General features: G+C 33.5%; 3 protein-coding genes across 3 annotated transcripts; 1 reads left to right on the forward strand and 2 right to left on the reverse strand.

The window, feature by feature from the left end:
• Window positions 1–2,184: 2,184 nt before the first annotated feature.
• On the forward strand, window positions 2,185–16,875 carry LOC123534062 (sulfotransferase 1E1-like). Its single transcript, XM_053520135.1, has 7 exons — window positions 2,185–2,297; window positions 2,769–2,963; window positions 7,590–7,746; window positions 9,283–9,446; window positions 14,051–14,154; window positions 15,254–15,431; window positions 15,682–16,875. Exons 2-7 carry the CDS (start codon window positions 2,783–2,785, stop codon window positions 15,819–15,821), a joined length of 924 nt encoding a protein of 307 aa, XP_053376110.1. The 5' UTR covers window positions 2,185–2,297; window positions 2,769–2,782; the 3' UTR covers window positions 15,822–16,875.
• Window positions 16,876–23,202: 6,327 nt separating this feature from the next.
• LOC123534061 (sulfotransferase 1B1-like) lies at window positions 23,203–66,404 on the reverse strand. The gene is made up of 7 exons (XM_045316104.2): window positions 66,346–66,404; window positions 33,072–33,260; window positions 31,545–31,701; window positions 30,616–30,782; window positions 29,768–29,871; window positions 29,138–29,309; window positions 23,203–28,774 (listed from the first exon to the last, which is right to left on the reverse strand). Exons 2-7 carry the CDS (start codon window positions 33,247–33,249, stop codon window positions 28,650–28,652), a joined length of 903 nt encoding a protein of 300 aa, XP_045172039.2. The 5' UTR covers window positions 33,250–33,260; window positions 66,346–66,404; the 3' UTR covers window positions 23,203–28,649.
• A 34,093-nt stretch (window positions 66,405–100,497) lies between these two features.
• LOC123535334 (uncharacterized) lies at window positions 100,498–121,982 on the reverse strand. Its single transcript, XM_053520591.1, has 12 exons — window positions 121,125–121,982; window positions 120,590–120,746; window positions 117,976–118,142; window positions 117,112–117,215; window positions 116,538–116,697; window positions 116,140–116,263; window positions 109,346–109,402; window positions 108,770–108,925; window positions 107,783–107,949; window positions 104,894–105,091; window positions 102,855–103,020; window positions 100,498–101,144 (listed from the first exon to the last, which is right to left on the reverse strand). Exons 1-11 carry the CDS (start codon window positions 121,300–121,302, stop codon window positions 102,869–102,871), a joined length of 1,620 nt encoding a protein of 539 aa, XP_053376566.1. The 5' UTR covers window positions 121,303–121,982; the 3' UTR covers window positions 100,498–101,144; window positions 102,855–102,868.
• Between the last annotated feature and the right edge of the window lie 22,197 nt (window positions 121,983–144,179).

Genomic DNA, 144,179 nt, shown 5'->3' on the forward strand with positions numbered 1-144,179 from the left:
AGATGAACAAGTTTGTTATAGAAGCATTGTAGGGTAAGTGTTACAAATAATTATTATTGCAGGTACTTCTTCATACATTATCTTAGTCTTCCTGTCAGTCACTCAGTATGATAAAATGTAATTTATTTACCTAAATTAAATTAAATTAAGTATTTAAAACTTGGAACATGAAATAAGTTTGTTTGTTTTGTTGGATTTAACGTCGCACCGACACATGATAGGTCATATGGCGACTTTCCAGCTTTAATGGTGGAGGAAGACACCAGGTGCCCCTCCGTGCATTATTTCAACACGAGCAGGCACCTGGGTAGAACCACCGACCTTCCGTACGCCAGCTGGATGGCTTCCTCACATGAAGAATTCAACGCCCCGAGTGAGGCTCGAACCCACATCGATGAGGGGCAAGTGATTTGAAGTCAGCGACCTTAACCACTCGGCCACGGAGGCCCCCATGAAATAAGTGGAACTATTATTATCCGAGTATAGGTTCCGTCGTCATACAATTAAAAAAGTGTCATTGTCCGTATCAGTGACACTCTTTTCCACGGAAAAGATTAATTATTTAATACGCATTTATCTGATACTATGACAGTCGGTTGATTTGACAAAATTGTCAACATTCGTTTAGACATAATCTTATTTGTGACAGATTTCGTATCACACATGAAACACAAAAATAAAACATTCTAGAAAATTTCCTTTTTAAAGTAAAAGATCTATCATCCAGATTCTGAATACAGTATGTCATAACTTTTTACCTAAAATCGAAAACGAAGATATTTATTTGGCGAAATTGGTTTTAACTGCAGCGTTTTGTAATACATCTACGACTGACTTGTATTTCATTCCATGAAATAAAACACCATTTCATTTTTAAAAGGTTGTATACATATCTTACGAAATAAACGAAGAAATAAATACACACTTCAACCTTAAAATAACAGCATGTTTAATAAAATAAAGCAATGTTTATTACCCTCGTCTTCCTCCTCTCTCCCTGTCGACAGGCAAAGGGAGTATGGTAATAATTTCCGTCCCTACTTCCGTCCGTAATTCTTTCTTCTTCTTTTTTTGAGCGTAACTTCTAAGCTATTGAAGTAATTTTGTTAATCTACACCGTTTGATTGAAGTACTTTAGAGTAAGTGATGTGTACAAGACACATAACTGTACACATAACCCTTTTGTCCAGACCGTTATTGAAGGGATAGAGGCCGTTGAGAGGAAGTGAACATAATTATATGATATGTAAAACTTTTACCTGTACTTTGCACAAGTTTTTTAACTATCTCCTTTCTTTTGATTTTGTTATAATACATTTGTCCAGTGCATAACTCCAGATCTCGTGAAGGGATTTTGTTGAAACCTAATAGAATAAAAAAGGCTATTGAGAGTAAGTGTATTGTACAAAAACCATTACTCAGGCTTGCATTCATTTTGAATTATCGCCCGTTTCTAGTTACTCATAACAGTTGTCCAGAGCAAAATTATAGTACTACTGTAGAAATATTTTCAAAACCTCATACAGTTACAGAAACCATATAGAAATTGCAGTGTATAAGAATCATTACTTTACGTTGCTTACTTTAAGATTTATCTCCCTTTTTAATTACTCAATACATATCTGTGAGGAACATAACTAAAAGTATATAAATTGGATATTGTTAGAACTTCACACTATGACATACGATATCATGAGGAATTGCGGAAAACTATAGCTCTGCCTTGCTTATGTTTTAGTTATGATCTCACTTTATTTGATTTACTAAGATAATTATTGTCCGGTGTATAACTAAAAATAATTACAGATGTTTTGTTAAACCGTGACACGGACATAGGTCATTGACAAGAAGTGCACTAACCTTAACTCAACTTTGTTTGCTTTATGTCGGGCGTTGCAGTGACATAACTGTTCCGTTTTATAGTTCTTAGTAAAGACAGCAATTGATAGAAATGAACAAATATCATAAAATGGGTTATTTCGAAGCTCAAACTGCTGTCATATTCTGTAAATCTCATTCTCTGCTCAGGACTACTTCCTCCTTCCTGATTTTCCCACCTTACACCCTATATTTCTTATTACATAATATATTTGAATGAGTCGTTGTGTGCTATACAAAATATTATGCACAAACATGCATTATCTAAACGGGTGAGTCATACAATCACACATACACAGTACAGATACAAAATCAGGTCAAACTTACACGCATTAGGGTGATAACCTTTCAAACGATATCTGGAGCTTATTAAAACGCTGTTAATTTTTTACTCTACTTAGAATCCTCCATAGATAAAGGTACATATTTGTTTTCATTTAATTCGTAAACAACACGTTTTCTGCTATTTTTAGTGTTTGATTATTGTCACTTAAACCTTATAGTTATATAGATACTCACGTCGCATTATCAGTATACAATACAACACATTAACTTTACAAATTTTGTATGCCTGATAACACACGGTGACAGGTGCATCATGACATGTTTTGGATGTACTATTAAATAAACACCGGCGTAAATAAAAACAAATTATTATGACTGAATTTATAAAAGGTCTGTGTTTGAAGAACTACTAATACAGAGCAGATAAACATACAAAACGTACATAGTGACAATCATTTGGCGCGTCGAAAATAAAGATTTTCTCTTAAATCAGTAACAAAACTGTAAAGGTTTCTTACATTCGTATAAACTAACGTTCGGTCTTTGCCTAAGATGAGTAAGGGCGAAATAGAAACGTTTCTATATCTGCCCGAGATCTATTTCAGCTTTCAGGACTACAATGGCGGAAGTTATTCTTACAGACGCTGACGGGAACACGTTAAGGTCTGGTATAGATGTTGGGGGAATTATTACACCTGATCCATATTTGGATCCTGTGAGAAATAAACTCATTTACGACGATCTTCAAAATTTCAAGTTTAGGGACGACGATATCATGTTGTGTACATTCCTGAAATCCGGTAAGTAATGAGTATGTCAGTACTTTTCCCACTTAGCTGGACATACCTCTAGACGAACCAAACACTATCATGATAATGTTTAAATCGTATACTAGTAGTTTTGTCGATAAAAATAATAAAAAAAACTAGAAAATGCTTTTGTAAAAAAGCGCATGTCTCCCCCAATGCAAAGTCCTATAGGCAAGAAGTCAATAGGGGTCAGGAGCGGAAGTCAAAGAGATACTGATGGTTGGCTGCAATAGGGATCATCTACTTGGCATGTCCAGTCATCCCGCTAAATTTCAACACTCTTGGCCTAGTGGTTCTCAAGTCACTGTTCAGGCTCTTGTGACCTTGACCTTTGAGCAAGTGACCTCAAAATCAATAGGGGTCATCTACTCTGCATGTCCAATCATCTTATTAAGTTTCAACATTGTAGGTCAAGTGGTTCTCAAGTTATTTCCAAAAAATGATTTTACATTAACAGGCCACTGTGACCTTGACCTTTAATTGACTGACCCCAAATTCAATAGGGGTCATCTACTCTGCATGTTCAATCATCCTATGAAGTTTCAACATTCTGGGTCAAGTGGTTCTCAAGTTATTGATCGGAACTGGTTATCAATGTTCAGGCCCCTGTGACCTTGACCTTTAACGGAGTGATCCCAAAAACAATAGGGGTCATTTACTCTGCATGAGCAATCATCCTATGAAGTTTCAACATTCTGGGTCGAGAGGTTCTCAAGTTATTGATTGGAAATGGTTTTCCATGTTCAGTCCCCTGTGGCATTGACCTTTAACAGAGTGACCCCACAATCGTTAGGAGTCATCTACTCTGCATGACCAATCATCCTATGAAGTTTCATCATTCTGGGTCAAGTGGTTCTCAAGTTACTGACCGGAAATGGTTTTCAATGTTCAGGCCCCTGTGACCTTGACCTTCAATGGAGTGACCCCAAAATCGATAGAGGTCATCTATTTTGCATGTACAATCATCCTATGAAGTTTCAACATTCTGGGTCAGGTGGTTCTCTAGTTATTGATCGGAAATGGTTTTCCATGTTCAGGCCCCTGTGACCTTGACCTTTGATAAAGTGACCCCAAAATCAATAGGGGTCATCTGCTCTTTATGACCAATCATCCTATGAAGTTTCAACATTCTGGGTCAAGTGGTTCTCTAGTTATTGATCGGAAATGGTTTTTTCAATGTTCAGGCCCCTGTGACTTGACCTTTGTCGGAGTGACCCCAAAATCAATAGGGGTCATCTACTCTTCATGATCAATCATCCTATGAAGTTTCCACATTCTGGGTCAAGTGGTTCTCTAGTTATTGATCGGAAATGGTTTTCAATGTTCAGGCCCCTGTGACCTTGACCTTTAATGGAGTGACCCCAAAATCAATAGGGGTCATCTGCTCTTTATGACCAATCATCCTATGAAGTTTCAACATTCTGGGTCAAGTGGTTCTCTAGTTATTGATCGGAAATGGTTTTCAATGTTCAGGCCCCTGTGACCTTGACCTTTGAGGAGTGACCCCAAAATCAGTAGGGGTCATCTACTCTTCACGACCAATCATCGTTTGAAGTTTCAACATTCTGGGTCAAGTGGTTCTCTAGTTATTGATCGGAAATGGTTTTCAATGTTCAGGCCCCTGTGACCTTGACCTTTGACAGAGTGACCCCAAAAACAATAGGGGTCGTCTACTCCAGCAGCCCTACAACCCTATAAAGTTTGAAGGTTCTAGGTCAAATGGTTCTCAGGTTATTGCTCGGAAATGAAGTGTGACGTACGTACGGACGGACGGACGGAAGGACGGACGGACAGGGCAAAAACAATATGTTTCCTGGGGGAGACATAATAAATCATATACGGGTGGTATACATGTTGATATTTTATTAATGAAAGATACAAACAACCTTAAGGTACTTCCGCCATCTTGAATTTAGAGTGACCTTCATTTGAAGTGTGAAAATATAGTGAACAAAAACTTTCAAATGCAGCTGTTCCAGAATATAAAAACAGCTCAGTTTGCAAGACCTGAACTAAAAGTAGCTGTATAAAAAGTAACACTAAAATTTGGAAATAAACAAAGAACATATTTTACCTGTATTTCTCCAAATTTTTGGTTAGATTTATAAATCCTTTCAAAATACTTTATTAAAAATTCATGAATGGCAAAAGTTAGTTCAAAGTTTCAATTAGTGCATAGGAGAATTGTCTTGCTGAATAGAACTAAACTTATTACAAAATCTGTTTTCAAACCTGACCACCTCATGTATTAAAAATAAATCTGTACATATTGCTATTTTCAGCATACATAAAAGTAGTGCAATGTGCGGACAATGATTTTTGTACGTATGGTGTACCAAACTGCCTAAAATTGTAAGACAAGTCTCAGACTTAATGTGAACAAGATTTGGCAACGATCCAAAATTCTTTTCAAGGATTGTGCAAGTATAAGAAAGGTTTAATTTATTATAGTGGAATTTATGTACTTACGCGCTACTTATCTCACGGAAAATTGGGTGGAAATGGAATTTTCGGCACTTCCTGCGGTAACTACCGAAATTACTTGACGTAGCTTTCTCACTCATACGTGATTGTATATTTATAAATCATAAAAACAATCGAAATATTTGCTTTATCACGATATATGCAAATATTTTTATATCTTGAAACATTAGGCCAGTAGACTAGTAATATTCGTACACAGCATAATCTCATAAACACTTCTTTAATGTATGTTCTCTGAAATGAACAAATAACTGGCTCAACTGAGACACCATACTTTAAAGTAAATTCAGTTTATTCACCACGAGGTTCAAAATGCACGGGAGTCTCGTGATAATACATGCCTTTAATTTCACATGGTTGAAGTGTAAACAAATAGTTAAACTTGCTTCGTTTTATTTCTCACGGAAAAGATCGGACGGTTTTTTATATTGGAATAATTATAGAACATTTATGCATTTAAAGTTGAAAGTTGATTGTTTTCTACAGGACGTAAAACTGAAACAAGTAAGCACTTTTACTTTTTCAGCAATGTTCCTCAGGTGAACTTTGACATTGTTTACGAAGAGAAATCAGTTTTGTGTCATCTTGAAATGCGTTGTTCGGCTGAAACGTATAGTTCCCGGAAAAGATCTAAAATGGTTTATTTTGGGGATTTTTGTTTTATTTATAAATTCAACACAATGTGTAATATTTCCAGTTTTTGAAAATGACTGAAATTCAACTTTATTTTAGAAAAAGTTTCGATCTTTCAGTAAAATTTTGTCAGCGGATGCTTACAAATTTTAAGTGAAACGGCTTTCTTGTCCGATGGAGGTGTGTAAAGCGAAAAACTCTCATTACACATTGCGTTTATTCTTTAAATGTGAAGGATCGGTAACAGATTAAGGAGATCGGACAGTGAAAAACTATACTAAATGGATATCTCTAACCATGAATAAGGAGACATACATATTTCAGTAAGGAAATCTCAGGTAAAAGAACAGTCATATATTTTATTCCTTGAAATAAACATGGCGGCGAAATATTTTAGAAAAACTGTGCACGTGTTTTGCGCATTAGAATGTTTAACGACATTTTCTTGAAAAAGTAACGCTCGTGTGCACTATTTTGGCATTTCTTTGATTTGAAAATAAATGTTTTATAGCAATTTAGGTTGCATACGATACCGAAATTTTGCACCAAAAATGTTCAATCATCTTCTTCCAAAGCACTGTGGAGATAGGGTTCAGCGTAGCTTTCATGCTCGCAAGTTTACCTACAGATATATCTTTTCAATTTTTATCATATATTTTTTGTGTCCTTTTATTTCGAAAGCTGTTTCGAGGGTTCTGATTTTTCACATGGATTTCTAATTTCAATTTGCGGAAATACCTTAATCGCTACTGTGTTCTGTAATTTCTACTGCCTGACAGTTGCAATAATTAGCTTTTCTATATGTACATTGCACACAGTAAACTATTCACTTATTTAAGCTAGGTCAACAAAAGACGGGGAAGTTTTAAAAATAACAGAACAAGTAAAAATGTGTACGTCCTAAACGTTGGGTCTTCAGTAAGAAATGCACATGCATACTTCATTACCCTTATACTTTTTATATTATCTTTTTGTACGAATCTGTTATAATGGTACAAAAATGAGATTTAGAACATTATCTGCAAATATTATGAAACCAGCAGAGTTTTACTAATATTACGTCACTGGAATTACATTACGAAAGTGCATCTTAGAAAAACTTTTATTTTTAACTTGACTGAAAATAGAACCATTCCTGAAATCTCGTAACAATATCAAAACAATGAAGGCGAGCCCAATCATATATTGCTCAATGCAGATAGTTTGTAGATTCTACGTTCTTTCTATGGTTACCGAAGAGTTAAGAACGTACAGTCATCTTTTACCTCCAAACAAAACGACAATACAAAGGACACTGATCGTACGTGCATTATAGATCAACGTACTTGCTCAGGAAGGTAGAAAAATGTCAGGAAGTAAGAGAATAATCAAAATTATATAAAGTATTATTATAAAAAAAAAATACACTTTACGCGTAATTTCTACCATGCCTACACCAAGTTCTTCAAAAGGCAACACTTCTAATTAAACCACTGCTGAATATTTATTTTGAATTTACAGGCACACACTGGATGTATGAAATACTTAGCATGATTAATAACAGATCATCTGAGAGGATAAAAAGTTTCAAGTTCATGTCTATGATTGAGTGCCAGACTCAGGAGTATATTGATACATTACAGTCACCTCGTGTTCTTAATTCTCACGTAAGACCAAGGTATTTTAGCCAGCTACTTTTTAATTATTTATAGCAATACTTAATGTGAAGAACCTTTTTCGGCTTAATGCCAAGGGTGATATCGTTTATCACCATGAATTTGAACGTCTGTTTAGTTTTTTTAGCACCGACCTTTGTGGCGAATTGTAAAATCTCTTCCCTCTGATCGCTGTGTTCAAAACATTTCTTCGGGTTTCAACAATTGCCATTTAGTAACTTACAAAAGAACTTCTCATAGATATAGGTAAAAAGCATACTAGCATTCCGTGATTGATTTTAAGTCATGACACAGAAAAGAGCAAACCGTAAAGTTGTTTCCAATATATATATATATAATTGCTTTAAGGACGCTCGCTACAGTTTCGTATTTTTTTTCTCAGTAATAGATTTTGATGAAATGTTTTGTATTAAAAGATCATGTTAAGGTGTATTTAAAAATGAAATAAAAATACTAGGTCACCAGCTTTGTTTCAATTTAATTTACCCCTAGATATGGTGCTATTTTTAAACATTTTTCAAAATTTCTGTAATCCTAAAATATCTTTCAGTAAAGTACAATAAACAGCATAAATTTGATTATCTAAGCATTTTTATAACGGAAAACAATACATCTATTTGAAACATGCTCAGAGAAATCAAAAGAACATGATTTTGTAAAGAAAGGAATATTTGTTCAGCAGACCCAAGGGCTATTTTTGCCTATTTTTGTCAGTTTTAAGTAGGTACTTCTGCTTTTTTATCGAGTTTCACATAATAGAATTTAATCAAACTCTGCACATACCTTTGGTTATGTCTACCTAATCTAAAACAAAAAGAAAATTGATAGGTCACCATATTAGATTTCGCTTAAATCAAATTACAACGAGGTAGGATGTTGCGGGCATTTATACAACGCAGGTTGGTACGAAATACTCTTTCAGTACTTGAGCAAATGACTTAGAAATATATATATATATAATTATCAAACGGCAGATTTCTTAATAAGCGGATTTTAAGGTATTTCTGAAGCATTTTGATGGCATAGAACGATGAAAGTCTCCGCCCTTTTTTTTTTACAAAACCTGTAGTTTACGAATGTACGGTACGGGTACGGTACATGATTAGAAACAGCTGTGACTCAATGCAGAGTTTGAGCGCTGGTATAAATAAAAGACTCCAGTATATGTCGGATTGAAGCAGTTTGAACTAAAAGTACTTTAAATGTGTATATTTTGTAACCATGGTGATACTTACCTTAACCTTTAGTCAGTATATTATACATTTTGTACATTAAATGCATGCGAACATACAATAATTTGCCGTACGCGACATTAGATAATCACTTCCGGGCATGCGCAGAAGACCGCACCAAGTCTGCAGTGAGCTACACCGAAACCAAATTGGCACGGTGTTGGGGTAAATATCGACCCGTCCGGAAAAAGTGTAGCGAGTGCCTTTAAGAAATAACGAGCACGTTAGGTCATTATCTGTCCAGGAAGATGCACGTGGGATAACAACCTTGCTTAATCTCTGAAACAAATATCATCATCTTTTCAGTTTACTTCCCAAGGGCCTCGGCCAAAGGAAAATAAAAACGATTCTGTGTCTTCGTAACCCAAAGGATATCGCAGTTTCATTATATCATCATATAGTTGGATTGCGACATTATGGATATACAGGGACATTTGACGCCTGGTTACCACTGTATTTGGAAGGCAAATGTAAGATAGAATTTTATTTTCCGATTTATCTCTTTCTTGAGGAAACTAACGCAATTATATGACATTCATATAACTTACACAGTTATTTTACAGGGGTGCCAAAGCTTCTGAGAAGTAACATTTACTTTGTCTAATTCTTCTTACGAATTTTAAAACGTTGTTTGTGCACCACCTCTGCTGTAAACGGCATAGATACCATTTGTTTAGGCATTGTTTTGTGTGCGATAATTAAAACAAAATCTGACGTGTTATATAGTTGCAAACCAAAATGTCAAAACATCTGTTTATGTAGTGTAAGCTAAAACAGGCGTACTAAGGTAGCAGATGCCAGTTTTTGGACTTTTCGCAAGCCGGCTGGAGACCGTCTTCCTTCCATTCAGCACTAAACCAAGAGATTTGAAAGAAATAAAGCATATAGTTATCATGTATTTGTATGCTTTCTTAAAATCCATTAGAAATATTTGCCATTTATAAGACTCTGTAGTCCATACGTAGGTAATAGGGAAACATAGGTTCGCGAAAATATGGACCAATTTTCTAACATATTACCATATTTGGCCTGGTGGCAAAAAGTTAGGGGAAAAACAGGAGTCCAACAATGCACAGTGCCTTGCACACAAACCTCTTCCGTACCTATTCTGCATAAAAAAATCTGTCAACCGATTACTATTTTTTAGGACTCCATACTGAATTAGGCCTCTGTTGTTTTGACATTTGCACATACAACCAGCAATCAACATTCGCAGTTTCGCATCTACCCAACTTCAGGACACTAATTCCGTTAAGGTCAGCTGAATGCTGGTCAAAAGTGTTTTTTAAAATGTCCATTCCACAGCACCAAAGCACAAAATCCGCATTGAATATCATTTTGAATGTAAACAGGACCTTCAGTTTTGACACTTACCTTTATTTTAAGATTTTGACCCCGGCCAATTCGCATCTAAGGCTGGAAACTACCAACTGCTACCTTAATAGAATGCTAAATTTAAAGAAACGCTTGAAAGCTCTTTGAAAGGTTATATGCTCATACAAAAGCTTTTGAACAATGTCGGTTTTTCTGTTATATTCACAATTGTTTTAAAGGTTTAATTAGTGCAGTTACATATCCAAAGCAAATGTATTAGATAACTTGCAGGTGGCCAAACTATTGTAATGTCTATCTGTGTTTGATGTTAACTTTAAAGTGTTAAAGGGAACTAATTTAAAGCCGATAACAACATTTCAACATTATGTCGACTGAAAAGCATTGCGTAACGAAATGTTTAGGTGAATGTATTAGATTAACTACTGATAAAAAATATAAGCAGTACATTAAGTAATAGAAAGAGCATTGAAACTCGAGGGTAAACGATTTGTACGAGGGGGCGTAGCCCCCGAGTATAAATCGTTTACCCGAGAGTTTTGATGTTCTTTCTGTTTTGTATCATAGCCAATAGCGTAGTTCAGTAGGCGTTTTCCTTGCCATATACAGTAGTTCAATGAGTGTTTATAATCCTTGCTTTACAAATGTGTAAACCCCAGGTAAATTAAACCAATACAAGAGCAGAAAATTAATACGATACAGTTTGCTGTCTGATGGGTCAGACACACCGGCATTTAGAGTTAATATGCACTTGATCAGTAAAGGTGAATATTTACTTATGACAAAATGGACCACGGGCTCGATGCAATTTTGAGTCAGGTGGCAGAAACCGCGGAAAAAACCCACTATGAGTTACTAAATGAAAGTAGTGACAATTTATTTTTATCTCAAGTACCTCTGGATTGTTACGATATTAAACAGGATAATAACATTGCTGAAGCTTCCTTTGATCTTGGATTAGACTTTCTGTTCGAGACTGAACAAAATGCAGTATCTGACGACAGCGCGTTGCTAAAAAATCACAGAGTTTGGAAATGAAATGCGAAAGTGATTATGATCTACACTAGTCGCAAAGTTTTCGAAACCTGGCGACAACACCGTGATTCGAATAACATACCAGAACTTCATTCTATGGACAAATCAGTGTTGTCATATTGGTTAATACGTTTCGTAATGGAAATAAAAAACCAAAAAGGAGAGGACTACCCCCCGAAATCTTTGTATCTTGTCATGTGTGGACTTTTAAGGCATTTACGCGAGCATGGAGTGCACGACATGAACTTTCTTGATAAAAACAATACCGCATTTGCTGAATTTTATTCTGTACTGGATAGTAAAATGAAAAATCTGCTAGATCAAGGCCTTTGCACTGACACAAAACAAGCCGATCCAATTTCTGGTGATGACGAAAACAAATTATGGGAGTCCGGTGTTTTTGGCCTGAAAGACTCTAAAACTTTGCAGCTGACTGTGTTTTTTTATGCATGCAAGTTGTTTGGCTTATAAGGTCGTGATGAACACCGTGGTCTTCAATGTGACCAGTTTGAAATTGGTGAAGATAGTGAAGGACGATTCGTACGATTCATTGGCAGAGGATCTAAAACCTACTATGGTGGACTAGGCCAGATGTCTATAAATAACAAAGATATAAAACACTACTGTACACCAGGTATGCAAATTTTTATTGAGCCTTCTACAATATTTAAACAATTTTACGCATTGCTTAAACACTCGGCTGAATTATTTTATGTTGATTTATTAAGTCAGCCTACTTCTTGCATTACCGTTCAATTCCTTGTCATTTATGCACATTTAAAAGCATATTTGAGCCGCGCCATGAGAAAAACAACATAGTGGTTTTGCGACCATGATGGATCCAGACCAGCCTGCGCATACGCGGATCCATGCTGTTCGCTAACGGTTTTTTTATTAATTGCAATAGGCTTTGAAAGTGAACAGTGTGGATCCTGGCCAGACTGCGCGGATGCGCAGGCTAGTCTGGATCCACGCTGGTCGCAAAACCACTATGTTGGTTTTCACATGGCGCGGCTCATTTTACCATTTTAAGACCTAGGGATGTAAAAACACTTCGACTTGGTGGGCAGGGGTGGATCCAGGAAAGTTCTCCTTGGGAAGGGGATTCCTACCAAATTCTACCTGCGTGGATCCCTCTGAACCCCGCTGGAACCGCCAGAGTCTGGAAACTGGTTGGACCAGACTAGTGATAGGAATTTAATTATTGCAACCCCAGTAATTCATTGACCATAAACTATAAAATGTCACTCTCTAGGCTAATTTTGTTTTTAATTCACAGGTCCACGCTGCATGGCCACGCATTTTGAAACGTATATAAATGCCGTAGGTAACGACGGTGATTTCTACAAAAGGCCTCTTCCTGCTATGCCTGGAAACTCGAACCGGTATGGACATCAGCCAGTCGGTGTGAACACTCTCACTAAATTCATGAAAGAAATAAGTCAGAGGGGATCTTTGAAAGGTGTATATTCCAATCATAGTGGGAAACGAACATGTGCAACCAGCATGTACGAAGCTGGTATAGACGAGCAGGATATTATGGACAGGACAGGTCATAGATCTGTTACTGCTGTCAGAAAGTATAAACGATTGAACGATAAAATCCGTAAAAAGGTGTCCAATGTACTGGACCCAAATTCTGACGTCAGCTTATCCATGTCGAAAAGGAACGAGCAAAGTGACGATGACAAAGAAATTAATCTTAAAAACTCGCCGTGCCATAAGAAACAAAAAGTTCGAAATGCTCTGTCGGAAATTACAACGAAATCTGGAGTAGTTAATTTTAGTGGATGCACTTTCAATTTTTAACATGCTTGATGTGTTGAAATACATTTTTAATCTTGAAAACTCGCCGTGCCATAAGAGTCGGAATGTTCAAATTGTACTGTTTGAAATTACAACGAAATCTGGAGTAGTTAATTTTAGTGGATGCACTTTCAGTTTTTAACATGCTTGATGTGTTGAAATAAATTTTTAATCTTAAAAACTCACCGTGGCAGAAGAGACGAAAAGTTCGAAATGTACTGTCTGAAATTACAATCAAATGTGGAGTAGTTAACTTTTAATAGTGTATGCACTTTTTTAACATGTTAAAATTTGATGTGTTGAAATAAAAGTATTTCATTATTTTCAGCCTTTTCAGTCTTTGCCAGTGAAGCTGTGCAATAACTAGAGTGCAGGTATCTGATACCCGCACTGTTAGTTACCTCACTCTATTCAATTGAAAACTGAAACCACGCCTCTTTGATAGTTTGGTATACGATTTAACCTCTGAAAGTTTTATACTGAAAAGTCCCTAGGCTATGATACAATATAACTAACGGATTTGTTTTATTTTGTGTATCACATTGTTATAACGTCACATGCTTATAACGTCACTGCTGAATCATACCTACGTACATTCGCTCGTTCTGAATTTCAAAGAAGTTAAATATGTTTAGAACTCCGCACACAAGCTTATAATTATGTTTCTAAGATTTTATGTTGTTTTCGTAAAGCTGAAATATTGAATATATAAACGGCATATCATGGATTAGAAGTACACTCTATTTTACAATCGAAGAAAGTGAAATGCAACTGCCAAGTATATTTGGTTGACCTATATGTTTAAATAAAACATGTTTCGGGACGAGTTAGAATGAAATCTTGATTCTAAAAATGTAAAAGGTTTGATACGAAAATAATCTTTTTGAAATGTTTACGATAGTGGAGGACGGAAGATATACGGACTACTTGCTGGAGTGGGAGAAAGCAATAACTGAAGGTATGGACTTTCCACTGCACCTGATGTTTTATGAGGACCTTAAACTGGTGAGAATAAGATTATAACTTTGTTCGTACCTTACAGAGCCGTGTTATCAAACGCTGTATTGTTCGTTACAGTGGGACATTCAGCTTTAGGTTTAACACCCAAAAGAAATTACACATACAGCAGATATTACGTATTCGTGGCTTTAATGAGACAATATGTTCATTTATGTATTTCCACGGGCCAATGTACCATTTTCTGATTAATCTGAAATGTACTTTGAACAAATACAAGTTTTTTTTTGCTTTGTTATTGTTACTTTACTAACCCGTTCAAGTAAATATTGAACTGTAGGCTCCTAATCGTATAAGACAATGCACTTAAATGCAGATGTTACTCTTTCATAATATTTATGCATACTTATAGAGAAAAACTTAAAATTCTCTTTCAAAGACCCTGTTGTTGTAACATCAATTGTAATTGTATTGTAAAATCAAACATGATCGCTTGAATAAAATGTTCACAGTGTTTACGTATCTATTTTCTCGCGACAATTTATACAAGCTCAACATGATATTTATCAAAGGAAGCTTTACAATACCTTGCAATTAATTGTAGATACAGGGCGTCAGCTCGAGTGGTTAAATATAAAACATCTAATCAAGTCACTGGAATATACTGATGAAAATAATTTTGAACTTGTATTAAATAAAACATAAACTTAACATAATAACAAATAGCAAACTCAATATCTATATAACAAAATTAATTTATTTATCATTCTTTTCCAATTGTTCTTTGTGGGTACGAAATAAAGTATAGCCAAATTCTTTGTATTTTACATTTTTTTTATTCTATGTGCTTTAATCATTTGTAGCATTTGTACAGACTTATCATCTACAGTTAACTAGAGCGCATGAGAATAGATATTTTCATTACATATTACATACAATCATACAATCAGTTAGTTAGATCGTGTTCAATTGATTCATAAAAAAACAATTAAAACTTCGGGAACCTGTTACTTTCTGTTTGGTAGCTGAACCCATTACCTTGATAAGTTCTAACAAATTTCGCGTACTCTTTTAATTACTTTTTTAAATATATCATGTATAAACTTACTGTCAATGAAGACTTTTATCACATATATTTTTGTTACAGGACACTGAAAATGAACTTAACAAGTTGCTGAAATTTCTAGATATTGAGTTAGATATGACCCTGAAAAACAGCATTATAGATGCCTGCAGCTTTGAGAAAATGACTAAAGAGAAAGAACTTGTGTCAAAGGAATTAAGTGAAAAGATAATAAGAGGAGGATTTAACTTTTTTCGAAAAGGTATTCTATCCTATAGGGTCTGATTTGAATTGTTGTCATGATATCTGGTACATTTCAATTAATACATTTTACTTTATCATAAAACTTATCTTGAAAAATGAACTATTAACTAATGAATAACATTATGCGTCGAACCTAAAGTCAGTTTTCATTCTCGAGAAAAATTCCGTATACTAATGAACATTGCCGTAAGAAATTAAGTGTCTGTCAGGTACTAAGTTTCAAAATTTGTGGTGCTTTATTTTTTCAGGTAAAATAGGCGATTGGAAGAATTTGTTCACAGTTGCACAAAACAAAATGTTTGATGAAATTTGGAATAAGCAAATGAACAATTCCACAATGTTCAATTTTCTGTATACGCCACCAAGCCCAAGTGTGAAGAACTGTTAATTCTAATATTTGCTCCACTATTACACAGCAACATTTTGAGAAATTAAAAACCTACCTTTAGGTGTATTTCTATTAAATATGTCATCTGATTTAGTTCTGGAATTATCTTTTGTTGTTCTTAATCCTAAGACTTGTGCAAATAGCAAAGAGGTTATCAGAAATGTTCTTATCTACCTTTTGCATGTTCAAAGACTGTCAGAAGTAGAAATCAATAGAGAAAACTGTGCAATCCAACTCATAAACGTTTAAAAATGTGCTTAAACCAGATTCCAATGTTTATCAAATATTGTGAAACTGTATTTGTTAAATTTAAGTGTAATACAAATGTATGAGGGCCAGGCCCCAATTTTACGAAAAAACTTAAGTAATTGCTTAGCTAAGTCTGTAATTTTAAATGCTTGTTTTTGCCCTTTATGCACCTTCAATGTTCATTTTTTCATCTATATCACACCCGTATATGACTATTTCATAGATCGAAACACAATAATTCTGAATTTTACAGAAAATGAAGTATAAAAATAAGAAATATACCTAAATAAATACTTAAGTTCGTTATATCGTGCTTAAATAGAAATATCATATTTGCGTGACTGAAATAAGTATTGCAAACAAATACTACTAACCATAGTTTAATTAAGCTATATATACATTGGTATAGAAAAAATCAACATTAAATAACAATAGCTAAAGCAATAGCATGATTTTAAAATAACAGACTTAACTAAGTAATTACTTAAGTTTTTTCGTGAAATTGGGGCCAGCTAAATGTGCTCGTTTTTCAAGTTCAAGACTAACGCAACAGGTAAAGTTATATTTTACAAGTTGCATGAGAGTTTATGTTAATAATAAATTTTGAGTACATCACTCATTTCATGTATTGCTACTGCCTCTGTGAAATTACTGACAAAATACTTTCTGCATTATGAAACAACAGCTGCATGCGTGAATTTATTCATTCTATTTCTTAATCGATGTACAAGTCATTCATTCTTCCTTGCAAAAGAAATCGGGACTGTTCTGTGTGTCTTACAGAAATAAATCAATTATAAGAGTATATATGTTTGTTTAATTCAACAGACATTTGTATTGTTTTGAAAATATGACATATTGTAATACATAATACATAATGTATCCACCTGCAAAACCAGTGTTACAGTAATAGCTGTTTGAAAGTTCACAAAAAGAGTAGCTCATCCAAGATTTTTTAGTAAAGACATTTTAAACCCACAAGCGAATGATATGTCCTCAGTGACTGTGAGACTTGCTGTTCCTCGTCCTGACCGCGGGAAGCAAGAGGTTGAACGTATTCGGAAGAGCCTCACACTTGCTTTGATAAATGAAGACTATCCTCCGGAAACATGGACTCATGTCTATATAGATGGATCAGTCACATGCGCCATCAAAGATGGAGGAGCAGGAGTTTTTATTCAATACTCATCTTTCAAAAGATAAACACTACATGCAGCAACAGGAAAGCACTGCAGCAATTACAAGGCAGCGACTGAAGCACTCATGAAGGCCGTCTGAATGGTTGAAGACTCGGCAGAAGAAAGCTCCTCAGTCGTCTTTCTCACAGATGTACTGTCTAGAATCTATGATCAACAAAAAAGCTCTGCAGCTAGCCATATTATGGACTTACAGGCAATTAAGAGACAGACCAACTAGCGTAGCTAGGAGCTCAATCAGAACAACCAACAACACTTGTGAGCTACAAAGAGAAAGTCACTATCATCAAGGCACTAACGAGTCCAAGGATTGGGGAAGATGCTTTTCATCTCCTTAATCGGTCTGAACAAGTGATGCTGGTCAGGCTTCGCACAGGGCACACCAATCTCAATGCTCACATGTATACGAAATACAGACTGGCACCATCACCAACTTGTCCATGTGGTGAGGAAGATCAGACTATGGAGCATATTCTTCAGAGATGTAAAAGGCATGATAAGAAGCGAGCTGCGACTTGGCCGATAGATGGCTCAGTCCACCAGAAACTGTATGGAGGCTTGGTGATATGCGGAAAACCACAAGTTTCATCGAGGCTACTGGTCTGATGGTGTAGAAGAAGAAGAATCCAAAATTTAAATTCATACTTATCAATTTAAATTATCTTTTTTTTAAACTGAGATATATCATGAATAGTGTACTTTAGGTTCAATTGATTCATTAATGAATGTTATAAAAGGCTTTATTGCTTGTACATGTATATTGCATATAAACATTAGTACTAATGAATGCCAGATATCATGTGCATAAATCATCTAAGATAATTTCCTATGTAACTCATTTGCCCATAATTGAGAGATGAAAGGCATTTAATAGATATACTGTTCTGAGTTTCAGTTTAACAAATTAATTACAATAAACACTAAATAATATTTTACTTTGTCGATTAACACTATCATTAGTTTCTGATAATAGAGGCAAATTGCATACAAAAAGGATAGAAAGTTGGATTATATTTTAGAATACAGTTCGTTTTAATGCGTCTAACATACCATTAATTTGCACATCTATATACAGTATAACCTGGATAATTTGCACATCTATATACAGTCTAACCTGGATCCATACTACTCCCTTACTTACAACAGTGAGGCCATATCGCATATTAATATTAGAATTGTCGTGACATTTCTTTTTACTTTGCTTAGGAAAATACTTTTATAGAATTATTTTATGTTACCCTACAGTTTTCTACTTTTAATTAAACGAATGAAAACGAATTTAGTTAGAGTAATTCAGTTGAATAGTTTACGTTCTTTTCTATGAAATGAAAATCTTTCTACTTGTTACATTACCGTAAGAAAAGACAAAATACAAACCGCTGAAAAAGTACAATGTTGTCTGCCGTATTCTCCCAACAGTCTGTCAATTCACGGCAGTGACGTCTTAGATTCAGTATTTTACAGCAGCTTTCCGTATCACTCAGTCCAACTGATGCATTCAATGTATTACATATGCCTATATCAAAAGCCGTGTGTAACTTCCGGCGGTAAAACAATTTGCCATAATCTTGTCTGGACACGAATAGACAAATGCATTTAAATAAATATTCCATCAAGTTCCAGCAACATCTTCCATTAGCAAAATTTTAACTGATGTGATTATTAAAATTAAACATTTCTTTTGAATATTAAATTTTCTTTAACGCTGACCACAGTTCTCAACGTAAATTGTTTTCAATCAGTATATCGAATGCTGAGTCTTTATAAATTTCTGCTTTTTTTTGTTGTGAATTTCATTTATGTACGAGATTTATACGATTATCTGAAAAACAATCTTAATTGTTCAAGTATCTAATAAGGCTTGCAGACGTAAAACCGAATGAAGGTATATGAAACGGCCTTTGTATTTTATAAAGTGTGCACGTTTAGCCAATTGTCCAATTTAACATAGTAACTATATTGTCAATACCGTGAATGTGCTTGTAGTAGGAAATTGTGGTGTCTTTGAATTTTCGGCAAAATAACAAGTCTAAATATTCTATTTTTGCTCTAATATCCTCAAGTATACCTGATAAAAGAGTACAAACGAATACTAATATGTTTTGAAACAGAAAGAACCTAACATATGTTACTTGAAATGAACATAATACAATAAGACAATGACTCAATCGGGAATCGTTACGGTCTATTAGCTTGCCCAGAAATTATCGTTTGTATCAATTCAAATGTAGATTTTGGAATAAAAACAATACTGCCCGCACTTCTACTGATGTGCAGGACGTTGCTGTTTGGTCATGTTATGTGGACGCTTATTACGCACAACGAAAATGTGTATTCTTCCAGAAAATCCGGATTCAGGCGTTCTGCCGGAAGACCACATGTTTTAATTCGATAGTATATCTCATTCGGTATACAGAGTGATCGATCCTGATTTTTGTATCTTCGCGACGATAATTGGTAAGATCGATTCCCTATTATTGCTATACGCTGCGAGAGCTTAATGTTTCGAGAAACACATAAATTTCTACCTCTACCCAGCAACTTCCTAAGTGAAATTATCTTTGAGGAGAAAACAAAAATGTTTGTTGAAAGTCATAGACAGAAGCTCTTGCAAATTTAATTAACATTTCCTTAGAATTTCATTTAAGGTGAAATAGCGCTTTGTAAATTTTTACAACCCGCATATGATTTTGATACCATATTAAAGTAGAAGTTACCCTAGGCATGAATGTGTATCTGTTTTCTTGGTCATTAGTGAAACTTTTTAGCTATGACGTCGCAAACATTAACATGCACGTCTGTTTTGACGCCGTGTTAAAAAGTGATAAAAAAATCGGTTTACTTTCTCTCATTTCTTTATTTTTCAATTTACGGTAATGAAACTTACATCTTTATGTGTGTTTTACAAAGGTATACGGCGCTGGACAGTATTTGTCACTTTTGTTTTCAAAACAATGGAGAAAAATGATGAAAAACGACATTCTCAAAATTTTAGTTTTATTAAAGAAAATCGCACACGCGTTTAATTAACGGGAAAACGGCTCGAAATGATTTTTCCAAAATTTTATATATTCAAGATAAAATTATGTTCGATAAAATCTAAAGAAATTTAGAACTTTTACCATCTAGTATACTTTTTAATTACGGAATTTGTCCCCTATCCGACGAACAAAAGGTGACGTCAAAGTGCTCTCTTAGATACAACGCGGGTATGGTATAATATAATATTCTATATAAAAAGGCATGCATACTCTGAATATTGCCGTATAAATGTACTTCATTTTTTCTCAAGTCTTAATTATTTTATGATAAAAATATTTCACGAATTAATTTAATAACAATTCTGTTTCCAGATCTTGTTAAATCTGACATAAATGTGCCGTCATATAGACAATCGATGTGTCATTTATAAATATACTAATTTTTCATTTTTTATGAAAGGAAGTTTTTGAAAATTTTAATAGCTGAAGAACGTAAAAGCTGAAAAACATTAAAGAAGGATCTCGAGCCCGTCCGTTCGCTCAATAGGGAGAGCGCAGATCTACGGATCGTGGGTTTATGAGTTCGAGCCCTGAGCGAGGCATACGTTCTCCGTGACGATATGATAAAAGACAGTGCCTGAAATAATTCGTCCTCCACCTCTGATTCAGGAAAGGAAGTTGGCAGTTACTTAGCGGAGAACATGTTTGTACTGGTACAGAATCCAGGAAGACTGGTTTGGTCAACTGCCCGCAGTTATATAACTGAAATACTGTTGAAAAAACCAAGACAAACCAATAAAAGAAGAATCTCATGACTACAGTGAGGTCACACGAACATGTGACATAACAGATTCACTCAAGTGTAGTGATAAAGACAATGTCTCCTACAGGAAGACTTTTCCGCGGGTATTTTTTTCTAAAATGTAGTAGTGTTTGACAATTACTTGTTTTCCTTTAAAATTATAATACCTTTGCTAGTAACTAAAGTAAGAGTTCGTGCTTTATTTTTTTGTTTATCAGAGATGTCGCAGTTTTGATCATTTCAGTTTCAATTCACGCATATTATTACATTGATAAATAAAATTAAGACGTAGGCGTACATGTGTGATTAAAAAAACATTACCTAGCGGATGTTAATACTACGGTGGTATGTTATGGACATGCATCTTTTTTTTATAGATTAAATTATTTTGCGCGTACGACATCTTATCTCGTGGTCACGACATCTTATCTTATGCTCTCAACAACTTATCTCGTGTGCAAGAAATATTATCTGGAGCGCACGACATTTTGGCATTTTAAAACTAGCTTGGCGCATCGGCCTAAACTAGTCTCATTACTATACTGCTAAAACCGGAAACCGCTTCCAAAATGATAAAAATGAAATTGCTACATAATAAATTATAATATATATAAGAAATTAGCCGCTGTGCCATTCAGTTATTTCGCCTATCTGATTATCACCACCCCTCCAACCACACGCCTCCCTCCACCCCTAACAAAAAAAAATATTTAAAAAGAAAAAAGGAAACGTCGTATCAAGTTTTGTCCCCAACGAAATATTACTACTCTATCCCCACTTACCTGAACCCCACCCCACACCCTTCAATCTATCGGTGAGTTCAACAGTGAGACGATGTGTAACTTTAAAATAACAAATTTTTTTCAGGTCATATAAATACAGGGAAATATTCATGCGTGCATGCGTGCGTGCGTACGTCCGTCCGTCTGTATATCCGGCTATTTTTTGTCCAGATCATAACTTCATCGTATTTTTTTTTAAATACCTTATGCTTTACTCAGTGAGATCGATTCTCGCTAGCAAACATAGGACCTCTATCTGTAAGGTAAATGTCACACTTGACTGATAGGTTAGACAAAGGTTGTGCTCACAAAAGTCATCACACTGAGGCAAGCATGTAACATTTTCACGATGTGGAGCAACAAAATTAAACTGACGTCACACTGACATAATTTTAGTCATATAGCGGCTTTCCAGCTTTTGATGATGGAGGAGACCCCATGTTGCCGTTTGTGCATTATTCAAGGGAAGAGATAAGATGCCATGCTCAGGAGACTATATGCCCGCACGAGATAAAATCTCGAACACACAAGATCAGATGTCACGCGCTCGATATAAGACGTTGTGGGCTCGAGATAAAATGATTTAATCTAAAATATATGTCTTTTTCCTAAATATAACATCGCATAATACAGTACTGGATCCTTAAAATATTAACATTGTAAAGTTCGATCTTGTTTGTAGACAGAGATTTTCTATAAAAAAGAATAAAGACATTAAAAGTGTCAACATTCGAATTATTTGCAACTCTTTCCAATAGCATGTAATGCTTAAATTGGCACATTGACGTGACCGTGAGCAGTATATACACGCAATATTAACTGAGAAAGTCGGAAAAAGTGCTAGTGTAACAAACAGGTCAAAAATAATGAACTCATTGTCATCATATGTTGATAGGAAATGAAAATGTACTTTAGCAAATACAATTTTGGTTTCTGCGCTATTGAATGTGCACATATACGAGTAGCATTTCATTTCTAAATTTCGTATTTCTTTAAACTCCCGAGTTGTTGAAATTCAGAATACGACAGCTTATGAAATTTAATTGTACACGCTAAAAATGTACTTTTTAAACATAAATCTGATAAGTTATACTTGTAAGATGGAATTCATTTGTAGAAATTATACAAATTATTTTTATCATTCATAGAAGTTCACTGTGCGTACGTGTAACAGTTTAGGATCGCAACGATATTGCGCAGAAACAACCTATATCAAATGTTTAATCAAAATGCAATAAAACATTTTTCCCAGCTGCTATTAAAATGAGTTAATGCAGATACTGTTTGTGTACTTTTCATTCAATCGTCATTTTTGATTTATTCTAAAGACAAGATAATTTTGTGTTCAATAAAAATGTTCTGAATAGAAAATAGAATAGAGTTCTTTTATTAACTCCACACAGGAAGAGTACATAATATGTTAAACACGCATATAAACATTTACAATAAAGTAATTATATAAAGAACAATACATAATGCAAAAATATCTAAAGCTTGACTGATACATTCATATTTCTGTCATATGCACATACAGACGAATCGTGAGTGAAAACGTATTGTGTCCGTTCATCCATATTAATCTATTGACGCAACATTAATTAGATAGAGTTTCATGCCTTATATTTTGACGTCATATTTTACTGACGGATGTTTAATAAACCATGAATTAAAAAATAACTGGATGGTAAAAGTACTTAATTTTTCAATATTATATCAAACATAAGTTTATCTTAAAAATATAAAAACTTGGCAAAAAAATGTTGAGCCGCTTTTCCGTTGATTAGATAAGTGTGCCATCTTTACAAAAAATCTAAACAACTGAGAATGTCGCTTTTCTCCGTTTTGTTTTCCATAATTTTGAAAATTAAAGTGACAAATACTGTCTAGCGTCGTATACCTTTGTATAATACACATAAAGATGTATGTTTCATTGCCGTAAATTGAAATATAAAGAAATGATAGAAAATAAACCGGTTTTTATAGCTTTTTATCATGGCGCCAAAACAGACGTGCATGGTAATGTTTGCGACGTCATAGCTAAAAAGTTTCATTAATGACCAAGAAAACAGTTACACCTTCATGCCGGGGATGACTTCTACTTTAGTATGATATCAAAATCATATGCAGGTTGTAAAAATATTACAAAGTGCTATTCCACCTTAATGGCAAATAATTTGTCTTTGAAGGGAGGTGTTCAAGCCAAACTGTACATATAATTATGCTGTCTGTTGTTTTATACAAAGCTATTACTAATAATTCACATTAAACTTTTAAATTATTAATACTTTCGAAGTTAACTGAAAGAAAACCAGTAGTGTTTCGCCGTAATTAATGCCTGATAAATCATTCATTATAATACACAGCTATAGAAATCAAATTGCAATACAATGATAAGGCTTTTAAAGAACAGTGAAAATATGTTTACGGTCAACCGACTTTTGCTATCTACATTTCTAGATTTGATTTGTGTTGTGTTCAGTTACATTAAAGCTTACTAGACCAAGCATTAATGCATAACATATACTGTATTCTGCTTTCTGCAAAGCCATGTTTAAAAATTGAGCAGCTGTTTACCGTGAGCATGACAAGAAACAGGCTTGTTTACAGTATAAATACAGTCCTAAATATCGAATAAAATTACAAATGTATGTAAGTAAACGCCATGTTTGTTCTTTGTCAATGTAAAATCAGATGTAGTCAAACGTTTGGACGATTATGACTGTTTATCATGTCATATATATTGCTTCAATATCAAACGATGTACAAGTATTTATGCAACATATACACTAATATGAAAAACAAATGTTGTATTTAAGTTCATTTATAGTCCGTTTTATTTGACCTGGCGGGGCGGAATCTATGACATATGCAAATAATGGTTATCTCAAAAAACGAGCGAAATAGGTAGAGCAATATAATTGTTTCATTCCGTAATCTTTGGTAACCAACGACTAAAATTCAACGCTACATTGTTTACATGTACTACATACCCTGCACAAAAATGTAGTGGACCGTCGCGAAACCACGCCCCGCCAGGTCAAATAAAATGCACTATATGAAGGTATATCTTCATGCTCTGCCCATTCGTCTATGCGTTGACGAGTACCCATCGCCTGTACTAAGACTTTTAATAGTTTCGACAAAATTTCTTTCCTTTTTCTTTTCTCCTAACTTCACGAATTTTCACTGTATGTGCATAAGAACTTTGCATCAGAAGTATGTCTATAACATATTTCATACAACCTTAAAAGTGGGATTTTGTTTCAAAAGGACTTATGGAACGGGTGTAATGTTTATTAAAAGAACAAGCGGAAAATGCAATGCAATTTCGAATTGTGCGTCGCATAATTAAGTACACTGTCCTCGGGCAGGGCGTATGTTCTCCGTGACTATTTGATAAACGACATTTTATATGAAATCGTTAGTCCTCCACCTCGGTTTCATGCGGGGAATTTGGCAGTTACTTACAGAGAACAGATATTTACTGGTACAGAATCCAGGAACACTTGTTAGGTTATCTGCCCGCCGTTACATGACTGAAATTCTGTTGGAAAACGGCGTTAAACCCGAAACAAACAAACTGAGTTTAAACTTAGTTGTTTTAAACTATTCAGTAGTATTTCTACTGTAACAGTACATTTCCCTAACTTCATGTCTCACAATAGTATTGTCCATCACAATTTAAAGTTAACTGATTCCGGGCTCCTTATATTATGCCATATTTTAAAGTAGTCTTTTATATCACTTCACTCAAGTTGTTTTATTTTGTATCTAGCAATAGCCTGTATCATCTTTGTAGTAAAATTCTTTGGTTCAATGTTATTATAGTGAAGTTCTTAGTTAGTTCATCATAGTAGAGATGTACCAGTGATAAAAAAGTAGTTTCTCTAAGTCGTTTTTTAATATTTAACAGATATTTTCTTACATTTGTCAAATTGTTCATATTTTTCTTTGCTCATTAGCTCACTGAGGTATTTTGATGGTCCTGTATCCGCGTACGTCGACCATCGTCAACAACTTAATTCTTTACACTCGAGACAGTTTGGCCCCATTATCAGAATGTTTGAAGCATACTGGAGCTTCATGGGTAACGATTTGGCCATAATGTCAAATATTTGATAAACATTCTACATTTCTAACATTTAATTTTGAATCAAATTCTTTTAGTAATAACGGAGATACGGTAAAAATGTATCAAAATTAACCAACAACTTTGAATAAAAAAGTCAGTGTAATTTATCAGATACTGGAGTCACAGCTGTGTCATATATTATGGTTGATGATGTGGAACAACATTATTATGTCTGAATCAAATACTTTCGTTATAACAGAGACTAAGTACAGAGTAAACAAGCTAAAAAAATTTAAACCTGAAAATTTCAAGCAAAAAGGGGAATGAATCATGAAATGTTTGTGCGAGAATTCTTGTCCTTGTGCCTTAAAATGTAGCCTATGACGAAAAACAATTATTTTGAAATTGAAGCAAACCCATCACATACTTACAGAGATTAAGAGAAAGTCCAACAAAACTTTAACCATAGGAATAGGAACGGAAGTCGACGCGGACCCCGATGCCAAAACAGGGTTGAGTAGAATAGATATACATATACTTCGAATAGAATAGCTAATGATCTATCAAAAGTCTTCATCTTGCAACACATATCAACAAGATGAACATATCAGATGCATATTCTATTTAAATGTTTAACTCTTTAAACTACGAAATAAAGTCTTTAAATGAAAGAGCCAGATGGTAGAGAAACAAAAGAAGGAAAACCATAAAAGTTGAAAGGATAGATAAAATATAAAAAGTGGAAAACAAAGGCAAGAAAACAAACCATACATGCTATAGATATAAATAAAGTCGAAAAGGAAGATTAGCAATTCAATGATATATTAAATTGGTTTGTGTGGTTGAGTTAACACCACAAACACAGTTATAAGTCATATGGCGACTTAACAATTTTTGATATTGTAAAAAGATCCCACGTGCCTTTTTGGTATTACTTCAGGCACAAACTATCACCTGGGTAGAAACATCAACTTTCCGTTAGGCAGCTCATGAAAGAATTCCACATCTTAAGCGATATTTCGATCCAACAGCATTGAATGACCAGTGAAGCCAGTGACCTTATAGCAATAAGGTTAATTATAAAGAACAAAAGAATGCAAAAGCTCAGAAACCATTCAGAGAAAATAGAAAACAAACTCAAATAACAACCCTGTCGAACAAAACAGAGTGAAAGATCTAACAAGAAACTTAGACCTTTATTTCATTGACAAGCAAACGTTAAAGAGAAGATCGACTACACGTAGCTAAATGGTTGGGAAGGGATTTTTTTCGTAGAAAAAGAAACACCGATTAGATGTTGCTGTTTGCTATAGGTGACCATGATGAAATTAGAAGTGCAGAGTTTTTGCCCAAAATCACCTTACCTCCAAAAAAGGTGGCATTCCGAAAGTATAAAACGTGTTTTTTTGTGTTGTTTTTTTTTCCAATTTTTAACTTAAATTTTCTAAGGCTTGTTAACCATGTTAACTTTTTGAGTTTTTGCTGTTTTACAAAATATTTGCTACTTTTACTGATTAATTTATTAAACTTTAAGGTAAACAACAGTTATAATATATACAGCTGAATAAATAGTAAAATGCCATACCATATTTTCAAAAATACAAACAAGCATATACATGTATCTTCATAAACAGTATGGTAACTTCATTTTTTTCCTGACAATTTCCGAGACTTTTCGCCCAATTAAATTTCCTATGGTGTTAGTGGCATTCACAACGTGACGTAAACAGTCTGGAATTGGTAGGAATAGGAAAAGGTTGTAAACGTACAAAATGTAATGATATGGGATGCTTTAGATTACAAAAGTTCTGTTAAAGTTAGCAGTTGAGTAACAAATACATATGCTGTGCAGAGGCCCTTTTACAAACTCCTTATATTCTTCGAAAAATCTGCCGGAAATCCTGTATTTGATTTAGTTACATTCCTGTATGTTTCGATTTTTAAAGTTCATTTCTTGTTCGTATAATTCAGTTGTTCTAAGCAATTTCAAAAGGTCCATATAATAATTTACATGGTCAAGTTAGACGTACTTCAGTGAAATTCGAAATATCGTTGCAAGTGAAACGCCTTGCATTTGTCACAAATAACATCATAGCTTTATCACGTGTCTAATAAATATTAAATATATTATTGCTCATTTTAAACAAATATTACACATATCACGTGTAGACATATTTTTCCTATATTTTGTTTGAAAAAGTAGATCTATTTGACAAGTTTCAAATGTTATACACTATAATATCTATATCTATTCAAATGTTTTAGGTAAAACTTTTGTTAACAAAATAAGTACGTGCATTTTGAAAGACACAGAATTTGTTCAAGAACTAATTCTTGATCACCGCTTATATTTTAGTAAACCAGAATGTCATAACATTTTGTTACAATGAATATAAAGGACCTGGATTGTACTTGAATTTCACCTTTCTGTTACTTTTTTCATTTGTTTTTAATCACCCATAAGGCATAAATTAATAAAAGCAATTTGAAAAAAACTGAAAACTGAATAGGAAGTTGTAAGCGAAGCGTTCGGTCTTGCACATGCAATGTACAAAATCACTACGTCAAACAAGTTTGCTATTTCAAAATCACTTGATAAAAACAAACACACGCCTGAAAGTAGTACCTTCCAATAAGTATTGTTAGTATAAATGAGCAGAAGGTCTTTCACACAGACATGGTCTAATGAGGTCGACGTTTCGCTCAGGATACAACACTACCACGTGAAAATGTACTTTAATGTAAGTCAAACCCGTGGGTCAGTATATATAAATTCAAATATGGTTGAGTGCTTCATTTCCTGTTTCCACACTTCCTCAAACAATGTATTCTGTTCGTCTGTAAACCAATTCTTCCAATCTCCTATCTCACCTAAAATCAAATTCAAATTACGTCAATGTCAGATGTGTCTTTTTAAGAAGAACAGAAATAGAGAAAACGCGATCAGAATATCAATTTCAAATATTGAAGCATAATTTGTTTAAACTTTTACTTTCTCGGAGGGAAAAAATCCCGTCTTGCTGATCAAATTTATACTCATCAACAACTTACAGTAACTGTAAGTTCATTATATACATGTAAATTAAACGATACTTATATTATTAAATATAATCGGAAACACTTCACATTCCGATATTTTATATAAAAGCAAAAATAATTACTCGTTGCATATGTAAATAAAACAACATACACTTAAAGAGCATCGATTGCGCTTGATGAGTAAATATCTCTTACCCTTTCTAAATATTCTGAAGTGAGTTTTGAAAAAGTTGCTGGCTATATCTTCAGGTATCTCTTTTGAGGCCATGCTTTCAAAACTGCACGCTTTCATAATATCCTGTTTTAAAGCACCATCTAATTCCACACCGAGAAACTTTGCCAGCTTATCTATTTCGTCATGACCATTCTTTAATAGAATATTAAATTTGCTTTTATCTAAAGCTTCTAAAATGTATCATTTTCAACAAAATCTCATGTAAGTGGTATGAAAATTTAACTGCAATTATCAACCTCCGCACTTTCGTTTATCATACAAATGAAGTGGTTTGTGCTTATATAACACAGTTATATGGTACATGCTGCGGAATGATAGTATTTATCCGGCATTTTGAATAAAACACAACGGATCGGACATTGATGAGCACTATTGCTAAAGTAAAGTCTTTGTCTGCTTTTCGGGTGGGCATAAAATGTATATAACCTATATTGGACAAATCTGATATTTGTTAAGTTACTTTTAAATTAGAATCACAAAGCAATACCGTAGGTGACTGTACAAATCTGCCTGAGGAGACAAATAAAATTTCATAATTTGAAGTAGGCTCTACAAAAGTGTTATCTGAAATAATCTAAATTTAATCTTACGAGTTTTATATTTTCGTAATACACAACATGGAGAGGAAATCCTATGCCTTCCTTTATTGCATTTTCCCATTCCGTTAAGTAGTCTGTGTACTTTCCGTACTCCACTGCAACGAACATGACAGCAACTTTATATTCACCTTATGATTTGTAATGTGTTAGTCTAATTTGTTTACCGGTGGCTTTCAAACGAATACTAATGTTTTAAACATGGTAATCTATAAACCTGGTATAATATTTTCTACACTTGATGGTTTCGCTACTGCAAAAATAAGCGAGGTGCGTGCGAACATATGTGAGTTACATGACTTAAAAAAATTTCATGTTAGGCAAGCTTCTTACATTAATTATTTTCCATTGAAAAAATACAGTAAATGTGGAAAAATATAGTAGTATTCTTTCACAACAAATTTTTGGAAACATATTAAATTTTTAATATATTCATATAAAATGTATGCGCGTGAATTTTACAACACATGGTCAATCGTGTCAACTTAATCTGTCCAAATAAAATAAGAATACAACATAATTTATGGCAGAACGTACAAAGTTTGGCAACCATCGTACGATATCATGACCTTTGTACAGTTGTTACATAATATAAAAATTAAAGATAGTTTAGACGATTTAAAATCTTTCTGTACGATAAGTAAATTTAGTTTGGCATAGATTTACACAATGAATTTTATTTATTATTTAAAAATACGTAAATTTTGATAGACTTACAGACATCTCACCTGGTAGGATCCTTTTTTTATTTGGTTTATTAACCTGATCTCAAGTAAAGGACATACATTTTATACAATGGCAGAACTTGTAACAAAACATCATTAGTCTTAAAACATATATACTTTTCCCTTGTATGTAGACCGGCAGCCAGTCCTCCCATTTGCCATCGTAGCTGTAGTGTTTAATACCGTGCATGTGATTGTAGTAGGATACTGCGGTGTCTTTGGGATTTCGACAACATAAGACTGTCTTAATCTGCTCAGCTCTCATATCCTTTACTGGTAGATATCTGAGATTATAATTCATCGGATATAAGATATTTAGAAGGAGATTTATCCATAGTTCAGTAAGCATATAATATAAAAACAAAATGTGTTTAGGAAAACTGTTTTATACTTTGGACAAAAAATTTACATACTTATGATACTCGAAAAAGACAAATATTCTGCAAAATTTTGTTTGAGAAATATGTAAGTGTCATGGATACCTGCACGTAGAATCTTTGATCGAAATCAAACTGTATATTAAAGAAAACAATGCATTTGCTCTACATAACAGCGGTACACTCTGAATATTAAGTAATTTGACATATAAAGATTATTCTACTGAAAATTTAGTAAGTTTGTAGAGTATAATTCATCAAATGTCCTTACTTGTGTTAGAAGTTAAACTGTACTTTATACCTCCTGCATGCTGCTAATTATAAAACTGTTATTTCACTCTTAATTCTCATTTCGAATTTACGGCGTGTCTTCAAAATTATATCTTTAAGTTTATTTAGTCAATAGTTAATACATGTACATGGAATACAGACATAAAAAATAAACATAAACGTTAAATCTTTTTCAGATACAAATAAATCTTGTATATTACTTAGAAAACGTGTATATTGCATTTTTGTAACAAGACTAACCGAAAATAACAAGCGAATAAAACAAAAACGTCTGAATATTGAAATAGGTTTGGACAGTATACCAAAATCAGTAATTCGTAAAGGAATGATCCAAATTAAAGAAAGGTAACGTATAAACTGCAATTAGTAGAATCTCACCGATATGGAAAGTGGCTGTTTATTACTCTTGGTGACGGTAGTTTATCAATGTCCTCGGGAGATTCGCACTCCAACATTGTCATCAGCTTATGAGGCGCGTCAGGTTTTGCTGATTTAGTCAATACACTCATTAAAATATCAAATATAAGATGAGTACCTGAAAATATTTGAATATAGTAAAAATATTTGTGGGTAAAGACTGACAGTTACAATAAAAATACATGAACAATGTAAGAGAAATAGTAAACATGGAAAAACGAAGATTCCCCTATGATGATTCGACAACGCCGTTTTACGGTCGACCGCTACATGTAAGGACGACATTACGAAAACACGATGCGACAGCACAACAAGCGACAACATGATTCAACACCACGACATCAATATCGAGTTGTTGCATTTTAAAATCGTTTTGTGCCATTACATCGTGTAATCGTGTTGTCATGGTCAACAGTGCGACATTACTTTCGTGCAATAGAACGGTGGTATCATTGTCCACATTTCGACGGTAAGACATCAATATCGCGTTATTATGTTATGCTTAGATATGAAAACTAATTCTGGTGTTGCTTTCTCTGTGTATTTACAGCCTGAACGATATCACATATACTGTTGTCGTACTGTCAAAACCGATATCACGACAATAAGTCTATGCAATTTGTATGTCGTGTTGTCCATCGCTACACAAAAACAACACGATGCGATAGCACGAAAACATGAATAGGACGTGACGACATTTTAAACGATATACTGTTCGGATTGCAGTCACATGAGGCTGTTATCTTGAAACGCAGTTTTCCTGTTTAGTATATATTCTCGCTTTAAATACATATGCTATCACCTAGTTTAAATCCTCTATTTGTAGCAATTTCATTGCAATGAAATGCACCATTGATTATACACATACTACGTTACCGATTTTACGCCGAAAATAAGTATTAGATCACACATAATAGAAAATAAGAAGATATCTTTTTGTTTGGTTTTAACATCACTAAGACATCATTATGTGTCCAACCCACTGACGGTGACGCAACATCCCGAGTTACCCCGCCCCCGCCCCACGCATATTTCATACACGATCATCATAACCAGAGAACAGCGGTGTAGGGTAAGTAATTCGAAGTCATCGACCTTAACCACTCTAGCCTGGAGACCCCAAGACAATATTCAATTAAGAATACTCATTCTATGTTTACAAAACACTTGGTCAGTGGTGGTTTTAGAATAGTTTGAAAGCATATTGTTTTTTATAGAATTCGAAAGGGTGATTCCAGAAGCTTTGTACATGTATATTAGATAAGCTAATACATTATATAGGAAAACAACAAACAATACGTTTGGACATATTTTTATCAGATAGTCAGTTATCTATTGCTTTACACGAACATCATGTATTAATAAATTGACAAGATATGATACTTTTACAATTCTATACAAAATAATTCGTCAGTGTATATATATTTTGAAAATATAAACATTAAATAAATCGAAACAAAAGCCGTTGGTCAAAATGTATAATCTTACCTGTTTTCGGGTATGCACAAAGCATAATATCATCGTCTCGAAATTTGAAATCAGACGCATTGTCAAAAAGTTGTTTGGTTTCAGCCGGAGACTTCAAAAATTTTGCGGATATAAATCCCCCAACGTCAATTCCATCAATTGTGGCCCCACCAAGATCTGGTATTTTTACGACAGCCATTCTTTTAGTGTCTGGAATATGAATTATATATGACGTTAAAGGGAATTTGAAAATGAAAGATGCTTTGAGATATTCAACAACACCCATTCAGCCACCCAATTTGCCAGTTCTACCCTAGTTAACGTAAACAAACCATTAAGTAAGATACATTTGTAAGTTTCAGTCCATGGATACGAACAAGGAGATGAAAACCGAAATCTTACAACATCACTGCTTGTATGTATGCATGAATAAAAAAACCTTTCAACAATCAGGTTCTATGAAATTAATTTCTATTTTGCAAGACGACATTTAAGGTGACGCATTTGTGTTGTATTTCTGAGTTATATTATCTTCACACTAATAATATCTGTCATGTGTTTACGAATCGGATAGAAATATCCGTCCCGAGGGCACCTGCTCATTGGGCGGTAATGAGGCTTGCCGAATTACCGCCCATGCGCAGGTGGCCGAGGGACGGATATTTCTATCCGGTTCGTAAACACATGACTGATATTTTTTCTTGCATATCGTATACAGGTTAGCATTTTATTCTGGCAGATTATTTTTCTTGCATACCGTATTTTACAAATAATACTTTCTTTGTAGCACTCTTTCTTGTAGTAGAGCGCGGGAAATTAACGTCCGTAAGCAGAAGTGATGTCATGATGTTTTGCGTTACGCATCATAACAAAGTTCCACTTTAGTTTTATCGTTTGTAACGTAACGTTATGTCCTTACGGTAAACTAACGCATTTTGAATCGAGAAATATACTATAAGGAACGGAGAGAACTATCAAGGTACCTGCTTTTTTCGTATTTTTACATAAACAATATATTATCAGTGCATGAACCACTAGTTGTCATTAACAGCACGAGAGTCATCTGGCATGGGGGGTGCCAGATGGGTTTTGCCGGCATGGGTAAAATCACCGGAAACGCCAGTCCGGTGTGCAAGAATAGCTAATTCCCACCAGCCTGGACAGCGCCTATAATTACTAGAAATGCGATTACATTTCTTGTTTAAGTTAAATAGACACAAACTGACACAAGTTATCACTCTCACTCCTGTGTTAAAGAGAAAACCTGTGCGAGGTAGTCTTAATCCAAAGTGAGTTCTTAAATTTTCTGCATAACTCCGACTATAGTGATGTTTTAGCAATATTCTTACGACTACTGTAACACTGAACGCAGTTTCTGTAGTATTCTTCATCACTTTAAAGAGATGATGGAGTATACTGTTATGTTCTTATACCCAACGCCTCTCAGTGCCTACAGAGTTGATAGGAACTTGACTTTTCATTGTCGCAAATGTTTATTCGTGACTACTCTGAATGAGAATAGCGAAACTTAGAACATTCCAGAAATCTACTCGTCTCCACTCTGGGTTTAATGTATGTGCAGAATATTCAGAAGTTAAAGAAGTTTGACCTTGTAATTATCGGTTTGTATCACTGCGGGCGTTTGACACGTCAGGTTGGAGTGTTTAACTGAATAAATCATTACATTAACATATTCCTTACATATCAAATATTTCATTTGTTCAAAATTGCTGAAAATAGTCTAAATATTTTCATTAACAGTGTGCACGTGCACAAAGTGCTATCATCAAAGTCATTTAATAAGTCTAGATTTCTAACCTGTTTAGCGTTTCTCATCAAGATGTGTGTTTAACTTCCTAGAAAAGTAAAATAACGGATACCTTTTGTTTCACCCATTGTTTTCTATCAGTGGCAAGGCAAAGGGACGGGTGCTACAATAGAAGCTGTGTGATGTCGTTACGATAAAAAATCACTAAAACATTGAATCATCACATCTTTACAGGGCACCTACAAGAAATTTGTCAGAAACTGTTTTTTTATTACAGTACAACCTCTCCAAAACGGCCCTCTCTTAGGCAAAATGCGTATAAGTACATTGACACGACGCACTTTTTTGTATAGAGGTGACACGGATTATCTCGTTCAGTGTAAAGTTCACAGATACCGATTATAAGGATATTCGTACACAGAGATAAAGAAATATTACTGCGTAATACAGTTTGAAGATAGTGGTCGATAGTGTTTTTCCAGTTTTGAGGGAATGGAAATAGGCCAGTTAGGAGGAGAAAATCATACTGTAAAGGCACACATTTTTGCGAGCCAAAATTTTGTAAATTAGAAATATTGAGTATGTTTGCGAGATTGTAGCAAAATGTTGTTCTGCTTGTTTTGAATTTTTGAGAAATCGGGTGTTCGTACAAGTTACACATTATAAGCGTTAGATAAGTACGTTTTGAATAATCCCGCAAAGATCGATCGGTTTTAATTGTATGGATGTTTTAGCACCTCTGTTTAACTGTTAACCTTGTCTACCCTATAGGTCAAGGTCAGATAGTGAGATGTTTACATGCTTTTAGGGAGAGACTTAAAATTGGATTTTAAAAGCTTTAAAAAACAGTAACAGTGGAAATATGTGTATAAGCTAATGGGATAACATGAGGATGTTAATATGGTGTGCTATGTCGAAAAATAACCAGAAAAAGAGAAAAAAAAACAGTAGTAAAGGAAGTGAATCGAAAACTGAAAAAGGTAACAAAGAAGCAAAAACGGCGGGAAGCCCTACCTGGGATAATACGTGCTCTGGATCATTTGTGCAATTACTGGCCGCAGGGGCTAATACAGGTGATAGTAGCGTTTTTATTGATCAAGCTAACTGTTTATCACTGAGCCATTTACAACAACAAACAATTATGAATCCTAACGGTCAAAATGTTGGATTAGCATATAATTGCCTTCACCAGTCGGGCATGTATACAATAATGTACCAAACATGACGTATAATGGCTATTCCCCAGTGTCAGTACCAATGAACATGCAAAATATTAACAATAAATCCCAGCAATCACCTCAAAGTAATATTACCAACGCAGACATTATGAACTTCTTATCATCAAAATTTTCAGAAATAACGTATAAATTCTCAGAAGTGACGAAAAGACTAGATAAATTAGAGGGTTTAGAAGAAAATGTGAGGAATGTTGATGACAAAATGACAAAATTATGGAGCGACATAGACTCGCGTGTCACTCGGCAAACACATAAAATCAAGTCAATGGAAACCCGAGTAGAAAGCAATGAGTTTGACATAGATAAAACCAGGGATGATGTCCGTAAACTGAAGGAACAAAGTGATAGACTTAAGGATACGATGACAGACTTAGAATCTAAAGCAATGCTGAACAATTTAATTATCGGTGGAATACACGAAGATGAAACCGAAACGCAAACCAAAACCCTTGAATTAGTTAACAGCTTTCTTAAGGACACACTTAAGATGCCGGAGACGGATTTTAATTCAATATCGATAAATCGTGTGCATCGTATCGGTAGAAAAATCGAGGGCAAACCAAGAAATATCTTGGCAGTGTTCAATGAGAATGAAAATAAGAAGTCAGTAAAGGCATTTAGAGGCAATATTGAGAAGAATTCGGGTTACTACATGCATGATCAGTTTCCGCAGAAGTGGCCGCTCAACGTAGAAAACTCGTACCAATTATGATGAAAGCGAGGGCGGATGGACAAGAGGCATACATTAGATACAAGTTAATAGTAAATGGTCATGTATACTCAAATGGAAAATACGGCCAGGTGCAATAGGTCGCACAGGAGGGTGATATCAAAGTGTTTGCTTGGAACTGTCATGGATTAACATATGATAAAATTCAAAATGAAGACTTTGCAAAACTTATATCGGGTTACGACATTGTTTTTCTTTTAGAATCATGGACCAATCAAAAAAGCAATGTGGAGTTAAACGGTTATGTTAGTCACAATTTATATAGAAAATTTCAAAATAAAAGAGCCAGAAGAAGTTCTGGTGGTATTGTTATATATTATAAAGAAAACTTTCAAGAAGGTATTTCTATAGTTAGGAATCATTTTGATACTATTGTGTGGCTTAAGCTAGACAAAGCATATTTTTCCTTTGAAACTGATTTGTATTTATGCGGTGTATACTGATGGGGTGAGAGCTCTCCAGCGTATAATTGTGTTAATTGTAATCTGTTTGAAATATTACAATCTGATATATGTGATTTTCATCTGTTAGGCACTACTATAGTTGCTGGAGATTTAAACTCTAGGGTAGGACTCAAACCAGACTATATAGATTATGACACGAATATCCCTTTTCTTAATGACGATTCATATGTGCCAGACGTCCCGTTAAAGCATGTGTCGATGGACTCAGTCAGTAATTCGCACGGATTACAATTACTTGATCTCTGCAAAAGCACGGGAATACGGATATGTAATGCTATATTAGAACCCAGTGGTACATACACTTTTTGTTGTGAGCACGGTAGTAGCGTGATTGATTACCTGTTATGTAAGCAAGAAGACTTTTTTCACAGCAACGATTTTACAGTTGCTGATTTCAATGAATTCTCGGACCATACACCGTTATCATTCACTTTATCATGCGAAAGGTTAAGGGAGCAGACAGATTTACCTAAAGATGAACGCACTTATATTAAATGGGATAGTGCTAGAAGGGATGAATTTAGAAGGTTAATAATATCAAAATTACCAGAGTTTAACCATGTTTTGAATAACAGTGAATCAATTAATACATGTGCTGACGATTTTGTAAGTCTAATGAATGATGCTGCGTTACCTCTATTTGCAAAAACAATTAAAAACAGAGACAAAGTAGCCTTTAAGCAAAACGTGTCCCCGGTTAAAATGTCTGAATGGTTTGACAAGGAATGTAATGAGAAGAAAACGGAATATATTGACGCATTGCGTGCTTTTAATATCGTGAAAACTTCCGTAAACAGGCAGTTGTTACATTCGAAAAAGTGTGAATATAAAACATTTTTAAAAAGGAAGAAAATGATGTATAAAAAAACGAAAAATGATTGAAATAGAGAATTTAAGAACAAAGAAACCGCAGGAGTTTTGGAAGTATTTCTTGAAGAAAAATAGTAGAAAGGGAGAAAATATTGATAGTGGAGACTTTTTCAAACATTTCAAAGCACTGTCCGAAGAAATTAATACATGTATTTCAAATAATGAGAATGCAGACGAGTTTTGTGGTAGGAATTTAGATCCCAACGACGTTATCTATGAACAGTTAGATGTTAGAATTAGCCCGGAGGAAATAGAGAAAGCAATTAAATCATTGAAAAAAGGAAAAGCGGGTTCCATAGATAATCTAATAAATGAATATTTCATAGAAGCAGTTGACATACTACTCGGACATATAACGGACTTATTTAACAAAATTTTCGAGAGCGGCGAATTTCCAAACAAATGGATGGAAGGTTTGATAGTACCCTTGTATAAAAAGGGCGATGAACGGGAACCTAGTAACTATCGTGGAATTACGTTGATTAGTTGTATAGCAAAATTGTTTACATCAGTGATGAATAATCGACTCAGTGATTGGTGCAAAAACTATCACATTAATACAGATGCACCGTTCGGTTTCAGGTCAAGGTTGTCAACGGTAGATGCGATTTTTAGTCTAAACACACTTGTTGAAAATATGCTGAATAATGGTAAAAGGCTGTACGTTGCAATGGTTGATATGAAGAAAATTTTTGACTCAGTTAACAGAAATGCATTGTGGTATAAGTTATATAAACTTGGAATATCGGGAAAAATGCTAAGAATGTTGAGGGCTATGTATACAGAAGTGAGAAGTAAAATTAAACATTGTGACAAGTACTCGGGTTTTATCAATATATTCATTGGCTTGAAACAAGGGGACATAACTTCGTCACTTTTCTATGCTTTATCTATAGAAGATTTAGAAATGTATCTACAAGCCAATACCGACGGAATAACTCTACAAGAGGTCACGCTGATGTTACTGATGTATGCAGACGATATGGCAATTGTAAGGGGCCTCCGTGGCCGAGTGGTTAAGGTCGCTGACTTCAAATCACTTGCCCCTCATCGATGTGGGTTCGAGCCTCACTCGGGGCGTTGAATTCTTCATGTGAGGAAGCCATCCAGCTGGCTTACGGAAGGTCGGTGGTTCTACCCAGGTGCCCGCTCGTGATGAACGGAGGGGCACCTGGGGTCTTCCTCCACCATTAAAGCTTGAAAGTCGCCATATGACCTATCATGTGTCGGTGCGACGTTAAATCAAACAAAACAAACAATCAAATATGGCAATTGTAGCTGAGACACCACAGGATTTGCAAACTAACTTAAACTTGCTGAAAGATTATTGTGACTGTTGGGGTATTGAAGTCAATATCGAAAAGACTAAAGTAATGATATTTAAAAAAGGTGGAAGAATACGGGTAAATGAGCATTGGATGTATGACGGCCAACCTCTAGAAACTGTGACAAATTTCAATTATCTTGGTGTAGTGTTTAACTTGTCTGGTTCCTTTAATATGAATCAAACTATGCTTTCAGGAAAAGGTCTTAAGGCGATGAACTTTTTGTTACACAATATAAAACAGTTTGACATGAAACCAAAAATATATTGTCAGCTATTTGACTCCTTTGTGAGCTCTGTTCTCAACTACTCGTGTGAAGTATGGGGAATTATTAAGTCTAAAGAGATAGAACGCATACACTTAAAGTTTTGTAAGAGAATATTGAACGTAAAGTTAAGTACCAGCAACGCTAGTATTTATGGAGAGTTAGGTAGATATCCTTTGTATATCAATAGATATGTTCGTGCTTTAAAGTATTGGTTCAAAATTGTTAATACTGATAACTGCACATTGAAGGCATTATATAATTGTGCACTTGCTGATTAAAAAGTTAATTGGACAAGTAATGTTAAACATTTATTGTGCTCGAATGGTTTCGGATACGTTTGGGAGAATCCATTTGAAGTGCATAAAAATTTTAGTATCACTATTTTTAAGCAAAGACTAATTGATTGTTTTATGCAAGACTGGTTAGAAAATATTAGTACAAACAGAACATTGTCATTATATAAATATATCAAAACAGACTTTAGTTATGCTGGATATTTATACCAGTTATAAAAATGCAAACGATTTGCTTTGACTAAATTGCGTGTGTCTGCACATAGCTTTAGGATAGAAACGGGCCGTTATGGTCGTAATAGACACGATAGGGAAGATAGACTGTGTTTAAATTGTGGTGCTGAAAATGGAGATATAGAGGACGAATATCATTTTGTGTTGAAGTGCCCAAAATATAATAATACTATGCCCCAACGATAACTTGATATTTACAAACATGACTATAAATAGATTAAAATGGAACATAGGGAATTCAGCATTTTTCTAGCATGTTACAATCTAAATAGTTCTAGATTTTGTTCCAATTACAAATTAGCTCAGTGGTAAAGCATACTCTCCATGGCCAACAGATCTTTTGCCGTGTGGGTTCGAAACTCAGCATTGAGAATTAATTTTTATTTCACTTTTGCATAAAAATTTAGTTTCCTTCATGAGCTCTGTGACAATATTTAATTATGCAATTGTTATCTGATCTTGATGTATATTATTATTATTTGTGTGGTTGGAAAAGGAACTTCGGTTCAATTCCTAGAAAAAATAAACTTATGTTCTGTTCTGTTCTGTTCCTATACCTGTTGCAAAGACGTTTTAACATGTAATCAGTATCCAAGGACAAAGATGTCAATGTTTGATTAATTAAATGCACTGCAAACACAAAAGTTGTTATCTGTTCTAAATTCAAGTTTTATGAGCGTTGTTCTACCCGTCTTAAAATTATACTATTCTATAGTCGTAACAGAAACACAGAAAATATACATCTTTTGCAAATTTGATATAGAATACTGATGAAGTTTTGTATGAGGACGACATCTTCTTGATTTACATTATGGTATATGTTAATATTTATGCGAAGACTAATATTTGCGAGTTGACGGATCTCGCAAATATAGAGAAAATTAAACCTCCGCGAAAATGTTAGTAATATACTTGTAAGTTTGTTCCGATTAAAAAATTGATTTCTTTCATAAATATATATGCCTTTTAGAGTTTAGATGAAAAGTACTTGAAAGCACACTAATTACCTTGTATTGTAAAACATGCTTACACTAAGAACTAAGACATTTGGTCAAAATATGTAACAAAGTAATGTTTAGAAAAAATCAACAATCCGTAAACGAACTAGTAAAATGTCATGACCTTTTTTGACAAGCATGAATGTGCATTGTTGTAATCTCAGCTGATGGAGAGCTTTCATTGCCTCTACACTTCATTTAGGGTGTTATTAAGAGTAATAAAAAAGTAATGAATAAAAGAAGTTCAAAATTTGGTACATTTAATTGTATTCACATGTTTATAAAATTATCATGATAGGTCAAATTGCAGTTGATAATAATAACTCAAATTGTATCCTAATAGAAACTGAAAAGACTGATGGTTCGCACCTTCAGTTGTAGTTTGTCAAAAGTCAGTTTTGTTTGCAAAACCTTATGATGACGAAATCACAATTCTTGAAGTTAAAAGGGCTATTGGCAGTAAAAAAGCTGTAGGTTTTGATGGAATACAGACTGAGGTTCTTAAGAACGATGCATTTATTGTTACTTCTTCGTGCTATGTTTATTGTTTGTTTAAACAAATGGATACGATTAAGCAATTATTTGGTGAAACATATTAAACCCATACCAACATCATCAAGCAACGATCAAATACCTCTTACTTTACAGAGGCATCGCACTTGCGTCCGCTATGTAAAAGAAATGTACTGCTTTGTAATTAATCATAGACTGTCCTAAAGGAACGAGGATAATGAAAAGACTGTGGAAGAGCAGAACTGTTTTAGAAAAAAGCGGAATTGATTAAATCGCTTAATTAACAAATATAATTGAAACCAGAAAGAAACAAAACTATTCTGTGCACTTATTGACTTCAGAAAAACACACGACAGTGTTAATATGGCAAACATATAGATCAAATTAATATCAAGAAGTATAGATGTAAATGGTAGACTACGACTTGCCTTGTACCTGAAGTACTTTGGAATTTGAACTGACTGCAATGATAAAAAAAATGTGTATACTAATGAATGTTGATGAAATTGTTCTTATCACAGATATGATCTTCAAACCTTATTACAAGCTGTATATGACTAGTATTAAACATCAGATATAATAAAAGCTCGTATATCACGAAATGACCCTAAATCAATAATTAGAGGTCATTTACCAGTCATAAGTGACCTCCGTATCAAATGTGAATTTAGACCAAATCATTCTCTACTTATTTGGCAAAAAAATTTTCTACTGGGTCAATGTGACCTTGAACTTTGACCTACTAGTAGTTATAGACTTGTTTGTGCGAAAACAGTATAACCCCATTTGACCTTTAATCCTTGGTCCGAACCAACTAATGCCGGACAATTTAAAATCCACAGGTTTTACTAAACTTTGTAAAAACCTCTGATTTAACTTGCAAAGGTATTAACAAACCAAAAAAAAAACATATATTTTATACAAATTTTATATAAAATACATTTCATTAAAAAGTCATAAGAAACTTTAAAACCCATACTGAAAAAACAAGTAGCCTTTTTCATAACCTCTTAATACAATGTAAACACATCAGTTACTACGTTTAAATCAGGAAGTAAAGACAAATATTTATCCACTCGAGAGAACTTCCGCATTGCTAGAACGTTCTATCATAATCGTGACTGTGTTATTGCATCAGATTTATGAACTTAGGTACGCCATTTTGAACAGTTATAACAAAGGATATGTCTTATAAAATTAAATAATTAAAGAAAGGACTTATACAGATATATGATTATTTGAGACTTTTACAAAGATAACTGTAAATATATTATATATCAGAGGATGGATACAACAGCACGATGTAAGGATAGAATTTGCTATACTGTGACAAATATTCTGGAATTTGGATAAGAACGGACTCATTGAAAAAAACAATTGATCAATTAATAAAATCGAATAAAAAGGATACGATTTTAGACTCTAATAACAAGGAATATGTGAATATTATTGCGAAACGAAAAGAAACGATTTAGTACCGTACACAGCTAGGACATTCACCGGCGGTGTAATATTGTATCAGACGACACACTAGGACTTTCTTTGCTGGTATAAAAACCATACAACGACAGAATTGAAGGAATGAAACTTTAAAAACGTTAAACAAATTATTAGGTAGTTGCAAACACAGAACTTTATTTTACAGCTGCCAAATTGATAATGTACTTTCACACACAATGGTGAAAACACACAAACAACTGAAATCACTCAACCGTTTGAGTATGCCATAGGTATACGCATGATTGAATATCATAATGCTTTCACGTTGTGAGAATCACTCAACCGTACACTTATACCATAATCCTACGGTTGACTGAATATTATAATACTTTTATGTTGTAAGAATCACTCAACCATTTGAGTATGGCATAGGCATACGCATGGCTGAATATTATTAAACTTTAGTGTTACTGAAATTACTCAACCGTTTGAGTATGCCATAGGCATATGCATGATTGAATATACGCTTTTGAGAGTAGTATGGAATATAACGTTTATGGTACATTTTTATTAGTAGTAAAGAATATTACGTTCTTGATACATTTTAATACATTTTAATACATTTTAACTCATTTTATTAAAATAATTTATAATTGTTTGTTCATTTTGTTTTACATTGTTAACTTTTAGTATTTTATACAATAAATCATACAATGGTATTTTATCTTGTAACATTTTTATGAAAAATAAACAATAATATCCGCAAAACATACTTGTTTTGTCTTGATATTGTATGTTGTTATACTTAACCCCAGGTATATAATTAATTACTTCCTTTGGTGGAGGAAGTCCAAATGGATCGAAGTATATTTTACCAATATAACAAACCCAATGTGTTCCAGACCCAACAGACTCATCTAAATTGATTATTCCACACTCGTCCTTTACTTTTAATTTTAGTAAATTATTTCTACTAAATACACCCCTAAAGTTTATTATACCGAGTTGTTTTACCCATTGTTCAATTTCAAAGTTAGAAATAGGTTTGTTTATAAATTTTATTTTTTTTTACTATAGGAATTCGTCTGTAAGGTCTTTTCTGAGAATCAATCTGTAGACCAAAACCTTTGGTTCCCGGGGAATTTATAATTCCACCCTGACCATGTCCCTTACCACTTAACAAAGATGTAATCAAAGGTATCCCTAGACTAGCAGCTAGCATACCCAGGAACCCGCCATTTTGTTTTTGTTTTTGTGTTAATTTAATCACTCCAGATCCTACTAGTTGCTTTCTTTGATTGGGTGTAAGATATGGCGATATTATATTTCTCTTATCATTAGCTACTGAAATCATACCATTTCCAAGTATTTTACTAACACCAGTACTGGCCAGTCCGGAAAGGGCTCCAATGCCTAGAGGGGCTAATATTTTTGGAGCTATTTTTTCTGCCATTGGAAGTATTGTTTTTCCTAACAAACCAGCCAAAGCTCCTAAAAATCCACCATTTTGACCTTGACTGGACATTTGTTTTTTTTGAAATTTTAATTTCTAATCCCTTCTTATTTGCAACAGCTTTTTTAATTTGATTAATTTGTGTTTTTGTTAATAGTAAAGGGAAGTTTCCATGTAATTGTTCATGTTTTAATCTAAAAGTATGTGGAATTTTATTATTATAAGCTTGTGCTAAATTTTTCTTTTGTCCATCTGTAAGGTTAACTTTATATTCAATATAATTTGATACCATTATATATAATTTATATTTATTTTATTTAAACAATAACAAGTTCATTTCCAATAGTATTTATTTCAACTGTTTCCTCATATAATACAATTGCGTAAATACGATATCTTGCAGCGGGAAGTGTATTTAACTTAATTGTTAATGTAATCTGCTTAGGATCTTCTGTAGTTACTTCCTTTTTATATTCCAAGTTAAAATGAACAAATCCATACAAACTTTGAAAATTAAATCTATTTAAGAGACTTCCAGTAGTCTTATTATTTTGTTTATAATAATAATTAATTACATCATCATATATTCTTGATATACTTGTGTATTCTGTTTCTGGATAAAAAATACCATTACCAACTTCAAGACGACAAGAACTCAAAGTACAATCATCACCTGCTGCATTAACTTCAAATGTATCTAATAAATGTGGATTTTGTATTTGTGCATTACTTTTATCAGGTCGTTGTAAATAAACAAATACATGTTGTGGTTTTGTTACACCAGCCGTTATTCTAAAAGTTGTATTAATCTGTTGTGTATCAGTTGATTGCGTCATCATTTCCCGAAGGTATGACCATCTTGCTTTTGTAAATCTTTCAGAAATTAAATTAAGTCCAAATTCATTAAAAACCAAACGTGGAACCCATAGAATTAATTTTGTTACAATTACCCTACCTGGATCAGCAGCATTAGCTCTAAAAATTAATTCATCATCATCTGTCAGCTGCAGTGTTATTTGAATTTGACTTGGAGGTAAAATATTAGTTTCTAAACCCTGAAAAAATGAATAATTATTTAATGGAATCTTAGCATTTACCTCTTTACCACCTTCGATTAATTCCTTTCTAAATTTGAAACCTTTATTATCATCAGCAGCAGCAGTAGCAGCAGCATCTAAATAAATAAACTCATTTGTTCCAGTTGTTCTTACATAATCTTCAGACAATTCAACCAAACTCTTTACATTTACTACCTTATATAAATTATTACAATCATAAACAATTTTTCCATTTTGTTTAACCACTAACTGATCAATTAATGAAGCTGCATTATTAATTAGAGCAATTTGATCTCCATCAGCATAATTATTACCATTAGCAAGATTATTTACTTTAAAACTTACTTCAAAATAACCATTAAACCAATCAAAATATGAGCTTCTATCATTAATTGTAAAGTGATATCCGTTTGTTTTTGTTGCTTAGCATTATTTCCCAAGACAGATATTAAAGCTGTATCTAACTGAATAGGAGTTCATTATAATTCATATCTTTCACAATATTGTTTTGTTCTAAACATGTATATATTATATATTATTTTATTTTTTATTAAAGTTAAAACTTTAGTTTTTATTAAAGTTAAAACTTTAGTTTTTATTAAAGTTAAAACTTTAGTTTTTATAAATTAATCTGTTAATACGTTTACGCTGAGTTGAAGTTCCAGATCCTGACAATATTCTATTTAATCTTATATTAATATCCTCCTCCTCTTTATCATTATTATTTTTATTATTTTTACTGTTATTCTTTTCTTGTAATTCCTTGGCAATTAAATTACCAACTGCCGGAGCAGGTTCTTTTTAAATTTTTCAACAAGCTTTCCTGCAGCCAAATTTCCAACTTCTGTTCCAACCTTTTTTGTTCCACTTTCTAGTGCTGCTTTTCCTGCTGTTTCCAAAGCTTTTTTTCCAGCTGTGCTAATTGAAGATGCAACTCCGCTTGAAAACAATTTAGTTAAAGTGTCAAAGATACCTGTTCCGTGTATGATTTCTTCTTCAGTCTGAGCATCAACATAAATAAATATTCCTTTATTTTTATCATAAACTTTCTTGTACATTATATAAAACTAAAATTTATAATTTCATATTTCTTTTAAAATTAGTGTAAAACTTGTTTCAACCCCATTAAAATTAATTATTCTACCAAATACATCTGTAATATATATTCTAATTGAATTTATAATATATTTATTAATTTCAGAATATCCAACTCTTTGTGGTTCTTTTGTAAATGGATAAGCTCTTGTTAAATCTGCAGTACTTAAAGCATAGATAATATCACTGAAATTACCATCAACAAGTGAATTATCAATAAGATCACAATGAATGTAAATTGTATCCACAGAGTTGGTTATATTTGGTGTTGTAGTTCCCCATTCAGTTTTGTTTACAATTTTTTTTCTCAAATCCAAGCAATGTGTGAAAATTTGATATCCCCAAATGCAACTCGAAATTATCTGTAATTGAAATCAAAATCTTAAAACTACTTAAATCAAATTCCAAACTTATTGGAGCAATTTCTGATTTATCAAATTCATAATCACCATTACTTATTAATGTTTCCCTAATATAATTATTTATATCTGTGTAACTGTAAGAACCATTTGTAAATATAATATCTTTCCATTCTTTACCATTATTGTAACGAATTATTTTATTGTCGTATTCATCACTAATATTATGCCAAGAGTAGGTCATAGTGTTAATACTATCCAAACCAACAACATAAGTTTTATTTTTATCTAAAATTAAAGAACGACTAAATCTGATTGTAAAATCACTCGGTTTATTTTATCATCTTTAACTGTTTCAGAACTTAATACTATTTTTTGTTCCATTTATATATATAATTAAAAACTAAAGTTTTAAAACTTTAATTAAAATCTAAATTCAAGAAAAATATTTTTTATATAACATTTCATGTTGTTCTGGTAAGAGTGAATTCATTTTTAATAATTGATCTACTACCCTAATACCTTCATTTTTCAGTTCTTCATTATTATTTCCAGCATCAATTGAACCACAAATTAACTCCAAGGCATTAACCAATTCTTTTGGATTACATGGACAAACGTTATAACCTTGTCCTCTAATTACTTTTTTAAATTTCATAGATCTTTTATTGATAGGTAATCCTGATTTTTCTGTTAATTCTTTGAATATTTTTCTTGAATGAATTGAATGCTTTTTGTTATTGTTATATCTTTTATTAATTAGATCAATTAAATCATCATCTACTTTAGTGTTAATGACTTCTTTTCCAGTTATTTTATCCTTAGCAACCAATTTGTTTTGACCATATAGTTTATTTAAGTTAATAATTAAATTACCATATTGTCCATTTGGTGAAACTTTATATGAATTATGATATCTTATTCCTTTTCCCGTATATTTTTTTGTTTACGAATATCCCTAATTACATCTAAGTAATTACTATAGTTGTCTCTTTTATTTATTAGGAATTGTATTTTATTTTCTTTTTCATCTTCTGTTAATGTTTTTCTTTTTTTATATTCTGTATTTTTGATGTTATTTTCTTTTTATCCTCCAATACATTTTCTATGATATTATCTAATTCTTCCCTAGTCATTTTTTTATCAGGATTTTCAGATTTGCTGTGAAAAAATTCAAACACTTCTTGTGGTGTGTTATATTTTTCGCCTAAAAGTTCTAAATCAATGTCTTTATTAAAATCAACTGTAAATTCTTTTGGTCTTGCCCCCAATTCTTCTGATTCTTCAGTTGTTTCAGTTATTCCCATCTTTTCTTTTCCATAATCTTCTAATCTTTTAAGTTCATCTTGAGAAACCCATCCAACAGGTTCATCTCCCCAATCTATTGATGTGGAAGTTGGTTTTAAAGCTTGTTGTTTTCTTATTTCTCTTTCATAATCTTCCAGTGTTTTTTCAACTTCTTCTCCAGTAGGTTCTTTGTTTATTTCCCTGTATTTTTTATATTCCCTCGCCAGTTCTTCAGGAGACCATGTAATTGATGGTTCTTGGAATATCTGTGGTAAACCTTGATATGTTTGTATATCTTTTATTTCATCACCTAATAACGCTAATTGTTGTTTTATTGCAGGTAATGCTTTTAACTGACTTGATAATTTTTCTTTTTGACTTTCTATTCCTTCAGTAATTGGTTTATAAATTTCAGTGTACATATCCCGATTTGTAGCTTTCTTAATTTTTTCTCTCATTATTTCTTCTCTAAGAGCTCTCATCTTTTGCCCGACCAAGTTTTTTCTTATTCTTATTTCATTAAGTTTTGATTGCATTTATATAATAACATAAGATAATGTAAAATAATGTAAGATAATGTAAGATAATGTAAGAAAATGTAAATAATGTATTATTATATATAAATGGAAATTCCAAATTATGATAAAAAAGTGATAAATCTAATAACTTTAAACAACGTTATCCTTTTATGCCGGATTCATGTTTTAGAATGTTAATATGTGGATCTTCTGGATCTGGAAAAACAAATACATTAATGCATATTCTTCGAAAACTTCTTATATATTATGATAAATTATACCTATATGCTAAAAACCTAGAACAATCTAAATATCAAGATTTAATTAACCAATTAAATCAAATTGCAAAAAAAAATTAAAGTAGATCCAAATGAAATACTTGAATATTCAGCTGATTCCAACCAAATTGAACCTTGTGAGAATCTTGAATCAGAAAAACAAAAAGCAGTAATATTTGATGATTTTGTATGTGAAGATAAAAAAGTTCAAAATGAAATAACAAAATACTTTATTCAAGGACGTCACAAAAACTGTTGTGTTATTTATTTAAGCCAGTCTTACTATAAAACACCAAAAGATATCCGAATTAACTGTTCACATTATATTTTATTTGAAAGTCCAGGTAAACGAGAAAATGATATGATTTGTAATGAACAAAATATTAACCCTAAATCTTTTGCTAATGCAACAAATCAAAAATATGATTTCTTATATATTGACAAACCAAGGAAGTTTTTTAGAAAAAACTTTACTGGTAATATATAATAATTATATAATGGGAGTTTTTAATAATATAGAACAAATAAGTGAACCTGAAAGTATAAGTAAAGTTAAATTTGATATTGATTTAAGTGATTATGCTACTAAAAAACAATTAAAAAAAACTTAAAAAGGAAACAGAATCGTATCTTCACAAAAATAAGGAACTTGATAACACAATGAACAGAGCATTAGATATGGGAGGTAATAACCTTATAAACCTAGGAGACCCAGATAAACCCAACGATGCAGTTTCAAGACGATTTATGTTTAAAAAAGTTCAAAGTGTAATAGATAACTATAATCTTGAAGACATCAAATCTATAAAACAGACATTAGAAGAAGAAGTAAAGAATATTGAAGAATTAACAAAAGATTTTAAAAAGAATTCATTATTAATAGTTGAATTACAAGATAAAATTGAAAAAGAAATGAAAGCTATGGTTGATTCTATTAAAGAACTTGAAGAGAAATCTGATTTGACAGATGAAAACATAAAAAAAGTATTTAGAATCAATTTTGAAAAGTTATACAATCAAGTTCAAGAATTAAAAGATAGTATGATTAAACATGAAGAACTAAAAGACAAGATTATTGAAGCTGAGAAAAAGTTACAAAATATATATCAGTTAGAAATCAGAACAGAAATAGATAAACTAAATACTGAAACTGAAAATAAGCATAAAGATTTATTAGAATTAATTTCAAATTAACTTGCAGAATATAAATCTGAACTGGAAAAAGCAGCTTCACAAAGAGGTGATGATTATGACACAGCATTAGATAACCTTAAAAAAGAAATTAATTCTAAAATAGATGACTTTAAAAAACAAATTCGAGTTTGGATTAGTACTGTTGACAACCGTCATAATTTAAAGTATGCAGACTTAAGTAATATTACAAAAAAATTACAAGAAAATATTAATGAATTTAATGCTAAAGTTGAAGAACATAAAAATGAACTGGACTTTGTAGTTGAAAAATCAGTTAAACAAGGGGTGTTAATTACTGCTAATACTGAAGCAATTAACATAATTAATGATCAGCTAGAAAATTTTAAGAAACAACTTCGGAACTTGATTAGTACTGTTGACACACGTCATAATTTAAAGTACGCGGAATTAAGTAAACTTACAGGTTTATTACAAGAAGATATCAACGAATTTAATGCTAAAGTTGAAAAAAATAAAAATGAACTGAACTTTGTAGTTGAAAAATCAGTTAAACAAGGGGTGTTAATTACTGCTAATACTAAAGCAATAACCACTAATACTCAATCAATTTCTACCAATACTGAAGCAATTAATATAATTAATGATCAGCTGGATGTATATGATAAACAAGGCGTTGTTTTTGAAAAAAGAATAGACAATATATATCATGAAAATAAAAGTTCTGGTGAAGCTACAACAAAACGACTTGATGATTTAGCTGAAATAATTCTTAAACTTAAAAAGAAAGATAAAAAAATAAAAGAAGAATTGGAAAAAGAAATAGAAAAAGTAAAACATGAAGTGTTTCTCTTTGAATACTTTAATAAAAGTTTTTATGATTACGTAAAAATGAAAAAGTATTTTGACCATCAGGGTGCTTGGATATATTCAACATATGAAGATATGACCGGTCTGAACTATTTAAATGCATTTGAATTAAAACCGGGAATTATTGTAGATTATAAAGATTTTATACACATAGACCAAAAATATAAACTAGCTGTACCAGATGTGCTTTTGAAGGGTGTGTTTTTAGTCGAAAAAACTGGAATTTATATAATAGATATTAATATTTTATTAACGGGGGGCCAGGCCTATAGGTGAACCGGATAAACCGATTAAAAGTCCAATATCACATTTTATATTTAGATGGCGGAATGATTTGGAGCGGATTAATAATCCATTTCTTAGTTTATTTGGTGGTATATTTTATAATGTAAATATAGCAGCTGAGGACTTTGACACTGATCAGTTAATATCTATGTATAAGAAAAAAATTAAAATTTATTTAACACAAGGGACAATATTTGACATTCATCCTTATAACGATTCAACATCTACAGAAGTAATATTTTCGCTTTTGGTGAATAGTTACATCAGATTCTACATATCGGATGAATATGCATTTTATGATAGAAACAAACTTTTGGGTTAATCTTTAGTTTTTATTAAAGTTAAAACTTTAGTTTTTATTAAAACTTATTATAAATGTGTTTTTATTTAACTGGAATAATTAATATAATGGGAATATTTAATAATATAAATGACAAGTAAATAAAATAGAAAAACAAATTGAAAGACAATTAATAAGAAAACCTCAATTGTTTCTAACATGTTATACCCAAGATACTGATAGTGGATTATTTCAATGGAAAACTGTAAATGCTAGTCCTGGTTTAGTTCAAAATGGCAATAATGTAAGAATTAATTTTAATTGCATTTTAATTATTCTTGTTGATGCAATTAAAATAGCTAAAGGAGAAGTTAAATTACAACTAAAAAATAAAGAAAATGTAATTCTTCAAAGTTACAATGCAAAAAATAATAGAAAAAATGAATCTATTTCTATTAATTATGCTAATAAATTTAAAGTAAATGATGTTATTTCTATTAATTCTTTAAATGTTAAGAATATTCAGTTAACAATTTATGGTTCTATAATTTAAGAGTTAATTTAAGAATTAATTTAAGAGTTAATTTAAGAGTTAATTTAAGAATTAATTTAAGAATAAGCTAATGTATCAATACCATTATCAAGAATATATCTTTTATCGTCATAACATGATAAAGATGTTTTATTTATAACATAGCTGGAAAGATTGTGTTTATCAGAACGAATAATTTTAAAGGTGTGATTAGTTTGGGTTGAATTAAACAAAGTATCTTTGTAATTTTTATGAACTATTGTTTTCTTAACAAGTTTTTTCATTCCTTTACATTTTTTAATATTAACTTCGTTTTCTAATAAATATGAATACATTTTACTTCTTAATCCGACAAATTCAACAATGGGAATGCCGGCAGCTTCATCTTTAAATTTTCCAATTACTTTTTTATTATTGTCGAAATAAAATTTTGAGTTGTTATCGTAATCACTATTATCAAATAAATCTTTGTCCTTATAAAAATCCTCATATGCATCTTTGGTTTTTATTTCATAACATAATGAATCAGTGTCAGTGAATAGTAATTTACAATTACCCTCGTACTTTTCCTTAATATAATTATAATGAAAATCATACATTAAATATTTTGATAAATCTAGAATGCACATTCCGACATAACAAGGTCTGTTTAATAACAAACTTTCTTTTATTCTATGAATACCAAAAAGGTTAGAGTTAAACATCGTTGAACTAACAAATGAAGGTTTGGCTATATACTTTAATAAAAGGTTTTCATCATAAGTTAATTTAATATTAATCCTCTTGCGTAAATTCTCCATCGTCTTACCGAATACAGAGTTGTTCATTAACTTAAAAAAGTCCTTTTCAAATGAATTTTTTGCTTTAGATCTTTTTTGAGTATTAAAATCAATATATTTTTTTAACCAAGGACTTTCGTCAAAAGTTAATATTTTGTGTATTTTTGTTACTTTTAACCCTAATTGTGTATATTGTGCAAGATTTTTATAATGAACTACATAATTTTGTTTTTTCATTAAAGTTGGAACTAATTTTTTTACATTACTTTTTCCTATTTCAAATTCTTCTTTAATATTTTTACTATAATTGGAAAGCCATTCGTCTGGTATTTTAATTTTTTCAGGAGCTAAAGGATAATCGTTGTGGGTTTTATGTAATTCTTTTGGATATTCAAGATCACATTCAACTATAAAGTTAGTTTTACCTTTTGCAATTAATTTCTTGAATTGTTTTTCAGATATAAATTTAAAGTTTCCAGAGGGTAAAGGTTGACACATGGCCCAACCGTAAAGGTTATTGGCGTCGAGGTACATAATGTATTTGCTGTCAAGTTTAGGATCATAATCTTTCATATATTTATTGTTTGCTTTACTGTATCTGTTTGAAATATAACTTATTCCTCCTCTCAGTCCCTTTTCAATAAAAAGATACATATCAATATCAGTTATTAAATCTAATTTAATTCCTGTCATTTTTAACATTGCATCCCAAGCTAACCCAGGACTACTAAAATAATGACAAGGATCTAATTTGTAGTACTCCAAACATAGTTTTCTAAAATTTTCGAATACATCAGCTAAAAGTAATACGTCAGTTTTTAAATATAGATCATGATATTCTCCCATTGTTTTAATTTTAAATTTATTCCAAACGTTTTAGCATGTTCGTATTCATTATCAGAAATATTAGTTTCATTCAAAATTGAATAAAAATCTTCTTTAGAAGGTAATTTTGTTTCTTTGAATTTTTCAAATGTATCCATGTAATCATATGGATAAACACCTTTTGTTTTTAATAATTCAACACTTTCACAATTAAATTCAGTTGATGTGTATTTAAATTCTGGGATATTTTTTACTAAGTTATCCAATGATTGAGACATAAACTGGAATGAATCAATAAAGACCAAGTCAGAAATCATAAATGCCATATATCTTTCCATATTGTTAGGAATAACATTAATTTCTTTTTTGAATTTTCCTATTTGTTGCATAATAAAATGGCCGTCATAACCTCTTAAATTGTGAAAAATAACAGGAATTTTGTGTGTTAGTCTAAAATTAATATTACATTCTGAGTGAGCACTTCCTCTGAATTTTCCTGTTATATGACAATGATCACGTACTGGCACTTCACCTTCTATATATTCTTTTTCACAGATATGACAAAACTTTTGTTTTTTAAATTCACTTTCATCTTTTTTAGACATTCTTAGTTCTTTGTTAAAATTATCTTTAAATATTTCTTTACAATATTCCTCTTCCTCAAGCATTTTTTCAATAAACTTATAAACTGCATTAGGACCTCTATAAATCTGGGTTGGTTTAGTATAACTGTTATCATAACAACAAACAACTTTATAGCCGTAACCACAATCTATATGATTTTGATATGGTTCAGTAAATGAAGATTCAGTTGATGGTAAAGCAGTTAAAACTTTTTTAGTTATTGATTCAAAATCAGCATAAATTACAAAAGGTACTGCTAAACCTTTATGATAATTTTTAAATTGTACTTTACTTTCCTCTTTTGGCATTTTTATGCCTTGGGTACCATTAATAGCTAAACAATTTGGAATATGTTCATTTAATATTATTTCTTGAGTAAAATGTTGTAAGCAACTTTTACAAAAATGTTTCTTGTTTGTATTTTTTGTTTTGTTATTCATTAATCTATTAAAGTCTTTTATCCAAATATAATGTTGTTGTTTTTCGTTGGTAATTAGCAACATGTCACAGTGTTCTTCGTATTGATATTTTGATATGTACAATGGATAAATTCCTGTAGGTTTTTCATAACCAAATATATTAAATGATATTTCATTTAAAACTTCTATTTTAGGTATCTGATTTAATGTAACAGGAAACTTTATTCCAGTATAATCAAGATCGTTTATATGATTTTTATATTTTGAAACTCTATGAGGGTTTTCTTTAACAGGAAATTTATAAGCTAAATGGCACCATCTAAAACATTCATTATCATCGTTCTTTATATTTATTAATCCTTTCATTGAATTTTGTAATGGTTTTGGTAATTCTAAATAACTTGAAGCAGCCAATGGACTATACTTATATCTATTTATATAATGAGCATCAACTGACTCTATTCTCCAGCCGCTTCCTTCAGAAATCCAATTACCAATTCTATTTATTATTTCATCAAAAGCTTGTCGTAAAGTTTTTTTTATTTCATTTGTGTTAATAATTTCTAAAGCCTTTGATTGAAAATAAGCTGATTTATATATTGTATCTGTTGCACTCATTTTTACAAAAGTTAATTTTAAAACAATATTTATTTTTATACCTTTTAAAGTTTTAAGTTCAGATTTAAGTATTTCATAAGAGTCGTTTATAGTTAAATATAATTGATTCTTTGGATCTTGTCTATATTCAATCTTAATTTCAAATTTCTTAATATATTGATTTTTTGATCTCTCAATTTCCATCTATATATTATATTTAGAAAAAAAATCTCTAAGGAAAAAAGGATTAAAAAAATAATAAAATAAATAAAGTTTAAGAAGAACTAAAATATTTAAATTTATATCTTTTTCCGCTGGTTTTTGATATTCCACTTTTAACTTGGTTTTTTCCTTTGCAGCACATTGTTATTAACCCTGAATTAATATTAAGGTCTTTGGATGCTGCATAAGTGCTTTTATATGTTTTTTCTTCATTAGTGTCACAATCGGTTGCAATAACTTTTTTAGGATTGTTCCGAATATTATTTGGTCTGGGACAATCACATAATCTTTCAGCATTTTCTTCTTCAGTTAATAGACAATCACAGTCCCATTCAAATAAATTATTTTTTAAAGATAAGGATCTATAACATTTTGTAATTTATTAATGACGTGGTTTTTATATTCATCGCTAACTATTTGATCAAGTTTTGATTTAATAACATTTCTTCTTTTAAGAACTTTCTTATATGAATTTTTGTCTGGATTCATTATTTCTCCTAAAGTGCTAGATAATTTTGGTATAATCATTCTATCTACCTTTCTATTAACCATCTATATATAATATACTTATAGAAAAAAAATCTTTAAAAACGCACCTAAAGAAATTATATTGATTTGAGAAATTTGTTTATATTATCTATGTCTTTTGAATAAGATTTTAAAGTCATTTTTTCTAAATTGTTATCAACTGTTAAAATTTTAATACCTTCTTGAGACATTCTGCTTAACCATTCTTCGTGTAATTTGTGTAGTTTTTCTAAATAATCTAAACCAACTTTGTTTTCTTCCGTTCTGTGTCTTTTTTGAAGTCTTTTAAAACATATTTCTGGATCGGTTTTAACATAAATAAATCCATCAATTGGGTTTTTTCCGTATGGTTTTATAATATGATCAGTTAAGAAAAGATTGTATACTGCCCACTCGGGGTCATTTATAACACCGTTGTCGTGATGTTGTTTTGTAAAAACGTTACTGTTAGTTAAATAACAACGTTCAAGGACAGAAACACCATCAAACTGTTTAGCAGAAGATAAAATTTTTATATGACTGTTTAAAGTTGTTAGCTGAAAAGGAAATAAATATTTGGAAGGTTCTTGAGCAGCAAGTTCAAAAAGATTATATGAATTATAACTTGCGAAGCTGGAACCTTCGGTTGCACGTGGATCCATAACATTTTGCCATTCGTGAATTGGTTCTGGAATTATATTAAAATTAGGATTATATTCTTTAATAATATCTAAAAACGTACTTTTTCCTGATGCAATATTACCTTCAACTGATATAATTTATATATAAAATACTTACAGAAAAAATCTTTGATAAATCTTTAATAAATCTTTAATAATCTTTAATAATCTGCAATACAACTCTTCTTCTTTTTTGCTTTTATATCCGTTAAGTTTAAATTCCTTCATATGCATTTCAAGAGGTGTTGAATAATTTTTTTCTTTCTGCATTTCTAAAAGTATTGTAAAAATATCCTGAATAACCTTATTTGGATCTTCTTTATTTACTTTTCCAATCCGTGCTTTTGTTATAAGTTGTTTTATTTTGTGATGATGTGTTTTTAAAATAAATTTCTTGTCGTCAAGTTTTAGTCTGTTAGTAAATATGGTAATTACTGATGGAACAGCACCAGCAACTGCTACAAATACAGGAATAGCTGGAACAAGTGCTAATGCAGCTGAGCAACCAAAAATACCTGCTGTAATATATAATCCGGTACTTACTCTCCCACAAAATTTATAACTTTTTCTGTAAGCAGCAGCTAGTTTAGTTAAGTGAATAATTAATTGATCTATTGTTTCTATTCCATTATTAGAAATCAGATTTTTATTACTCATTTATATAATTAAACTTTTTATTTTCTAAATTAAATTTGTTCAAGATCGCTAAACGGAACCCAACTATTAAATTTTTCGCTATAACCCTTCCATTTTACTAAAGCTTGTTTTTTCTTATAGTCTCGTCTAATAACTTTTTCAATTCTAAAAACTTCTTGTGTAGTAGGTAAAAGTTCTTGTCCGTAAAATGAACCTTGAACTATTTCATTATTTAAATCTTTAATAGAGTATGTTCTGGGATTTGTATTATTAATTTTATAAATTATAAATATTTCCTCTGTCCAGTTTGGTGTATATCCTTTTTCGAAATGTCTTTAAAGTTTGCTTAAGCGAACTCGATCACCAATTTTAAATTTTGCTTTGCTCTTTGGTGTCTTTAAATTACCATATAAGTTAAAGTAAACAATACCTTTATTTAAGTTTTTACTAGCTTCGGTTGGTGACATTTTTATACTAGAATGTTTTGTTTTGTTATATTTATCAACCATATCCTGCAAATTATCTAAATAAGTATAAGTATTATTTGCTGTAAAATGTTTCCACATTATTCTTTTTAAAGTTCTATTGAATCTTTCAATTACTACAGCTTTGCCTTCATTAAATGTATGATACATATTAATCTTATTTTTATTCAAAAATGATTCAAACTTTTTATCATAAAATTCTTTTCCTTCATCCACCTATAAATTTGTTGTAATCCTTGCAGTCTTCGGGGACTTTCGTCCCTGAATTCTATCTTCAGAAATTATTTTTTCAAATGCTTCAGTAACAGATTCTCCAGTTTTATTCTTTAATGAAATAACCCAAGCATATTTACTAAATATATTAATAACGGTTAACAAGTACTTTGCTCCTTTATTATATTTTGAAAAGGTTTGCATATCAACTAAATCAGCAGACCATGTGTCGTCAATATCATTAACTATCACTCTTCGTTTCCTAAATTTTCTTTTAATTGGTTTGTGTAATTCTTCTGCTAATTCATCGCTCCAATTTATTTCGGGGGTAGTAAAAGTTTGCTCTACCCCCTTTTCCCGTTTTTTGACTTTTGTCCGAGACCAGGTTTGTATTTCGTTTTGATAGCTGGTTTTACAACTAAATGTTTTGCAATCTTTTCTCCAAATGTTTTTGATTTAGTTTTGTTTAAGTTGGAAAGCATTTTTTTGTCGCATGTACCCTTTTTTACACCGCTGTCATAGCAAAAGTCATGGTCCATACATACTGCGTCTAGTTCGTTAATAGGGGGTCCGTTATCTAAAGGATTTCCTGGTCCACAATAGTTATATCCTGGAAGTGTTAAACCTTTTTTAGGTAATAAAGGTAACATTGCTTTGTGAATATCTAAATTACCTCCTGTACTTTTAACAAATTTTGATTTCATTTTTCCACAAGATGCACAGGTAGTCATTATCATTTTTCTCCCGTTTTTTGCTGTAACATAATGGGGATTTATATTATCAGTAAATTTTCTTTCTTTCAAACAATATATTTTATTTTGTAAACTCATCTATATCATATGTATTTAAAACTTCTTAGTTGGTTTAAAACTTGTGGATTTTAAATTGTCCGGTATTGACCAGTCCTGACCAATGATCATAGGTCAAGTGAGGTTATACTGTTTTCGCACAAACAAGTCTATAACTACTCCTACTGTCCTCAAAATCAATAGGGCTCATATCTATTGGTCATGACAAAAATGCCTATTAAATTAGATAATCCTAGGCCGAATGAGTTACTATTTAGAATTTGTTTTATTGTTTTGGGTCACTGTGACCTTGTCCTTTCCATGAAAAAAGGTTTTTGCTAAACACATTAATCAGACGACATATTCATCATGTAGCAATTTTAAAGAAATTGCATGACAGCAACCATGAATTGGCTTCAAATATAGTATTTCACATTTTTAGATTGTATAAAGAATAGCAAAACCTATTAGTGCAACTGGTCATACCCAAACTCAATTTCAAGTTTGAAGATCCTGCGCCAAAGCAATCTTAAGTCATTTCATGGAATCTGTTTTATTTTTCAAGTTATAGCCGAAAAAAGGTTTGTGTAAACTTGACATTAGATCTGCTTATTTCAAAATCAATAGGGGTCTCCTGCTGGTCATGACAAACCTCCCTATTAAGTTTCGTGATCAAACACATTCTGCCAAATAACTTTGTTAACTGCTTGTATGATATAAGAATAATGACAAACAATGATTTTTCTTTGTATGCTCTTAATGGTATTTTGGTATGTTAAAAAGCATTCCGCCATGACATGTGGCTTTTTTTTCTATTTGCGTTTTGTCAAAACAATTGATCGCAAATAATCATAATGGAATCATTTTACTTAGACTGTTCACATTATATAATCTGTGAGAAACTGGCTGCTGTTGACTGTGGCTTACTTTAACATGTGTGTGTGTGTGTGTGTGTGTGCGTGTGCGTGTGCGTGCGCGTGCGTGTGCGTGCGCGTTTGCGTGTTCGTTTGTGTGTGCGTGTTATATCAGGGCGATCAAACTAAAACCATCATAACCATTTTCTTTAAAACAAACACAAGCAGTCGAAAGTTTATCTCGATCGCGGGAAATCTTGTTTAGAGCGCTCGGCATATTATCACGAGCACACGACATCTTATCTCGAGCGCACGACATATTATATCTAGCGCTCTAGATAATTCATTCTAGAAAAATGTAGTGTGTGTCCTAACACGCCACCATATAGAAATCCATGTAACGTATTTTAACTTGAAAAGGCTTCGCTGATTTTTGAGGACCCATGTTAATCTAACGCTTTAAAACTTAAGAATTGACTAAGTATTACTTAAATTATATTTGTTATCTCCCGCTGAAGGCGGCGGGATATAGTTTTGGCGTTGTCCGTCCTGAGCCATATCGAAGAAGTGGTTAAGAATATTTTAATAAAACTTTATATACATGTTCACCACTATACGGAAATGCTGTCCGTCGGAGTTTCAGTCGGAGTGCCCAAATAACAACAGAGTTACGGCACTTAAAAGTTTCTAGTATTAACTATATAGGTTACTATTTTTATTAAATATGGCAATTTCTGCTTCATAACTTGTGACATATTTGATCTAGAAACTATGAACCTTAAATTGATTTAAGATCACCATAATATGGTAGTGCACACAAAATTTCGTCAGGATCTCTTAAATTAGTAACTTCAGAGTTATTCCCCTTTAATATTGTTTACAACTCCACTTATTTGTTCATAACAATCTAACCAACTGGTAGAATTTAATTAAAGTTCTTTCATTTTCTTCCATGAACATTTATTATCACTATGTGAAGTTGAGTACCCACATCCTGTCATCCAACCTCCCTTGGCACCCCATCAACCGCCCCACCCCCAACCCGACATTTTTTTTTTTTGGTTTTTCCTTTTCCTTTTTTTAAACATTAAACCTTCCATAAACATTTTATCAACATGGAAAGTTGTAAACAACTAGCTTCTCAACCCAGTCATCCCCACCCCAATCAACAGGTTTTGTTTATATTTTTCCACCAATACTTATTTTTAACATGTAATGTTTTAACCCTTACCCGGTCACTCCATCCCTCTCCCTCCCCTCCCCCTCCCTTCATAAAAAATAAGTTTCAAAACTTCCATAAATATTAATCAACATATGAAGTTGTAAACCCCATCCTCATCACGCCCGTCATCACCCAAGTTCCAGGTTTCTTACTTGATTGTGCTCTCTGAAGGACATCTGTTCTTTTCACTTCAAATAAAATGAAACTATTTAACGTCAGCCGTGCGACATTTAATATTGGTTGCGACATTTAGAGTTGTTGCGACATTTGACAGTGCCACATAGTTTTTGAAAGAGCGATAAGTGTCAGAAAATTAAAAGTAGCAAACACACTGAAACGTGACGTAATTATCGAGTAAATTGTAGCGCCATGTGTGGTATAAATCATGTGTAGCACAGCAATTTAGCTTAATTAAAAAGTCAAAACGCCGCTCTTTCGCGGTCATGTATTAATCAATCCAAACTATTAAAAAGAAATTGCGGTCTGCGGTTCAAATGTACGGTCAAAACACAACTGTTATTTTAGGCCTCAGGGGTCCCTACACGTGGAAGGTACACTCCTGCGAAGTTTAGTTACACTCTTTGCAAATAAGCGTCACTTGAACAAAGAAGAAACAACAAAAGCCTAAGTAATGAATCAGGAGTAAAAGAATACGTGCCCTGATTTTGTGTAACGGACATTTTCTTTCTAACTATGTGTAAATGATAATTGGTATTTAAGTTTCAAACGAGTAGTTATAAAATGTGGTAATTTGGTTTTTTAAAAGTATTATATATTTTACTACATACCAATGTGCTTGAAATAATTCCGTTAAAGCAAAATTCAATATAAATACAACTGGAAATTAGAATGAATACACTATGAACGACTGTTTAAAAACACACCGAATGTTTATACGCAGATACTACATTCAAAACATATCACATTACAACAAGGTCGGTTAAAATGGGCACGACTTAATGCATAGTTTGTGTATTATATAATATCTAAACTTAAAGTGAGGTTAAGATCTTTTCTTTGTAATTTTACACAAACCGTTCCGCTCTGTATCAATTTATTACATGTTCAAAGATTAGATTTCTAAAGATGATATACATTCAACACTTGACATATTGGCAGTGGGCATATATTACAAAAAAATGATTCTTTCACTAAGTTTGCTATTCTGTAACCAGTAAGCTATCACTTTGTGATCTTGATTATAACAGATATGTTTAAATATGAGATTGCAGCTTGTTATCGGATTAATCCGTGCAGTCTGGTCAGGATCCATGCTGTTCAATTTCAAAACCTATTGCAATTAGAGAAACCGTTAGCGGACAACATGCATCCTGAACAGACTGCGCAGGCTGGTCTGGATCCATGCTGGTCGCAAACGCACTATGGTGGTTTTCTCATGGTGCGGCTCATTTCCTCATTGCATCTTTTTTACGAAAATACTACTTCTCTGTCACTAATGTAGAGGACTTCAGATGAGTATAGTTTAAGTACTATAATTGAAAAAGAAAATACACGAATTCAAATACTATATTATCACATTTACAACCAAATTACAATAAACCCTAAACTTTTGTCTTTTATAGTATGGTTTTTAAATAAAACTGCAAACTCGGCACGAACAAAGCATGGACAACTATAAATACGTACATCATAAGGCCAAGTTAAATTTTACTTTTTGTAACGGTACTTCAAATCATTCATAAATATGACAAAGCGAGATGTGTTCGAAACATTCCTAAGACTCGCACCGACTCATTTTTTTAACTTTAAATTGCAATAAATATTTACATGCAATCTAATTTAAACTCCATTTGACTTGGTATTTTTATTTTTCACAGAGACACAAATCACTGAATTGTCTTTGCCTCAAAGTGGAAAATATTAAAGACATTGTATTATATCACCACAATCTTGATTTTTTCGTGTGGACCGTGTTTTGAGTCAGAGAAAAGCCGCAAACTATCTATGATGTAGAGACCGTACGATAGCTCTTCGCATTCTTCGATTTTTTTTTTAAAAAAAGGTGGTTTTTACAAGAGCACCGGTTACGATTAAAAATGTAAACAACGGACTCTGTCTATAAATTATTTGAATGAATGAATGATCGTCTATCTTAGTCATAATACTGATTGACAGTGAATGCTAATGACTCCATATGTTGCAGAAAGGTACTTAGTTTGTAACTGTAATTTCCTATCAATTGATATACTCTCGAAACTGGTAAAGTAATTGCTAATATTTGGACAAAGCCCACTGTCTTTGCCATTCGCCAGCTGCTAAAAAGGCAAATATATAAGATTCAGTGTAAGTTATATTTCACTGGTACAACCAGTTAGTAAGTTCATACTCAAAAAACACGGCAGAGAAATTTGAGCAGTTTTTACCGATTAAAACGTTTGCAGCATTAGATTATAATTTTTCTTTACACGAAAATTGCTGTTAGGTAACAAAGCGAATACGCCGATAATCCGGAGTAGGCCGATTATGTGTTATTCTCACAAAACTGTTCCAGTTCACGTAATGTAATCGGTGCACTTAAACTGACTAGCTATAGCTACTGCTGTTATAGGGAAGTGGTAGAGTGTCTGCCTTATGTGTGAGAGGTCCTGGGTTCGAGTCCCAGTTAGAGCCAAACAATTTTCATTCTGCTACAGCATCTTTTTGCTGTTAAAGGACTGTTCCAGTTGTTTTATATTTTTTAGCACACAGTATCCTGGATCATTATTTTGAAATCCAGATCACAGTTGAATGTTAAATCAAATGCACCCAAGTAGAAAATATTCGCTATATTATGTCCCTTTGATGTTTCTGCTCTTCAGGTCCAAGAAGAGTTACATTTCCTTGATCACAAAATTGTCTTTTACATGAAAATATTAAATGCTCGTAACTCTACGCTTCTGGTTAAAATATTGTTAATATATCTATTTTTGAGAAACATATGTACATTTGTCTTCATTTCAAAGCTTTTTAACTTCATACCTATGATTTGAAAAACTTAGGTACATGTACCTTTAGCCTGCTGGTGGCAACTGATCTTGGTCTGCACTGGTCGCAAATGCAGTTTGCGACCAGTGTAGACCAAGATCAGTCTGCACCGTTAGCTATTCAGTCAGTAAATGTTCATTGAACACCCCTTCGAATAATAAATGGTATTGCCCAAAATTTAGCAGGGTAAAGGTTAGTGAACGATTTATTTTAATTTAACAGTTTATTTTACTCACTTTAGGGTCAGCGCCACCTTGGCATACACCTGAATCATACAATTATTTCAACTTATGTTTTTTTCGTACATTTAGCCACATACTTAATTTGCTTATTTTGACAGCAAGCTCGTCCCATTTTTTGAAATTTCGAAAGAAGTCACTTTGTTTGTACAAGGCTAACTAAGAGTGTCCGTGTTTTTACAATGACCAAGTAAGGATACAAACAATATATATACAGAGTATTGTATAATGATTAAGTCTGATTATGTTAGACCGCAAGTTGTTTAAACAAGTGTGTGTTGTTACAAGGATCCAGTAAGTATCCAGAGATATAGACGTATTTACACAGGGACCATTTCAGTGCATCCATTTTATATATTTCTCATATTGGTTTACAGCCAATTATCATTCCCGCAGAGGGCTTATAACACTTATTTTCTCTTGAATTATGGTCCTTAAATTTGTAAATAATCATTTTATTATGATTGGTTTAAGATATGGTGTCTACATTCATTAATAAAAAAAAACTTACTGATGGATAAAAAATCACAATATATATATATTTCAACTGTATCGAGTGTTGTAACATTCGTACCTTTTCTGTAACGTCCGTCCCTCAGTTTTCCAGAAGAAGCTCATACAAAACAAAGCATCAAAGTTTGCACGGTTTTATTGCTATAAGTGGTAAAATTGACCTGATACCAACTTAATTTCATTATGAAGTGTTCATGGCCTGTAATTATGTCACACTTCCTTGAGAAGCTTTCATATATGATAGTCTGGTGTAATGTAAATTAAAAAACGTAATGACATATACCTTAGAGACGATACATTCCAAAAGAGAATCCTTTCTAAGTCAAATTTACACGAAACAACTTATTACCTGCCAAATGTGTACTCCACAAACGCTTGTCAAAATTAAATAAGATAGTTTGAAAGAGTACAAAACATGCATTGATATTTAAGATGTTTACGTTATGCGTGAGCTCATTTTCATAATACAATAATGGTAGACAATTCATAATCTGGGGAGAACTGGGCCAATTCGTTTCACACAACACGGGATACGCCGGTCACGTGAGCGGCAAGACTTTTTTTCCCGGTTTTAGAATAAACGAACACTCCAACGAACGCCGGCCACGTGAGCTGCAAAGTAAAAAGTAACACTTTTTAATTTGTTAAGATTTTCTGTTGTGACCTGTTCAAAATAAGTCAGTAAATTTTTCTTGTATATATTTGTCTGTATAGGTGTTAGCCACAAACTTCCAAATGTTTATCCGAATTTATATCACGAAAATATATAATTTGCCTCTTAGCCTATCTCGCAAGACCGTCGCACAGCGGTGTACGCCGGGTAGACGAGGAAATAACGTTTGCAATCGGCGGAACGGCATACGCCGCAAATCTGAAATGAATCGGCCCATAAACAGTTCACAACACCCTTCAATGAATAAAAGCCGAACTCAGTGTGCCCATACCATGTGACTTTGAAGTCATTTTTTCCGTACCACAGCAAGCTAAATTGGCAACAATTTCGTCGATTCAAATCAAATTAAAGTACGTTCTTTATTTTTTTATCAAATATGAACAAACAAAGCACAGGCAAAGGCAAAAATTGAGAAGTACACACATAAAAAATTAATTTACGAACAGATAAACAGTTTTGGCCTGAAAATGGGAAAACTGTTAAAAATAAAATAGCATAGTAAAACGGCAAGCAAATGCCCTTCTTGACATAGAAACCACAGACACTTGGGGGTCAGCACCCCTCCCCATCCCAATCCGCCCCTGCCAACCTTAAGCCAATATATTTTCGCCTTTTAAAACAAACTGAGCACATGTCTTGATCTTACAACAACTTCTGTTACCATTTCAACATGTTTAAAAAAACTCCCATATACTATCAATGCTCAGAAAACTAAAGATAACTTACTTCGCAATGTAAACACGATTTCCTTGTCCAAGAAATCCGATATGGTTCCATATCTTGCATTGCGCAGCCTATTACCCTGGTTGAGCCGGCACACAGACGACATAATATTTAAACGACTGCTTATCGGAATCATCGTTTCCGTGAGCCAAATTCAAATTCTTATATCTATTGTAATCGGGGAGAAATGTGGAAAACAGCGCAGTGTGCATCTTGGTAATAATTCTTTACACAGTTTATTAAGTATTTACCAATAATATTATATTTCACACTTGTGCATCTCATCATATTTTAAATAAACAATGAATTATTATTGTGCTTTTTTTCTATTTCGTACCCAATTTATTCGACCCACGCTATTTACGTTACAATTGAAAATATTTGCAAAAGTATTCTAGATACAAGATTTTATCCATATAAATTTCTGTTTATTATCCCAGTACTTGTATCATTATAGAATAATCTTGGAAAACATCACTATAGTCACTCTAGTTAAATGTGTCCCTTTGAATCATTTTTGCCAGCATTGCAAAATAAAATGTACATATTCATTTGAAGGTTACAAGAGCGGTATGAAAACGCAGACTCTTCTGAAATCCATATCTGATATCTTTAAAAGATACCAAGAGGAAGGAGGTTCTCTCAAAAGCCTTTCAGTTGGAAAATTTGTGAATCGTGTTTTTCTGCAGGCAAAGTCCACCCGACGATTCAACTCTGCTACATCAAAAGAGGAAACTGTATATTTAGGTCTTTCAGAAAAAAATCTGCATCTCTTCACAATTAGCCGAAAATTTCAGTGATATAAAGAAATGGATCCCGTCGCCTTTTTTCGTAAATTTTGAAAATGAGCAAGAAGTCCATATTTCAATGATTACTGATACTTTAATTAATGATAATCCAATCATTAAAAATGTAGTTTTCAAAGTCAGTAATACATGGGAGTTATTAATTGGTCAAACGGTGATAGATCTTGATGAATGCAATATTGATAAATCATTCATTCTTACAAGAGAATGCATTCAAAATATTTGTAGTTTAACATACAAGATAAGGTTGTGTAACGGCAAACAGAAAGAAAATATTGACAATTTAAATTTGAAAAGCTATATCACAGAGTATCTAGGTACAGAAAAAAACAGCAATATGCAGAAGTTTTAAGTGTAATCGGGCTTTGTTATTCCTCTATATTGGAGATTCTTGTCTCTTTTGCTCTAAATTCAGAAAATGCTACCCACCCTTAACTTCAAATACGTCCAAAATGGTAAAATACCAAAGTGATACACCTCTTCAATCTGTTTCAAGTAATTTTATATCAAATACTGATAACGAAAGTACAGATACCTCTGACAATCTTGTCCTGAAAAAGAGTTATGATGAAGATATGAAAAAAAAAATACTCGAAGAGGTCCTTCCACAAGGAAGTGGGGAAATGTTAGATTTACTAGTTGATCAAAAGAAAAACTTGACAAGAAACTCTTATGGTAGACACTGGGACAAGAAGACTATTAGTCTTTGTTTATCTCTTTGGTGTAGAAGCAAAGAAAACTATGCTATCCTTAAGGATAGAAAAGTAATAATTCTTCCATCAATTGATAACCTGCGTCTTTATAAAGGTTCTGTAGACCAGAAAGCAGGTTTTGATAAAGATGTTTTGAAGTGGATGGCTGATTCTGCTAAGGAGTATAAGTCTGAAGATGGTATGTGTGGTAGCATAGCAATTGATGGAATGAGCATACAAGAAGACCTTTGTATGATACATAGCAATGGGAAGGTAAGGTTATAGGTTTTGTTGATATTGGAGAGGAGGCCGACTCTTTTGAAAAGATTTGCTTCGGTAAATCTGAGAAAAAAAAATAACAACTCACGTTTTGCAGTTTTTATATATTAGGCAGAATGGTTTCTGTTTCCCATTTGCCTGTTTTCCCGTTACACAAACCAAAGCAGGAAATCTCCACTTTCTTTTTTGGAAAGCTGTACAATATCTAAAAAAACTATGGTTTTAAAGTTTGCTTTGTCCCTATGGATGGTGCACAAACAAACAGAGACTTCATGAGAATGTTATTCAACGAATTTTCTCCTGAAGCTTAAAATTTTTCTGTAAAAAATATCTGGGAACACTGGATCAATGCTTTCAAGTGGGGTAGAGACACTTACAGTTTTCCAATATATCATATGCTTACTAATGAGCACATTTTTTAACTCGAGTCAAACATGCGAAACAAATTGGCAGAAGATGTAATGGACAAAGAAGAAATCATTTGAAACCTTCCTTGGCGATACTGGAGACATTCTTGATGACACTACAGATTTATTACGGGCTACTAGCACTATAGTTTCCGTTTTTAGGGATAAAAGACGAATTGGGGATATCAAGGACATTCGCCTTGAGCAACTGCAAGGTGCATTAACATGGTTTGGGGATTAGAAAAAATTTGTCATGCACAGGGATGATATTCCATCCGCGAAAAAAAGACAAGCTGTTGATTTCTTATCAAACTAGAGAAGACATTCGCTTGTGCCTACCTGGATTTATAACACTTTGCAAGTTTACGTTAACACGAAATAGGAGCTCACTAGTGCCTGCTCGGATAAAAAGCGATGTAATTGAAAATATATTTTGTCAGCAAAGAGGAATTATAAATGGGAACAACACCAGTCCTACTTTTTATCATTACGTAAAAAATATCAATTCTGTTATAATCGGTCAAAATGCTATATCAAAATCGTAGTGGTTCAGGCCAATTTAAACCCGTGGATATTTTAAGTTCTAAAACGTATGGAAAAAACAAATCCGCAGCGTCAACAAGGAATCCTCTGAAAACTCTTACTATCTAAATGAAAGATTCTCTCTTTTTTTGGCAGACTGAACAATGCGCGTGTAGACTGGCCGTACCGCATGTTCTTTCTGTAAATTTATATATAACATAATTTACGGGAGATAATCAATTGTCTTGCTTTGCAATACTTTTAATGTTTTATCATTATTAAAGGAAGTTTGTAAATAAAACTGATTCGATTATTTTTTTCTATGCCACACATGCATACCGTCTTCTGAAGTTACAAGTACTTAATGCATTAAAAATAAATTAAGGTGGTTTTGCATGTTTAGACTATTTATTCCATGAATGAAGCTTTTGATTTAGCCCTCAATTTTAAAATGTTAAGGATGTACTTTTAAGGAAATTCGGGTAATGGAAGTCTGGACTTTAAACAGGTTTTCGCAGTAGCAGTCCCACTGTTGTAAACATGAAGGTCTTGTACCACATGATTCATTCAGAGTGACTTGGCCTATCTGTGTTTTTCTCCGATATAACTATTGCTAATACAAATGATTTCACGCATTAACATTTTCAAAAGATCTAATCGTTAGTTTTAAGCGTACATGTTGTCATACATTTGTGGCACAATTTACGTTTCCATATCGAGGCTGTATTATCCTGTTCCGTTTAATTACGTATTAACGCAATGTATTCATCACAACTGTTACTCCATATACAATTTTTCTTCTTATGTTGACCTTTAAATAAGGTTTAAAGATATCCAATGACTATATTTCATATTTAGACATTTACTACAAATAAAGAAAATGCACATGAAGTATAATTTTACTGTGCTAAATATATGTTTTTAGTGGTAGTAAACATTTATACTGTGTTCAGCCATACACATACAGTGTGTACTACTTTTGACCGAATGCGTAACTGTTAATACACATAAACATGTTCATTTCAGATTTATATAAACTATACTATAAGTATTTGTTCATGTTTTCAAATATGAAATTTGGGTCTAGTATACCTGCCGAGGTTTTTTCTTACATATAGATATGGTAGTGGAAACATTTCTCATCAGATTGGATCACTCGAGTTGCATTAGTTATATTATCAGTGCAGTACGACAATGTGTTGCAGCAATACCTGCACTGCACGTAACAGAAACGAATTGCTAATTGCTAATTTCTAAAAGAAGGGGGTCATTAGAAAGCATTCAGATAAAAAAAATATTGAAAACACAGATTCTGACAAATATCTTGCGAACATATAATCAAAATTGTGATTTTTCAGATAGACTCTCATTATGAAGTTTTGTGTTAGGTCCAAATTCATCAAATCAAACTAGAAAAATAAAATCACGACCCTATCTTTTTTGTTTCCCAATTTTTCTAAGTATATTCTGAAGTTTTCAAAACCCATACTTTAATGAAAATCTACATTGAACAAAAATTGATCTGAACGAGCAGAATTACCTAAATATGTCTATAGATTTTGCTACCTTAAAATGTCTATAGATTTTGTTTGATGTAAGTCGATACAGCTAAAGTAACTGCACTACACCTCTCCAAAACCTGTTTTACTATTTAATGGAAAACTACTATAAAGGTAGACTGTACGTGTGTTTAATTTGTTTCAGTACGATTCAGCACCAAAAGAACCAATGCATTTAAGTTATCAATGTGGGCACGCATTTCCAAATAGAACTTGACCTCCCGTGGAAAAGTACACGGAGGGATACTTCCGTTCACGTGTTGTGTCAAAGACTATTCAACTAGGTGACTCCTACATAAGCAAGTGCAGCTTTCTGTAGTTGTCAGCCAATTCAAAAAATACTGTGAATATGCACCTTTTTCTCACAACACTTTCGCTATCTGTTTGCTTACAATTTCATGTGTCATGGGTTTCATACCTTATTAGATGGAAATGAGTAATATCTTTAGATTACTAATATAATTACATGCCTATTAAACTTTTGTAACAATTTTTTTGTTTAGTCATATTTGGTTGCTACCAGGATATAGATGGGAATTCCTATAAGCTCCAGTTTTATTCTAGCTTGCCCGACCGAGCCGAACGAGTAACTACGGAAACTGAACCTGAAAAGATCGAAATCACTTCTTCTATTTCAATACGTCTAAATGTACTTTAAAGGTTACAAATAAAGTCTGAATGATAAAATGAAAAGTGTTCTTTGCGCGTCAATAGTTAGATATCCTCTTATAAGTAAATGGTGCTTTTGCGTGTTTTTAAAAGACAAAAGAATATCTCTGTGCGGAAATTAAAATCTATGATCTTTTGTATGCAGTCACGCTCGCACACACTCCTTTCCACACACACATATTTTGATATTTAAGTATTTAATCCATAAGTGTAGCGTACATGGAAACATAACAAACCACGTCTGCTTTACTTGTGGAAAGGAGTTTATAACAAGAGACATGCAGCATGAGAAAAGGGAACCTGGAAAGCAATTATTATCAGTGTATGTGACATTTGTGGCCCCGGCTGATTAGAGCGTTACTCAGAGAAGAGGAAGCATGTGTGCAGACAGTTTGGCGAAAAAATACGGTTTTCAGTCAAAGAAGAAACACTAATACATAAAAACCTGACAACAAAGATGCTTGCAATACATAAATTATTGGCATATTTAAGCTGTATCTTTTAAAAATAATTTTGAAAGAAACTAATGGTAAAAGTCGGGATGACAGAATAGATTAACAAGAATGAAGAATACAAAAAATGTAAAATTGAAAAAAAATATATTTACACATAATTATATTACCAATTAACGTAAACATGGTAAAAGGGACTATTTTAGTATTGACCTGCACATTTTAAGAATTCCAGCATTGCGACCAAGTTCTTTAAATGAGCAGGACAATTTTGTTACGGTCCATTTCTCATACTAAGCGTTATCAAGTATTTGCAGAATGATACAAAGTATTAAAGCCCAGCAAGCAAGACATGTCGCACCCAAGCCGAGAAACACGACGACTCAACAAAATTGTAGCATGAAATAAATGAAAAATTGTTATTTTGACAGAATCTTTGAAAACAGGTTACTGTTAATGTGAAAGACAATCGCAGTTTAATCGGGTTCCTTTATGTCTCTGCCAATCCTGTATGCTGGCAACATATTGCTTTCGATACTCAAGGCGTTCTTCTATCTCACACACAACGCGCCTCTGGCTAATAGTATATCGTTTATGTCAGTCTTTGACATATGCCTTCACACGAAGACGTCTTGGGTTGTAAAATTCGTGATCCCTAAACCACATTAGTAGATGTTGTTACAAGACGACCATGTGTACTATTAAGCGCCGCTGTGGAATTTCCTTTTCTACAAGTGATGTCATTTCAGAAAAACGTCACATATGACGTTATTTGTGCACTCCACACCGCCACTATATTGAAATACTGGAAAGGAGCAAAGTTTGCTTGTCATCTGTGTAAAGTGATTTCAACTGTGACATTTTCTTTGAATTACGTCAATTACAAAAATAGGTGAAAATCGCATAGCAGCGCTCTATTTATTCTACCATCTTACAAGAAATAGGACATATTTGACATGTCGCACCCAATTTTGCTAATTCAGTCAGTAGCTTCGGAAAGCCTCGGTCAGAAATGATACATTTTTCTCTGAAATTTGCATTGAAACATATCCATTATATGTGATATGATTTCACTAAGAAATTGAGTAGTCATATTAATGGCCTTTATCCCGAAATAAGGAAGTTACGGAGTTTTTTCGAATCGGTCAATGTCTTCCACTGCACAACTCAACACGACACACTGGCAGCAACTAGGAACTTTTTCTTCAGTTTTTTGTTTTCTTTGTATTGATATGGTAAGAGAATACAATATTAGATTACTTTCATATCCATTTAGATTTGTTTGGGTTGTCTCTGAAAAAATTTTAGGAGGAGCCTCACACTATATATTTTCTCCGACTCGCCTTATAAACTTAAATCTATGAGACTAACCTAGTTATCATTTAGAGCCTATTTCGATATCATTTATCACATGGAAAATTTTAAGTTAAATGGGTATTGCACACACTTGTAGTTTCGGTATACCGCTGGCAATATGCATGCATATCATTGGGTTAGAGCCACAAGTGAATATCTGACTTTTTTTTCAATTTTCACTTTTTTGCTTATTTTACTTTGTCTTGTATCAAATTGTATTATGTCTAAATATTAGAGCCATATTCTAAATATTTTTTTAGATATTTACCAGAACTCAAACTATTTAACGCGTATCTCACAGGATCCTGCGAGCAAGATAGGTTAAATCCAGATAAACAAGTATAGCAGAATTAAGTGTGCAGTTAGTTTATTTTCTTAGTGTGCTAAACTGACGTATTCTACCATGTTTAGTTTTGGCGAGGGAAGATATATGATTTGTTTGCCAATATGCTTAGCCAAACGTGTTTTGCTGCCGTTGATAACCTGTGTCACTGAAATATGTAAGTGTTCTTGCCATACCTGAATATCAGCATTTAAGCTACAAGTTAAACATAATACGGTTGAAAGAAATTAGGACCATACATCTACATCTTCAGTTAATCTACATTGTTGACAGATTTATATCAAAAAAGCGTGAGCCAAACATAGATAAATATATATTTCTCCTGTTTGTTGTAGTTAAACATGAAACACCTTTGTAAACAAGGAACTTTATGGCTATTGTATACTATAGATATCTATGGATATACTATATAATTTAAAGAAAATTGTTCTGATTAAGTTTAAAGTAAATATAACTATATGTAGGTTTCAGAATTTTTCATTTTTACATATTTTTTAGTTTGTTCATAAGATTCATGTGGTTTTCAGTATAATTGCTGTTACCAAGTCAGCTGAATCAAAATGCTAGCAGAAACAACTGATGGAAATCCCATTCGCTTTTTAAACTTAACAAAGTTTACTTTTCTAAAATTCTCATATTTCGTACAACGTATAGCTGCCCGAGTGTATAAACAGTGTTCAGTCAAGGTTTTGCGATAAATTATTTCGGTTCTTATATATCTTTAATTGTAAAATTTATATAAAATATGACAGAACTGTTTATTGGCGCATGTATGGCGCCAAATGGTAGGTCGTCACGCTCCTTTGTTTATACACGCCAGGACAGGAAATGGTAATAGTTACGTCTTGCGGAATAGTTCCATTTAGGACGCAAATGACAGCAAATTATTCTGCACAGCTAGTAACCAACTCCACGTGTGTGTAAATTACTTAAGACAGTTATGCTATGTGGCATTTCGTTTTAAACATGTTTTCAAGTAAAATATTAGTGCTATTTCTCGATGCGTACATGACGCCAAATATTACGTCGACCTGAGGCATAATATCGCCGTTATGATTAAAGCACTGTTAGTATTGTGATAATTTATAGGCATTACTTTCACATTTTTCAAGTCTGTCTACAAAATATAGCCAAAAAATGAAGGAAAATCTGTTTATAAAATGCTCCTGACATCATAACATTACATTCAAAAGTATTCAGGACAAACTTCCGGTCAAAATGGCGACAATGGTTGCGTAAAATGTTTATGAGAGGGAAAATTGGATAATATATTCATTCCAGTGCAAATAATACCATAATTAATATAAAACATTATATAACCATTTGTGGTAATAGGATTTAACATTTTGTAGTGATACGTTTTTGATAAACATTGTCCTATGTGACATTTTCATTGTTATTATTTGATATGTTTTTCTTTACTGTGATATTTTGTTCTTCATTAGTATTGAAATGACATTTTCATTGTTTTGCAAACGCACCAACGGCACAAACAGCAAATAAAGGAACACTGAAATATTTTGTTGTGATGATCGACTGATGAACTGTTCTTATTTTTGAGCTTGAAAATTGTGAATATGACATTTGAACTGGTGAATAATTCGCTCAAATTAAATCACTATCAGAATAGCTGAAAGATCCTGTGCTGGTGGCATTCTTAACGCCTGACCAAGGCCTTGTTCGCAAATAACTTAGTATACGCAGATATCGTAAACCCTGTAGGTCACCGTTGCGATCATGTAAACGTGCATCATACACACAGCACGCCATAGGACAAAACTCATGAAACGTCAGTAAGTTCTGAACAAACTTTTAACCTAACAGAATTAGTCCATGCTGTTGTTTCTAGTTACTGGACGATTGCAGTTTACCAGGTCTTTTAATTACATGAAATACTTGCTACAACCGGTGCAGGATGAAACGATGACGTTTGTTCGTTCGTTCATTCATCCAGCTCGATATGTTATATCCGCTCCGTGAGAAATGTTTGCGATTTTGTGTAACAGATAAACTTCAATCGAGTGTGTGTGTGGTGCACGCGTTTGCGTGCTGGGGGTCGTTTTGAGGAGGCTGTGCTTTTGGTGCGTGGCACTCCCTGTTTGATATTTTTCTTTGTTTTTACCGCCGCATTGGTTTTCACTTAGAACTTACACAATGTACGACGACAGAAATATATAGAAGCTTGTACTGGTAAACAGAAATGTTGTTCCATGTCCCAGAACTGTCGACAACGGAACTAAAATTTGCAAAGACATTTTCACCATACCTAACAAATATGCAGACACTTTCAACGATTCGGGTAACATTCCAAATGCCTCATATTGCTAAAACATTAGAATTAGATAAAATATAAATAAAAATCTAGTATGTATAAGATCTGTATGTTTGGTTTGTTATAATCTATAACTTGCTTACTTAATAATCTAGACGGCTAGTTTTGTTATCATTCGCCAAAATGAATCATTTATAAACTATAGTTAGATTTTGGTACGATTCTTATGCTTTTCACGCGCCTAAAGTTACACAAAATCGAACAATAAATAGTATTCGTATGATCTTGGTTACAGTTTCCGGAACGCTAGGCCTAGGATCTTCACCTGACAGGTGGCAGACAATGTTAAGGTATTTCGCAATTAAAAACATGATAAATGTTCGATATCTTATAAACGTCTTCGTTGATTTACAAATATACTCCAACTTTTGCACATTTCCATCAATGGTATGTACCAATTTTGATGTAATTTTCAGAATTTTTGATAGAGTAGTTAAAAAATCTATTTTTTGTTCTTTTTCTCTTCATAAAACATATTCGGGTTTGACAGATTACGGGAATAGTTAAATCGCAAATAACTTACTACAGAACTGCTAGAATTGCTATAAAAGGCAGAATGACTGCTACAAAATCCCTTGTAATTGTTGATGATAGCTGTGTTGACTAAGGTCAAGTGAGGCCTGCGCTTTCATGTTTACTAGAGAAAATGGATTATGAATGATTGTCTTTTATAACTGAACTCAATACATAAGTAAGTACGGCAGCTTGAATGGGTCTCATGTCTGCACTTATGACAAACCTCATGCAGCTAACAGTAAGCTGCTATTTTTTGCTGGACACAATTTGCATATTTCTGATCTATATCTATTTTCAATGGAAAAAAGCAGCTTTTTTTATTACACACATCAATTTTAGGTTGGTTTGATAAAAGCATATAAGAGATACTCAAAATTAATAGTGTTTTTTAAACGAAAATCACTTATACGCAAATGTAATAGAAAAAGTGGAAACTCCACAGGTCGCTCAACACGACAAAAACGAAACTGTTGCAGGCTCGGTTTGATTGAGCCTGTTCGTGGACGGTAGTGGAAATGCATGCTACCGTCCGCGCCCTCTAGCCCCGGGTTGAGCAGAACTCAACATTTACACATGCTACAAGTACAAAAAACAATTCAGAGGCATCCGCAGATGTGTTCATACGGCGATGCACATGGGACCTTCAATGATACACTAGCGTGTAATTCCATGATAAGCGGCGTATGGTCCCCAGATTAAATAATGGGTTTGCCCTAAACAATGGGCAGAACTAAACAAACTGGAATTTAGAAAGGGGATCTGAGGTTATGGAGCCTGCATATCACAGGAACTGCCAAAAGACAAAATTAAAAAGCAAGGGGTGATTATACAATACCCAAAGCTATGAAAGCGGGAGTACTGGAACAACCCAGGCCGAAATGTTCAAGCTGAGAAACTATACAGTACGTACCAGTAATACGACATAAAAGTCGTGCTGAACGATCTGAGAAGATTGAAATATATCAGACCTGATTGAATGTACGGGGAGACATTTTACGGCCGCCACACGGCACAAACAACGCTGCTGTGATAAGGAAATAGAACAAGAGCTGTCTCCATAGGATGACACATGCCCCCGATGGCACTTTGAATGAATAGTTATGGCCGATGTTAGAGTTTAGGACCTTTGCCCTACGGACCTGGGTCTTGCGCGCGACACGTCGTCTTACTGTGCCACACATTCATGCGTAGTTATTTTAAAATCCATGCATGAATGACTAAGATATGGACCGGACATGCCCATCATTGCACTATCATGAAATATGACTTTTAACGTCCAAGTGTGACATTGACTTTTGAGCTACGGACCTGGGTCTTGCGCGCGACACGTCGTCTTACTGTGGTACACATTCATGCCCAATAATTTTAAAATCCATGCATGAATGACAAAGATATGGACCGGACACGCCCATCAATGCACTATCATGAAATATGACCTTTAACGTCCAAGTGTGACCTTGACCTTTGAGCTACAGACCTGGGTCTTGCATGCGACATGTCGTCTTACTGTGGTACACATTCATGCCCAATAATTTTAAAATCCATGCATGAATGACAAAGATATGGACCGGACACGCCCATCAATGCACTATCATGAAATATGACATTTAACGTCTAAGTGTGGCCTTGACCTTTGAGCTACAGACCTGGGTCTTGGGCGCGACACGTTGTCTTACTGTGCCACACATTTATGCATAGTTATTGAAAATCCATCCATGGATGACAAAGATATGGACCGGACACTCCCATAAATGCGCTATCATGAAAAATGACCTTTAACGTCTAAGTGTGACCTTGACCTTTGAGCTACGGACCTGGGTCTTGCGCGCGACACGTCGTCTTACTGTGGTACACACTCATGCCAAGTTATTTGAAAATCCATCCATGGATGACAAAGATATGGACCGAACACGAAAATTGCGGACAGACCGACAGACGGACAGACGGTTCAAAAACTATATGCCTCCCTTCGGGGGCATAAAAAGTGGAAACTCCACAGGTCGTTCAATACGACAAAAAAGAAAATGTTGCAGGCTCTAAGTTGTCTTAGAGAACATGCTTCCTAAACATGCACATTTTATAGAAACTTAGCCTAAGCCTTGTTTGCGCGAGGGAAACAATCTGCTTATCGTGAGAAATTGTTGAGTGAACACTGTTTGTCAATCATAATCCAGCCCATGTTATATCAATGCAGAAAAGTAAGTTGTCTGTGTTACCTGCTATACAAGATAACACAGTCATGCATCTAACAGTCCTAAAATTGTTTTCTTTGATTTTCTAGATTTCTAGATATTTTTCCCATACTTTGACGCAAATATATGAATAGCAGAGATTGGTCTCTTTCCAGCAATAGCTTCCTCAATTTATTTTACCATTATGCATGATATTTTAATCTCTAGAGGTAAAAAGTGCATGGTTTAAATGAGATACTATGTACATAGTCACCTAAGCTTAAAATAAGGTTTTTGCGGAGCTGTATCCATTTTTTCCAAAAAGTTTAGTAGTAATACCCTTTTTTTTAGACTGTGTACTTTGATGCAATCAGTCACACATATATCTATAACAGATAGTGCATACTTGAAATTTGTATTTTTAGTTCCAATGCCTACATTTTAATACTACTGAAGGTCACATCAAACGTGTTTGGTTACATTTTAACCATTTTCAGTGCTGAAATAATTTTGTTCAGACGTACGTCTTTTTGACGATATTTGGTCAACTGGAAATAGAACAAACGTTCTTAGTTTTAGGTGAAATCGTATTTTGAACTGAGCATGCTCCATTTAACCCCTTAAATTAATAAGGACCAGTTTATGGTTACGACGAACCACTTCAATCATCTGAAGGCTCTGGGATTAATTGTTCGGGGCCTCCGTGGCCGAGTGGTTAAGGTCGCTGACTTCAAATCACTTGCCCCTCATCGATGTGGGTTCGAGCTTCACTCGGGGCGTTGATTTCTTCATGTGAGGAAGCCATCCAGCTGGCTTACGGAAGGTCGGTGGTTCTACCCGGGTGCCCGCTCGTGATGAAATAATGCACGGAGGGGCACCTGGGGTCTTCCTCCACCATTAAAGCTGGAATGTCGCCGTATGACCTATCATGTGTCGGTGCGACGTTAAATCCAACAAAAAAACAAAAACAAAACAAAAATTAATTGTTCTCTAGGGATTGCTGGATTAGGTTTTGCTGTTCAAGGTCAACTTGATGTTGACCTATGATCTTTCAACCCAGAAACTTTTAGGGGTTATAAGCTTATCATGAACTCATGAAGAGCATGTCCACCAAGTTTAATGATTCTAAGCTAACCGTTCTCAGGTAAGTTGTCGGACAAGCTCTCCAGTGACATTGACTATACCCCCAACACCGACACAAAAAGGGGATCATCTTATGTTCATGACGAACGTCTCTAAAATTTTGAGGGTTCTAGTCTTAATCCTACTCTGGTATTTAATGTTCCCAGTCACCTTGCCCTACCAAAATAAATACTGGTCTTGTATAAATACTCACCGACCTCCGTACCAAGTTCGAGGACTCTAGGTCTGGCCATTTGTCTGGTAATTGGATGGACAACGTTTTTTCTGATATGCAAATTTATAATGATCATTTTCTCCTAACCCAAAAACAGATATGGGTCATCTACTAGTCATGAAGAACATTCATACAAAATTTGAGGACTTACGTGGGCCTAAGGCTTAACATTTTTTTGGCAAATGTTCGGACAAGAAAATGTTGTTCAAGGTCTATGTGACTTTTGACCTTCTAAACCCAAAATTAGTACGACGTGACCATGTACGACCAACCACCTACTAAGTCTGAGGATTCTAAACTGAGTCATGATCGTCTAACTAGTAACTTTTACTTAATATCTGTGACAAAGAGAAATCTCTGCTTTGCAATTTGGCCCTTACTGTCCTTTTTACCCGTCACACCACATACTTATATAAATGCAATATAAATTGTACTAAGCACAAACACAAGTATATCAGCTATTGTATTTATAAGAAAAAATATATCATAAGTCATGTTTTGGTAAGAAATAAACGTGTGGGTCAAAATGGCCTTTTTCGCTCACCTGTGTAGATCTAATGTAATTTTAAGATACGGTCATTTGAAATATAATGTTGTAGCAGTATTCAACATACAAATTGTAACATTCACATTCACATTAATTAAGAACCAATCTAAAGTGAAATAATCAGCTTGAGCATTATGAAAGATGAGCATTTACTCAAACCCTCGTCATTGCATTCACACACTGAAATCAACTTAGCTTATGGTTTTTCATAGCCTACGTGAACCCATTTGTTTGTTTTGGGTTTAACGCCGTTTTTCAACAGTATTTCAGTCATGTAACGGCGGACAGTTAACCTAACCAGTGTTCCTGGATTCTGTACCAGTATAAACCTGTTCTCCGCAGGTAACTGCCAACTTCCCCACTTGAATTATCAGAGGTGGAGGACAAATGATTTCAGACACAATGTCTTTTATCAAATCGTCACGGAGAACATACGCCCTGCCCGGGGATCGAACTCACGACCCCGCGATCTGTAGACCAACGCTCTCCTTACTGAGCTAAGCGGGCTGGCATCTAAGGCTTTCAGGAGTATGAATTTAACTAATAATTTGTGATCGAGAGTGCATGCATGTTCAACAAACTTGAATATTCGACCAACAGGCAGCTCAAAATACATATGTACATGCATGACTAAGTCATACTTCATGTATATAATAACTTAAAGGAACATGGATATAGGTAGTAATTTTCAAACATTATCGCAGCATACCAAACCAAGTCTTATTTGCATTTCTTCCTGTTGAATGGCACAGGACCGGAAAGATAATAATAATTAAAACATTTCGACAATTTTTCTATATTTGAATTTGAATATGTAGTTCTTGCTGTTGTATTTTTCTGCAGTTCCGAATGACAACGTTTTATCTTTTTTGGAAACAAAATGTAGCTGACTTATTTACTTGGAACTTACTATCATATTAATAAGATTAATCAATGATTTAAATATATAGATATCAAAACGTTTCAATTCAGTATTGTAGATTTAATCAAAACAAAGACAAATATCAAACAGGGAATGCCACGTACCAAAATCGCAGCCTCCCCGAAACGAAACCTACAGCACGCAGACGTGAACACCACAAACACACACAAATACACGTGCACACACACAAAGCCAACACACGAGGACAAAACGAACAAACAAAGGAACACACACACATACACGTGCACACACACAAAGCCTACACAAGAGGACAATACGAACAAACAAAGGAACACAGTGGGGTACCGCCTTGGAACGGTCAGTGGCAAAAACACCACTGGGGAACTTAAACCGGTTTATGGTGCGCACCCAACCTCACCCTTACCCCCAGCATGTTCCAAAGACACGGGACAGTGTAAATAAAAAGTAATCCCCTCCAGGTGAATCTCTAACATACGTAATGGAAACAAAAAGGCATGGCATGTAAAACACAAAAATGCTCGTGCATAAAAATATAAAAAGCAAACCTTTAGAACCAAAAACGCATGTACTCAATGCCTTTTCATAAGACAGAACAATAAGAGAAACACACTTAAAGTCTAAATTGGAACTGTCATCTGAAGATTATCCCAGAGTACGCAATATCCCGTTCGACAACTTAATTGCGCGGTATAGAAGCTCCGATTCGATTCATAATTGTTATATAATGTACAAGCCATGCTGACTGGAGGAATTCTAAATATCTGAACAAGTTTGGTAAATACACTGACAGCAAATATATAACCCATATCAATTTAGTAGGCCAGGCTGAATCAAAGTTTAATGTAGCAGTACCGTTTTTATCTCTTCCGTTAATAAAAATGTACTTCCGATCCTGTCTGTGTGAATTAAATACCAGGACATTTTAAGGTGAAATAATTTAACACATATTTCAGTTATGATATCAATTTATATGTTTTTCGGCGCCGCCGTTTAAATTCGTTTTGGTCTCTTTGGAAACGCGTCTTATGTAACCAATCAAATTTCTGTTTAAAATGTAATAGGTATTTTTTAGTCAGCCTAACTTAACTTGTAACGCTGATTGCCATTGGTCTATACGACCTCGTAAGGCCACAAGAACTAAGTGTAATAATATGTGTTTATGAGCATCCGGAGAAATTTCGAGGTGATATATTGAAAGTGCAATATTAATTTTCTGAATGAGTATTAGTCAGAATAAAAAATATTTCGTTTTAAGTTAGAGAATAGCAATGCAGCTGTATTGGCAAAGTATGCTATAAAATAATTTTACAGATTTACAGATTCATGGAAACTAATAGTAAAAATTTCCGGCCTAAAATAATGACATACAAAAATAATTACGCAGGACAAAAACCAAATATATTAATTATAAGATATATTGTGTTCAGTTTACTTTGAATCTATTAATTAAATATGTTAATTAAAGTTAAAGAATAAGATAATTACGTTGGTTGTTTCATATTGTCTGAACAACAAAAGAATTAACGAACTATTTTGTGTATACAAATGTAGTTCCGAGATTTGCGGTAATTTCTAATCGCGTGTGAGATAAGTGCATCATCTTTTTCAACTATAATTACACATATTAAGTAGTATCTTAGAAAAGCAGGTATGTAAAGATACGAATTAAGTAATATTTGTACAAAATACGTAGCTGCTCATGGTAGTTAGAATGTATTTGTACACTAAAATCTGACGAAACCACGGAGCTTTCGTACCAAACGGGTTCGTACCATATCTCGAGGTAGCAATAACACCGGAAAATCAGCAAATAAACTATGAAAGTAATATTTATTTGAAATCTACTAATGATTGGTATTGTTTTCGAAATTTTTCAATTATCATGTATGAAGTCTCGACTTATTTCCAGCAAAAAAATATAATTTTTGGTTTTGAAGTAAAAAAAGTTGAACCAAACTTTATTCTTGATTCCATTTATCTCCTTTGCTGAAATAGGTTTTGGTGGAAAAGAGAGGATTTGTTTCCCTTGATCTTACCGTTAACACAGATGCATGGAAGATTCGGAAACCTGCAATTTTAAATTTTAGATTGGTCTGCATCTCTGCATTGACCTGGATCATGTTGACCCTGACGAAATAGCATTCTGTTTAGTTTGCTAATGATATTGATACAGTAAATGAATTATGCTGATGGTACCGTCTAGTTTATTTTGGTTCACAGCTGGAAGTGTTTTAGTTTATATACTCCTGGCCATTAATCTCGCGGTACAACTAAGCTCGCAGTATTTATAATAGCGCCCGTCCTCACCCCATAGCCTATGTAAACAAAAAAAAAATGAACCAGTTTTTTTAACACCGAGAGAAGAAACATTTTCCATCAGCATGCCACCAGTTTGGGTGAGATGTACTTAAACAATATAATTTGGACATATTCATCTAAAAATATCAGAATTTTCATTAATTTTTCTCCTGTTATCTTTAAATAAGTTTTTAATGCGCATGCGTCGATTGTATAATGAAAATGTCTTAAACAACATACAGATTAAACGTTTCGCTGCAATAACCTGCTCGGTAATCTCCATTTACATATACTGTATACAAAAAACGCTCCATGTACCAGTCTACCGCGACTTTAATGATCTCCCCTGATTGCAAATGGTTGCCTTGGTATGATATTTTGTGACCGAATTAAATTGTTATGGAGTGATATATTTATTATATGATTGTGTCATTTTGAAGAAACTAGATAAAAGTTACAGTTTATGAAGGCAATAGATTTGGTCAGTTTGTTTTTATGCCCCCGGAGGGAGGCATATAGTTTTTGAACCGTCTGTCGGTCTGTCAGTCTGTTGGTCTGTCCACAATTTTTGTGTCCGGTCCATATCTTTGTCATCCATGGATGGATTTTCAAATAACTTGGCTTGAATGTGTACCACAGTAAGACGACGTGTCGCGCACAAAACCCAGGTCCGTAGCTCAAAGGTCAAGGTCACACTTAGACGTTAAAGGTCATTTTTCATGATAGTGCATTCGTGTCCGGTCCATATCTTTGTCATCCATGGATGGATTTTCAAATAACTTTGCATGAATGTGTACCACAGTAAGATGACGTGTCACGCGCAAGGTCCAGGTCCGTAGCTCAAAGGTCAAGGTCACACTTAGACGTTAAAAGTCATATTTCATGACAGTGCATTCGTGTCCGGTCCATATCTTTGTCATCCATGGATGGATTTTCAAATAACTTGGCATGAATGTGTGGCACAGTAAGACGACGTGTCACGCGCAAGAGCCAGGTCCGTAGCTCAAAGGTCAAGGTCACACTTAGACGTTAAGGTCATATTTCATGATAGTGCATTGATGGGGATGTCCGGTCCATATCTTTGTCATTCATGCATGGATTTTAAAATCATTCAGGATGAATGTGTACCACAGTAAGACGACGTGTCGTGCGCAAGACCCAGCTCCGTAGGTCAAAGGTCCTAAACTCTAAGATCGGCCATAACTATTCATTCAAAGTGCCATCGGGGGCATGTGTCATCCTATGGAGACAGCTCTTGTTCATAATTTATTTGCTGTTAAAACGTTAGTACCGCAAGATTCATGGCCTACGGTATACTAATTTATTTGAGGTCGATTGTGAAACAAGTTCTTACAACTGATTTTAATCACTCTTGACACCTCATTCCTGATGTTATCCATCGCCACGAGGGTATGAGAAAAGAAAAGCCAGTATTCCATGTATTTTTTTCTACCGGTGCATTTAGTTTTTGAATGTCAATATCTGAATATCAACTAATCAGATCAATCAAATTAACTTTTGTTTGTTTAAGTAATTTATTTTTGGGTATATTCTTCTATTTCTGATCTCAAGTCAAGCTAGTTTTCAAACTGAAAGTAGACCAAAATTAACCTTATGTGGCTACCATCTTGTTTGTTGACACAGTACTGTCTAGGGCCGGTGCAAACTCATTTACCTCCCTTGGAGATTTTTGTAATATTTGCATAAATTTGTGGTGCCACCTATACAATCACTGACCAGTGACGTAATAGTTAATTGTGACTGATTGAAGTTTATTGCAAGAAGTTTGCAGACGAATTCGAAATAAACATAGAAAAGATACTGAATGCTGTTTAAGCCTATAGCACTGTCTCGTATGTAAGGATCTGTGACGTCACTGACAATGTCTGCTATCTAAAAATAGCACAGGTCTCAATGTGCGGACAAACAATCAGTGCTTTCCCTGTATATTAGCATCAGTAATTCACAGATTTTGCATTTATCTCCTCGTATATTTTAAAATTGATGCATATCAAACGAATGTGTTTCAATTTCTATATACTACGCCTAAATACTGAACATTTCTTCCAATGCAAAGAAATTCTTAAAAATGTTGACAGCACAGTTTTGAATCCACGTCAGTAATAACACATCGAACTGTCATCAGTATATGAAAGGATGATGTTGTTCTACTATTTTGTTTACACATTTCCAGTTACGGTCATATATCAGTATAATTATATCTATTTGCTATTTACCTCATTCGCAAGTGTTCAAACATTTATCACTATTCTGCGTATTTTGCAAAATGTAAATATATGATATCACATGATCACACTCTAGTAATCCGACTGAAATTTCGAAATGTCATGAACAATATGTATAACTGAAAGTCAGCAATATTTCACAACTTAGATCTATAGTTCTTCATTGAAACAATTAACATCTCTGTGAAATGCATCAGTATAATGATATGTTACAAATGACACCTTAGTGTGACATGTAGATATTTGACTTTTAGCAATGATATTTAGATGTGATCTGATAAAACATGGTGCTAACTTAATGCAACACCTTCATTTCTACCTACGTCCTGTCATATATTTTTTTCAATTATGAAGTATCTAATGGACCACGCTTTCAAGTACCTCATATTGAGGCTCAGCGCGGTGTTGTGTGAACCAAATGTATGAAAAGAAGTACATGTGTTAATGATTGTGCTGATATATGCTTTGAAAATCATGAATCAAAATTATAATCTTGCACTTACTTTTTCGACCGCCGGTCTTTCTAATCTGAAAATATTGTATATTTGTGATAAAGACTTTAAGTTAGCCCTTCTGATGTTATACTTTATTGATGTTATTTGCAGAATATTGAGTAATATGTATGCAATGTACTGTACTTTTTAATTTTTTTTATTTGAACACACCTTTTTAATGGCCCCGGTCTAACGAAACGCTCAAATATTATATCTATATATTTCCTACGTTTATTTCCATATATATGCTTATGATTCCTTTATTAAGCAGGTTTTTCAAGGAATTTTTTTGCAGGCACAGTGAATTTTCCGTAGTTTACTTTTTAAATTCTCTTCGAAGTTTACTGAAAGGTTAATATAAAAGTTTAGTATATATACGTTATATATAAACAACGGTCCCTTGTCCGCAATTCGCGCGTTGCATAAGGGTATCTCTGCGGTGTGTTCTATTTATAGAATACGAGAGAGCGCTATTTAATTCACTGACATACTTAGAAACGATAAACTATGGGTGATATGACTCATAAAAATGCTACACTACCCGTAGGCATGCATATCAGACGTGTAAGGTAAAATAATGTAGGAACAAATTTGTAAATAAGTGCGCCTGAGTGAAGTATCACATGGTCAATTTTTTCCGCTGCTTTCGATTTGCACCGGTAGACAGTACCAGAAGGATAAATTCTTCTTTATTACCATCCTTGGCCCTTTTCGTTGCCTGAAGAGTTACAGACAGAAATATCTTTGATTTATTGATTCTGATGTTAATCTGTTTCTTGTGTGTGACAAAAAATTATAAAAGAAAACTTTTTAAGTATATTATGTTTTGATCGACAAAAAGTTTTACCAAGCCTAGTTAGAAGGAAAGTTTTCTTCAGGTGAAACACTTTGGACCATTTCCGTTTGAGCCTCTTATCAGTCCACTACCAATTTCACCGGAGGGGACTTTAGGTTTACCGTCCGTCTGTCTGTGTGTCTGTCTGTCCGAGCCAAAAAGCTGGATTCTGTGATAACTCATAAGTATTGAAGCAACTAGCCTAGGATCACGAAACTTGGCATCTGGATAAAGGGCAATATAAATAACGAGATTATGCAGGATATATTAATTTTGTGGTCAAACCAAAATAGTGGTTACCATGGCAACGGAAATAGTGAAAACAGAACCTAACTGTGTTGTTTGCAATACTCGGTCACTTGTTTTATTTGGTATTTACTGTTTGCTTACATGTTATTTCAGTGGATTCCCAAGTCAAAGACAAACTGACTTGCAACAAGAGCATTCTTGGCATTTTGGAACGCTATATAGATGGTAAGTTCTTTTCAGTTAAAATGCTTCGAAGAGTGATTTCTGGGACCTTTCACAAAGGACACATTATGTCAAGTGTTGCAGGTTACCAGTGCACTGCTATTGCACTGTTTGCGTTATTTATTACTTATACATACAATCCAAGCCCACATAATTGGATTGCAATTCTGTTGGATAGAATAGTGTAGGAAGGGTCGCATTTATATACTCAGATTATATTCCTGATAGAAGTAATCCTGTACCACGTTATTTAGGCCACTGGGAATTACCAGAACAGTTAACTTTGGAGGGTCAGGATGTTTCTGTTCATAGGTATTGTGATATGTTGTATGGTATTTTCTTACAGACAGATAATAGTAATAATTATGTTGCTGGAAATATTGATATTAGAAATGCATTGTCTGAAGGTATAGGAATTTCCAGATGTTTGCTTGCAACATTTGGGCAGTCTACAGTGGCAATTTTTCGATTGAATGATTCTAATGATTGGTTCATTTTTGATTCCCACTCGCGAGATGACAGAGGAGATATGGCGTTTGAAGGTTCATCTTCATTGATAATTTTAAGTTCTTTAAGTGATATAGTTGATTATATAATAGAAAATTACAATGGTTTATCGTACAATTTGACCCCAGTAGTATTTGAGGTATTTCCTCAAGGTGGAGCCGAAAGAAACCATCAATATTCAAGTTATACATGTAACCTCAGTGGAGATTCTTCCAACTTAAATGTAGACAGTGATTGTGCCCAACATGGAGCTCAAAGAAACCATCAATATTCAGGTTATACATGTAACCTCAGTGGAGATTCTTCCAACTTAAATGTAGGCAGTGATTGTGCCCAACATGGAGCTCAAAGAAACCATCAATATTCAGCATATAACCTGAGTGGGGATTCTTCCAATTTAAATCCGGAAAGTAATAGTGACTGTGCCTTTGTCTTCTGTAATGCTTCGATTCATCCACAACAGTTGCAAGGAACATGTTCACAAGACTGTTCAACTGTAGTATCAACAGTTGATATAAACAGTTTGTCAGGTGATAATTAAACATATGAACTTGCTATACGTGAAACAGTTGCAGACTTTTGTCGCCAATGTGAAAAAATATTGTTTGCAAAACAAAGGTTGTATTTGAGTACTGATACTACTTTGCAGACAGAAACAGGTGCTGTATTCATTAATGCAAGTAGTGCATTATGTTCAAGATGTTTGCAGTTTATTTTGAAAGAAAAAGTTCCACAGAAGTCTGTGTATAACTCTATGGACACTGTTGATGTTCCTGAATGTTTATCAGAGTTGTCAGTTATTGAAAGACGACTTATTAGCCAGATTCAGATTTATATGGCATAAATTGTACTTCCATGCGGTCAGTATGCAGAGAAAGGGTTGGCCATTCATTTCCCTCTTGACGTGGAAAGTTTCCTGCAAGAGATGGAAAATTTTAGAAGTGATAGATTTGTTATTGTACATGAACCTCAACATGGGTCATCTAATGTCATAGACATTAAGCACATGACCGACTGGAGAAAAGTAAAAACTGCATTAGGTTGGTTAAAAAAGCACAACAAGCTATATCACAAATACCCTGTGATTAACAGTTCATTCAGTAGTTCTGAAAATGTTTTTAATGGAACATGTGACTCATCAATTAGCTATAATCTTTCAGAGTTTCTTTCTCACTGTGCAGAATCTGTAACTACACAAACCAATATGTCCATACCCAGTATTGATGTCGAGTCTGTAATATGTAATAGAAAAAAACTAGTAATTCCAACAAAATTTGATAGCCCTGTTTGGATAGCGAATATTCCTCATGGCGAGGAGCTAGCGTTTCCTTGGTTGTTTCCACTTGGAAAAGGTGGCATTTCTGAAGAAAGACCTTACCGCATAACTACCATGGATTACTTGCAACAACGTCTTTACAATAAGGATAACAACTGGCGAAAAAATATCACATACCTTATGTTTGCTGTCAACCACATGGAACAAACAAAATTAACTGACCTGATCAACATTCAGATGAGACTGAAGAAGAAAAATGTTTCAGGTAATCCTGTTAATATTACACCAACGGTTGCAGATTTATCTTCAGCAAATTCCATCAGTTCATCTGTTAAAAAGTGCTCTTTTATGTTTATGAAAAATATTCGAGGCACAGTAGCTTATTGGGCAGACATCCTGAATAATCTTTTAGCAACAGTCAAAACTTTAGGTCCACCAACACTCTTTGTTACATTATCTGCTGATGATTGTCATTGGCCAGAATTAAAAATGTTGTTAGAGAATAAACTATATGAAGATGTCATACACGATAAAGTCATTAATAATGACATACGCATTGATCCACTTCTTACTTCCTTACATTTTGAAAGCAGATGGAAAGAATTTTTTAAGTATATCATAAATGGTAAGAAAATAGGCAAGAACTGTAGATTTGACTTTCCAAGAGAGCCTTCAAATGTGACAAAATTAATTTCAAATGTGGACCTCAGTAACAATTTTTTCAAAGGAAAATTTTATGACACCAAAAGAAGTAACATTGATAGATTTGTTAATGCTTATAATCCGTATTTGCTAAAAAGATGGCGAGCAAATATGGACATTCAGATGGTGAGTGGTGTCCATGGTTTAGCATATTATGTGTGCAGTTACATCGCCAAAGCTGAACCAGAGGACTTAAAGCAGCATTTAGCTGCAGTCTTCCAGAATATTGATTCACAAATTAATTCAGTTTCATTGAGGAAACAACTTCATCTTATTGGAAATTGTGTATTGAAGTCACGACGTTTAAGTGCTCAGGAAGCAGCTGCCAGAATTGGTCATTTGCAGTTAGTTTGGTCATCTCGTACTGTTTGCTTTGTGAACACTAGGCCAGAATCTGAACGATACAAGGTTCTTCTACCTGCCATTGAAAGGGAAAAATTGCCAGAAAACAGCACAGATGTCTTGTATTTAAACATAATTGACTATTATATTAATCGTCCAGACGAACTGGAACATTTGTCATTGTTCAAGTTTGCCTCTTACTATAAATCTTCATCATCTGAAACTGTAAATGTTTCGAGTAGGTCCCAGAAAAGAATAAAATTAAAAAACTTAAACAAAATTCTTCAACTTAGAAGAAAACCAGTTATAATACGCACTCCCAAGTTTCTTCCAAATACAAATCAGTATTATTTTTTTCATGCTACAATTGCCATTTAGAGATGAAAAGGAATTATTACATCCTTATGAAAATGCTAAAGAAGCATTTATGCATAAATATGACAATTTTTGTTTAAAGGACATTGAGTTTGAGTCTTACTTACAAGATATAGAACGTATTGTTAGTATTACGTGTTACATCAAGTGAAGTTTATGATGTACTAGCTCCAAATACTCAAGAATTTATTCCTGAAGATTATAATTAACAAGTGTCCAGAGAACATGCATCTTTATCAGCAGAAAACTTGGACAATCTCAGTTCTGAAACTGTGATGTCGGTTGATTCTGATACAACAGAAAACTTCCATAGACTACAAGTAAGTTCTATGCCAGAAAGGAAATTAAACGATAATATTCAAACATTAACAGATGACCAGAAGACTGTTTTTAATGTGATACGCAAGCATTTTGAATCAAGTTGTTCTTCCCCATGAGACTATTCATATCAGGAGGTGGAGGTACAGGGAAGTCACATCTGATAAAAATTGCTGTTGAGTGGTTGAGATGTTTCACTGCATCATTTCCGGGAGCAGATCCTGTTATGGTCTGTGGTCCAACTGGTATGTGTGCGAAAAACATTCAAGGAAGAACTATTCATACTTCTCTACGACTACCTGTGCAGCATGGCTGTGAACCTTCATACAAAAAACTGTGTGATAAAACATTGCAGTATTTAGAAGATACTACAGACAAGTACACACAATAATTATAGATGAAATCTCGATGGTTTCCAGAAGAATGTTAACCTTTATTCACAGACGTCTGTGTGATATAAAAGACTGTGATGATTATTTTGGTGGAATAAATATAATTTTAATTGGAGACTTTTTTCAACTTCGACCAGTAAAAGGCCAGTTTGCCTTTACAAATGACATATTGTGGAATTTGTTTGATACTTACATTTTACAAACAAATATGCGTCAAGTATCTCATACTAATTACTGTGAATTACTCAATCGGATTCGCAAAGGGGTCTTGGCAGGAAGTGATATTAATACTTTAATGTCTCGAATTATAGACAAGGACAGTGTTGATTTTGAAGGTGTATTAAGGGTGTATCCAACATTAAGGAGGTAAAGCATTTAATGGAGAACAGCTGCAAAACTTAAATAATGTAAGTTGTCTAAGAATCATGGCTGAGCATCAGTTCACTTCTGTTGATGTATCTGAAAGTGAGAACATTAATCAGTTATCCCAAGGATGATCGAGATGCTGGAGGTCTTCCAAACATCCTTTACATTTCTAGGGCACAAGGGTAATGTTAATTCGGATATTGCAACTGATCAAGGGCTTGTGAACGGTGCACTAGGATTTGTTGAGAAAATTCTGTATAATGATGAAAATTGTGTGTCAAGCGTTCTTGTATCATTTGATGATAGGAGCATTGGAAAATTGTTCCTAAATTCAGATTACAATGCAGTTGAAATTACAAGAATTAGCCAGGAATTCTATTATCATGGACATTCATAGGTGCGGACACAATTTCCACTATGCAGCTTGGGCCTGTACCATCCATAAAGTTCAAGGCATCACATGTGAGAGAATAGTGGGTCTGTTGGTAACACCTTGTTTGGCAGGGACAAGCATATGTTGCGCTGTCAAGAGTCAAGTCCTTACAGGGCCGTGGAATACTGTCATTAGATATTTCCAAATTTAAGGCAGATGATCAAGTCATCACTTTCTATAATTCTATTACACATAACAATCGTCACTTGCATTAATAATTAGTGCTATGTTCAGTTTTTTAGCCAGACTTCCGATTAACTCCCGTCTGTTTGTCAGTCCATCTATAAGTCCATGAAATTTTGGTTTATACACATTATTGTCACTATTTTTAGTGTATCTAAATGAAACATGTCAAAATCTTTATTACTTCAATATCTCAAAGGTCATGCATTGAAGAAGTGGAACATATTCTTTTCTCCAGAGGTCCAATTTTTTATTGAATCTTTACGACATTTGGTAGCAATACAAAATCTGGATTACCTAAGGTGAAAAATAGCGAGTTGTGAACACACTCCCCAAGATTTTAGTTGGAGATTTTATAGAATTTTTTCAGAATGTTTGTCTTAAGTCTACATAGAATTTCAGACATTGTGATTTGGTTTGAAACACTAGACCAAATATAAATATATCAGTTAATAGATGAACCTATTTTTCACTCTAGATACAGCATTTTGGTTGAATGCCTACATGTATGAAATTACTTTGAAAAGATGTCATGTCATATGAAAAAATTGATTGTAGCCGCTAAACATTACTTATTCATTGAAACTTTAGGACGCATAATCAAAAAACAAAACAGTTATTCTTACTTGAGAAACAAAATATTTTATCCTGTATCTTAAACGTTAAATGTTTGTTGAATGAATATTTATTAAAAATGTTGTACAGGAGTAGAAAGCTTAAGTAACCTTTAATGAAAATGGTGTCACATGGTATATGTGAAAAAAGTTGGCTATTTACAGAAGCAGGGCTGGCATGTTTCAATAAAATCAAACACTTTTTAACACAAGTCCTCAATTGAGTCACTTTGGGTCATAATACCCTTCTATATAAATACTGAATACATACAGCATAATATCCAAACATTCACTAACTGTCTGATTTGAATCTGACATATACACATGTTCTTGCCTGTGTTTTACATATTTTGAGTATATTTCTGACCTCCTTTGTTAAACCCAGAAGATATTCTGATTGAGAAGTTTTGCTGATTTCAATATGATGGATACACCCATACACTGTACAACCATTTGACTGTCTTTATCAGATAGAAAGTTAACTTGTAAAAGTTTGAAATCGCCTAATGTTAAAGTAACACCATTTACAAACAAACAAAAACAATTTTGAGATGATCTGATTTTATTTGAGGCTGTTTTTTATTCATGTTTCATGAAATACTTCATAGTCATATCTTTTTGTGTATGTCAGATATTGTTTATAACCTACCTATTTTGATTTCTTCTGATTTCTATGCAGGCTGATTTGCTTCACATTGATTCATCCAGGGATGGTACTAGATGCCTTAACCCACTCAGAGTCTATGTTGTGCATGCTGAGGAACCAAGACAGTACAGAAATGCTAGTAACAGAGAGATGAATGTTATCGAAGCGGTGGTTGCTGATACTGCTTCCTGCCGTAAAATGTCAGTATACAATAAAGCATCTTTTCCTTTCATCAAAACTGGACATTCACTTATGCTGGTGAATTTTATTTCAAAACCCACTGAACTGGTGATAACCAATGACTGTAAAGTGTTAATGATCCCTAAGATTGAAGTCTCAGAGTCTGTCAAGCAACAGGGTATGGACATGGCAAAACAGCTGTCAGGAAGCTACAATGCACCAACGATGACTATTGCTGAGGTGGAAGGAAAACCTGAGGGGGCAGTATTCACCTTAACGGCTGAAGTCACAGAGGTATTAAATTGTAATATTTTGTCATATTATAGAAGTAAATGATATAATTCAGAAAATGAAATAAATTTCTCAAATAAGTTGATCATTCAGATATCAATATTCTTTAAATAAAGAACATGTTGAAAAATATTTATGTTTATTAGGTAAAAAATGGTGTTGCACGGATCAAGTCTTACCAAATTCCTATAATAATTATTCCCTTTCTAGGCAAAGTTTTATGTCCAGTCATCATACAGCTTGGCCTTCATGTTAGTTATCGTAATATCTAGAACGAGTCTGAAAGTTTGACATACGAGTCAAAAAGTAGGTCACACAATGAGTAACAGACACCAACTTTGAGGAATTTGGCAGAGACAGAGCTAAAAGTTGGAGATACTGTTCACATTGCCAATTCAGTACGTTCAGTTACATCTGATGGTCAGCCTAAATTAACAGGAGGAAAGTACACAACTGTTACGGTATGCTTTATTCCTTCATTAAGTTCTACTTTACATTCAACTAGCTGAATCAAAGTTAAGCCCAGCCAACCCTTATGAACACATTTAGTGGCATTTATCGCCAGGAAAGGTCAAATCATTCAAGTGGCGCAGTGGTTCAGGAATAGAGTGTGACACTCTTAACCCGGAGGTCACAGCACAAAATCCTAAAACCGCCGGTCCCTTCTTTCAGTATGAGTACTGATAGTTTCCAGGAAGCAGTCATCAATAGAACTTATATAAGTTGAAATTTCCAGGAAGCAGTCATCAAAAGAACTTATATCAAGTTGAAAGAACTTGCTGTACAATCAGTCTAAAAAAATGAAAACTAAAGATGTGACTAAAATATTGCTGAAACTGGTGTAAAACACCAAACCAACAAACATACAAAATTGTGAAACAAAAAACTGTGTTAATAATTCTGTTCATATATTAACTGATTATGTGATCTTTACCCAAGTATTTCTTTTCATCTTTCTTTTACAGAAGCTTGATGTCTCACCATTCACATCTGTCATTAGACCAAAACAAACAGGATCAAAAACAGCAAGTGTCATAGGATTATCATCCTTCAAGAAATATGAAAGCTGTCCAAACAAAACTTGTTTTGGAAAAAAGCTACTTAACAACACATGCCCAAACTGCAAAAAAACATACACTGAAAAAGAATCCACGATGCCGGTAGTTTGCAGTGTTATGCTAGAGGATGATGAACGTAACTTTGATCAATTCAGTGTGTTCACCAAACAGGTCACAGAGATTTCTTCCCTTGACTTAACCAAAAGTGAACAATCATTGCAAGAAGACTTTGTGAAGTGCCTGCCTTGCAAAATAAACTACACAAAGAGCCCCAAAAAAGACAGCACTATTGTGCAGTTGAGAAAATGTTGACTTCCTGAACCACATATAACTGTTCCTGTTGACAATTACAGTTTAATAACAACATTATACTTTATAACTTCTACTGGAAATTCCTTCAACTGATTCATAAAAAAGCTTACAGCCTTAGTTACCTACTGATTGCGAATATATCATTTTGTTATAAATATTCCTGAGAAAATCTCTATACATGTTTGTGACTTTGCGTTAGCTTTTTGCTTGTTCATTTTTATGTATAATATGTATATATATATATATTCTTTGTTGGTTTCTCATGAAAATGCAAAATGTTAATTTGTTTTCTTTGATTTGTGTTTTATTTTTATCATTATTTTCAATTATATTACTTTGGACATAGAGCAAAAGTCTTAAAAAAATTTATTTCTTGATAGAACTGATCAAGGGCTATTCCAATTAAAAAGAGACTGTATTGTTAATCTTAAAAACTTTTGTCAACAGAAAAAACCTTTATACTTTAATTATACAGCTCAGATGCTTCTGTCCCTCGGAATGTGTGGGTCTTCTGATGTAAACAACAATTTTTCTGTTTTATAAAGTAGCTAGTGGTTTTACAAATACAAAATTTCATGGAGACCCACCAATAGTCAAAGTTGCCAAGTACTTTCACAAAACCATTTCCAGATTTACAGTACCTTGCCCTAGGAAATTATTTTAAAGACGACAGTTCTACCATTTACATGTTTTATTCAACACTTTAGACACAATGAAAGTTATCTTCTCATACAGAAATTCTTCATTTTCTCTTTCTTGGGTGGGATAAAATGGAATAGCCCTAACTCTATTGGTAGATAAAGCAGTGAGATAGATAACATTATTTAAAATAGAGCAAAGTATTTGTCAAACTGGAGACACATTTACCTGTTGAATGTATGCTAACTGTAGTTATAAAAAAAGTTGTATCACATTGATTGTTTTTTCCTACTGCTTTACAGTTAATACAGTACAATATTGTTTATATTTCTTTGACACATAACAAATTATTATGTTATGTGGCAATACTGAAAATCAGCTGCATATCAGTAGGAAACCTTTTGCTTTTTATTCCATAGCATTACTTCACTTGTTATTTGTTGGTATCTACAACAAGTTGAAATGTGATAATTTAATATTAATTAATTCAATACTGCTTAAATGAAACAAGTATGTAATTTTCAGTTGATAGGTTCATTGTGAGCTTATTGTTTATCATTTCGTTTTATTATTGAACCATTTGAGATAAATTTTCCTTATATTATTATTTTCATCTTATTATCTCCTCTGAGCACTTAGTGCTCAAGGGTGAACTATTGTGGTCAGTGGCAGTGCATCATTGTGCATCTGTCAACAAATCACTTACAGTTCATTACATCTTACAGTAGTACAATTCCTTTCACAGTATCACTAAAGAATATGTATAATAAGTCTAACAAAAGGTACCTACTAAGCAGTGCACACAGGAATACAGCCTTGCCCATGCCTTATTCATACAACTAATCTGATAAATAAGATTTTTTGTTTGTTTGTTTGTTTCAATTTATCTTTTTTGTTTGCTCCTTGTTAGTAGTTTTTATTAGCTTCTCATGTAATTTGATATTACACAATCAATCTGTTTCCATTCAGTTGTTAATCAACAGTTAACAGAATTCACAATTTAAAAAAAACATATCACCCCAAACTTTTATGTCAGTTAATCAGTTTCTTTATTTTTTCTTTATAATATGTATAGACATATGCTTCAGTATGTTAGTCATTGTCAACACTCCTTAGAAGCTTCGTGAATTTTCTATTTATTTTGGTATATTTCATAACATCATGCAATGTCACAGTAAGTATTCAAAATGAAATCATAGCGTTACATATTCTGAGAAAATGTGTTTCATAAGTTACATTACATAGCACATTAAACCAAAATAAGTTAGTAATTTACAATGTTAATGGATGGATGGATGACCTTAAGTCTTTTCGGGTATTGTTGAAAATGGTTGCACTCCAGGATGTTATTACAAAACCTTTAAATGGCTTCTCATGAACCAATCTACTGTATGAGTAATTATTTCTGTTGAAGTCACTTACCTGATATTAACTGTAGGTGTGTAATGCTATTTATTTTTCCATCTTAAAACAAATGCAGAAACTATAGTGTTCTAGCAAAAATTATTCATTTTATTGATTAAGAAGTAGAAATTGACAGGTCTGCTAGCAATAAAGCTCACTTGAATACGCCAAATAATGGTAATAATGACCTGGAGAAATATTTAGTCTACCTCAGCATGAAGTAATCCTGTTGGTGTACAAACATATATATTTAGAGGTTATCTGTTCAGAAGTTTGATAACTTCTAGTATCTACTAATATGTTAACATTTAAGCATTAAGCATAAACTGTTAAATGCGAATTAGCAGGTAGAAATAACTTTTTTCAATCCTTTATGTCATTGCACACAGTAGTTCATAAAATAGGTGGAAACAAATTTTTATTCCGCAATTTTATTTACCATACATTTCCTACAATTAATATCTAGGTGGAAACAAATTTTTATTCCGCAGTTTTATTTACCATACATTTCCAACAATTAATATCGGGAGAAATAACCTTGTACAGTACACAATATTTCCAAACTAGGTTTATACTTCCTTTTATTATTCAACTTTTCATTATGCATGTTCTTGTTTTTTCCATTAAATCTGTTTCTTGCACACTGCTTTTGTCTTTTCTCAGCTAAGGTATTTAGAGAGCACAAATATGGAAACTTGATAGTGAAAATGGTGGGTTGTTACATCAATTGATGTATGTCATTATACTACACATAGTTTTAAACTTTACAAAAGACTCTTACCGTACAATACATAACCACAATACTATGCCTCGGATAAATATATTACGTTAGAACATCATTAACACCCTTTGTAAATAATAAAATTAGCTAAAAGGTATCTTAACATAGCTCAAGAAGAAACACCCTGGCAGTAATAAAAGTTATCATAAGAACTCTGTGACATCTCCAGAGTTATCACCTGAATTCCGTAACATTTGAAAAATTGAGAACTTAATGTAATACTGCTTATTGTTATGTACAGAATACACATTCTACTTTACATGTTTAAAACATTCAAAACATTACTTTTCTGTTCAAAAAATGAATTTATGTACTTGAGCCTAAAATTCATCATATCAGGATCAAATTCCTGAAATTGGATTAACTTTATACATCACATTATTATTTAAAATCAGCATGAATAATTATTTACAGTCATTAAGATCTCTAACATGTATTTTCAGCAAATTATGCCCCTTTTGGACTTAGAAAATTCTGGTTAAAGGTGGTCAATCACATTTAAACAAACATTTAATGACATTTTTTTACTTTTTGTATATTCTGGTAGAGAATTATTTAAGGAACAAAAAGACCGATTACATAGAGTTAGATTCCTATCTGAAATGTATATATTTTATTATTTTTATAAAATTTTGTAATTACTCACCTTTAATATGAAAGTATATAAAAAGCTGAGTATTTCTTTTTATTTCGATACAATGTCTAGTTTTACATTTGCATTTGATAGACATATCAACTATTGAACAATCTGATCCAAAATGCAAGTTTAAAAGCTGTGTGTAGCTTCTGAATTCATTTATTTCCAATCTATCTTGGTTGCGCAACCAAGATAGGCAAAGAGAGGTAATAATAATTTTTCAAACTTGCGTTTCTAATGAATTCCATCTAAATACATAATTTTTAATGCAAATATTTTACAAATATATTACATTATGTCTAATATTTACTCATTTCCTTAGGCAAAGTATGTTTATCAAATTTATACTTCTATCTTGGACTTAGAAAATCCTGGTTAAAGTTTTACATGCAAGTTAATATCTCCAAAACTACTACAGATATTGAATTGAAACTTCACATGTGTCTTCGTGGTTATAAAACTAGTTGATAGAATCAAGTCCCATAAGACTGAAATGTATTTTGGGCAAATTATGCCCCCTTTTTGATTTAGAAAATCCTGGTTAAAGTTTTGCGTGCAAGTGCATACAGCTATTACCAAAAGGCATATAGCTTTGAAACATATTTATTCTTTTTCTAGGTCAATTACAAACCTCACTGGATCAAGTTCCATAACTCTTAACATGTATTTTGAGCAAATTATACCCTCTTTTGGACTTAAAAAATTCTGGTTAAAGTTTTACATGCAAGTTACTATCCCAAGACTAATGCAGATATTGAATTGAAACTTACATGTGTCTTTCGGTTATAAAAGTAGTTGATAGCATCAAGTCCCATAACTCTGATATGCATTTGGGTCAGATTATGTCCCCTTTCGAACTTAAAACTCTTTTGATATTTAACATTTTGGGTAATAATTTCCTGCTTCTGTGACAATATTTCGAATAGACGAGCTTGGCTGTCTTACGGACAGCTCTTGTTTTCAGTACAACTTTCATGAAACATATTTCATCCAACTATCTTCCTTCAAAATGCGCCGTTCATCTTTTTTAAAGATATTTCTTGTTTTAGAATGTGTCAAGTTACAAAAATTGTGATTTCGTAATCAATTATGACAGAGCAATAGTCTAACGAAAGTGCCTTCAAACTGAATAACTGCATACATTTTAAAGAAACAAATACACGAGATGGAAATCACGAGAAAATGTGTTACTGTTCACAGTTATTTGATAAAAACAGCCGACATCCTGTATAAACTGAGCAGGTTAAAATAATTTGTCTGTATATTGATAAAAATTGATGCTTTCACTAAAACTGACAATACCTAATTAATAAGGATGAGATGTGTGTGCTTACTGTTATGATTATCAAGTGCTTTACATAAAAAGATACACTTTCTATTTTCTATTGGTGTGATAGTGAGCTCTTTAGTGAGCATATATTTGTTCATGCTGTAACTAATAAATGGTGTTTATTGAAATTTCTGAAAATTTTATAGCAAGAATATCTTTGCTCATGTGTCTTTTAAAAATTCATTTTCAAGTTTCGCTTTAATGAGGGTTATTTTAAAAATGCCTACATTGCTCTCCCCTTAAACAGAAAAGTAGGATTCTAAACAAAAACAAGTATATGTTCACATACAATACGGATGCTCACATTCTTTACTGCCTTGATAAGTTTGTATATATGATATTCGTTTGAACTTAATAAAGCTGCAAAATTGTTAATATATTTACAATAATGTCAATATTAAATGACAAACTATATATAATAACACGTTTTGGCATTCCTTGCTAAAGAAAAAATATCATTCTGAAGCATAATAATCAAATCAATTTAGTCATCTATATAGGATATACACACTTAGCTCCTTACAAGTATTTTATTAAAACTGACCAGAGTGTGTACATGTATATAATGGGTAATGTAGTTTTACGTGCTGATATATTCTTTGACATCTACTCAATAATCCAAACTCTTTAAATACGAATCAACCTCTTGGGTCAGGATGTTTAAACTAAGAAATTGGACCGATCATTTAATTTTTCTAGAATTCACCAAAATTTCATTCTGTGCTACTATTGAAACAATTATTCCAGTCTCCGACTCAGCCTGTAATAATAATAACATCACATGTACCTGTGACCAAGATTATTCATATAGTAGTTAATATTTTCCTTATTGAAATCGAAAGAGGCCAACTGATAATGATTAGTAATAGAAAGAGCATTGAAACTCGAGGGTAAACGATTTGTACGAGGGGGCCTCGTACAAATCGTTTACCCAAGAGTTTTAATGTTCTTTCTGTTTCGTATCATAGCCATCCATATATGGTAGTTGTAGGCGTTCCACACTGCCATATACAGCAGTTCAAGTGAGTACTTAAAATACTTGCTTTACAAATGTGTAAAACCAATGCGAGAGCAGAAAATCAATAAAATACACTTCGCTGTCTACTGTTCCAGACACGCTGGCATACTTTCCTATCCAACAGTGATGTAACTAGCGTGCGGGTATTAAATACCTGCACACTTTTAGTTACCGCACCCTGTAATCAGTGTATACGATTTTCATGCACCAAATTTGTTAAGAAAAAACACCGAGTTATGATACAACTTGCGGAAATTTGTCCATTGTACTTGAGTGCCGCAACTGTCCATATTAGTGACAATGCAAGACCTGTTGTAGTTGGATTTTCTGGTCCTTTGGGATCAATATTTCCTAGAATAGAGTTCCACTTGAGTCGGTGCTGGAGCTGGGGTCGTGAGAATTGTTGCACCTTTCAGTACCTCTCACGAACAGACTCAATCAAACCTGGTATTCTATTATTTTACTTGACTGTGTTTTATGCTTTCAAAATTAAACATTCATAGATTTTATTCACAAAATTTTACTTAATATTTTGTGCTGACTTTACTGACGCAAATAAAATCTAAATGAATCTTTTCTTATTAAACATTATGCCTTAGTGAATCGAACCGTCGGCTTTTAAATTTTTGTTTGAACAGGGTTTCACAGAATAACACAATACACTACTTTTAAATAGCTAGGGGAATATGAAGACAATACACAATGTAATACTTTATGTAGTACTTTAACATTTCAGTTATTACGTATTTGTTTTCTTTACGTGCCGTGTGGTTGCTGTTTTAAGGCTCCCCATACTTGGACTCCGTGTTGTTATATTTTACATGTATGTCCTATTTGATCATGGAGAACATTCATTTTTACTTTAACAGACTTCCGCTTAAGCCGGTGCTAGGGACCGGAAGGTGTTGCACATTTCATTACGTCTCGTGAAGAGACTCAATCGAACCGAACCTGCTATTATTCTTCTTCGTTGCGTTCTATGCTTCCAAGAGATCTTTTCAATGACTATATTATTTAATTGTCTAATGGTGTGTGTGTGTGTGTTCGGGTTTAACGTCTTTTTCAACAATTTTTCAGTCATATAAACGACAGTGTCTAATGGTCACATGACGTATGACGTTCAATATTGACCGCTTAAAGAAGAGGAGTAGGCAACCGTCGGCATGAAAATATCAAATAGATGTAAAAATTATAATATGTTGTGAACTGCTAACAAGCCAGCCTTACATTTTTATGGTTGTTTTCTAAGGTTCCCAAATTGCAACGTCACAACACAAGCGAATTACCATAAAAGTCGGTTATGTGGTGGAAGTAACACACTGTTACAATATTCTTCAAAGTTTGGAAAATGTATCCACAAAAATTCCATGTTATCTATTTGCTAAAAGAAAAGTAAGATAAATAAATATATTTATTCAATTTAATTATTGAAAGAGTTTTTAATAAAAATACCTTTCCTTATACTTTTAAAAACTTGGTTGAGAAACATCGTTTCCGTCTCTTGGGTCACTATACTTGAACTGCGAAAAAGTTGAACCATTCATTTCATTTTCCCAGATTTCATCGAAATTTTCATTCTGTGCTACTGTAAACCAATTCTTCCAATCACCCACACGACCTGTAATGATATTGAAATTTACCGCATTTACATGTGACTAAAGATTGTTGATAAAATAATTTACGGTGACTAACATTATTGATAAAATTTTATTTTTTTTCCTATATGAACATAAGCTTTGGTAAAAAATATGTTACGAATTGCATCTCAGATTTCAACGCTTCAAAACAGAAACCGTCGTGGCATTTTTGCAAGTTTCAAATAAAACATGAATAAAACGCTCTTTCTTTGCATAGCCGAACAGTTCTTATATTTTTTGTTTCAAATTCAAACTGCAATTAGCCCTTACCGACAAATGACTATTACTTACTACAATTCTGTCCACCGGACACAGCTACTGCATCTTATTGTCACTGTATGGCCATATTGTTGACATATTTTCTGGTCCATTGAAATCATGGTAATAATTGCAATATGAGTCTGTGTTAGTGCTTTGGCCGAAAGATACGTTTCGTATTTGGTTACCTCTAAGAATAGACTCAGTTAAAGTGAGTCTGCTATTGCTTTTCTTCTTTGTATGTTAAACGTTTGAAAATCAATGTTTTTCAAAGATTATATTGATAAAATTTCAATCTATTTTCAGTTTTTTACTGACTAAAATGGAATCTCTGTCTATTAGCCAACGGCTTTTATAATTCTTATTTCAAAGAGGCAAGCCTGAAACTACTTTCAAATAGATAGGTAGAAATACAAAGATTGTTATGGTGAACGTGGTCATACTATTGCGTACTGTGTAATATCAACTTTACGTCCGACGTTCAATTCCGACCGCGTAAAGAACAAAGGTAGGACCAAAACGTCGGCATGAAAAAGGCTGTATGTTATTATTCGGTGTGAACTGCTGACAAGCCTTTAGGTTAAAGTTCGGATCGATTTTTTTCTAAAATGTAGACTTTGATTATAGCCTGATTTTTTAAAATTTCTCACATTCGTAAATAAAGATATGGTCTATAATGTGGTGAAATAAAATGTATATGTCCGTGTGCTTATTTCTGAGATATTTGACCATGGTTAAAGTAAACCGCAAATTTCAAGCTGATTTTAAGACATTATTTTGAATTTTTTTATCGTGTCAGATGTTTTAATAACATATTTTAACTTTAGAAAGATAGTAACAGTGCCATTGTAATAAATTTACTCACGGGTTGCCATTAATTCATAAAATGATTTTCATTTCCGTACGCCTAATCCAGGCTTTATTCTACGTTTTCCGGATAAATGACGTTACGCCATCACTTCTGGTTTATCAAACGTGCAGAACTACCTTAACACATGCTTACTTGCTGAAACACCTTAAAATCGACTTCACAGAACAAAAGAATTACAAGAGATATCGGATATATGGTGAAAGAAGCACACTGAAACAATACTCTTCAGAGCTCGGAAAATTTATCCACACAAAAGCTATTATAAATGTACTAAAACAAAAGTGTTATAAACTATAGGATCATCCTTTAGAAGCAAACAACACAAACCAAGCAAAACAATATAAACTGAATCTGTTCATAAGAGGTAATGAAATGATCAAACCCCCTCAGACTCCATAGCACCGGCTTCACACTCCATAGCACCGGCTTAAGCGGAATCCATTCAGTTATAATAAAATTGAATGTACTCCACGATCCCACAACGTGGGACATTTACCGGGGGACATTTTACAACCGTCACACGGCACTTTAAAACTGCAGTGAGTCTTTCATGGGGAGTAATGAAATGTGGTAAGCCCCCCATGTCTCCTTACACCAGCTTAAGCGGGATTCTATTTTAAAAGCAAAATTGAATGTACTCCATGATCCATATTTAGTCCAAGTACGGAGAGATTTTGATCAAATAAATTTAACTTGATTATTGAAATAGTTAACATAAGCTTTACCTTTCCTGAAAAACTTGAAGTCTTGCTTGAAAAACACCTTTTCCATATCACTGGGCATCGTTTTGTTGGCCATATTCTCAAAACCACACATGTGTATAATATCTTTCTTTAATTCTTCTGATAAGTCAACATCAAGAAACTTCAATAGCCTGTCTATTTCTTCAAGACCGTTTTGGTTTTCAAAACAAAGAGTAAAACCTGCTTACTTTACCATAGAATAATAATAAAATCAATTTGATGATATTTTAAAACACCTGTCAAAGCAGAAAGATAGTTCACAATATAGGTATGTCGTGTTTAACATAAAAAATAGCCTACCTGTTTCACTTGAAGTGTTAGTTAATTAAAAGTATTGTTTTACTTAAAAGTGTTATAATTAACCTGTTAAGTGCACATGCCTCTTGGACTAGAGTATTGTGACGAATTTTGTGTTTGAAGTACACAATTTACAAATAAAAACTGAAGAGAAAAGATATTAAGTTGAAACCAAGACAAAATACCAAGAACTAAGTAAATCTTATATATGACATTGGAACAAAATATCCAATTCCTGTTCTGAATCAAAGATCAATTGATTATTTTCTTGTGTTATCGGCAATGCTGTACCGATTTAGAATCTTCTTATATTTTATGGAAAATAACAAATAGACACGTTAACAGAAGAGAACAAAGATTTTTTGGTTCCATTTTGGTGCAAAAACTGTTCATGCGCTACGATATTTAGACAGAAGAAAGTAATAGGAAGTCATCACTTTATCATAGACTGGCTGAACCATCCATATTCCTCAAACACCACTAAAATATTATTAGAAAGGTTTAAAAATGTGTGAGAAATGCTCTGCAATCAACGTAGGTAATGATGTATGTATTCCAATTTTCACTAAAATGAGACTTATTTATTCGTATGATTGATTATTAAATTTCGTTTATAGATAAACTTAAAATGACTTATAAGTTTCATGTCCTCATAATACATAACATGCAGGGGATATCCAACGCCTTCTTTCATTGCCTTTTCCCATTCAAGAAGATAGTCTGTGTATTTCCCATATTCTACTGAAATATAAACGCTCTTTCATCTTCTCTTATGTTGTGTTAATATGTTAACGACCATGTTCAAAACATAAAAAATGGGTACTGGGATAATCATCATTAATTTATTAATTAAATTGCAATTTAAATATTTAAATATTTTAATTGCATTGCAATTTCCTTTCAAAAGTAATTGATTAAAATAATACCCAACATAAGATGTTGCAACAACAGCACGATTCTTTTTATGGAAGCCTCATTAAAGATTCATGGCCCTCCTAAACCGAGTGGATAAGGTAGCTGGCTTCGGATCACTTGCCGCTCACAAATATAGGATCGAAACCTCACATTTCATGTAGAATTGCCATGCAGCTGTCTCACGGAAGCCAACAAGTCACCTGGGATCTTTCTACACCATCAAAAGCTGGAAATGTCACCACATATCCTACATAGTATTGGCGCGATTCTAAACCTTTCAAAACCAAACAAAGAAACCCATTACAGATTCGTATTGACAAGAAAACAATCAAACCGACATGTGCATGATAATACGTACAAGAAAGTAACTTCACTTGTAATAAAACTTGCCAACTGCCCCTTTATAACGACTGTTAAAACAACACAAGCATATACAACACAGATAAGACTATAAATGCGTATCAATAACGATAGTTATAGGTAATTGCAAGATATAACATTGATACCATTCTTATTTTTCGCAACATTTTATTACTACAATGCCTAGGAGAAAGGAAAAGATGTATGAGTTAATGAAACAATCTATGTCTATGGTATAGTAAAGAAATACATAAAATATGCATGTAATTACAAACACTGATACATGTATTATCATGTCACGCTCAATATTCTTCAAAATTAATAACTGCTCTCGAGTTTTTGATAAATATTTAATGGCATTTTTAAACATACTATATTCGTTTTAAACAATGTAAATATCTTAGAAATATAACCGATTGCAGTAAATTTTATTATAAAGAATACTACCTTTTAGGTAAAAATAAGCTGTTTAGCGAAAACTTTATTATCTTTCAAATTTCATACAATTCGTTTAATAAACTAAATAAGAAATATGTAGAGTTTTGGGTATGCAATGAAATAGGTTTTTATTGCTAATATTATTTTTGTTACTTTTGACTATAAAAAGTATATTTTATGATAACATGTTTATGTTATTATGATTCAAGTGATTACATATTAAATGTTGTCTACGTAAACATTACCGGCAACTTGTTTTCTTTCTAATGGCAAGTTAGACTGGCATCAGTCGTTAGAGTCCTTCAAAACAAATACCTCTACCATAAAATCCTCTTTAATAGCACTTTCTTGAAAAATTTACAATATCTCTTATCTCTGACTCTAACGTTGAGATGAGCCTAGAGAGAAAATGGTTTTCTGAGAAAATATCAGTGTCAGTATGAAGAAAGAAATTAACATTATTACAGATTATTTGATCTCAAAAGACTTTGTAAGTCTAATGGCAAGTCTCTTCTTTAATATAGTTTGTAACTAATGTGACACGTCAATCAATTAGGCTTGTTAAATTTCTTATGAAAAACCTATTGTCACATAGGTAACAATACCCGGAGGCAATAACATTGGCATCGCAATAGCAATCGGTCACCGTCACCATATAGCTGTTGTCTTTCCTGATATCGATTTTCTGTAATATCGGTCCGGAGGTCACTTCTTCCTCATGTACGCGAAAATGTATTATGCATAAAGATTGATTGAACTCCATGATCCCAAAAGATCAGAATATAATATGATATAACTATACGGAGACCACTACATTTCAATATGCAGAACTATTGCAAAGCATTTGAATTTGTTACTTACATTTGCCCTGTAGATATACGGGCAGCCAATCGCTCCACTTGCCATCATACCCATAGACTTCTATACCCTTCATATGATTATAGTATGACACCGCAGTGTCTTTCTGATTGCGGCAACATAATACAGTTTTTATCTGTTTGACTTTCATATCATTCAACGGGAGGTATCTGAAAAAATGAAAATAAGAATTTATATTTTAGACATGCTGTAGCTGATTATGAATTATCGAGAATACTTTTATTCATATTAAAATAATATATACTAAAAATGAACGAATGAACATTTACAAACGGTATATTTGATTGTATAAAGCCTGAGGCTAATATTAGAAATATTTGAATAAAACGCACGATAACAGCACAAATCCTTGGTCCAGACTGGAAGCTTACCTACAAGGAAAATGGCAGTTCATAACTCTAGGTGACGGTTGTTTTTCGATGATATCTCTTGACTGAAACTCGAGCATTGTAATTCCCTTATTGGACTGCACTGGCTTCGCAGATTTGTTTACGATCATCGTTATAATTTCATACATCCAGTTTGTACATAAAGTAGAAATGTCTAATAGAACAAAGAGCTCTAGGAATCAAATTAAATTGCAAAAATATCATAAGGAAATTACGGTGCCCCTAAAGTGACATGTTACACACTTTTTTCCAATTATGTAATGTGACACTTTTTTTATTTCGTTTAAACGAAATAACTTATTTCGTTTAAACGAAATGATTTCGTTTAAACGAAATAAGTTATTTCGTTTAAACGAAATAAAAAAAGTGTCACATTACCTAATTGGAAAAAAAGTGTGTAACATGTCACTTTAAGGGCACCGTAGGAAATAGATAAGAACACGTTTCTGAATCCATTGAAAATTTCGATTCTATAATGATGTTAAAAGTAAACAGACAACTTATTGGGACACAGTTAAAAAACTAAATTGCTAAGTGTAGCACATTTCCAAGAATACCTGTTTTGGGATATGTACATAACATCAAATCATCGTCGCGGAATTCGAAATGCGGGATACTATCAAAGAGTTGTTTTGCCTCTGCAGGTGGTTTCTTGAAGTCTGGTATGAGAAATCCTCCTACATCAATTTCATCGATAGTAGCACCACTCAAATCTTTGATCTTTACTGACGTCATTCTGTTTACATATATAGACAATAGTCAGTATTCGTCAAAGGAAATGAAACTGCAACCTAATTACTGTCTAAATATAATGTATCAATATTATTCTGATACCCTGCTTCGAGACGATAACAATATGCATGTGACAAATGTTGTAGCATTTACCTATTACAAACGACAATCAGGATCAATTCGTGGGAGGTGTTCATGTCACATCGATACAAGTACAGGGCATATAGCCACTTTTCATCTTTGATTGGTTGGCTTCGTCCCATGAAATAATTCTTTTTCATGTTGTTGTTAGATTTTACGTCACACCAAAATAACGATAGGTCATATGGTGACTTTCCAGATTTTCATGGCTGTTGAAGACCGCATATGTGCCCTTACAACCCTTATTTCAAGCATAGGTAAATACCAAGGTAGGACCACCGACCTTCTGTAAGCAAGCTGTATCGCTTTTTCACGCACAAAGTGAGGTTTCAATCGACAGCTGTGAAGAGCAAGAGATTTGAATTTAGTGAATTAACCATTCGGCCACGGAGCCCTTCTTATGGCATTTACATGTCTTTAGCAATTAATCGATATAATACAATCTGGATCAGTTCATATTGCTACATTGCATTTATCTGCTTTTTCCAGTTAATCGACGTACGGCCTTCAAGGCAATCATTAACAATTGTACCTTCAGTTCCATTCATTTTGATTTGCATCCTACTTTTTTCTGATTAGTAGGTTAACTTTGATAAAGTGACTGAAATACTTTTTTTATTTTTACACAATTGTATGTTTTCGTTCTCATATTTTTGTTGGGCTAAACGTCACACCTACACAATTATAGGTCATATTGCTGCTTTCCAGCTTTTGATGGTGGAGGAAGACGCCATGTGCCCCTTCGTGGATTATTTCATAACGGCGTGGGGGCACCTGGGTAGAACCACCGACCTTCCGTAAGCAAGCTGGATGGCTTCTAAATAAAGAATTCAATAACCAAAGCGAGGCTCGAACCCACATCGATGAAGAGCACGCCCCCCGTTATCATAATCATCTATATATCTGCTGCGCTACGTACGAGAAAGTAATTGAAGTTGGCGATTAACGGTTATGTCAGACTCCGCGGCCATGACTTTCAAGCTTCAGGACAAAATGTGAAATATTTATTTAAATGAAAATATATAAACATAGTGTTTCATGAAATCCACCATATTTTTAAAGGAATTTATCACTATAAACTCTCCAATTAGTATCGGAGTTGAGCTTTTTCATTTGACTACGTAAGGATACAGTAAGCTTTCTTGAAGCGTCCAATATCCATTAATGCAAAAATATAACGTCTGACAAAATCAATCTAAATAAATCTAAAGTATGTATACACATGCTTCTGGCTCTAGACTGTAGTATTGTCATTTCGAAACAAACAGATAAAACCTAAAAGTTGGTGCTCAAGTAGTGTATATAATGAATATGTCACGGTGAAGTGATTTTCTTTGATAATAGCTATCATTTTATTCACACTGAAGTCACACCAAACGATACAAATATTAACCTTTCGAAGGAGTTCCCATGACACACATTAGTGGGAGGCAAACAGATTTCTCGACCAGATGTTGATTGTGGTGATAAATATGGATAAACATGATCGATACGTACTCAAATAATCGTAATTGCTGTGTGCCGTAATGTATATCTCCAGGTACTAATATTCAGAAAATAGGTCAGTGCACAAGTGCCCTAAATATAAAAAGAACAGCAATATAATTTACAAAAACATTTCTTAAAGATAAATTCTTTCTTTTAAATTAAAAGTAAGACATTGTATGTGATTTATTTTGCTAAATATTCCAGATACATTAGGGCATAATAAGACACTATTTTAAAGATACTTAGGGGGATATCATAAACAATTGACGACTTCAAAAGCAGCGATAATTAAAGAAATCACTTCGAATTCTTCGAAATGGTATTATATCAGACACAAACATATTGAAATCGAAACAACATAGGTATGGACTATTACAAACGGGGCATGTTTTGTGCTTATATTTTAACTGTTAGTTTAACATTAATAATTACTGGTCATACAGTATTGCAGGTACAACTCTTTCTGTTACACGAAGAGAGTATCAAGCAAAGACGGATATATTCCAGTCTATTCGTATTAACCGCTTTCTTTCCTTTAATAACTACCATGATTGTAAAACACAATTCGTACTGCCTTTATTTTGTCATTCCGTTCTTTCTGTGTTAAGTATCATTAACATTGTACATTTTACAAGAAATATGTAACAGTTAAATAATACATTGTTTCACTTTTCAAAGTTTAAATTTGAAAACTGAATTGCAATGTCGCTTTACACTGGCTGATTAGAGGTTGTAAGATTATGGTCTACAGATAACATTAATCTGGTGACCCAGATATGATAAATAAGGCACGCGACATTTGCAACACATACATCTTTATCATGATACCCTACATCACTTTCTTCATATACATCTATCTACACGTTTCAAATTATGACATGTCCAAATAGTATATTTGTAAACTATTATACTGCTCAAACCACGTTGATTACCTTTGTCATCATCAATATTAAATGTATACCTAAACATAATTGTATAAATGGTAAAACATTTGCGTGCATACTTTAATTTAAGGTATTGGACCCCTAATAGTAATGTTTAAAAAATGGCATTTGCTTGGTATATTCTTAAAGTTGACCATGTTTCACACTGTGTTGCAAATTTTAAACAACTTTAACCGTGCCGTTTTTTGTAAATTTTGTATAATTTATGGTATTTCCACACGCTCAAGAAAAGACAAAATTAAGTGTGATGGGCACTATCTAAAACGTTTGCAGAGAATTCATTACAGCATTCATTTTGATAAAAGAAACATCAAACTATTGTTAAACAATTATAAAACACAAAATAAAACTGTAAATATCATTTTTTCTAAGGTGCCTCAAGTAAACAGATTTTATGAGACAGAATTCTAACTGCAACATTGAAAAATTAAGGTCGAATCCTGTGAGTCTGTTTTGAATTTTGCTCACTTCATTCAAAAATAACCTTGGGGCAGAAGTAAAACCTACCTACATTTTTTCCACAATATGTTATCTAAAGAATGAAGGCAAAATAGAGAACTTTTACCGCACGTAACTCAGTATTTTTAAAGATGTCTTAGTCTACCCCACCTGATTCAGAGGTTAATTCACATTGAACAGCAACAAATCGCTTATAAAATGAAAATTTACCACTTTTGTACAATACATCCATAATTAGTCTTGAAAGAAGTAAAAACTTTCTAGAAAAAAGGGAAAACATGGGGAAAAAAATTTGGCTACAGTGGGGTTTGAACCTACGCCCCCCTGAAAATTGCAGACAAAGTAGGTTTATGGTAGGAATTGAATACTCTTCAAAAAGGAGATACTCTATTACGGGTCCAATACCTTAACCTGCAATGTGCATATTTTGAATAGTAAAGCATCGGTATTTTGAACACACGTAGCAGTGATGTAGTTTTGATAATGTTTCTAGTTTGATTTGTTGATATTTTATAATAACAAATAGTTTTTTTTAATATATTCCAGTTGTCAGTTTTTAAAATGTTAAAAATTGAGAACAAATAGATCTCACATTCCACTTACATTAATTTCAATTTTATTCTTCCGACCAAAGTAAAATGCCTTAAAATTATAAGAATTACATTATGAATTATTTTCTAATATTTCTGCGTATTCATTTTATTTTAATGTTACAATAGCACGATGATAAACTATGCATTTGGAAATATTCTTCAACAGTTACTACTAATGTGTTTCCAATCAATGTTTAATTGTGCTGTAATTCACGAAAATGTCATTACACTGTCTTTAGGACTGCTTAGCACACATAGATATTTAAAACACTTTACAGCTCTGTATTTCTATTATGAGTACAGTCAAACGTCCGCTAAAGACCATTTCTCAACACAGTCCACCTGATTCCGTTTCCCTTTTTTAACATTTACAGTGTATTTTTACAAGTGAATATAGATCACCTGCCAATAAAGACCAATTTCTGTCTCTCTCAATGGAGGTCTTTAAAGACAGGTTTGACTGTACATTAAATGCCTTTTTAAAACTAAACGCACATACGGTCATGTTAGGTAGTAAACCAAATTAGAATCCTTTTGTATCTTTAAAGACAAGTTTTATTTTAACCAAAACGCGAAAACTGTGCTATTTGTAGAGGTTTAAATATGCTTTGGTAATTGACGCTGACAGTTTTTCTGAGTTAATTGAAAAGAAAAGATTGTTAGACAGAATACAAACAACAAACAAAAAGTTATCCAATATTCACGAAGATATAAAGTTGTTACATACAGCTGAAGTATTCTGAAATTCTGGAATGAAACATCAGCTGACTTATAGCAATGGATACGTGTGAACATTGCTGACACTTTCATTCATATACTGAACAAAACATTTAACCATTTTGTCAATATCTCAAAAATTACTGAAAATATTTTGTTTTTCAAATTAAGCATACCTTAAGAACAAATTGTTGATGAAGTGTAGAAATATATTAAGAATTTAAAAGTATCAAAGCACGTAAATATTTGACCGCATCACCAATTTTGTAAAATGTCACAAAATATTTAATGCCCTTTCTTGATAGTACACGGCAGTGAAGGAAGTTGTTTTGATTTTGTTATCATTTTCTTCCATGAAAACGTTTTTCGTAAGCATAAGCATGTTGATTTAAAACATTTAGTAGGTATTTGTTACTTTTAAAGTAGTTTAAAGTCGTAAAATAAATAAATTTATACCATGGCGTTATTTGATTTATTTGAAATTTTGAATTATCATCAACAAACTTTTGTTTTTGGTAGTACGCTCAATTTTAAGCATATTTCTGAAGCATTTTTGAGATTTTACCAAAATAACAAATGGCAGCAAAGCTGGTTTTTGTTCAGTATATCAAGGACTACGATTCAATAGGAATCACATTCTGTGAACCCCTTCAATACTCTTCAACAGTGTATGTATTTGTATTACATAAAAAAATAATCAAGAGTAATAGAATAGACGAAATAACACAGACATAAAAGGACACAAAACAAAGTAATAAAGCAACTTAATGAAGCATCATCTTGGAACTGTTTTTTTATGTAAACATTTCACTGTTTGCTATGAAAGGATTATGTTTCAAAATTACAGGACAGTGTATATAGAATTTAAGAACGTACAATGAAATGCTAAAAGTTATTAAAACGATTTTACTTGAAGTTCATTAGATAACGGCCATTCAGGATGAGTGTCAAGAGATTTCATTTATTAAAGTTTTAGTTGTTTTTTTTTTCTTGTGTTTGCTACTTTTATCGAAATTACTTGTAAAAGTAATGTGTTTTCCCAGCAATTCAAATATTAACCTATTTTTAGATTTCCGCACATCATTAAGGTAGTTACGTATTCTATTTTAGGCAATTAACGGCTCAAAATAAATGCCGTATCACACCTACGTTGTATTAAATATCTAAAATGGACTGGTCTTTCACTCAATTTGGACAGTACCATTTATTACTCGAAGGGGTGTTCATTAAAACTTTTCTGACTGAACAGCGAACAGTGCAGGCTGATCTTGGTCTGCACTGGTCGCAAAGACAGAACCACTTGCCGCCGGCAGGCTAAAGATTAAAAACTATTGAATAGAAAAAGTGGAAACTCCACAGGTCGCTCAACACGACAAAAATGAAAATGTTGCAGGCTCGGTTTGATTGAGCCTGTTCATGGACGGTAGTGAAAGTGCATGCAACCCTCCACACACTCTAGCCCTGGGTTGAGCAGAACTCAACATTTACACATGAACCTTTTTTTTCTTTCGTTTTTCTCTATTTTTATTAATTTTGCTTTCAATTTACTATCATTTATCAAGAGCAATTCTTTTCCCATCTGTTTAATGTTTGTTACTTTTACGATATTGTCTCTGATATTATGTTTTTAAAATTGTATTGTTGAAAGTAAACCATCATTATAAGTCATGAGTGAAATAAATGATATCCCTTGTATATCTTAAATTTGATTTAATTCACCAATGAAAGGATATTACTTTCTTAATCGGAACTTTCTTTTTAACATTGATATTTACTATGAAAAGAGCATAATCTAGAATATTCAATATCATCATCGCAATTCAATAGTGAAAAGGTCTAATTTATCTATAAACCGATGTTTAATTTGGCAACGTAGGGCAAAGCGTATATTTCGCCTTTCTTGTGTTTGTTGTTGTTGTTGTTGTTGATATTTTATCTCCTTTTTATCTGAGAAGACGACTTAAGCTTTGTAGTGTTGTGCAATATTTCCTTCCCTTGTTTGAGTTTTGTACCCGTTACAATGTCCACAGTGTAAGAAATTTTATTTTATTTTAATATTCTTAAAATGTAATTACTTATTCATGGTTTCTTTATTTATTTGTTTTGTCAGGATTATCAATATAATACGAGTATTTTGTCTATGTTTTCGTGTATGTTGTTATCTAGTACACATCCTTGCATAGCTGTTGGGTTGTTGCTGTGTTGTTTAATGTGGCTGCATTCCTTGAACATGCCTTTTCCCGCAGGATAGTATTCTTTGGTTTCTTTCAGGAACTTAATTGAGAACTACCAGCTGTTTATTTCACTAATTATATAAACCCAAATGAAGCAAACACAATGCATTTTTATTTTACATACTAGCAATTTTAAACTTTCTCTGTCAGTTGCAACGTGTGGTTTGGAAACCCCGTAATATTTCATATATTGCATACGTATCTTTACCGCAAAGTTTTCATGTCAGTGTTTTGTGCCAACCAGCCACTCTGTACTGTCAGAACCTTGACTATTGTTGACTTGTTAAACCACGGAAGGTTCGGAGTCATTAGATAAACACAGTGTTGATTTTAACTGTATTACACGCATATGAATGGTATCAAAGTAAAATATAATCATTTGATATGTTTAGTTCACATGACAACTGATATTTAAAATAAAACAGTGAAGCCCCTTCTTTCATACATGTATTTGTAACACAAAGTTACTAAGAAAAATAGTTTAAATAGCCACATTATATTTGACCATTTTTCACATACTTTTGCGATAATAAAACACTTTTTATTTTGACAAGATACTACTTCTGTTTTATGTTTTTATTCAGTACGTAAAATATCTGCTTCATGAAAAATGAATTATTAACTTTGGGCATACTAGTAATTTAATGTCCTCGGAAAGTATATATAAACTTTGACATTTTGGAATCCTTCATTTCACTTTTCCAAATTTCATCAAACATTTCGTCCTGTGCTACAGTAAACCAATTTTTCCAATCTCCTATTTGGCCTAAAACAAAAAGTAACTGATGTTACACTTTCTTATAAACCCATGAAATTAAATAAATCTAAAGGTAATCATACATAAATGTGAAATGTTCCCTTTAAGGATTTGAAAATGACATTATTACAGGTTTATTCATATATGTTAATTTTTACAATGGGTATATTTAAATTTGAATGGGAAGCATTTTCGTAAATTTGATATAACTTGAGCCGAACGTTAACATTTTGTTTTGTTTATGGATTGTTTAACATGTTGTTTTCTGAAACGTTATACTCACCTTTCCTGAAGAAATTAAAGCCTTCCTTGGTAAAAGAGCCAGGCACTGTCTTTGTAGCCATTCTCGCAAAACCACACATTTTTACAATATCTTCTTTCAGTACATCATCTAATTCCACGTCAAGGAACTTGCGGAGTTTGTCCATTTCTCCAGTTCCGTTCTAAACCGGGTGAACAAAATTTGTGTAAAACGGAGTAAAATTTTAAATCATATTATCGCACACAAAAGTCAATTTATAACTCGTAAACTGTCTTACCTATAATATACAAAAATGTGTGAAAAGTATATTGAACAGACATTAAATGAGATTATGTATATAAAATCAATACGTTGTACAAAACTGGGTCATGTATTGCTGATTGTCCCCTACACCACCATCCAAACTGAAACAGACTACATCACATAAGATCTATAGTGAAGTTTGACAAATTCCTGGTTCAGCAAAGATATACTGACCACGGTTACTGATAAATATCTGTACATGACCATATGAGCAATAACATTTATTTCGTGACTATATCTTTCGTTGTTAATCTTTGGAGTAGCTTAACTTCTAAATGTACTATTTACTAACAATTTTAAGGTCTTCATAATACATAACATGTAAGGGAAATCCAACACCTTCCTCCATTGCCTTTTCCCATTCCAGTAGATAATCTGTATACTTCCCGTATTCCACTGAAACCAAAGAATAAGAAATGCTCAACTTCAAAACCTTAACATCGAAAACCTTGCATAACAGTATGTTTGGGAGCTTGACAAACGTGTGAATACGTAGTTGTATTGAACATACTATACCTAAAATCAGACATTCTTATAAAATGTTCATTTGGGTAAGCTTAAATATAAAAGGGAACAACATCAACTCATCAAACTGAAGTACCTGTATCAATGTTTCGATTATCTGCAAGGCTACTTGACAAAGGAAAAAAACTGTGTCTTAACAGGCACTTCCTGTAATCTAAACTATTAAAATGTACAAGTAAATTCACATCCCCTTTTGTGAATGAGGGGACTATATTTCAAAAGATATTTCCACATAATTTCCAGATATGCACAAGACCTTGCAACGGTTTGTTGTTTCCTATCTTTTACAAAATCAATGGGAAAAACTCTGCTTTTACTCGATCAAGGGGAATAATACAAAATGAGCAGAGGTCATGTGCTAATCAATAAAAATGTGAGGTTTGGTGATTCTAGCTGAAAAACATTTTCATTTTTTGTGCAAAACAATCAAGGTAAAAACCTCTACTTCTTTTACTAAGTCAAGGGGAGTAAAACTATATCTGAGCAAAGGTCATGTGCTAATTAATGACTATGTGAGTTTTGGAAATTCTAGCTGAAATACTTTTTGAATTTCAAGCAATTCCAGTTTCGGACGGACGGACGCTTGGAGGGCAACGCCAAAACAATATCATAAGTCTTGCTTCAGTCTTACATTTGCCTTGTAGATATACTGGCAGCCAGTCGTCCCACTTTCCATTATAATCATACGGTCTTAAGCCTTTCATATGATTGTAATATGATACTGCTGTATCTTTGGGATTTCTGCAACACAGCACAGTCTTTATTTGTTTAGCTGTCATGTCCTTAAACGGTAGAATCCTGAAAAAAACTTAGGTATTCAGATTAATTGCATCCACAGATTAGTCTATGCATTACTGACTACTGTCAATGTTTAGGTATTTTGCGTTTTTGTTTTGACGTTATACATATTCAAAAATACTGAATAGAAAATCTATAAGATTATCATTTGGAAGCATGGGATATAAGTTTAGCCAAATTCGGCTTGACTGAGTCTGTTCATAAAAGCTTATGAAACAAGCAATTATGCAATCTAATGCTCTAAGCACTGGCTTGAGAGTATAACTCACACAGAAAAATCAAATAGACTCCTACACCTAAAAACGGCCAGAAAATTTAACTATAATGTGCAATTATGTAGACTAGCCACTTGACTGATAATAACGAATTATTTTATATGATAGTACAAATGCAAGACTATTTTAGAGATTTTCGCAGAGAACTGGTTGTAATATTATCAGTCTAGTATCATCCGAAATGCTCTTGCAGAGCTGATCGGCATCTAATGCTATTTAGTTACCCCTACATAATTTGGTACATCATGACAGTGGTCAAGAGTTACAAGCTGGCCATTGATATGTTTAGTTACCAGATTTGTAATGGTTATGACTTTTCTATTCAAGAGTTTGACCAGAAACTTGTTCTCAGAAATAATATTACAAAGAGAGATAGTTGTTTCTCATAAAAAAAAGATTGAGTTTGTTAAAAAAAAAGATTGAGTTTGTGAAATAATGACATTTTTGTATGGGTAACTTTTTTTAGAGTTTAAGACCATACTTGGAATATAAAGGACTTATCTTATAATATTTCTAAGAAACATTGTAGTAATTTAAACATGTTTTCCTAAATCTTAATAATGAATCTGCTTCTGAGTAACCATGGAATTAATCTGATTATGCACCTTCCTTTTTAAAAAAAATCTTCTTAATTAACAGAAACAGGTACATCATTTTTATCGAAAAAAGGACCTTGCCACGACATCCAAATATAATTTGAGATCACATTAAAATTTTGCAGCTACAACAATCAGCTTTCTTACTTAGTGGATGATACAAATGATGAAAATTGAAAAAGATGATTATATATTTCTTTCTGTTTCATTTTTCAAATGATATACTAACTCAAATGCTAAGTAAGATAACTCAAGCATCATACATCATTATATGTTGTACCTTTTTTATCTTGATTTTTTCCTGTATAACCCTTTATATACCCATTGTATCCTAATACTGGTCTTGGTCTTGTTAATAGAACTGAAACGATTTTATAATGGACAGACGACCGGTAAAAATACAGTATGTCTCCCCATAAAAAGAAGATATAATCATTATACACACTTGAAACTTGATGTCTCTAAGACTGCAATGTTGAATCTTTTTGACTTCCATATATTTTAGATACAATAAACCTGCTATTCAGAATTTTTGACAGCTGAAATTAGTCTTGGTAAATGAAATGTAATTGTATGAAGTGTGATATTTTACTAGGTAATTGTTTGCTAATCTAATAAGTGAAGAAGACTTTTAATTAATTCAATAATACATATATAATATGTACTTGCAACGTTTGATGTAGCTAAAAACTACTACAGCCATTATTTCTATCCCCCGCTCCACAGATGGCTTTATAATAGAGTTTAAATAACTTGAAAGATTCATGCAATAGTGGCAAACAAAAAAAATAAGTTTCTGCCATTGCACAAGTACAACACCATGCCTTTATTGAATTTAACTCATTTTTCCATATTTGAGAACATTACATAATCCAAATTTCCTTGTTTTTTTCCTGTTACAATACAGAAAATGAATTTCTTACATATTTCATCTATTCTGACCACTGCAGTAGAAAGCTTCCTGCTTCCAGATGGTTTCAATGAGCTACATAAACATGGGGCAGTAAACCTAAACCACTGATCTGTATTGATTGATAACTCCCCTAAAATCTGCGATGTAAAATTTCGGATAGCACTAGACTATGCTATTGGACATAGGATAAAGACTGGCTATATTCACATTTTTAAAAAAAATATTTTTTTTTAAATATCATAGTCTAGGAGCTAGTTTAGCAATTATGCAGCGTTTAAAGTATATTTTGTGACAGTTAATAAATATGTCAGAAGATCCTTTGGAAGCAAACAATGTTCAGTATTTATACTCAGTATAAAGCGCACTTGTTTAACAGTATTTCAAATATATTACGGTAGGTGGTATTTACCTTTTCACTGCAATTAACTGCAAAGTTCTCTACATGAATTCAGATGTCTTTTATCGAATCGCCTCGTAGAACATAGGCCTTTCCACGGAATCAAACGCATGACCCCGCGATCCATAAATCTCTGTTCTCCCTACTGAGCTAAGCGGGGAGACTTAGGTTGTCGTTTGATAAATTAGAAGGCTGCCTAGATCCTAAACTCAATTATGTTTCATGTCTGGAGTAGGACTTTTGTAAAATGTACAATTTAAACATACCTGCAAGGAAAGTGGCAATTGACAACTCTAGGAGACGGTTGTTGATCAATATCCTCTGGTGCCTGAAACTCCAGCATTGTCATCCCTTTATTTGTCTCTATTGGTTCAGCAGATTTGTTCAGAATCATCATTATTATCTCAAACAACCAGTTGGTGCCTTAAGATATTAATTAGAATGAATAATGATATGACATTGGTTTATTGACGGCTTCTCATGTTTGTTCAAACACTGGATGTTTCATGATCTTTAAATAATCATGGAGTATTTAAACACTCCCATTATCTTTATCATGCTATACGTGACATGTGTATGATTAACCTGCAAACTGACTTGTCCCAAACTTTTCGATGTATTTATTTTATGGATGTTCTGTGAGCCTGCATGTCTAAACAGCAACAATGTTCTTAGTGATACTGGTGAAGATACGGTAAAAATAAACACATTTCACATAGTCAATGGCTTGAAGTATTAATGTAATAATTATTTTAAACACGCAGATTAGGATATATTGTAGAATGTTATCTTTTATTTTACCTGTCTTTGGGTATGTACATAGCATAACGTCGTCCTTCCGGAACATGAAGTTCGGGACATTCTCGAAAATTCGTTTTGTCTCAGTCGCTGGCTTCATGACGTATGGTGTTATAAATGCTCCTGCGTCAACTGCATTTATCGTGGCACCGCCAAGATCTGCGATCTGTATTAATGACATTCTTATTGTGTCTGAAACATAATGTGTACTTTGTTTAAAGAATTAATCCAATGCAATGTTTGATTTTTTTTTCCATTTTATTTTACAAGTAAAGGTTGACATATTCTTAACTTTATTTGAAGTTGTGTTACAGTGAACATATTGAAAAGACTTATTGTTCCAAGTTTGCAAATTAAAAGGATAAAAAACATACTTAACTTTTAGCGTTTCAATACATACAATCCTTGTTTATCTTTGTTCACGTTATCCACATTGTAAAAGTAGGTTAAGTAACCGTTTTAAGTACGGAATTCATCACCAGCATACCTAAACGTCGTTATCTTACTCTACATGAGCAGACAGGTTGACAATTTAAAGATACACAGTTTCAATGTAACGTCCATTGCTGCTCATTTTAGAAAGGTATTGTAATTTCCCGGTCGATCACAATACTCATGAAAATAAGGACACGGATTCAACAGGAATAGTGGCATTTTATGAATGCAGCTTCTTACAACGGGGTATGTTTTAATGTGTACATAATGGATCCGACAAACCAAGACTTTGATACACCATGAACTACAAAAAACAAATTATGAGATATAGGATGAAACCACTATTGAAAGTCAGTGCCCAAAACTATCTCTTAATTGGACATGAATCCTCACTTCTAATCCGTACGACCGTCCTATCCTGTATACAGGCCTACAGATTATATTCGTGGCCGAGTGGTTAAGGTCGCTGACTTCAAATCACTTGCCCCTCATCGATGTGGGTTCGAGCCTCACTCGGGGCGTTGAATTCTTCATGTGAGGAAGCCATCCAGCTGGCTTACGGAAGGTCGGTGGTTCTACCCAGGTGCCCGCTCGTGACGAAATAATGCACGGAGGGGCACCTGGGATCTTCCTCCACCATCAAAGCTGGAACGGCGCCATATGACCTATAATTGTGTCGGTGCGACGTTAAACCCAACAAAATAAATAAATAAATACAGATTATATTGTACAACACTTTCACAATTTTATGTCAACCAACTCTCAGACGTCTTGATAACATAGTATAGCTAATACACGAACCACGAACACTTAAGCCTCATAATGAAATATGCAATAATATTACGTAATACTGAAAGATGTAGTATAGAATTCTTAGCATCTTTCGAAACATATTGTCTCGGCAAATTTGTCTTCGATGTTTTATACACAAGCCTGTTCTTTCTTGTACAATAATTTTAACATTGTCAGTTATAAGTAGACTTATGGGTATTTTTTTCTGATCTTGCCGATACTTTAAAGATATTTTGAATAACACCATTGCCACCAGAGAGAGTAGAAACTGTTACCTAATATTGCAAATTATTGTGAAAATGACGCTAAAATGCAGTAGCTGTTTATACATACATTTGTTGTATATTTTTTATCATTTTTAAAAACAAGATCTATGTTTATAAAAGTCCGCCTATATTGAAGGACTATATGTTATGAAACCTTTGTTCCTGCAATTATAATAAAGACGCAGCAGATCATCTGCAGTTGTTTCGCAACAAGCCGGTCTATTAACAAGTTTTTTATGTGTCACCCTCATACAAAATATCAAACAAAGCCGATATTTAATCTATATTGTTTACAAATTCTTGTAGTTTTATATGTGTAATGGTAATCTTGGTAATGGTAAATTTATTAATTACTAAAGTCAGGCGTTTTAGAATTACCACACGACTGCATGGAGATAATTAATTATGATTTAGAATTCAGTGCATTAAATGGAATAAGGTTATTCATGTGAAATATTTCAGTTTTTCGAAAAGTAAGTGTTTGACACTTTTTATTTTCTAATGCGAATATCAGCAAAACTTTATATTACATGACTTAAGCCAACATTGCCACGGTTGCCATGTTGTTTTTGTCAAGATATACCAGGTTAGTAGCAATGCAACAGCAGAAATCTTGCAACTGTATGCAGTGAATTACACAGTCCCGTATATTTAATAAATCTCGTTCATTTTTGTTTTTTGTTTTTTGTTGTTCTTTTTTTCAAATTTGAAAATAGAAGCAAAGCATTTTTGTATACGACGAACTTATTAAACAGTCTTTAAGTTATTAGACTATGTCTATTTCTTATTTTATTTCAGAATGAAAATGTTATAATCTCATGTATATAATTTACCGAATTTATAAAGAAATATGGTTGCACAGACGATTTGTAAAATAAAAATGATATTCAATGAAAACACAAGTTTTGACAAATAGATTATAAAACAAGTCTCGTTTCATAGGGTTATGTATATAAGATTCAATTTGGCATTTAGAAATTTTAAACTTTAAACTTCATCTACTTGACAAATTATTTTATGTAAATTATGTTTATCACGCATATTCATACGTGACTAAACATAAACAATCTGTTTTCAGTAGAACAGAATTAAATATCAAAGGGAAAATACACAAAGATCCAGATACAAGACCCTATGTAAAAAGGCGCACGTTTTTCATATATGTTGAACAGAATTGACAAAACCAAGCTTTATCTCAAGGAATGTATTTAAAATTCAAACAAAATGCATCACTTTGTTGATTCTTTGGGCTTGGCTGACAGAACAACAACAAAAAACATTTCGAATGGTTTGGAAAATACTTTAAACTGCTCAGTCAGCTGACTGTCTACTTACATATCGCAACATCGTCTTTTCTGAACTTTTATTTAGTAGTTTAAGTATTTAGTAGTTTGAGAAAAATTGTGTAAGTTTTCTCTGGCGTAAAAAGTATATTAGTAGTTAAAACCCATAGACATCCTCACCGACTTTCATATTTGCTCTTATAGTGTCTTACTTCGAATGAAAACAATTATTGGTTTTAAAATGATAAATTCGATATAATATTTTCATTGTGTATCCGTTATGTGATACAAGCAGAACTTAGTTATCGTTTCTCCTGTGCTGAGTATCAATTATAGCATCATTTTATACTGAAAATCACTAATTTCAATAAGAGAACAATATGCTGCAATAGATAAAAGTTTTACAGTCAGTATAATTTTGCTCTTCCGTCTTTTAGACTGCTGCACTATTTGAATTGTACGAAGTATGAAGTCAAACAAGAGGTATCTTTTACACAATAAGCACATAAACATCCACCTCAGCCCCATCCCCACTTTCCTTCCTGAATTGCATACTATATTTCAGATATTAAACAATGTGTCAAATGGTCTATACGACGACACAAAATGGTACGCCAGGATGCATATTAGCAGCATTCCGACTTTTGTACACCTCACACTTACGAAAACATGTTTAATATATCAAAGAAAATTGTGTACGTTTTAATCTACAGTAATGATGTCATCTCTGCAAAAGTTCATTGCATAATATTCAACGGTTAGAGAAGTACATTAAAGTGAGTTATCCTTCAGACAGGAATATGTAAAATCCTACGCTAAATTTATTCCGCAAGCATACATTAGTTGTAACAGAGCATTGAGGAGTAAGCGCTGTTGGATAGAACTATGTAAAACTTTACCTTAATTACAAAACCAGTTTTAATTGCGTTTTCAATAATTTTCAGATGGTGATTAGTGTTCTGTTTGAAATATGAAAAACTGTAACGATCTTAATAAAATATTAACTAAAGTCTGTCCCACCTAATTTTGGACCTCCGATAATTCATTTATACTGTATATAAAATTGTCAAAAAATGACGTCGTTAATACCAGACGGTTAATATCTCTAGGCACCTTTTTCATTTTTTTTTAAAAAATGTAAAATGAAGTTAAAAATCACGATGTTATGTTTTTCCCCATAGACTTGCATTGTAAAATGACGCGACGTCCATTTCAAGATGGCGGCGTCCATACAAACGTCATTTGGGTGTTTGCTCACAGTTAGCGACGTCAGATATTTTTATTGTTGAATAATAGACATGGAAAATTAAAACAAACTCTGTCCAAAACTTGTAGTATTTTCTTGTACGGAAGACCCTGAACTTCAAATTAAAGTTATTTCCGTTTCAGGTTTTCAGCTTTTTTTTTCTGAAAATGTGTTTGTACTTACTCGTTAGCATTGACGTAAAATAAATTTGTCTCAAGTCAGGTGCGTATCATTGTTTCAGCTGTTCTATGTAATGGAGGTGGGGACAGCGGAGATGGGCGCAACCCATTTAACTCATTTTCATTATTGGTTATTGTTGTTTATAATCGTATCAAAGGTTCGGGTGATAACCGTCTGTTAAAATGTTGTTTTTAAATAGCATGAATACATGTTTGTGTACTGACTTGTGCTCACTGTTTTTGTGACCGTTCGATCAAGGTAAAACATTATTCCTCAATGCAATTAATGATTTAAAATATACATATTTCAATTTGAGACAACCGCCTATATAAGGGACTACGTTAAACAAATTAATAATGGCCTTTATTCTTTATAATAACATAATACCAGTTTTTCAATTCCATCCTCGCGTCTTTATTTCTCATGCTCGGCCGTTCAGTGAAATCCAAAGTGGCAGGTTAAAACATTTTTGTGCTATTGATGGGCATGGTAGACCTATAGACAAAATAAAAATATGAGCCGCGCCATGGAAAATCCAACATAGTGCATTTGCGACCAGCATCCGCGCAATCTGGTCAACTGCCTACTGCAGTTAGAGAAACCGTTAGCGAACAGCGTGGATTCTGACTAGACTGCGCGGATGCTGGTTGCAAATGCACCATGTTGGTTTTCTCATGGCGCGGCTCATATGACCTTTTGAAGGGGTATTTTGTTCTTCAGCTAGATAAAAGAAGCATGTTCAAGCGCGTCAGTTACTTTCATTTTCGATGATATAAAACACGTGTTTTTGTGTTTTATTTTCACCAAGAAGTACGTATACGTAACATTTACTTCTATTACAAACGGGGCAGTACGTAGCTATATTGAAAATTCAACCAAAACACGTTGAACGCAAAACAACAACAACAACAACAAAAAGAAAACAGCAAAAAACAACAACAGTTATTCCTTTAAAAATGATTTGTAGCAATTCAAACTTTATATAGATATTCAGTCGAAAAATTCGTACTTGCATGAACTTTACCGTACTGTGTATAACTAGCTTATTAAATACATCTACGCATCAACATGACCACACTGGATAACCGGCTATCCTGACGCCCGCTGGCAATGTAACCCAGCTGGAAATGTAACCCAGCTGTAAATCGGTAGGTAAAGTTTTTCATTTATTTCTATTAAAACGAAGTCAGTTCTTGCAAATCAACTTGACAGTTTTGTCAAGGAATGACCAAGGCTTACATTTACAATTTCTGGGCCAAAAACGATCGTTATGTTTTGAGATATTCGCTAACAATTTCTTCAGTTTGAAAAATCGAGCAAAAATCCAAAGTTTTGCGCAAATTGTTTTGTTTATGAACAACCTGTGAAAACTTTTATCATCTGGTTTAACAGATGTGTCCTTGCAGAACACTTGTGTAAAGTTTCCGGGTTCTACGTTATTCCTGAAAAAGTATATTAGCCGTTAAATAGGCATGGTAGAGAAAAAAAGACGGCCGCTAGTGCTTTCGTTGAACTCGGATGTTAACATTTATAGACTATCCATTAACTCCGATGATTTTCAATACTTTTGTATGTAAAAAGTATTACTGGCAGTCATTTGACGGAAAATAATTATTTTTTAAAATGGCACTTTCATTTCAAGAGGCTTTAGGACTATATTCCTTCACATGCGGGCTGAAATTTAACCGTGTTCACGCGTTCTTGCCATTTTTCCGCCATGCGAAAGCCAACCATATACTTTTTGCAGTTAAACCGAAGCATTATAGTACATTTTGCCATTTTGCCAGCTTTTGATGGTTGAGGAAAACCACTACAGGTGCCTCCGGGCTACTACATTAAGTAATTTCACCTCGGGTTTTGCAAGTGCAAATGATTGTTTCTGGCCATCAGTCCTTTGAATTTCGTTTGAATAATTCAGTATCTTTAATGAATCTCAAATGCCCGTTCTTGTTTTGAAAAGTATTCTCAGTGCGGTGCTTGATAGGTGTATAATCTTATTTGCTCATACATAATTATTTAATTGCTCCTAATGTAAATCTGCCATTTTGTTTTTTTCCTAAATACCTTTACAACAAATACCAGTTTATTCATGTCTAAAACTGCAAGTTGTTGATGTATAGGCAAACGATTGAAAACGATTGTTTCAAATCTAAATAAGCAGAACTTTGGAAAATGTCACATGACTGTTAATCAGTTATTTATTAACATGACAGCCACGTGTAGCTTTAATTAACATATAACAAGGTAGATCGGAACTCTTCTTTGCTTGTTTACGATCTTACACAGTCAGCTATCAAATAAAAGCGCATGAAAATAAAAGCTACTATACGACACAATATATTTGAAATTTTTTCTATGCATGTAGGAATTGCCAGCCTGATACAAAATACTTATTTATAGCTCTGTGTTAGAGTTTTTTTTGTTATGCTGACATTGGAGGTGGTCATTAATGCATGGTCCTCATTAATACTTGTATCATCGGTAACACATGTTTGAAGTTTAAAAATAAATACTTAAAAATCTGTCCATGCATGTAGAATCAGAACCCGGACAAGACACTGCGGGCGGACGGACGGACGGACGAAAGGAACAAAGCAACTTCTAGACTCTAAACCAAAAGGACAATGATAAAGAAATCAACCAGAATTACTCGACATGGCAAGGACCATACATAAGTATATACAAACTGTTTACTGACTGCAAGTGTACACATTTTACACGAATGAAAGATGAAAGAAATCGCAAAAGCACAGACAGACTAAACAGATACAAAACATACATAAAGAAGAGACACAACGGGGCATATAACTTGTCTACAAGACAGCTTTTATACTTTTATACAGCTGTATTCTCGATAGCCGACTGCCCATTTCAAATACAGCGGCCGTTTTCGACAGTCTTTTTTTCTCTACCATGCCTATTTAACGGCTAATATACTTTTTCAAGAATAACGTAGAACCCGGAAACTTCACACAAGTGTTCCGAAAGGGCACATCTGTTAAACCAGATGATAAAAGTTTCCACAGGTTGTTCATAAACAAAACAATTTGCGCAAAACTTTGGATTTTTGCTCAATTTTTCAAACTGAAGAAATTGTTATCGGATATCTCAAAACATAACGATCGTTTTTGGCCCAGAAATTGCAAATGTAAGCCTTGGTCATTCCTTGACAAAACTGTCAAGTTGATTTGCAAGAACTGACTTCGTTTTAATAGAAATAAATGAAAAAATTTACCTACCGATTTACAGCTGGGTTATATTTCCAGCTGGGTTACATTTCCAGCGGGCGTCAGGATAGCCGGTTATCCAGTGTGATGACCAAGTTCATTACAAAAATATACTCTGGCAAAAATGACGGTATCAATTGCCACAACTTGTAACTAATGCAACATATAGTCTACACGGAATATCACTGCGGTCATGTATAAGTAATAGTTATTGTTCGAGGAATAGGTCTGCATTGTATTTTTAGACCTGTGAGGGATTTGTGAACCGAGCGAGCGTAGCGAGCGAGGTTTTCAAATCTCCTCACAGGTCTATAAATACAATGCAAACCTATTCCGAGAATGATAACTGACTTACCTACATGCTTCTTTGTTTTACATAGTCCAGTCTGGTTTCGGATTTGAAGAACGTTTGTAACGTGTATTTATGATAAAAACAAATAGTTAGAAGAAGGAACAAGACAATATGTGTCACAGTTTATCGGATACTATTAGTATGACAAAACGCCCAACTTCCTACGAACCTGTAAATATATTTGTCAGCAATTAGGACATGACATTTTGTATTGCATGAAAAATCCGTGCACATTTGGGAGATAGTCTCTCTCTCTAAGATAACCAATGTGTGTCTAGTCAATTAGTCGGAAATTGACGCGAATGGTGTTTTATAAGTTTTGTTTTCATAATTATTCTAAGAAACTGTAAGCTTATTTAGCTCTTTAATTTGACATTTAAATATACATTGCCGTATATAAGGTATTGATATAGATTTATCATTACATTATCACAAGAAATGTGCATCATAATATACCCTGATTTTGAACACGCGAGAAGATTATAAAAACCTTCAGTTTTCATGACAATGATAGTAATGAGTACAATTAATTAAGAGGTTTGTAGTTCAAGGCCTCTGTTTTGACTGACACGGTAACGATTTGAAAAAAACAAACAAACAACATTTTATAGTTTAATGTTGTTTTGGTTCTCCGCACCTAATTCATGTGGAGAAGTTCCATGTACTTGTGGATGTTAGTACAAGTAGGCCTATAGAATCAATGAAACCTTGTACGGTGCAAAATATCAAATATATTTAAAGCGGCATGCCTCCAGATCGTTGACAACAAAAAACATATATTTTTTTAGGTATCTTTAAATGAATGCTATATTTCTTTAGAAGGCTTTAAAACTTAATTACTGACAAACTTTATGTTACGGAAATACATGAGAATTTGCTGTTTTTAAATTCATATTTTAATGTTCATAATATGACCAAAACTTCAATTTGAAAGAAATTAACGACATTCAGCAAAAATAGAACATTTTTCAGAAAACAAGAATTGTACTTCAACTAGTTTCGCACCAATTACCACTACCTAATCAAAGCACTGAAAGTACTGATGGGGCGGTGCATTTCAGCTGTTTTTTGTAACATTCTTAGATGAAAGTCAAATATTGAGATAGGAACCTGTGGTTTGCGCAAGACACTTCGTCTGACTGACGATGACACTCATGCCAAATATAAGATAGATTGCATGATAAAATGTGAAACACCACATTTTATCAATTATATTCAAAGAGTTTAATAAATTCAACGTGAATAGTCACAAATGTAAGATGAATTCTTTTTATCACATGTTAGCCTTTCTTGTCGAAACACCAAATATTCGACTTTCTTCTGCTATATAAACAAGTCAATTTGACCGACATTGCCTATACTATAAATGATGTCAATGTCAAAGCTTTATTACAATAGTGTAGTATCGTTTTTATTTAATGGCTGTATTGCACTCCTGCAACGTCAAATATGTAATAAATAGAGAATATTAGGTTAGTGTCACATAAATTTAAATTTATTAAGCGAGTCAGAGAAAATATAAACAAGAGGGCCATGAAGGCCCTGTATCGCTCACCTGAGCTATTGACCTAAAGATTATCAAAATTAACATTCTGACCAAGTTTCATTAAGATATGGTCATAAATGTGGTCTCTAAAGTGTAAACTAGCTTTTCCTTTGATTTGACCCGGTGACCCAGTTTTTGACCCGACATGACCCAAGTTCGAGCTTGACCTAAAGATCACCAAGATTAACATTCCGACAAAGTTTCATGAAGATACAGTCACAAATGTGGCCTCAACAAGCTTTTCCTTTGATTTGACCTAGTGACCGAGTTTTTTACCCCACTTGACCCAAATTTGCACTTGACATAAAGATCATCAAAATTAATATTCTGACTAAGTTTCATTAAGATATGTTCATAAATGTGGCCTCTTTAGTGTAAATTAGCTTTTCCTTTGATTTGACTTGGTGATCTTGTTTTTTTATTCTAGATGACCTAGATACAAAATGAACCTTACGATCTTTAAGATCAACATTCTGACCAAGTTTCACTAAGATAGAGTCATAGATGTGGCCTCTTCAGTGTTAACAAGCTTTCCCTTTAATTTGAATTGGTGACCTAGTTTTGACCCAAGATAACCTGATATCAAACTCGTCAAAGACTTTACTGAGGGTAACATACTGGCCAAGTTTCATTAAGATTGGGCCCAAATTGTGACCTCTGGAGTGTAAACAAGCTTTTCCTTTAATTTGAACTGGTGACCTAGATTTTGACCCCAGATGACCCAATGTCAAACTCTTCCAAGATTTTATTGAGGGTTCCATTCTGACCAAGTTTCATTAAGATTGGGCCAAGTATTTGACCTCTAGAGTGTTTACAAGCTTTCCCTTTGATTTGACCTGGTGACCTAGTTTTAGAGCTAAGATTACCAATCAAGAACTCATCAAAAGTTTTATTAAGGGTAACATTCTGACTAAGTTTCATTGAGACTTGCTCAAAAGTGTGAAAATTTCTGCGTGATAACTGTTCAGATTAGGAAAAAATGCCATTTATGGAAAGATGTTGTTACTGTAAAATAACTTATGGTGTTTTCCTAAAAGTTGAGGGCATCTACAGCGTTATTTAAATCATATGACATTTAAAACGGTTATTCATTTTCAAAAGATATTTGAATAACGAAAGATGAATATTGTTAGCATTTCGAAACTTTTTTGATTTTTTAATATCTCAAAATGAACGAAATTATTAAGAATTAAAAATTCTAATCCCATACACAAACAATGTAAAATTATTTTTTTGCCCACCATCAGATAAACAGGTGTTGATGCGTGACGTCAGGGTGATCTATCCTATTTGATAAGGAAAAACCGTGGCTACAAACAACAGTTGATTTCTATCTTAATTAAGATTTAATTCGACATGGAAAAGGTTGTGAAACCAAAATTCGGTCATGTGGTTTACGGAATACCTAAGTTATTATCGATTCCGAAAATGGCAAATCGACAGGATTCAGTTAATTGGAGTGGTATTTGTTGCACTAACAATTTGTTTTTCAGTGTACAGTAATAGAATGAGGTCCAATTGATTGGATACCAATCTGTAACAAGAGTGCCGCCAAGCGGGGCAATATACGCCTGAAGGCTTACATCATAGGATGGGAGCAAAATTTTAAGAACTTGACTGTTGTAGCCCCAAAAGACTGGAACAACAAAAGGAAAACTTAAAAAAAACAATCTAAGTCAACCAAAAAAATATTCAAAGTCTACAAAAAAATCCTTATCAGGTATAGGTATGTAAAAATACATCTTAAAATTGGAGGTACCATCCATGTTGTACCACAGAATAGTGGTCTCGGTTTTTCCCTACGGCCAATAATAAAAAAAATTCAAAATAAGCTATTTATAGTAACATAAAAGGGAAGTAATTAAAAAAAATTATTGTAAGTAAAAAAAAAGAGATCTGCCAAATAAAAACAAGAGCACTGCAATGCAGAGCAATATTCACAAAGCAAAGTCATATATGAGTCATCCAGAACATGCGCTCTGCACATCGTTACAATGTGGTGAACATTTCTGCCAAGTTTCCTTGAAATCCTTCCAGCAGTTCAAGAGTTACAGAGCGGACACAAAACAAACTGATATGACACTTGACCCCTAAGTGTGACCTTGACCTTGAAGCAAGTCATCCGGAACATGCGCTCTGCAAGTCGTCTTGGTGTGGTGAACATTTGTGTCAAGTTTCTTTGAAATCCTTTAAGGGGTTCAAGAGTTACAGAGCGGACACGAAACAAACTGATATGACCTTTGACTCCTAAGTGTGACCCTGACCTTTAAGTGAGACATCCAGAACATGCGCTCTGCACATCGTCTCGGTGTGGTGAATATTTGTGTAAAGTTTCCTTGAAATCCTTCAAGAGGTTCAAGAGTTACAGAGCGGACACGAAATCGCTAACGGACAGACGGACACCAGCGTCATAACATAATACGTCCCTTTGGGCGCATAAAAATGTGCGTTTTGTAATATTATCAAACCGAATGCAACTGGAGCCGTACACCTGTTGACTTTCATAGAATAACTACCTTTGACGATGTAATTTAATGCTCGTTCATGATCATCATCAGATACATTCGACTACCCAGTGGTGGCAAATTCAATTGTCCGTATTGCCCAAGCTGTCCCAAAGCTTGTACGGACGAGTCTAATTTAAATAGAATTTACTATATAACTACTATACAGACAAGTACAAAATAGCAACTGACAAAAAGGACAAACAAGTCAAAATCAGATTTTGCCACCCCTGCTACCTTGCATAGAAATCTGAAGATTAATACGTCAAACCGTTGGCATTATCTATCTATTTATACTGCATTACCCCTCTTTACGAGTATTATGTGCAGCTGCGCGCCTGTACAAGAAATTTAAAAGTAGAATTGACAGTAGAATACTAGAATACACAAACAGCTAAATTATTGAATAGAGCCTTTGAAATAAATCAAAAATATTATAAAATAAGAGTAGTCCAAAATATTAGATGTGTACATGCTCATTTTACCTTCAACATTCTTTATTTTATATTTCATTTTTAATCTGCATTGTAACGTCTAAAAGGGCCCTAATATGTAGAATGTAGCATTTTCTCAAACGCAAAATATACCATGTACGCAGATTTAAACAGTTTAGCCTACCATTATTTATCATATTCTAGTAATATATTGTTTAAATTTACCTTTAAAAACCCTTATATCCAATATATGCCAATTGTGTACAGTTTTCAATACACATTCCGCCATTTTTCAAGCATATGCAGCAGGTTATAATATATTTAGATGCAACTTAGACTAAAAACAACGTGAACTATTTGCCAAGTGATTTAGGGCGAAAATATTTCGTCTAAAATTGATTCTCAAAATAAATTGTATTTACGCAACATTCGGAATAGACCGGCAATGTTGCACACCATAACACAGATACACAGCGATACATACAGTGGAAAGAAACAACTCGATATTTATGCATGAAAAGTATATATATATATTATAACTTTTATTTTGTAATTATTCACATAATGCAGTTGAAAAAAGGATTATTTTCGGTGTAAGTAGTGTTCTTTCACTTCGGATTAGGTTATGTTGTTCGTAATTTGAAGAATAAAGGTGACATGATGTGTGTTCACTTCTGACTACATGTTATAAATGGCGATCCGATAAGACCTGACATAACCGACAGACATCAAAATGTTAAAATATGTTATGTCAGGTCTTATTGATAGGACTAAAAATATGAGCTGATAAACAAACGCTAACCTTGTTTAGCTTTTTGCCCGACCTCTCTGTTCTGCTTAACATTCTTGAACAATTTTGATTTGCTGCCATGCAAAATTTTGTCCGAAGTTCAGTTGTTTACCGAGTTACCCATCTTTACCAAGCAAACAAATGACGTGACTTATACACACGCCATAACGCCGCTTGACAGAACAAATAGGCAACCCGTATCCTCGATGATCAATAACACTCCATTCCAGATGCAATATCTTCCTAGATTGAACTTCAGAAAGCTAAAATCCTGAACAAATGCTAACATGAGTTACTTTCCGTTTCCTCAAGCGTTTCCGTTATAAAAACCTTTATGTAGTAATTGCAAATACGGTATGCATACACTATACATTTGTACCATGGTCTTACGAACCTAATAAAAGTCCAGTTTATAATAATAATCGCGTAGATATGTTTATTTGCAGTTATTCGAAAGAACAAGATGGCGTCGTTTTTAGAAAAAAAATTAAAAAAGTAGTCCGCCAGTGTATATTTTTAGACAATTCAGATTGAAACCAAGTGGGGGTTTCCCTCATGACGTCAGAGTGTAAAAATAGTCTGGTTTACCTGCCCCTCCTTCACTGTCGTACTAAAATACACAGTACGACGGGAACCAGAGAAGTCTAAAATAGCCGCAATATAGGTCATATTCATCCGCTTTGTTTTAGGTGCTCTTCTTTATGAGAGGATGTAGAAAGTGAATGCGCTTTGCCGTTTTGCACTAAGAAGTGACAGTCTTTCATTTTCCCGTCTTAATTCCATTGGAGGCGGAGCTGACGCACCGCCCCAAAAACTGCCTTTTAATATGTTGAAACAGTCATTCTTATTTCAGATACGCCCAGAATGTATCACGAGAATCTACATTATCTAGGATGGTTTTTAATCTGAATACATTATAGGCCTGTTCGCACACATACCCCCTTAACATATTTATTTCTGTTTTCTTTGTGGGTATGAAATGGTGTCCTCTGGTGCATTTATTATTGGATGTACTTCCCTCATTTTAGTGGGGTCAGGGGACTCTTCCCTGGAAATCTTTGAAATACAGGCATAAAATGGTTGCTTCCGGTGCAGTTTTTGGTCTTATATAGATCTAATAATGTAGGGGTTACTCCTTACTCTTCTCTTGATGTTGGGTGGGGGTCAGGGGGCTCTCCCCCTTGAAAATTTTAAAATACAGGTATGAAATGGTGAACTCTGATGCGTCTCTGGGTCTAAATTTTGAGAAATAATTACTCCTTTGCCAAAATACTAGTAGTAGGGTCACTAGGGTGAATCTTTGATGAGTATAGGTCACTTCTTAGCCAACTGGGGGGCACGGGCCCCTCGGCAAGGCCCTGGATCCGGGCCTGCGCACCTTCCGTAACCGGTAACGTCAATATTGTTTGTTACACGTTTTCTTTTAAAGTAGATGTATCGATATGTAATAAAGGAAACAAATTAACTATTTTTCTAAGATTTAGGTGTGGGCTCAAACTTAAATCAAACTGAATCATTCCCGCCTTTGATTTAAATTTTTTCCACGTAGTCAGACTTGCACAGTCGACAGCTAATTTGCTTTATCCTCTTTTAATTCGGGACTCAGTTAGCTTCAATATTTACTTAATTAATTATTGTTGGGGTAGCTATGCGTAAGAGAGCCGACATGTGCCGCCTATGCACTTGATCGCTCGAGATATTTAGTGACGTCATATATTATATGACATAATTGGAATTTAGCGTTTGAAAAGTTATTGTGTCATGGCGAGCTTGTTAAATGTGTAGAAGGCTATATTCTAAGGAGGCTGAAGCAGTTGACGTCTTTGTATCGTACAGGTTCTTCCTGGATTATGCATTTGGAAAATACTGTGATTAAATGCATAGTTCAGTTATTTGCCTGAAATTCTTCGAAAGACTGCCGCAGATTGACTGGATCAATTTTCGGATGATGGATTTTCAGTGTAAAACTTCTGACTTTGAAAATTGTGCATTGAACTGGACATCGTTTGGAAGGATTTAAGGATAAATGGAATAATGATTAAAGGAATTTATAACTGAATACATTGTTTAATGGACAGATTCTTTCGTGCAAAGTAAGTTCTTTTTCTATTTTTCATTTTTACATTTTTCAAAATTTCGTTTGTATAGATCTACTAGATCTAAATTGTAAATTCTATTTCAAACCCATTCTGTTTCTTACGGGAGGAAAAATAGCTAAGTTTACAAAATAAGTGTGAAGCGTCCCCACGGAATAACACGTGAAATTTGCCGAAAATCTCCAAAATAGAGAATATTTGGCAATGGCGACCAGAAATAAACAACAGCGAATTTCCATAGAGAAACTGAAATTTAGTCGCACGGGAAAACCAAACGATTGTTTCAAAAATCCTTGAAATTCTCGAGGGCGACTTTTTTTTTATTCATAAAAACATGTTTTATGTTCTTTGATCCCGTTTCATTTCTTCATATCGGCCAAAAATTGAGGTCCAAAATTAGGCGGGACAGACAATACTGTTATGGCACAACTGAGTTAGACCACTCAAGGAAGAACTGATCTTGCTTATCGCAGGGTTGGTTTGTGCGCCAGACTATTTCTCACGTACGTTCCTGTTTTGACTTTGAATGTTAACTTGCTGAGTTATTCGTTAAAATCATTGCTATTCAAAATCAGTTCTGTTCAGTGTTTTGAGAATGAAATCTGTAAAAAGAAACTGATAGAATACGTATATGTTTACTTAGTCGTGTACAGTTCCATTTACGCCGAAAAGGTCTAATAATAACTTTTTATCCTGGACTTTCTTATCGTATTACTAAAGTGTTTAAACTATGCCATAGGCAGTGTATAAAATGTTTCGATTATTTGCCGTTTTCGCAAATTTAGCTTGTCGCTAGCAAAAGATCTCAAAGATATTTTGATGTTTTAGACTCCTTTATCACCTGGGAATTTATTTACATTGGTACAGTAGTGTAAAATAATCAGTTAGGTTAGACAGTACACCAGGTACACACCTGTCAAGTTGATATATGATGCATGTTTCTAATTGTTTATTATATCAAACCCACACGTTTTATACGTCAAATTGTCAGACAGTACATATTTATGATGGTTAGAAAATTACTATATATTGATGTTTTAGATATCTCGAGTCAGAAGGGCTTAGGAGTCCGGCTGAACTGAGACCTAGGAAATGGGTCTCGTAGATATTAAGATTAAGTTAGGCTTTAGATATGACATTTGTTAAGACTTAAGAAGTTACAAAATGAATTATGAAGGTTATGTACGAAATATTCTACTGTGTAAATAAACATCAAAAACGTTCAGTACTTCGTGTTGTGTTACGTTACACAACTCTATTCAATTTTTGGAGCCGCAGACGATGTCGAATTTCAAGATGGGTTGTTGCGACATTACCAAGCGAAGTACTACTGCCAACGACGACACGCTGCCAAGCCGAAAGAAGAGAAACTGTGAGTTGCCATTTTACCTATCTTCTAGTACAATTTTGCAAGCTAGTCTTTTCTTTTATTAAATTTTTATTTCTATTTTTGAACAAAATTTCAAGGAAAATTTATTTTTGATTAATTGTTAGACATGAAAAGAAAATACAAAATTATAAAGGATAAAACCTAACTCATTATAAACAAAATTCTAAAAAAAGAGTAAAATATAGTTAGAAAAAAAACGTAAAAAGTAAGAAACAATGCATTGAGGAAAATACTCAAGACACTGAATTAGGAAATGCAAATGTGAAAATATTTATTTTTCGAAAATGTTACTTGTCATATTATGTTTATTTTACTTGTTCCATATGATATTTGTTTCCCTTATGGCCACATTTAAACACTTTTGAGCATTCCCGCATTGACAAATTGTTTAAATGAAGGAAGATGGATTGTCCTATGAAACTTGTGTATAGTCATAGACATGCGCAAAATGAATTGTAAATAGTTTCTGTTGAGGTTATGGGTAATATTTCATCACGAATATATGTGAAAATACAAGGAACGGCTGAAAACTAGTTAGATATGTGAAATACGTGTTTAAGATGTTTTATGCATGATAATGCATTCGTGTTTAAGATGTATTATGCATGATAATGCATTGTTGGGTTAAATTGTCACTGCTGAATAAATGTGTACTGGGTGCCTACCAGTCGCCGGACAGATTTCGCGGTTTTTTCTTTGCCGTTTTATGAAAAATGAACATAAAAACATCAAATTTGCCCTGATAAAACTTCAGCTCATTTGTCATCTGAAAATGTAAAAAACTCAAACAATTGGACGTAAAACACTGGATATTTTGAGGCTCCAATGGGGTAATGAAATGCGCTACTTTAATCAACATGGTGGAATAGTCACCGGACACATATTTGGAAGGCTGATAATTACAATTTTACGACGCCAATTGTACCAAAAAAACGGTGATTATGCCCTTCTGTCCTCTTACGCCTTCTAAAACATGTTTTCATACATGTTCAAAGCGTTAAACTATACTCGGAGTTGCACTACATAACAGCAGTGTTTTACCCGTGTTATCATTTTAAACTAAACTCTATCTGCAGAAAACATCTCGGAGCTAATACCAGCATACTAGGCCAACAAATCAAATCTAATTTCAGTTCGAGCTGTTTTCGGAAAATCCAGGAATCTATAAATATCTTTTGATAAAACTGAGGCTCGAAATGGGGTATATTATATATAAATGAGCCGTTCCACGGAAAAGCCTGTAATAGTGACATGATATAATTATTGCATAGTAAGTAGATTAAAATACTAGAAAATCATTGTTTTTTCCGATGTTCATGCAGAGACTAGAATCAAGTATACTATATTACAGTTATCTAAAGGCAATCAATTCTACCATATTTTACACATTAAAATGTCATTTGTGTTGTCATGGCAACGGAAATTCAAAAACACCCGTGCATCATTCGTGTGTAGGTAAAAGGCCAGTCATGAAACTAAAAATATACGATTGAATTATTTTTTCAGTAAAAAAAAACTGTTCCCAAATATTCAGTTGTATGATGTTTATACACATTTATGTGTTGCTTCAATGACTTGAAAACGGCACGCCATGCACGGCGACGTCATAGATCTACTGCTCTTTTACGTCACGTCTTAAATTGCCTTCGACGACTTACTTTAAGTCATTGTTACTCTTGAAATAGAACAGATAATTAATTCTAATTTTCACTAATACAGGTTTTCTCATGGAACGGCCCATTTAATATGTCTATTCCGCGGTTTCTGCATAAACTGACATTTCTTGTGGCATCGGTTACTTCTGAAAAAAAAGAAAGACAAATTGTATCTTTATCATGTTTATATTTAATTCATGAAGTTTTAAGCTATGTTTTTTCTTCTAACAAATAGTTAATCACATCTTCATTTAATGTTTCTAGCTTGCACTTACAAATATTTTAAATCAAATATATCCGCCAATGGGCAATCAAGTTTACATTATTCAAACGAAATAGCCTAGTATTCCTAGTCATAAACCAAGCATTATTCCTCCTCGTACAACCAAGGTTTGCACTGAGTACAATACCAGACCCCGCCATCCTCTTCCAGACTCTCGTGAACAAGCTGTCTCTCTGCATCACTCAGACACGCCTCATGATACCACTTACCACACATTTCCTCATCACACCCAAACCACATAATCCCATTTGATTCATCGTCTATCATTCCATGCACACCACATACCCCACACACATACAAGCTGGCTGCCAATATGGCTGCCTTAATGCCATTCTCATTCACTTTAATGATCTTTTGTCTTTTCTTGCTTTTCTCAATTTTGTTCTTCTTCTCTTCATCTTTCTTCTTCTTTTCATCGTTTTTCTTGTCTCGGGCAGTCTGCCTCATAATTCTCTTTGAAAGTTTCTCTTCTTCTTCCAACTTTTTCTTCTCTCTCCTCATCTCTTTCTCTTTCCTTTTCATCTCTGCCTCCTCTTTCTTTTTCAGTTCAAATTCCTCTTTTTCCTGGAAAATATTAGTTTTGTGATGTTCATATCAAAGTCCCGAATGCAAAATCATTTAACCTGATTAACGAACTTGGTAAATTTGTAGCGATAACGCATGTTTTTTTTTCGTGTTATAATTTCTGCATAATCCCGAGGGATTGGTTGGTGTCCGGGCCTGTAGGGAGAGGGTACCAACGGTTGCAAAGGGATTCTGAAGATGTTATAACACGACATGAACATGCGCTGATACTATTCTAGCATAAACTGCGAAAAAATAATCAATACATTCTCCCTTAACATTATTAAATATCCATGAAATGAGCGGGAATATCTGAGTTTTTTTCAAGTTGACGTCATTTCCATTTCCGCTTCAGGAGCGGATAAATAAGCATGACGACCTACACTTTTGGGAACAGTTCTATCATATTTTCATATTTGATCTAAAATTATAATGAAAGAATTACTAGAATAAGAATAATTTGTAGCTAAATTTTGTTTGAACCGGCGGTTAATTAATAATTTCACAAGCCCTCGTGAAATAAATACGCTCGGCGTACAGCCGTCCGTCGTGTATAAATAGTTTTGCTATAAATTATTTCTGAATTAAAACACTGAAAACTTCTGAAATTAAAACAAACAGCCAACCTTCATCTGCCTAAGCATGTCTTCTCCGCTAATCAGGCGGCCCTCCGAAACAACTCTCTTTTTCTTTGATACTACATCACCAACGGGTTTTACAGGCGCTGGAATCAAAATGTCCGCCAGTGTCTGTGGAATGAGTCCACGCTTGACTAGGGGATTGACAATAAAATGTCCACATTTATCACAAGTCCTCACTTCGTTTTCTGCTTGTTCTGAAATAATATAATCAAACTGATTTTTTAAAATATTTTTCATTCGAGGAAAGACAACAGCGTGTGAGCTTTTAAATTTCGTGCAGATGTTTAACATTCAAGTTTCCTGAATATTTTAAAATTACACGAACGTGCTTACGGTATGAGTTTTATCTTGAGTACAATATAAATAATACATAAAAGTGTCATGAAAACATTACCTTCAGAACAAGGCTCGAAGGACGGAGTCACAAGCTGTGAAGTATCGATGGCTGCTGGTTTGAATGGGCATATTCCAGTAGCGGCAAATGCTTCCTGCACAGAAGCCGGTGTTGTTTTGTCCAGGACATATTTCAAGACTACGGGAAATTTTGCTTTACCGATCGTCATTTGCCCACTTGTGAATCCGAGATTCGTAGCTGTCTCGCTGAAGCGGCTCTTAAGTGGACCTATCACCTGTAATATATTTTTAAATGACATACCTTCTTTCATCTATATAGAGTTTTCTATTTTTATTCAAGAAAAGAAGAATATATAAGGAACAGAGCTAAGACTTAGTGTCGGCTAGCGAAACGGAGGTCACAGGTTCGAACCATTTTATAATGACAACTTGTCAGGTGATCACCAGACATCTTGATAATTTGCATAATTAAATAAGTAAGCATCAGAATGTCATATTACAAGTGGTTGCAAAGTATATTTATCTTCTCATACAGGGGAATTGATGTGATTACATTTCAGATTATAAAGCAAAATAAACAATGTCTCATACCTTTACATCAAGGGGCTGCAAGATATGTGTGGTGTGTCCAGGGAATCCAACCAAACTTATGTTGTTTTCGATGGCCTTTCCAACAACATTTAGACTTGTATGGCTGTCGTGGTTGTCCATTAATAGCACGACAGGTCGTACCCGGCCACAGTTAGGGATGAATAGTTCTGTAAACCATCTATAGAACAACTCTGTATCCATGTAGCCGCTTTCACTCTTGCCAAAAAAACACGAATCTGGGATTCCATCCCTGTAGCTGCGATGTGGAAACGACCCCTGTCATAAATAGATTTCGTGTTTAGGTCTTCGTTTAACTGCTATTTTATCACAATTGCGAGAAATGTTCCTTCTTTATAACACACTGACTTAAGGTTTAAAGGACATTTTTTTAATGGATAAACATCTTGGTACAAAAGAGGCATATAACTGTATTTATCATACCTGAAATATTACCATCGTTGGAAGGAATCTACCGTCTGCACAAACACAGAGATGGGCTGTTATATGGTCAGTGGTCGTAGTGCGCCTGCGAAACACGTGCCCTAACTTCGACCCGATCACCTTAGCCTTTGCAATTTCCTTTCCTGACCACCCCGTTTCGTCACAGTTAAAAATCTAAAATTAAGAAACTTCAATAACATTACGGCATTACGAGAAAAAGATACAAAGAATTGATGTGATATAATTCAATAACGATGACGGAGATTATAAATATTATGACTATTGTTATAGTATTTTCCTTACCTGTGACGGTTTGTTCATGACGTCGTACTTCACAAATACATCCTTCAGAAATGAAAAAAAGCGTTCCATAACGCCCTTGTTCGATATGGCTGTACTGGCTTTGTCCTGATTCTCAGGCTTTCTCTCGGATAGCTCCGGGTGTCTCTGGATAAGCTTTTTGAACCATTTGTCCGATGGCCCCTTTTCTACATTGAAAAGCGTTTTTCGTCCTGAAATTAAATTTACATTGTAAAAAAACCCACATGATTTTACCTTATTGCTATTAAAGTGAATCTTACACCAAGTACAGTTTTAATATCAAAGTCCGTGTAAATGTATAATGTTGCTATAATGGTAGATAATATATCAACTTTTCTACTCGTGAACATACAATTTGTATTTTTTAATTACCTGACTGTTTAACTATATCTTGGATATAGCACCTTGCCATATTCCTTGTTAAAGGAAATCCCTGGTTTGCCATATATAGCATATAGCGCACCAGGGCATTTTCTTCTTCATCTGTCAGTTGCTTGTTTGGGCCAAATGCGGACTTCTTATATTTTCCCCGGATATGATCACTGAGCGTCGACTTTGGCACGTGAAATTCAGCTGCGGCTTTAAGCAGCCCCATTCTGTTCTGGCGGAGAACTGAAACTGCAGTATCCAAGTTTTCTTCGGTGTACTTCCGTTTTGACATTCTATAACGAGTAGCAGTTCCAGATTATTATACTAAGTACCATTATATTCAATATCTACAGTTTAACATATCTAATTGATTCGAATATGTTTTGATCTGATAATCTAGCAAATACTGAAATTTCATATTAAACGGCAAAAAAAAAAAAGAAAAAAAAGAAATTCAACAACAAACAAATGTAAGGACTCCGAAGAGACAGACTTGATTTCAGGACGAAGTTTAGAATTTTCTTGTATTCTGACAAGGGCATTAACTCATGCAGTAATATATAAGCGGTATTGTACGTTTTGCCTCCCTTGGATTAAAAAAAAATCGAGCAGCGGTTCCCCTCCCCTAACTTTTTAAATGTTTTTTTTTTGTTTTGCTTTTATTTTTATTATTATTATTATCTTTATTATTAGCTCTATTATTATTACTAGTGTGTTCACAGGACATGTTGATTTAAACGTGTTTTCTGGCCACTATTCACCATATAACAGTAGATCTGGCCAAGCAGATGATGCAGACGTTGATTTATTTTGTAAAAACAGTATTTTACCAATATATGAACTAACTTTTGTTTTGCCTGCAAGCAAAGAATTAAAAAGAAAACTGTCGTCTGCAGTTCTCGGAGTCTAAACTATAATTATTGGAGACCCACTTGATGCCCCCCAAAAATATAAAAAATTGCGCATGCGCACTGTCATTCCAATGCCCCAAGGTCAGAGGACAGCTGTTTTGTAAACACGGGTGAGAATTGGAACAATATTCCTTGTTGATACTTACTTGTCCGTCAATGCTGATACTGGACGGTCAAAACAAAATACCGAATGTTTCCGATTAGCCGATAACTCCGATAAAAACCAAAATAAAGCCGTAATTACGTTAGTCCGGTATGTATTCCTCTCCGGCGACTGGTAGGCACCCAGTACATGGTTATCTTTCTAACCATATGGCTACTTCAGGTCTCAGTAAATTAAAAGGTTGGTCTTGTCTGTTGTGCTGGAAATATTTTGAAGCCTGATAT

The sequence above is a fragment of the Mercenaria mercenaria genome, chromosome 12 (genome assembly GCF_021730395.1).
Source record: "Mercenaria mercenaria strain notata chromosome 12, MADL_Memer_1, whole genome shotgun sequence".
Taxonomy (NCBI): Eukaryota; Metazoa; Mollusca; class Bivalvia; order Venerida; family Veneridae; genus Mercenaria; species Mercenaria mercenaria.

Coding starts and splice junctions, on each gene's coding strand:
- LOC123534062 (XM_053520135.1), top strand. CDS start 2,783: ATGGCGGAAGTTATTCTTACAGACGCTGACGGGAACACGTTAAGGTCT. Junction 2,964..7,589: donor GTGTACATTCCTGAAATCCG/GTAAGTAATGAG, acceptor TTGAATTTACAG/GCACACACTGGATGTATGAA. Junction 7,747..9,282: donor AATTCTCACGTAAGACCAAG/GTATTTTAGCCA, acceptor TCATCTTTTCAG/TTTACTTCCCAAGGGCCTCG.
- LOC123534061 (XM_045316104.2), bottom strand. CDS start 33,249: ATGGCTGTCGTAAAAATACCAGATCTTGGTGGGGCCACAATTGATGGA. Junction 29,872..30,615: donor GGTCTACATACAAGGGAAAA/GTATATATGTTT, acceptor TGTTCGTTGCAG/TGGAGTACGGAAAGTACACA. Junction 29,310..29,767: donor ATTACGAAAATATAAAACTC/GTAAGATTAAAT, acceptor ATTCTATTAAAG/AATGGTCATGACGAAATAGA.
- LOC123535334 (XM_053520591.1), bottom strand. CDS start 121,302: ATGTCATTAATACAGATCGCAGATCTTGGCGGTGCCACGATAAATGCA. Junction 120,747..121,124: donor ATGTACATACCCAAAGACAG/GTAAAATAAAAG, acceptor TAATATCTTAAG/GCACCAACTGGTTGTTTGAG. Junction 108,926..109,345: donor ATACAGCTTGCTTACAGAAG/GTCGGTGGTCCT, acceptor ATATGTAAACAG/AATGACGTCAGTAAAGATCA.